Genomic DNA, 121,896 nt, shown 5'->3' with positions numbered 1-121,896 from the left:
AGCTCAGAGATTCACCAGCCTCTGTTTCCCAAATTTAGGATTAAAGGTGTGCAGCACCACTGCCCAGCAACATATGAGACATTTTTAATTTATTTATGTATTTTATGTACATTGGTGTTTTGCCTGCATGTATGTCTATATAAAAAGTGTTGGATCCTCTAGAACTGTAAACAGCCTTGCCCTGCCATGTGGGTGCTGGGAATTGAACCTGGGATCAATTTTTGAGATCCTGTCTCAAAAACTTAATATGTAAGATGAAAGTAGTTACCTTTAAAATATACATACACGAGGGAAAAAACTGACAAAAATCAAAGTCTAGGAAGGGATAAACTGAGGAAGAGGAGCAGTGTGAAGATGGTCATCTCCCTCTGGCTCTGAGGCTCCTATCTGGGAGCCCTTACTCAGTGAGGCATGAATCCCACAGTCTTGGAAAGTCTGCCTAGCGGGAGCTATGACTAAATCAGGAGCAGACGACAGGACTCTTCCTCCCAGTGGACAAGAACCAGCTTGTCACCCACGGCGTCTTGCTTTCTCAACACCCTTCGCTACTCCCAGACAAAAACATCTCTCTTCCAGATGCCGCATGAATCTCAGACGACGTTATTAAGCTACAAGTTCAAAGCATCTGTGCATTTTCCCAAGTTGAGCTACATCAGAAAGGAAACTTCAGAATCTTGGAAGTCATTAAAATTCCTTGTGCAGCGGTGGGAATTATTGCAGCCCTTGGAACGAGTGAGGCACTTAGCAGGGCCACGGAGAACACTCTCACTGTTACACCGGAGGCCGCTGCTCTTACAGGGTGCTCTTTAAAGTCCTTCATGTTTCACAGAGGACACAATGCCAGCATATGAGTTTTACTTTGACCTACAGAACGGGGGCCAGTCGCAGTAGTAACACCATATTGTCAACTTGACACTTTATTTCAGAGTTGTCTGCCGAAACAAAAAAGTAGAGGTTGCTCTAATAATGGTGTTGTTAAATATTCCTACTCAACATATGTGGCAATCCTAAAAATAATAGTCTACGCAAGTATACACAGCCCAAGTTCTTCAGCAGAGTTTTGCCAATAACTCAGAAACCCTAATATGTGTGCCTCCAACATCGGTGTGTTCCTGCCTTTCCTCCTGGCTCAAACCTTTCAAGCAGTTCACTCAGACTCTCTAGGTTCCAGGCCTATGTGGGTTTCAGCTATGAAACCATAGAATTTGGAGGCCAATGCATTGGCTTAGCAGTTAAACTCGCTTGCCACTGACCAAGCCTGATCACCTGCGTTTAATTCCCAGGCCTCACATGGTAGATAGAGCGCAACTCCAAGTTCTCCTCTGACTACCACATGTGCACTACGGCATGTACCCCTCCCCCAAGCCCCAACAGACTCATCAAACGAATAACTGTAAAATAAATATCTCCCACTTGGCATCTTACAAAAGCACCACACTTTTGTGAGTGTATATACATCGTGTAGATTACTTCCTCTTATTGTGATATTTCATACTTGGGTATTATGTAGTTGATTCCATCCACACTCCCCTTACTCCCTATTCACCTCCTGACCCCAGTCTTTCATCTTGAACTTATTTCATGTAGGGGCTGGAAAGATGGCTCAGTGGTTAGCACTTGGTCTCACAAACGACCTGGGTTGGATTCCCAGCACCCACACAGCAGTTCACAGCCATCCATAACTACAGTTCCAAGGTAAACACAATACACAGACACGTGCGAAAGCAAAACACTCATACACATAAAAATGAACGAATCTTTAAAAAAATTATTTATCAGCTGGGCAGTGGTGGCTCACACCTTTAATCCCAGCACTTGGGAGGCAGAGGCAGGCAGATCTCTGTGAGTTCGAGGTCAGCCTGGTCTACAGAGCGAGTTCCAGGACAACTGGGGCTGTGACACAGAGAAGCCCTATCTCAAAAAAATTAATAAGAATAAGAATCCACACCATTGCTTTACCAATGGACACATACATGTTGGTTTACAACAATCGTAAAGGGAAGTTCCAGGGGATCCTGTGCCCTCTTCTGGCTTACACAGACATTACATGCACATGGTTCACTTAAGTACATGCAGGCAAAACACCCATAAACATAAAATAGAAATAAATCTCTTTTTAAGTCCCTCAAATAGTTTTCTCTCTTTTTCTATATTCTACCTAAGAGGGAAAAATATCATCCTTGTCTTGCTGATTCTGGCTTAACTTCCCTTAATATGATGATGCTAAGTTCTGCCCACACTCTTTTTTTTTTTTTTTTTTTTGAGACTGTGTGTGTGTGGCTTTACAGGCTGTCCTGGAACTAGCTCTTGTAGACCAGGCTGGTCTCGAACTCACAGAGATCCGCCTGCCTCTCCCTCCCGAGTGCTGGGATTAAAGGTGTGCACCAACTGCCTGCACTCTTGTCAATGACATAGAACTGATTTTTCTGGGTGAATAATGGGGTACCGTTGTGCTTTGATGCAGCCTATTTGAAGTCAGCTCCCTGTTACTACGTCCATTCCATAGTTTGGGAATTGTGGGTAATTAATGGCAAAAAAAATCACTACTAAGAGAATTGTGGAGAATGGTCAAGAAAGAGTAGAAGTTGAAGAAGAAGGACAGTTAATGTCCTTGACGAGAAATGGTAAGGAGCACCTGCTACGCTTGGATAACAAGTAATTCAACGCCACATTTCACAGAAATGTTAAACCATAACAAGCACTAGTTGAGGAATAACAGGAACTTTTTTTATTGAAGATTCCAAACGAACTGACTTTCTGTATAACTGTTCCTAATCTAAAGTATTTATAAAACAGCTCATCAGAGCCCTATTTGTCATAGACTTTTGAGTTTGTTGTTGGGACCACAAAATAGGACCTTTTTTTGTCTTTAAAATTGTTGTAATCTCTGTATGCACTCTTCTTTAAACAAAACAAAATGTAATCTGAATCCAGAGATCTGAGTTCAAATCTCGGTGGGACCTCCAATTGCCATACTCGCCGTGCAGCCTGTGTCCCAGAATGTGTGGAGGGTGTCAGATTGATGACACAGAGACCAGTCGGTGGTGCAAAGAAAACTTCAAGAAGGCTTTTCAGAAGGCTCCTCAAGAAGGCTTCACTTCATTCTTACCCTGGCTGGTTATTATATGCCCTGACACCAGAGGAGGCGGTGGGTAGGTCAGGAAGAGGCAGTTAGTCATTGGAAAAGGACAAGATCAGGGTGTTTCTGTGGGTGAGCCCTTATCAGAAACTTATTGCTCTGGGCACCATATTGTTTTTAGTAAACATGTTTTTAGTAAACATTGTCTTACAGTTGCCTGCTCCCAGGCTGATGGGGAAGTGGGCCTCCAGCCAAGGTCTGTTGTTCGTGTGTGTGTGTGTGTGTGTGTGTGTGTGTGTGTGTGTGTGTGTGTGTAAAAGAAACCCTTATTAAGCACACAAGAAGACTCAAAAGACAGGGTAGACTTTTTAAGAAGGGCTCCAGGGGAGAAGGAAAAAGATGAGAAAGAGGAATGAGGGTGAAAATGGCTGAAATTTATTATTTACTTATTCGGGTTTTTTTTTTTTGAACAGTCTATTATGTAGCCCTGGATATCCTGGAACTTGTTATGCTATGTACCAGGTTGACCTTGAACTGACAGAGATCTGCCTGCCTCTGGTTTCTGAGTGCTGGAATTATAGGCGTGTGCCACTACACAAGGCCTAAAATTTATTATGTAAGCACATTCATCTGTCACACAATAAGAATTTTTAAACCATGAGAATAAAATGAAAACTTAAAAGACACCGGACTACTGCTTCTCCAAGCATCGTGAGTTTAAAACTTCTGGTGTTTGTCTCTCGACAGGCCTTCCAGGCCCGCCACAGCAAGCAAGATGAAGGGCTTATGAAGTTCTTACGAAGGACTTGGAGGGAGAAGGAAGACTCATGAGAGGTGGCAGGTGTTCATCCATGGATCAGCAGTCAGGCTGGACATTCCCAGAATCTAAAAGCAACAGCACAAAGTTCTGGGGTTCCGGAAAATCAGCACCAAGGGACTCAGGGAGGGGAAACATGTAGCAAGAAGCTTCAGGAAGTGTTGCAGCCACGGGTAGAAGCCAAATGATTTTGTGCCATAAAATATGTAGATTGAATTGAGGAAGTAAAAGGGGATGAAGCCAGCTACCAAGAGCAGGATGCTGTGAGTGGCCCTCATCTCCGGGGAAGTCCTGGAGGTGAGGCTGAGGCTGCAACTTCGAATGTGTTGGACCTTCTGGTGGTGTCTGTGCAGGAGACACACCATGTGCAAGCTAGCTACCACCATAAGTGTCATCAACAGGGCGCCCAAAACGGATAACGGGATCGCACACAGCCCAGACACGGCCACCACATACTGGCAAGAGATGCCACTCCCCATTGAGGAATCACTGTTGTTATCCCAGAAGACTTTTATCTCAATGGGAGAGATGGTGCTGATGGTCAGATTAAAAGTCCAGCAGAAGAGGCAGGAGCAGCCAACATGCTTACAGACCCAGCGCCTGAGCTCTGTCCACAGCCCATGCCTGGGGCTGACTGTGACAGCCTGAAAGCAGCTTAGCAAGCTGGTGGTGCACAGCGAAAGTTCTCGAGACACCCTATGGAAGTAAAAGAAGACTCGACACCCAGAACCCTCCAGGGCACGCACCAGTCCCATGTCTTCCGTCACTTGCTGTGCCCCCTTGGAGAGAAGAACTAAGGCATTGGCCATGGCCAAGTTGGACAGAATGAGGTCTGAAGGCTTTGGTCTGTGCCCTGTGAGAAGGACCGAGCTATGCAAGAACAGCAGGTAAGAGTTTGCCAGAAGGCCTGTGCCCACCTGCAGCAGGAACGTTGTCTTAAGGACCATATCATCAACAGTCATCTGCACCATGTTTATGGAGGCCTGTAGTCAGAGACCTAGGCTGTGTCCTGGAAGAAGAAGAAGAAAAAAAAAAAAAACATTGAATTACTGTGATTGGGTTACAGCTGTCCAGTGAATTCAGGGGCTTTATTACTTTGGTTTGTTTGTTTGGTTGGTTGGTTTGGTTTTACGAGACAGGGTTTCTCTGTGTAGCTTTAGAGCCTGTCTTGGAACTCGCTCTGTAGAGTAGGCTGGCCTGGAACTTACAGAGATCCGCCTGCCTCTGCCTCCCAAGTGCTGGGATTAAAGGTGTGTGTCACCAACACCCAGCTCCACCTTATTTTTTTAAGACAAGGGTTCTCATGCTGACTGAAGATGGTGTACACCTTTACTCTCAGCACTGGGGAGGTAGAGGCAGGCAGATCTCTGTGAGTTTAAGGACAGCCTGGTCTACAGAGGGAGTCCCAGGACAACCAGCACCAAAAAAAAAAAAAAAAAAAAAAAAAAGACAAGGTCACTCACTGAATCTGGAGCTCGCTGACAACACAAGTGTTGAAATGTATTAGCCCTGCTTAGGACAAAAGTGGCATATACCCGGGCCTGAGGATATCCACCTGTAATCCCAACATGCAGGAAACAGCAAGAAGAAGATTGTCATGTGTCTGAGGGCAGCTTGGACTAATCAACGAGTTCTGAGTTAATCTAGGATATACAAGGATTTGCTTTCTTTTCTTGAAAAGTTTTTCATTAAAATTTTAATCAGACAATAACTTCTGATTGTTATTATTATACTATATATATAGTCTATTATAAAAATAAGAATGTGTTACTGTAATAACAAACAAAAACACAAAGTCCCGTGTGTTTTTCATTGTTTTGTGGTGTTGAGATCAAACAAAGCCTCATGCATGATTGGCGCTGTAGTACAGAGCTAACCCCACATACCCACCCCTCAGTCTTACCTCCAAACGCGTGTGACTGCTGCGTAGAGACACCGCCCACGCTCTGTTCACAGACTTTCAAGGGCAGATAATGAAGACTTTGATGAGAACAGGGGACGTCCCCAGTGTTACAGGATCCTAAAGGGGGGGGGGGGGCTTCTTCCAGCATATTGCAAGACTTCCCGGAACTACTGGCCTTCCCACAGGACTACATGCCACGACAGGTCAGGGTGTGTGACCCGTTTTTCAGGATGGAGGAAGCGTCCAGAGTCTCCCATGGTACCCCGTGAAAGGAAGTGCTGAGCGCCCCCCTCTCAACTCCCACATGCCACTCAAACGCCTTCAGCTCCACAGGGGCAGCAACGGGACCTGCACACAAGCAGGTGCAAACAGAGTTCTGAAAAATGTGAGAACATCCAAAGTAACCATCGGGGGGAGGACTCGCACCACAGACTCTGCTTTCTGACGTGGTGTTGGCTCAAGGACAGACAGCCTGGTGCAAAACCCACTCCCAAGCCTAACAACTAAATTGGACCCCAGAACCCGCGTGCTGGAAGGAAAGAACCGACTTCCACAACTTGCCCTCTGACCGGAACGTTCGCACCATATCACATATATACACACTAAGTGAAAAACTATTTTTCTTTTCAATTTTTTGAGGCAGGGTCTCACTGTATAACCTTGGCTGCTCTGGAATTCATTATGTGGACCAAGCTGGCTTCTAAATCCCAGAGATATCCAGACGACTGCCTCTGCCTCCCAAGGGCCACCACATGGGACTAGTAAACAGTAACTTAAAAAAAAAATAATCAACCGAAGTTGGATGTGATAGCACCTTCCTGTAATCCCAGCACTCTGTAAAGTGAGGTTGGAAGATCGTAAATTCAAGACCAGCCTGGTCTACATAGTGAGTTCCAAGTGCTATACGGTGAAACTAAGTCTCAAAACAAACAAAATGACACAGATCCACACATTTACTGTCTAGGTATACATTTAATTTTTGTTATTTTTTAAAATAAGATTTAAAACCTCACCCTTCAAAGGAAAGACATAGAAAAGAGAACTTGGGAAGGATATTGAAGCTGGGAGGTGGTGGCGCACACCTTTAATCCCAGCACTCAGGAGGCAGAGGCGGGAGGATCTCTGAGTTAGAGGCCAGCCTGGTCTACAGAGCGAGTTCCAGGACAGTCAGAGCTACACAGAAAAACCCTGTCTCTGGGGGTGGGAGGAAGATGATATTGAGAAGGGAGAGAGAGGGAGGCAAGAAAGGAAGGAAGGAAGAGAGAAGGAGAGAGGGAGAGAGGGAGAGGGAGAAAGAGAGGGAGAGAGAGAGAGACCCTGTTGTAAGTTAGACACTACATTATCTATCCTGCATCCTGAAAAACAGAAACATCACTATTGAGAACCGGCTGGGGCAGTAGGCTGCCTTTTCTTCACCAAGATGACAGATCCTAAAACTTGGGGAAGGGTTTGTTTTTCATAATTACAGTCATTCACATACACCCTTGCCCTCTGTAGTAACCCCACTTTGCAGGGCCAATCTGTCGTAACCCATCCTTGTGGGACTTCAGTCGGATCCAGCCGACTTGCCCAGTTCTTACCTGAGGGGCGGTGTGGATTGAGAAACGCAGGTAAAGACGCCAAGAGAAAGACAGAAACACAGAATAGTCAGGAGGGTAATCCAGTGAATGCTGAACACGCCAAGGTTATTCTTCAACATCCTTAAGTACCCCAACCAAAAAGGGGAACATGGCGAAAGATTTCTTTATCAAGTACAGGGACGTTCTTCCCTAATTCTCCAAACATTTGGGAACGACACCTTAAGACTCAATTTCTCATTATCTGGCCTTGAGGGTCGAGGGTAACGATGCCTGAGACCAAGTGTGTTATTCTTTAGAGAAGACATGCATCCTACTACAGCCTTTAGGCCTTATGACTTACTAAGGACAGTTTTGAACTCTCTGACCTTGAGCCAAGATGAAGCAGAGCCATCTTTATGGGGCCCGGGGACACACCGTGTCAGAATCATAGAGACACGCAGATGATCAAAGATAACCCATTCCTCAAGCTTCAACCCCATTGCCCATTCTCACACGTCCTCAACGGCCTCGCCACCTCCCAGCAGCCACGCTAAAGCTACAAAGCCTGCCTCTAGAGTAGCTATGTCTGCCCCGGCTTGTGACTCTTCACCCATGCCCTTGCCTGTGGAGTTGAACCCCGGGAATCCTCACAGGCTCACCTCCACAGCTGTGGCCACCAGCAGGGGAGCCAGCTCCGGAGTGCACAGCAGCTGTCTGCAGCCACTGATATGGAAACCGAACTCCAGAGTAAAGCCCCCAGGCGGCTGTCACGGCGTCCCCTGCAGACTGAGTGACGTTGTCTGCGAGGGGAATCTAGGGCATTTGCACGAGGTGCCAGGTGCGAGAATCCAGGCGGTGGTTAATTAAGAGGCCTTATGAACGGTAGGAAAAAAAAATACTTCTGGGCTCCCTGGAGTTACTACAGGCTGGAGTGAGGGGCAGGAATAGGATAGGTGAGTTAGCGGTGCTCTGTGACAGAGTCCCCAAAGTAAGTCTCCTAGAGTGGAGCTGTCTCTCAGTAAACTCCCAGTCACCCAAAGGTTGTCTTCTCCCTGCAGCCTGGCTTTCCTCCCGCATGCCTTCCAGCGGGGCTCGTCTCCAGCACACTGCTGGACTTGGAAACCCTGTCTGCCCTCCCATCGGGAGTAAGAGGCAGTTTAGGCCACCTCCACCCACCCCTCCCGTCCCCTGAGGCTCCTTCTCGATTGTAATTTGTATTTCAGATGGATCCATCTCTCTGGATTTGAAGCGTCTAATCTGGAATGGACGTGTCCGCTCAGAGACGGCAGGGAACCCTGTAACTGCCCCAACAACTGGACCCAGCCCCCTCCCTATAGAGTAAAAGCCCACACTCTGGACTTGAAATCCCACCAGTCCCCGCCCCGGAAAGCTTCACGCTGAAAACTGACACACACACACACACACACACACACACACACACACACACACACACACACACACACACACACCAAGAAACTCAGTTTAAACCCTGCCTTCTGCTCGGTTCTCTGCTGTTTCTTGCCTGAGCAGAGGCAGCCACCCTCCTGATTTTTTTCCCTCCCAATAAATCTTGTGTGAGGTTTGTTGTGAGGTGTGACTTTGTGGTGTTCCTTGGCTCCTGACTGCCAGGACGACTTTCCATTCGAGCTGTAACACTTACAAAAGTATGATTCCTGCTGGGCTCTGGTGGCTCCTGCCTTTAATCCCAGCACTCAGGAGGCAGAGGCAGGTGGATCTCTGTGAGTTGGAGGCCAGCCTGAACTACAGAGGGAGTTCCAGGACAGCCTCCAAACCTACAGAAAAACCCTATCTTGAAAAAAAATTTTTTTTAAAGTACAATTCCACCCAAGTCCAGTTTGGGCTTGTGGAAGACTGCAAAACAGTTACATCCCCACCAAGTGGCCTTTCATCTTATGATGATTAACATTACATTTAAAATTTTAGACTGGATATGCTTGAGAGACCAAAAAACAAATGATGTCTCTAACAAGTAAGCCCCTAGCTTGGACGGGCTGTACCCTAACATCTCACTTTCCATTTCCCAGACATTGAAGACAATTGTTAAACTGACTGATCTTGTAAAATTTGTTTCTCTAGCAAGATAAGCTGTAAAAGCTATCTCTGCTTCTGTAATCAAACTTGCTAACTCTGCTCAATGACTGGGACAACTGCAAGACATTTATGTTAAAACAAGACCCTGCATGGACTTCTAAACTTGTTCAACTACTCTTGGCCACACAATCTTCGTCAGATCTGACCACACTGTTTACATATTCAGGATTCCATGCCGGTTGGTAGGTGAGCAGGTCTTTTTCTCAGTTGGTCTTTTTGTATTTTTATTTTGTTTGTCTGCCTGCTTTCCTGGTGGCTTTTATTTCTAATAAACATTAGTGTGTTATTATTTTTAAAAAAATGAGACCCTGCTTATACATAGACAGAGTAAGTATACACTTATGGGTTTTGATTTTGTAAGCCCTCGAGAGTGCTCTCGGTTGCTGAGCTGGTGCCATGAGTATCTGCCACCAGTATTTAATAAATCCCCTTCTTGTTAAAATTAATTCATGGTCATGGGGACTCTCTGAGCTACACCAAACCCATAATAACCCAGCCTTCCACTTCCTTGTAGTCTAGCACCTGCCAAGATCATGTTAAGATGGATAACAACAAAAAAGAAGTTACAGATACAAATCCAGATGAAAATCTTGTGACTCTCACCTATTTCCTTCTTCTTGGAGATGGTAGTGGCTCCGTTAACTGGCTCGAGAGATGACTAAGCGAGTAAAGGCATTTGTTGGGAAGCCTGACGACCTGAGTTCAAGTTCTGGAACCCACGTGGTAGAAGGAGAGAACCAACTTCCTTCCACAAGCCGCACACACACACAAGCACACACACTTCATCAACCCACCAATCAATGAGTTAGCAAAATGGTTCATGAGGTAAAGACACTTGCTACCAGACCTAATGACCAAAATTGAATCCTCAGGACCCACAAGGTGGAAGGAGAAAACTGACTCCCATAGTTGTCCTCTGACTTCTGCATGTATAATGTGGCACACTAGCCTCCTCCACAAAATAAACGTAATAAATACACTCTTAAAAGTAAATACAGCCTGCCTGGCGATGGTGGTGCACGCCTTTAATCCCAGCACTCAGGAGGCAGAGACAGACAGATCTCTGTGAATTCGAGGCCACCCTGGTTTACAGAGCGAGTTCCAGGACGGCCTCCAAAACAATACAGAGAAACCCTGTCTCGAAAACCCAAAAAAAAAAAAAAAAAAAAAAAGTAAATACATAGCTGGGTGGTGGTGGCACACACTTTAATCCCAGTACTTAGGGTGACAAGTAGGTGAGTATCTATGAATTCAAGGTCAGTCTGGTCTGCATCGTGAGCTCCACATGACCATGGCTACATAGGGAGACCCTACCTACAAATAAATAAGTAAATAAATAATGTGATTTAAAAAATATCTCCATTACTATTGCTACTGACATGGCTATCCTGGTATTGTTCTACTACAGGTGAATTTTGTGTAGCAATTTTCTCTAAATCTTAACATTCCCTCAAATAACTCACCAGTCTCAGGAAGTCCCTGAAACTAGCAAGATTCACAGCACATGCCCGTGTGTGCGTGCGTGCACACACACACACACACACACACACACACGCACGCACACACACAATCTGTCCAACTTCTGTTTACAAATTATAAAGAAAGATCTCGGGATACAATTTTCTGGTTGGGATGAGTCTTTTAGTGATGCAGCTGTCTTTGAGTTGTCCATTCTCCTTAAATAGTCTCAATAAATTCACTGAGTATACACAGTGGATGACAGTGAAATCACTTCCTTTTGTTTGCTTGCTTTTTTGTTTGTTTGTTTTTGTTTTTTTTTTTTTGAGACAGGGTTTCTCTGTAGCTTTGAAGACTGTCCTGGAACTAGCTCTTGTAGACCAGGCTGGTCTTGAACTCACTGAGATCCACCTGCCTCGGCCTCCCGAGTGCTGGGATTAAAGGCGTGAGCCACCACAACCTGGCTGAAATCACTTCTTTAGTCGTCTGTCAGTACCCTATCTGGAGAGAGCAGAGGTTTGGTGAAATCTGGTGAAGTCACACAGTATCAAGACTTCTGGGTCAAATCCAAGATGACATCATATTAATCCTGCAGTAAAAGGCAGCATACAGTCAGGCAGTGGTGGCACACGTCTTTAATCCCAGCACTCGGGAGGCCGAGGAACAAAGATCTCTGTGAGCCTGAGGCCAGTCTGGTTTACAAGAGCTAGTTCTAGGACAATTAGGGCTACACAGAGAAATCCAGTCTCAAAAAGAAAAAAAAAGGCAACATATGTCAACCCTATTGCTGTTTCTGCCCTGACGTGTTTCCTTCTTCAGACACGGTAACCCTGTGTAGCGTTGATCCTTCTAAAGGTAAGGCCCAACTCCAGGACTGAGGCTTTTTGGTTGTGTATTCCACATTTCAGAGTCTTGGATTTCCTCAGGCCAGATTGCCCTTTGAAAATGACTCTCAGCCTCATCCTGTGGACTCCAGTTCCAGCCCCACAGAATCTCCAGAGCTGTGCCTCGCTGTGAAAATGCCAGCTCTTTTCCATCGATCCTTGAGTTTACACACACCACAGTCTCAGCCACCTCAAGATGCTTCTGTTCCATTGCTGTGAAGAGACACTATGACCCAGGCAACTTTAGAAGAGTTTATTGGGAGCCTCCGGTTTAGAGGGTTAATCTATCACCATCATGATGTGGAGAAGTAGGCAGGCTGGCTCGATGCTGAAGCAGTAGCTGAGGGCTTACATCCTGAGACCACCATGATGCTGAGAGAGAGCCAAGTCTTTTTTTAAAACCTCCAAACCCACCCCCAGTGACACACCTGCTCCAACAAGGCCACGCCTTCTAATCCTTCCCAATTAGATCCGCCAACTGGGGACCAAGCGGCCAATGAGCCTCAAGAGACCATTCCCATTCAAATCTCCCCATTGCCGTAACCTCGTATGGCTGAAAGAAAAAGTATCTCTCCAGTGTCTCTCGTTGTCCAAGCACAAGTCCCATTGTGGGGACGCTATCGGCAGACCCTGTCACACATCGGATTCTGATGACAGAACTGTGTGTTCTGGAGAATCCTGCTGCCCTGCACATACAGTAAAATGTGCCATTTGTCTGAAGTACTCATGCAGTCTTTCTCACACATTGAACCTCTTTCAGTCCTGATTTGAAGATAAGATTCTGGCTGGGCCAGCACTTGGGAGGCACAAGCAGGCCTATCTCTATGACTTTGAGGCCAGGAGGGTCTACATAGTAAGTCCCATGCCAGGAAGGGCTACATAGTGAGGCCCTGTCTCACAGAGAGAAACAGAGACAAAGAGTGTGTGGTGGGCTAACAGTGGTTAAGAGCATACACTGTTCTTGAAAAGGACCCAAGTTCAGTTCCTAGCACCCAGGTCAGGCCACTCCCATAACAATTTATAACCCCAGCCCTAGAGCATGTAATAACCTCTTCTGACCTCCATGGGTATTTGCACTCATACACACATGCTCTCGCTCTCTCTCTCTCTCTCTCTCTCTCTCTCTCTCTCTCTCTCTCTCTCTCTCTCTCTTTCTCTCCCTTTCTCTCAATAATTAATAATAATAATAAATCCAGGTGATGGTGGCACACAGTCTTTAATTTCAACACTCAGGCGGCAGAGGCAGGCAGATCTCTGTGAGTTCAAGGCCAGCCTGACTACAGACCAAGTTTCAGGGCACGCTCCAAAGCCACAAGCTACAGAGAAACCTTGTCTCAAAACAACGCCCCACCACCACCCCCCAAAAAAGAAAGAAACTTAGCATCTTGGAGTATAAGACAAAATAATGGACTGGAGAGATAGCTCGGAGATTAAGAGCACTGGCTGCTCTTCCAGAGGTCCTGAGTTCAATTCCCAGCAATCACATGGTGCCTCACAACCATCTGTAATGAGATCTGGTGCAGACAGAACCCTGTATACATAATAAATGAATCTTTTAAAAAAGACTTAGTAGAATGGCTTAGATCTGAGCACTGGGTGTAGGGAAAAGGGTCCAGCCAAAGACACACACTGTGAGCAGAGCCAAAGAAACACGCTTTGCCCCTGGAATCAGAGCCAGTGAAAGAAATACATCCTGGCCCTAAAACTAGAGCCAAAAGGCTAAAAAGGACCAGAGAAAGAAACACACTTTGGGCCAGGCGGTGGTGGCGCACTCCTTTAATCCCAGCACTCGGGAGGCAGAGGCAGGTGGATCTCTGTGAGTTCAAGACCAGCCTGGTCTAAGGACGAGTTCCAGGACAGCCTCCAAAGCAATACAGAGAAACCCTGTCTGGAAAACCAAAAGAACCAAAAAAAAAAAAAAAAGAAAAAGAAAGAAAGAAAGAAAAAAGAAAAGAAACACACTTTGATCCTGAAACCAGAGCCAAATCTGACCCTAACTCTATGCAGAAAACTAGCCAATCCCTGATCAAGAGATTAAAATCTGATCAATCCCCACCCTGGAAAGCTCCACCCCCCCCCAAAAAAGCCCTATATAAACCTTGTGTTCAGCTTGTGGCTGTTCATGTTACCCGGCTGTCCTCTGCCACTCTGGCAGAGGACAGCCACTCTCCTGGATTCCTCCCTCCCAATAAACCCCTTCGATGAGCTTTGGGTAAAGATTTTTTGCAAAGCAGAGACGACCCTGGGCAGAGCAAAACGAGCAGGGCTGTAACACTTCTGCAGGGGAAACCTTCCCCTGGCAGAGCAGAGTTGTTACACTCCGCTGGTAAACTGTAGCAACTTCCAGCAACTTCACCCAGGAAACCTTCTCCCGCTGGGAGCAAAACTCCTACACTGGGCAAACATCCCAAGCTGGAAGACCCTCTCCTGCTGGAGCAGAGCCAATACACTGGGGAAACCTTTCCCTGAGGCAGGGCTGTAAGTTGCTATGCTTACTGCAACCTGTGGTAGTCCTTGGCTCCCAACCTTTCCATCTGAGCTGTGTAACTCAGTATTGTGTGACTCCGGAGTGTCAGAATACGTGTCCCATCCGATCTGTTGAAATGCCTACGGTGGGAAGCAGACAGGCGTGGTGCTGGAGTACAGCTGAGAGCTTTACATCCTGATCCATAGGCGGCAGGGAGGGAGGGAGGGAGGGAGGGAGGGAGGGAGACAGACAGACAGACAGACAGACAGACAGACAGACAGACAGACAGAGACTGTGTGGGCCTGGCATGGGCTTTTGCAACCTCAAAGCCCACTCTCAGTGACACACCTCCTCCAGTAAGGCCACACCTCCTAATCCTTCTTAGACAGTTCCACCTTTTGGGGACCGAGCATTCAAATATCTAAGCCTATGGGGGTCATTCCCATACCAATCACCAGGCAGAATGAGGAGAGCAAGTGTCTAAGCCTATGGGGTCACTCCCATACCAATCACCAGGCAGAATGAGGAAAGCAAGTTGTTTCTCTAGATAAGCCAGTTTTTTTGAGACTGTAGGAGAATGGCTAGGTCTGTTGTTTTGTTTTGTTTGTTTTTCTGGCTGGGGTTTGGGGAGTGTGTGTGTGTGTGTGTGTGTGTGTGTATAACTTTCAGGAACTGAACAGACAGCTGATTTTCTGGAACTTTGAGCCCAGTTTAGAGTCTTGTGGGGGGTTTGGGAAAGGAGGGGATTCCTTTTGTATACCACTGATCCAAAATATACTTGAAAAAAAATCGGTTTACTCTGGTAAATCTTGCAGATTAAATCCTTTAATCCCAGCACTCGGGACACAAATAAAAGCAGACCTCTGTGATTTCCAGGCCAGCCTGGTCTACAGAGGGAGTTCCAGAACAGCCAGTAAGGGCTGTTTCAGAGAAATCCTGTCTCAAAAAATAAACACAAACACAACTTTCCTGGTTAGCAATACCCTTTGCTTATTGTCACACATCACTACTGGGAACATTAAGCACTGTCCACAGAGAGGCACTGACAGAAGACAGTTGTAAGTAGATGGGTAGTGTTTTCCGGCATAAGGGCATCTTGGCGCAAAGGCATCCTGGCCATCAGGGATGGAGGAATAGCACCAAGTCATGCCACAAAACCAACATCCCACAAGCTAGATCTTCGGGAGAGAAGAACAACATGACAGCTGTCTCTAAAGGGGGGCGGGAGAGAGCAGAGGGCTGGTTGGAAGGGTAGGCTTTTATGGGGTTTTTGAAACATGCTCAGAGAACTTAGTGGGAAAGCATCATAGGATTGGAAACATTGTTTGCCTGTTAAGGCTGAGTATAGGAAACACTGGCAATTAATTCTGAGTCACAGGGCCAGGGATTTCCAAGTCTATGAGTTCATGGTCAACCCAGGGGCGGGATGTTTGGCCTTTGGCTTGGGGTCAAGTCAGGGTCTTGAAAAGCCAAAAAAAAAAAAAAGCCAGGAGTTGGTTCTGCACACCTTTAATCCCAGCACTCTGGAGGCAGAGGCAGGCGGATCTCTGGGAGTTTGAGACTAGCCTGGTCTACAAGAGCTAGTTCCAGGACAGCCTCCAAAGCCACAGAGAAACCCTGTCTCCAAAAAAGAAAAAAGAAAAAAGAAAAAAAAAAAGGCATAGCATGTACATGGACATCTGAAGCAGAGTTTAAAGGAGATGAACTAATTGACTCGGTAGTGGAAATTTCTAGACCATGCTAGCTACTTTTCTGTTATCATAATAGCCATCTGAAAGGAGAAAACCTCCATTGAGAAAATGCCTCTGTAAGACTGGGCTTAAGTACGCTTCAGGGCATTTTCTTAGTGATTGATGGGGAAGGACCAGGCCACTGCTACCCACGGTCTGTCGGTCCTGGGTTCTATAAGATAGCAGGCTGAGCAAGCCACAATGTAGAGCAAACCAGAAAGCAACGCCATTCCTTTGCCTCTGCAACACTCCTACATGTAGCATCGGGTGTTACGAGACAAATTTCCTGGGGAGTTTTGTCATGTACATACACATACACAACATACACAGATGGGAAACTTGGTGAACCACGAGGTTTTGGGTTGGTTTTTTTGGGGGGGGGTTTCGAGACAGGGTTTCTCTGTGGCTTTGGAGGCTGTCCTGGAACTAGCTCTTGTACACCAGGCTGGTCTCGAACTCACAGAGATCCACCTGCCTCTGCCTCCCAAGTGAACTATGAGCTTTATTGGGATTGCTTACAGGAATATGGCTGAGGAGTTACTTACAGGAGCAGAGATTACTCAAAAGACAGCTGTATCACCAAAGCCTATTCCAGCATGGTGACAGCTCACAAAGCTGGAAACCTGGAGCACACCACACAGCCTACAAACAGTTCAACAGGTTGAAGAGTGTCCTTTCCAAGTGTCTCAGTTGGTCTAAACCTCTTCGGGCAGCTGTTTAGGTTTCTGTCTTTGCAGCACAGTTTGCCTAAGATTTTTATTTGAAGCTGGGTTTCCTTGTTCTCATCCTCTCAGCTTTTATTGTTTATTGGGAGGGGTCGTGAATCTGGTCTGTTTCAGGGACTTCCTGAAGCTATTTTGATTCTTTAACAGTCTGCCAGATAGAATCTTTCAATCTCAGAGGAAACAGTTATGCAACACCCGATTCAGACCCCCCTTTGAGTTCCTGACCGGACTTCCTTCCAGGATGAACAACATTGTAGAAGTGTAATCCAAATTAACCCTTTCCTCCCTGGCTTGTTTTTAATCATTGTGTTTCATCTCAGTAATAATCATGCTAACTAAGACTACAGCATACTGGATTCCTAGTGATGGTGAGCTTATTACTGCCTGCTTTTAGCTAGCTAAGAACTTGAAACAAACAAAAAAGTAGAGAGTAGAAAGATTTTTAAAGTGTACAGTCTTGGGGCTGAAGATATGCTTCGTGGTTAAAAAGTACTGGCGGCTCTTCCAGAGGTCCTGGATAAAGTTCCCAGCACCCACATCTGGCTGCTCACATCACCTGTAACTTCAGTTCCAAGGGATTCCATGCCTTCTTCTGACCTGTGCGGGAACTACATGTGTGGAACATATAAATGTAACAGGAACACACACACATCAATCACATTTTTTTTGTTTGTTTGTTTTTCAAGACAGGGTTTCTCTGTATTGTTTTGGAGGCTGTCCTGGAACTCACTCTGTAGAATAGACTGGCCTGGAACTCAGAGATTCGCCTGCCTCTACCTCCGAAGTGCTGGGATTAAAGGCGTGCACCACCAACGCCCAGCAAATCTTATTTTTCAAAATGCAGTCTTGACCAAAAATAGTGGCAAATGGTTTAGATCCGAGCACTAGGTGTAGGGAAAAGGGTTCAGCCAAAGAAACACACTTTGCCCCTGGAATCAGAGCCAGTGAAATAAATACACCCTGGCCCTAAAACTAGAGCCAAAAGGCTAAAAAGGACGAGAGAAAGGAACACACTTTGGCCCTGAAACCAGAGCCCAATCTGACCATAACCCTGTGCAGAAAACTAGTCAATCCCTGAGCGGGAGATTAAAATCTGACCAATCCCCACCCTGGAAGCCCTATATAAACCCTGTGTCTGTTCAGTTTGTGGCTGTTTGTGGTACCCGGCTGTCCTCTGCCACTCTGGCAGAGGGCAGCCACTCTTCTGGATTCTTCCCTCCCAATAAACCCCTTCGATGAACTTTGGGTGAAGATCTTCTTTTGCTCTGAAGCAGAGATGACACTGGGCAGAGCAAAAACGAGCAGGGCTGTAACACTTCTGCATGGGAAACCTTCCCCTGACAGAGCAGAGTTGTTACACTTGTCTCTCCACTCCTGGGGAGCGGAGCTGAACTGTAGCAACTTCAAACGGGAAACATTCTGCTGGAGCAAAACTGCTACACTGGGCAAACATCCCCAGCTGGAAGACCCTCTCCTGCTGGAGCAGAGCCAATACACTGGGGAAGCCTTTCCCTGAGGCAGGGTTGTAAGCTGTTATGCTTACTGCAACCGTGGTAGTCCTTGGCTCCCGAGATTCAGGATATCTTTCCATCTGAGCTGTGTAACACTCAGTATTCTGTGACTCCCGAATGCCAGGATACCTGTCCCATCAGATCTGTCGAAATGCCTACACTGGGGAAGCAGAGGCAGGTGGATCACTGTGAGTTCCAGAAGAGGCTAATTCACACGGAGAGTTCTGGACCAGGCTAGGCAGAGCTAAATACTGAGATTCTGGGGGAGGGGGGGCTTACCAGAAAAGGGGTGAGTTGAAAATTGTGGATACATCAGTGGTTATAAAACACATTTACATTTATCCCATTAAAGAGAGGCCAAGTGTATTGGAGAGATGGCTCTGAAAAACATCAATACCCCCCCCTTTTTTTTGAGACTCAGAAGGTTGCCTCAGTGGAAAATTCCCCAAGGTCCCTTCCCCTAGACAGGGAACAAGGTCGAATTAAAAAGAACATCTGGTCCAGAGTGCTGATGCAGGACACCGGCAGGCTGTTAAGATAAATTTAATCTTGACTTTGTGGTTTCTCCAGGGAGGATGAATTATGCCTGCGCTTCTTACAATCCAGGGTTTCTTTGTGTTCAGTTTTGGCCCTAGACTCCAGGAGGCCAGAGGATCTGGAGTTTCCTTGTGTCAGAGGCCTATGTGTCTTTTCTGTAGTCTGTCATGGCTGCTAAATCAGGGGCTGGGTGAGGGTCTGGTCCCTTTATTTAGTTTACCCTTTTCACCATAAATACTGTTAAAAAGAAAGAAAAGAAGCCAGAACTCACAGCTTTTTTTTTTTTTACATAACTCAGTTTCTTTTATCAGGAAGCGGTCTGTTGTACTGGTCATCAGGCTCTGCATTCAAAGGCCAGAGCTCCCAATGTTATAGGATTGAAGCCTTTATACATTTTTGTTTCCCATATATGCCTGCCTGCATTTTGATTGGATGCTTTAAAGTAGGCAGTAATGGCTGGAATGAAAAAAGGGGGGGGGTACAGGAGAGATAGGGTCAGTTTGCATGCCCGCAGGAGGGAGCTGACCAGCCCACATGTACAGGCATGAACACTAACCGGGCCACAATGCTGTTTTGTAGTTTTCTTCATCTTAGCCTTTGGGAGACTTTTCCTCCCTGTACCACAAGAGGGCAATGTGTGATGCCCCGAGGGTAAAGACTCCAAGATGTTGGAGATGGCAAGAACATAGCACAGGGATGTCCGCTGAGAAAAGACACAGGTGATGAGTGGAACCAGTGTAAGAGAGATGCTACCTGGGCTGCAAACAGTAAGGCCCTATGAGTAGGGATTAGCCGGGATCACTGGAGCTCAAACCAACACAGTGTGCTGGACGTGATACTACAGGACTTCTTCTTTTTCTTGTGAGGGTACAGCCTCACTCTGGGTCACTGTTTTAGTGCTGTCCCAACAACTCAGAGGTAAAGGCAAGAGGATCAGGTGTTCAAAGTCCTCAGCTATACTGAGAGGTGGAAGCCTACCTGGGCTATTTGAGACACTACCAAAAAAAACCTGGGCACATCGGCCACAGCACAAACCTTTAATCCCATCTGTGGGAAGGCAAAGGCAGGGGGATCTTTAAGTATGGGGCCATTCTGTTTACAAAGAGTTCCAGGACAGCACAGTAAGACTCGGTCTAAAATAAATACATATAAATTAAAACCATGACTCTCAAGGGCATATGTCAAAAGTTTAAGTGCCTCAAGGAAACCAGAAAGATAGCGATGGTGGCTCTGGGAAGATGCAAACAATGAATCTGAAATAAAACAAAAGGTTGGATGTAGGCACCCAGAGCTATTTAGCTACCTTCCAGGTGATGCCCTGGCAGAACTCATTTGCAACCCATCAGTTTCTTGCAAGTCAGTCTCTACTAGAACAGTGTGTGGACTTCAATCACAGATAAGAAAAAAAAAAAAGACTACTACATTTAAATAGTCAGATGTCGGGCTCAGCCATTAAAGGCTAGGCTCGCAACCAAAAATATAGTCAGGTGTCCTAAAATGAGTTTGGTAAATGATGACAAAAACTGGAGAGCTCCCAGCAATCTTCTGGACTATCGTCAAATTTTCTAAGAATTTTCTCTTAAGACGTCTCCGGCAACACCCAACTCTGTCTCTTCTTGTTGCCATCTTTCTCTGAAACCTATCAGTTACTGTATCTCTAATTTCCGCCTTTTCTCCCTGCTTACCTTTGTACTGGGGTCGGTCGCTAGAATCTCGATGTCTCGCCTTTCTGTTACTCTTTTCTCGCTACATTTTCTAACGTGCCTCAGGTCCCAATCCTCTGACCCTAATGAATGAAACCCCCCCTTTCATTCAGACCTGTATCCCTGTGTGTGTTCGCTTATTTATAGTCACTGTCTCTGCTCGCATCCTGTCTCCGCCCTCGCAATCTTCGGTTTCCCCTCCTCTTGCTCCCGACTCTAGGTGCGGGTATCACTGCTTCCCTTACTTCATGCCTTCATAACGATCTCCTTGGGTATCTGGTGTCCCCGTCCCTCTCCCCATGCCCTCACCACAGAACCGGACAAGCCTTTCCTAAACCAGATAGCCCGGGCATTACCCGGGAAACCACCAGGTTTGGTTCCCCCGGTTACCATGGAGCCCCGCTCAGTCCCACCCACCGCGCGGAGACTCTAAAGGGGGGTGCTGCGCTTGCACACGCGGGGCGCCTTGCCGACTACGACTCCCAGAAAGCATCTAGCGTGCTGAACGTTCCTCTCTGCGGTTCAGGAGGTAGGCAAGGGGGCGCTCCCTCCCGAACCGTGGTTGCCATGGAGACGAGGAGGCTGACGGCGTCCTAGTGGGAGCGGTGATTGGTGCAGAACCCTGCAAATCCCTGGGAGGCCCGCAGTGAACTGACAAAAAAAAAAAATGTGGTGGGGGGCATGCGCGGGTCTGGAAGGCGATGCTGCCGTCCGTTGCCCCCCGAGAGGATTGCGCACGTCGACGGGGCCCCGACGCCTGGATTCGAGACGGGGAGTGTGGGAAGAGACGGCCAGGAGTGCGACCTGATCGTTGCGACCAGCGACCAGCGCCATCCCCTGGGGACGGGAAGAAGGGTAGAAACGGAGGCGGGGTGGGGGAAGGGCAGGAGGGCTTGGAGCAGCGCGGGGAGTAGTCTGGGACATGTAGTCGGACCTGGAGTGCGCATGCTCAGGGGCGCGCTGCCGCCCTTCCCGGAGCACTAAAGGGAGGAGGTTGGGAGTCCCTGCACCGCGAAACCTCAGGAGGGGGACTGAGAAGGGATGGCGACTGCGGATGGGAGAGAACTCTGGGATTCCGGCTGCCCAGCTAGACCTTGAGCCCCCGCAGAGGTCCGGGCACTTTCTGCCGTGGGCCCTGTGCTGTCACGCGAGCTTGTCAATCGCCACCCCTGCCACGGCGACCGGTCACTTAGGCGTCCTACAGCGGTGTTGCTCCCGGAACCTCCCCTACTTGCTCAGTCAGTGGCTGTCCCAAGTTTCTCCCAGGGTTTCGAGTTGACTTGGCACCCCGAGGCGCAGAGGTGCGACCCACGGAAATTAAACTACCTCCAAACTGATGCCACCCCAATAACAAATTCATTACTTATAAATAAATAAAGCTGTAACAAAGTCCCAGCTGCAGAAAGTATGTAGGGAGGGGAAGCCATCCCTGTTTTCAGGTGAGGAAACTGCAGTTCACATAGGCATAGTGGAATCAGCATCTCGAACCTTCCTTGCAGACTGTTGTTGCTCTAGTGATTTGGGGCGCCTTTGAGGATCCTCAGAAGTCTCCCCCTGTCACCTCCGAACCCCAAGTTAAAAATTAGAGAGAAATGGATCCTTGCTAAATGTGATGAGTTTAGTTTCCGATGCTGGAGAGTAGTGGAAAGGTGTTGCCTGAGGGAAGCTGAGATGCGGGATCGGGTAGCTAGCTGTCCCTTTGAGGCCACACTGGGAGGGGAATGCTGGGACTTGAGAGAAGACCAAGTCCGGGACTGGCTAGAAAGCATTAATAGGCTGGTATTGGGTAGTCGGGGAGGAGGCAGCCGTGGTACTGATGCCCGGATGTAAGTAGAGCCGCAGCTGCTGGCATGAGGCTGCTGCTATAGAAAAGAATGATTTAGGGGAGAGAAATAAAAAGAATAGCATTGGGGGAGGGGCATGAAAACAGTAGGGGCTCGGGAAAATCCTAAACAGTAGCCTGTACTTAGAGCAGACATTGCTTAAGATCCTCAGAGCAAGTGGCCCTGCTGGAGTTCCTACGGGTCTCTAGGGTGTGGCTGGCCTGTCGGTGCCTGTTCCCTCACAGTGTCCTCCGCATGGAGAAGGTCTCAGGATCAAACAACACAGCATACAGTAGGCACTCAGTAAACATTCCGCAGCCGCCTCACAGTATTCGTTCCCTAGGGACAGACAGCGGCCTCAGAGACCTGATCTGGTACTCCTGATGAGACCCACAGTGCTGGGCTCCCCAGGCCGTGCACCCCGAGAAAATGAGACCGTTGTGGTGAAGCTGGAGGACTCTGAGGAGGAGAGAGAAGGCACTCCGTGGGACCCGGGCCCTGAGGCTGCACGTCTACGCTTCCGCTGTTTCCGATACGAGGAGGCACTTGGTCCTCAGGAAGCCCTGGCCCAGCTCCGAGAGCTGTGTCACCAGTGGCTACGCCCAGAGGTACACTCCAAGGAACAGATGCTGGATCTCTTGGTGCTGGAACAGTTTCTAGGTGCGCTGCCTCCTGAAATCCAGGCCCGTGTGCAAGGGCGGTGGCCAGGCAGCCCTGAGGAGGCTGCTGCCTTGGTTGACAGGCTTCGATGGGATCTGGATGGACCTCGGAAATGGGTGAGTCAATAGCTTGAGTGGAAGATAAGGGCTGCAGCATTGGTGAAGCTTTGCCTCACTCCGGGAGTCCTGTGCCCAGCCAGACATGCTCCTTGGTCATACGGAAGTGTCCACCAACAACGGGGATCTTTGTGTGGCTGCTCAGGACGGGGCCCATTCCTGCATTACCTGTCACCCCTCAAGCTGGATGAGACTCAAAGGGTACCAGGCAGTCCTGTGCCAGCAAACAATCCTTTTGCTTTCCGCTCAGCATCAAGGGAAGGGAAGGAGGGGGAGGTTTAGGACTTTGGAGGGCCTAGTCTGTATGTAATGACCAGGAAGTCTTGCAGTGGAGTGGGTGCCCATGGGCCACGGGGTTGTACCCAGCCCCTCTCTCTCTTATTATCCCATGCATCTTCCTAGGTCACAGTCCAGGTACAGGGAAAGGAGGTTCTATCAGAAAAGATGGAACCCTCCAGATTCCAGCCTGTACCTCACATCAAGCTTCAGACTCCAGAGCCTGGGGCTGCAACTCCCCCTGGGGCTATGCAGGACTTGCCGCCAGTGGAGCTTCCAATGAAAGAGGAGACAGAGGTGTTGGAGAGTCCAGGTGAGAGCATGTGGAGAGTGGGCAGAGCCGACAGGAGCCCAGCCAGCACAGACACTGTCTCTGACTATCACAGCCCCGTTTCCACAGCTTTCCCCAAGCATCGTGGTGGGACAGGCTGCCTCGGGACCCACAGAGGGGCAGAGGCACAAGCCAATGCTTGTCTCATCTGTTTGCCTTCCAGAAAACCTTACTTGACCCCATTCCCAAATGGGCCCTCAGATGTCCTGCCTTGTCCTTCCCAGCCTTGAGTCCACGTCCCTGTCTCCCTCGGGTCTGGAACCCAGCACCTAGCACTGCTAGGGAGGGTAGGAACTTTCTTGAGCTGCCTGACCCCGCTCTTTCTCCCCAGAGCTTCTGGAGTCTGGGCCTCTTCCTGCTGCCCAAGAGGCTGCAGCTGCTCTCCTACCTAAGGAGGCCCAGGTGAGCCCTACACAGGATGGGAGCCACCCTTTGCCCTAAAAGCCCAGGCAGGCACAGTCCGACAGTGACCACTGTGGTTTCAGGACCATGCGACGGCACTGGACCAGACCTCTCCTCACAGCGAGACTGAGCCTGATGTGCCCCCGTGGAGTGAGGACCCCGTGACCCTGTGGCATGAGGAAGTAGGGGGCATCTTCTCACCAGGTTAGTGACGTAGACCCTGTGGGACTGAGCCCTCCTCACGATCTACACCCATGAATCCTTCTGTGCCTGCTCAAGACAGCCCTAACACCGCAGCACCTGCCTTAGCATTCTCTGCCACTGACCCCATGGCTCCTCCTGACTTTGCCCTGCATCATAATAACCTTGCTGAAAACAAGACCTCATGTTCCCCATACCCACATCCTGTTCCCAGTCATGGCATTCTGCGTGGCCACCAGACTCTGATCCGCACCATGCAGGTTGGACACCAGAGCAGGGAAGTTTGGGAGCTGTGGAGGAAAGCTTAGTAGCAGACAAGGCGAGAGTAGTTCTGATACGGCATAGCCAACTGCCGAGGATGGATCAGGACCCTGCCCAGGCTCCTCTTTCTTGATGTACTTCCCTATGCGAGTGCGCCATCCTCTGAATTCTGGTATGGGAGGTAAAGGTGTGAGAGGTTACAGATCTGAGACACAGTTGTCTGGCCCTTGTCAGATACTGGGGATGGAGCTCAGGGACGAGGCTTGCTAGACAAGCACGCTGTCACAGAGCTATACCCCCAGCTTCTCACTGATGGACGATGGACAAGAACGCTCCTACTGAGCCTTGCCTTCAACCTCTCACTGGTGGAACCAGTTTGTTCCAACCCTGGGCCACGCCTTAGCTCCTCCTAGGTAGGAGTTTTACCACTGAGCTATACCTCCGGTCCCAGAACTGTTCTGCTGGACTCATTCCCAGGCTGCTTCTGCTTTTTGAATTCCTGCTGTTGATGAGTCCTCTCTCTCCCTGAAATTCACATACCTCACTGATAGGAAATTGCTCTGAAATGTGTTCTTTGGAGAATGGTGTGTTGACGGTGTAGATGAAGGTTCTTGGCCTCTGGGATGCCCTTCGGCGTTCCCACTCCAGCTTTCCACCCCCTTTGTGGGATGTGTGTGTGTGTATGTTTGACAAGCGTGTGTCACAGCACACGTGTAGACTTCAGACAACAACTTGCAGGAGTCCGTTGTCTCTGTGTGTCATGAGGATCCTGGGGCTCAAACTCAGGTCCTCGGGGCTCGGCAGCACACTGAGGCACAAAGGACTTACAGCATAAGCCCCAGGTGCCTCAGCATTCACCTGGCCTGAGCAGGCCTGCTTGCGCTGCGCAGGGACCCCTTTGTCTTGCTTGGACCTGGTCCTCTCTTCATCCGCAGCCCAGGCTCTCGGCTCTCTTGCAGGCACACTGGTACCAATGCTTCCAGCCCCTTGGCTGCTTCCTCCTTGGGCCGCTCTTGCTGCAGACAACCACACGTTTTCCTTTCAAGTCTCAATCCATCTCCGTCTCCATGACTCCGGCCGTGTTCCTAGGCTTGCCTCATCCTCCCGCTGTGCCTTTTGTGGAGGCCAGAGTTATTGGGTAGAGGGTCCCGTTTTTGCTTTAAGACAGGGTCTGCTGTATCCCAGGCTGGCCTGGAACTCGGTAGAGAGCTGAGGTGGACCTTGAACAGCTGACCCTACCGCCTCTACTTCCCAAATGCTGGAATTCTAGGTGTAAGATACCTCTCCTGGTATCGGCAGTGTTGTGGATAAAACCAAGGGTTCCGTGCATGCCGCAAGAATTTTACCAGCTGACACATATCCCAGCCCTGTTGGTGATTTGGTGGTGGCAGCGGTAGTGGCAGTGCTGTGTGTGTGTGCTTGCGCGTGTGCGCATGTGTGTGCGTGTGTGCGCTCATGTGCACATTTGTGTTGGTGCATACACTCATGCACATGCTAATCATGCAATCTTCTACTAAAGCTGTACTCCCAGAGATCTTTTTAGTGCCTCATTGTGACGCTGTTGTAAATGTTAACACCATGCGAGGGACAGCGTTAACAGGCTGGTGACATGCAGCTACCGATGAGTTCACTAAAGACACAAGGCAGAGGTAGATTGCTGCATGGTGGCTCCTCAGCAGACAAGACAGTAAAGAGAGCCTGACTCCACAGAGCTATTCAACGAGGCCACCTTGAGTAGCAGTGGGTCTCCATGCCAACACTCAAGCTGCATCTCAGTGTCCTGGGACCCTGAAGCAACTGCATTTGGGGTGTGTCCTGGTTACCACAGTCTAGCCTTGAGACAGTAATGGTTTGTCATATCCTGGGTCAGAAATGGCATAGCAGAGCACCCATTCCAAACAGGCAGCTACAGTTTGCAGCTAGGGCGGTTAATAGTCCTGCTCAGATGTGGAAGCTTCCTCGTCCAGAACCCACCTCGCCATGGAGCAAAAGCAGGCTTGTTTCACGAGGTTAGAGCAGCTCAGAACCTCATCCGTAGTTAATACATTCCCGGAATGAAAACCCCAAAAGGTGTACAAAGAGTACGCAGTGGAGTGCCCCATCTGTGCCCAGCAGTCAACATGACATGTTCTCTGTGCCTTCCAGAAAGAACCTATATGCAAAGCAGACACAACATAGCCATGCACTACGTAACATTGTGTTGGTCAACCCAGATCACAAATAACAATTTTCTTACGGTATTTGCCAGAGCTGGATATGGTTTTCTACACCTAGCACTGGGAAGGTGGAGGAAGGAGGGAGGCAGAAACTGGAGGATTGCCGTGTCTTCAAGGCCAGCGTGGACTACAGTGTGACATCCTGTCTCAAAACGTTGGGGATGGCTGTGTGGTGGTCCATGCATGCCTTTAATCCTAGCACTCGGGAGACAGAGGCAGGCCAGTCTCTGTGAGTTCAAGGCCAGCCTGGTCTACAGAGATAGTGTCAGGACATCCAGAAACCCTGTCTCAAAAGAAAAAGAAAAAAGCTGGGGTTAGTAAGATGGCTCAAGCAGAAAGAGTACTTGCTAAGCCTGGCAACCTGAACTCAATCTCTGGGACCCACATGGTGGAGAGAGAATCATTCCCACAGGTTGTCTTCTGACCTCCACATAAGCAGGATGGCTTCCACGTGGCCATATAAACACACACACCAAAAACATACATACATACATATATATATATATGCATGCCAAAAAACCATTTGACAACACTGTTCTCAAAAGTTTTTGCTTTAGTTAAGTCACACATACCCAGCCAGGTGCCTTTTAGAAACACAAGTAGAATCAGTCTAGGATACAGAGTGAAACACTGTTTCAAAAGCACAAAGCTCTGGGCAGTGGTCGATACACCTATAATCCCAGCACTTGGGAGGCAGAGGCAGGCGGATCTCTGTGAGTTCGAGACCAGCCTGGTCTACAGAGTGAGTTCCAGGACAGCCTCCAAAACAATACAGAGAAACCCTGTCTCAGAAAAAAAAAACAAAAACAAACAAAAAAACACAAAGCCAACCAGGAGTGGTAGCACCAGCCCATAATCTCAGCACCATGGAGGCAAAGGCAAGCAGATTTCTGTGAATTTAAAGCCAGCTTGGTCTACATGGCAAGTTTCAGACCAGCCAGAGCTACATAGTGAGGCCCATTTTGTTTTCTTTTAACGAGAAATAAAAAAGTGAAAAGATGAAAAGGTTTTAAATTTTTTTAATGAATAAGCCAGGTATAGCAACACATACCCTTAGTACCAGTACTCAGGAGGTAGAAGCAGGCATATCTCTGTGAGTTTGAGGCCAGCCTGCTCTGCATAGTGAGTTCCAAGACAGCTAGGGCTACATAGTGACTCTGTCTCGAAAGAGTAAATAAATAAATAGAAAATGAACCAACCTTGCTTGGTGAGATGGTTCACCAGGAACCCCATGGTAAAAGGAAAAGACCAAATTCTACAGGTTGTTTTCTGACCTCCACATATTACTATGGCATAAACACACACGGACACCAATCAATTGGTTTAAATATGTATCTTAAAAAGCCTTGAGGTGCCAGGCAGTGGTGGCACACGCCTTTAATCCTCCCAGCACCAGGGAGGCAGAGGCAGGCAGATCTCTGTGAGTTTGAGACCAGCCTGGTCTATAAGAGTGAGGTCCAGGACAGCATCCAAAGCTACAGAGAAACCCTGTCTCAGAAAAAACAAAAACAGTAACAACAACATAAAAAGCCTTGAGGCTAGAGAGTGAGGTCAGTGGTTGAGAGTGTTTACTGCTTTTCAAATTCACACGGGGAAAGTCCTGGAACTCTAGTTTCAGGGGATCTGATGCCCTCTGACCTCCTAGAACACTTGCATACGCATGGTGTACATAAATTCATGCAGTCATGCATACATGCACACAATGTTTACAAAGAAAAAAGATATTCCTGGATACCCAAATGACTTTATTCCCCGTTTTCATGCCATGTGCTTGGCAAGCAGCAGGGGGTGTGGCCACAGGTCTTCAGACAGCCCCGTAAATAACTAGCTCACTGTGGTCACTCATTTGTCCACAGTACTTTGGAGTGGTTCCCATTAACTACTGGAAAGTCCTGTTCATAGGTCATCAACACCAGGAGGAGCACAACTACTAAACAGAAATACCTAAAAGTATAATTCCTAGAACAGTGTGGAACACTGTCGTTTGGTTTTGCATGGGTTGTTTTGGTTTTTGTGCCAGCTGGCCTTGAACCTGACTACAGCAGAGGACAACCTTGACCTCCTACCTCCAATCCCCAATTCTGGGATTGGAAGTACCACCACACACTGTTTTGATTAAACTGCCCAACCCAACCTGTGTTGTACCAGCAATGTATAAGAACATTTAATATGGAAACAGAGCCAGAGAGGTGGCTGGGCAGTTAAGAGTGTACTGGCAGCCGGGCGGTGGTGGTGCATGCCTTTAATCCCAGCACTCGGGAGGCAGAGGCAGGCGGATCTCTGTGAGTTCGAGGCCGGACTGGACCGACAGCCTCCAAAAAAATACAGAGGAAACCCTGTCTCGTAAAACCAAAAAAAAAAAAAAAAAAAAAAAAAAAAGGTGTACTGGCTTCTCTTGAAGTTCCCAGCACCCATGTGTCAGCTTACAACCATCAGCAACTCCAGTCCCAGGAAATCCAGCCCCTCCCCCACTATGGCCTCCACAGGAACTGCAGCCACGTGGTCTCACCTGGTATACAGACAGACACTGAGCCAAAAACACCTATTCACGAAAAAACACATTGAAAAGAGGAAAAAGGATGTGGAAACAGACTGGGGGGTGTAGTTCAATGGTAGAACACTGGCCTGGCACGTGAGAACTCCCGTGTTCAAATCCCATTGCTGGAAAAATAAATAAATGCTGAGGATAGGAAACAATGTGTCAATTCAGCCCCACGGTGAGCTTTTGTAAGCAGGGAGTAGCATGTTCCCTGGAGGTTAAACAATTAGTTACATTATTTCTTGCTTGCATCCTCCCACTGTGTGGCTGTCAGGTCACTGTGGATTGACGGTAACTTCTGTAGTAAAAGAATTAGCCGTTGGTCTCTGGAGAGCTGTTAGCTTGGCTTTTGCTTCTTGTTTCCCTTGGTGCATTCTAATTTATCTTACTTCTCTTTAGTGCCTCGTGGGGTTTCTGTCACCCACTTTGTCTCCGGCCTCATTTACCTTGGTGGACCCCTCATCCCTCGCTTAGCCTCTTGCCCTGGAAGCCCACTCTAGTCCGCTGTGCCTCAGGCTCGCACCTTGGAAGGCTCACTCTGTAGCAGGGACATGCTTCTTTTTACTTAGACAGCTTCCGTGTTGATCACATGGGGCCTTGTGTTCATCTCACCCCCAACCCCAAGCCTACATGGAGTCCCCTTTCCTCTGACAAGCCTGGGTCAAGTGTGGCAAGTCCAAACCCAAGACAAAAGAACTGCATTCCTACCCACCCCCACGGCTTCCTGTTGATGTCATCTTTCATCTCTATTGAATCTACACCCTTCTCTGCATCTTCCCAGACCCTCACTGCCCACCTAAACTGGGCCCCACTATCATCCCAGAATCCTTTCGCTAAGAGGTGTTATTTTCCCCCCAACGACTAAGTCAAATCAGGAAAGCCCTTATACACACCTCTCTCAGGATTCTACCCACCCCAGGGAAACCTGTTCAGATACAACTTTCATAAGCCTCACCCTCCAGTTCCAGGCCCGTAGTTCAGACTCCCAGAGTTCGGTGGGTTAGGGCAGAAAACCAGAGTCTCATGAAGGAATGGGTCCCCTTGTACAGGGTTGGCGCTGCAGATGGACATCATCACCGCAGAGCCGGATACGGTGAGCCCTCGTCTCCATGTTCCCTGGGATCCCGACATGGCTAGCCTCTCTGGACAGATGCAATCACCCTCCCGAGAAAGTGGCTTCGCCCATGCCCTCCTACTCCCCAGCGACCCAGGAGGTGAACAGGACCCTGCCTGCAAGGATCCCTGCCCCAGTGTGAGTCCAGCACTGGTGGCCACTCGCTGGCATGCCCCAAAGGGCAGGAGCCGGGGCCGCCCTAGTACCGGGACCGGATCGATGCGAGGCGGCCGCTGCGACGTGTGTGGCAAGGTGTTCAGCCAGCGAAGCAATCTGCTGCGGCACCACAAGATCCACACCGGCGAGCGACCGTTCGTGTGTGGCGAGTGCGGCCGCAGCTTCAGTCGCAGCTCTCACCTGCTGCGCCACCAGCTCACGCATACGGAGGAACGGCCCTTCGTGTGCCTCGACTGCGGCCAGGGCTTCGTGCGCAGCGCGCGCCTGGAGGAGCACCGGCGGGTGCACACGGGGGAGCAGCCATTCCGCTGTGCGGAGTGTGGCCAGAGCTTTCGGCAGCGCTCCAACCTCCTGCAGCACCAGCGCATCCACGGGGACCCGCCCGGCCCGTCCCCGCCCGCCCCGGTCCACCCGGGAGTCCCCGAGCCCCCGGGCCCCTTCCCGTGCAGCGAATGCTGTGAGAGCTTCCCACGACGCGCCGTGCTGCTGGAGCACCAGGCGGTGCACACCGGGGACAAGTGCTTCGGGTGCGTGGAGTGCGGCGAGCGCTTCGGCCGCCGCTCGGTGCTGCTGCAGCACCGACGCGTGCACAGCGGCGAGCGGCCCTACGCCTGTGCTGAGTGCGGCCAGAGCTTCCGGCAGCGCTCCAACCTCACCCAGCACCGGCGCATCCACACCGGCGAGCGGCCCTTCGCCTGCGCCGAGTGCGGCAAAGCCTTCCGCCAGCGGCCCACGCTCACGCAGCACCTGCGTGTGCACACCGGCGAGAAGCCCTTCGCCTGCCCCGAGTGCGGCCAGCGCTTCAGCCAGCGGCTCAAGCTCACGCGCCACCAGAGGACCCACACCGGCGAGAAACCCTACCACTGCGGTGAGTGCGGCCTCGGCTTCACGCAGGTGGCCCGGCTCACCGAGCACCGGCGCATCCACACCGGCGAGCGGCCCTTTGCTTGCCCCGACTGCGGCCAGAGCTTCCGGCAGCATGCCAACCTCACCCAGCACCGGCGCATCCACACCGGCGAGCGGCCCTACGCCTGCCCAGAGTGTGGCAAAGCCTTCCGCCAGCGGCCCACACTCACGCAGCACCTGCGCACCCATCGGCGCGAGAAGCCCTTCGCCTGCCAGGACTGCGGTCGCCGCTTCCACCAGAGCACTAAGCTCATTCAGCACCAGCGCGTGCACAGCACTGAATAGGTCAAAGGTGGTTGTGAGGCTGCCATCGCCCAAAGGGCCCGCCTGGGGCCTGGTCTTCCATAGGTGCTCAATAAATGGTAGATGATGCCTCTCTGCCTGCACTGTTCCTCTACCCGCCTTATGGCTGTTTCGATGTGGGCATTATCATCTGCACATACAGCCTCCTGGGAAGGCATGCACCCGCTTCTGAAGTACGGCTGCCTACCACAGCTGGCTCTCTTATGGAAAACACACTGTACCATACTTACGGTTTATACAGTAGGTATAAGTCTCAGGTGAGGCAAAGTAGCCATACTCACAAAAAAGAGAGGGTGCGCTGCATCTGCCCTGGTAATTATTCAGGGTCTAGTCCAAAGAGATCAGAGTGGTGGTGGCCCATCCCTTTAATCCCAACACTAGAGGCAAAAGCAATCGGATCTCTGTGAGTTCAAGGCCAGGCAGCCAGAGCGGTTACACAGAGAAACCCTGTCTCGAAAAACCAAAGGGGCGGGGGTCCACCTATTACACGCAAAAGGGTAGCCTAGCTGGGTGTGGTGGTACACAGTTGAAATCCAGCACTTGGGAGGCTGACAAAGTAGGACTGCAGAGTTTTAGTCTAGCCTGGGCTACACCATAAGCTGCTATCTCAAAAGCACACGCTGAGTGTGGTGTCACACAGCTGTAATCCTAGCAGTTGAGAGGCAGAGGCAAGGGCATTGCCGTAAGTCTAACAGGTAGGTCTACATAACAAGTTTGAGGATGCCCAAAATTACAGAGTGAGAACCTGTCCACCACCACCCCAAAAGCTACAATACAAATGTGGTCGTGTGATGGCACAGACTTGTAAAAATCCCAGCTACTCAGGACTTGAGGTGAACTTCTAGCTAGTTCAAGGCCTGCTTGGCCTACAGAGACCTGTCTCAAAAAAAGAAAAGGAAAAGAAAAAAGGCTCAGTGGTAAAGCCACTTGTCATCGAGCCTGATGACCTGAGCTTGATCCCCGGAACCCACATGTTAGAAGACAACCAACTCCTGAAAGTTGTCCCCTGACCTGCACAACCTCTATGTGTGTAATTGTGTTTTCTGTGTTATGTGTACGCACACAAGCAAATAAATAAATAAATAAATGGGGGGAGCCTTTAAAAGGGGGTCATGGCTAGGAATGTAGGTTATTGACAGGCTGTTTGCTTAGCACTCACCGGGCCCTGGAATCAATGCCCTGTGCTTTAAGGATTGTTTTTTATGAGTTGGAGAGAAAAACAAACCAGGAAAGTTTAAATCTTGGACCGAGAGGAGAGATGGGGAGGGAAGAGAGAACCATGCTGTTTGAGTCAGGGTCCCAGGCAGGTTCAGCTAAGGTTGTCAACAGTTCAGCTGAATGGGAGCAGAGGGCTGGGGTTATCAGAGTGAGAATGTCCAGCGTTATCAAGACAAGCACACTTAAGACTTTTGTAGGTATCCAAAGAGAGTGGGGGCCAGGCAGTGGTGGTGCACGCCTTTGATCCCAGCACTCAGGAGGCAGAGGTAGGAGAATCTCTGTGAGTTCGAGACCAGCCTGGTCTACAGAGCTAGTTCTAGGACAACCAAGGCTACACAGAGAAACCATCTCAAAAAACCAACAAAACGCCGGGCATTGGTGGCGCACACCTTTAACCCCAGCACTCGGAAGGCAGAGGCAGGCAGATCTCTGTGAGTTCAAGGCTAGCCTGGTCTACAGAGTGAGTTCCAGGACAGCCTCCAAAACAATCCGGAGAAACCCTGTCTCGAAAAACCAAAAATAAATAAATAAATAAATAAATAAATAACCCCCCCCAAAAAGAAAAAAAACAAAGAGAATGGGGATAAGAAAAGGTACATTTCTGAGGTAGAACTCAGAAAAGTAGGCAGGCTTAGTAGTGAAGATCTGCAAGCAACATCCTAGTGCACACAAAAAAATATTTTTTTAATGTTTGAGACAGGGTTTCTCTGTGTAGCTTTTGAGCCTGTCCTGGAACTCACTCTGTGGCCCAGGTTGGCCTCCATTTTAAGATCGGCCTGCCTCTGCCTCCTGAGTGCTGGGATGAAAGGCGTGCGCCACGGCGCTCTGCCTCGAGCACTCCATCTTGCTGAGTCAACATAGCAATCCCCATGCCATCGTTTCTCCATGCCCAAACCCACTGTCCAGCCACTTTTACCCTAACAGCACTCCACCCCAATCTCTGCAACACTCGAAAGCAGCCAAGGTTCCACCCCACCCGAGCAGGATGGGCACTCAGGGATGAATGCGGGAGCTCGTCATGAGACACATGCCAGACTGGGGGGTTTAACCTGGACATTCAGATTTCCAAGATTTTCTTGCTCCCATGGGTCTGCAGCTAACCGGAACTAAGAAGGGATGAGTGGGACCCCCAAACTGGGGAGCCCAGGACCAGTAGCTCTATCCTTTGGAACTTGTTCCACTCATTCTAACCACAGGCCCCTTCCACCATGGCTCTGTTCATGGCTCTACAAAGGGTCTCCTTCATACTGGGGAGTCTTCCGGGGTGTGTTCAGCAGGAAGTCACAGGAAATACAGCTGACAACGGTTTGCATGATCCCGGGACACTTCAGGGCTGGTGTCCCATGCCACTGCCTCCTTTTCAATGGCCATCTTCCCTTCTATCTCACTGACACAATTGCCCCCCATGGGTTACTGGGGTGCAGGTAGTCAAAGGAGACCCATTTAACACAATTCAGCCTGATCCCTGAACCCCAGTTGAGGACTCTCTTTCTCTGGATAGGTGTCAGTCTGGCTCTGGGAGTTCCTGGGAATAACATTTCAAGGTCTGAATGTCCCAGCTGCTTCTGTAGGAATAGCTTTACTTGTTCCGGCCACTTGGTCCTAACGCCCCAAACTGGGACTGATCTAGCCTCAGGAAAGTAGACAAGCCAAGCAAGCCAGAGGCTGATCCTATGTGATGGCGTGGGGGAGGGGGCGGTCCCTATGACATTCCCTTGTTGCCTCCAACTGTCAGATATGAAGGGCCACCCTTAGCAGCCTATGGAACATCCCTAATATACATTGTAGATCTCGACTCAGACCCAACTGAAATTCAGGGTTCTAGTGCGGAAAATGTTTCAGCCCTAGCCTGTATGAAGCAAGGTTGGAGATTTTATTCAAGATATTTTAATATAAGCTTTAAGCATGAGACAAGTGCTCAAAAAGACATAACTAAGCATGGGTTTATGTTTCCCATGGAAGATGGGGGGGGGATCCTCAAGGAAGAGTCTCAATTGTTTTAGGATTAGCCATGTATAATACCTTTTGGGTGGCTCTCGAATTACATTTCAAAGGGTTGCTAGGAAACGGTTCTCCTTTCCTCTTTTGAAAAGACTGGAGACTGGCTCCAGAGATGCCTGGGATGGAACTGTAATCCCACATGGAAAAACCAGAAGCCACTAGAATCGTACAGGTTCGGTACACATCCTTTCCCTATAAATGGAGTTTCTGATGAAATTCCTAGAACACGGTAGGTTTACAGCTGATAAGTCAGAAAAGCCTTTAAGCAGCTGTTAACTGGACTGGCATTCTTGCTTCTCCACGGGAAAGAGGCTTCAACCAGGCTCCAGGGTCAGAGGCTCTATTCCTTTCTCTGATCCCCATAATTTTCAGTGTCGCTCTCTCCTGCCTCACAGACCATCAAAGATCCTGAACCGAGACACGCAGACTTTAGAATCTGGGGAGGGGCGAAAGGACTCAGGCAGGCAAGTGTTCCCACGCTGCCAGTAGAACTGCAGGACTATAAAGAATAGCCCGAGCCCCAGCTAGCCACAACTATGAGACTCTGAGAGGCTCAGGTATGGAGAGATGTGCTTGTAATCACAGTACACTGAAAATGGATGAGAGGAATGATCGAGGGACTGATCAAGAGCAACGAGGAGAGTTCAAGGTCATTCGGAACTACATGCTGAGTTTGGGCTACAGAGATGGATCCCGTCTGGAAGAAGCAAGATAAAATCACAAAAAAATAGCAGCTATACAATAATCAGCACAGAGCAGGGGAGCTGAGAAGGCAGGGAAGAGTGGTTCTGAATGATTTTTTTTTCCGGGTCTCAGAATGGGTTGTGAGTGGAGGCTGAGGTTAGGACAGATGGTGGAAGCCAGGTCGGCACCAAACCTAAGCTGAGCTGAGCTCCCATCTTTCGCCCCAACTTCTCTCAGCTTTCAAGGATAAAGGCAAGAAAGATGCTGGGGGTGGGAAGCAGAGATGACAGGGAGTTGAAAGGGGACTAACCTTAAAACATAAGGAAGAGCCGGGCGTTGGTGGCGCACTCCTTTAATCCCAGCACCGGGGGAGGCAGAGGCAGGTGGATCTCTGTGAGTTCGAGGCCAACCTGGTCTACAGAGCGAGTTCCAGGACAGCAAGGGCTACACAGAAAAAAAAAAAAAAAACCCTGTCTCGAAAAACACAACAAAAAGTTCAGGAAGATGAGGGTGCTGCCAGCAAGGGTGTACCAAGTCTCAAAGCAGGGCCGTGGTTCACGGTGAGTGGCACGAGTGATGGGTGGGTCAGATGGCAAAGGAGGACCTTTATGCAGGGGCAGACCGGATGAAGTCCCCACCTGTTCCAGGCACGTTTTCTCAAGCAGTGACAAGACAAGCAGCAGAAGTGCCTAACAGCTACTGTGGCTGCTTGCTGGTTTCCTAGATGACAGTCGGAAGTCACTGGCCCATCCTGAGCTATTTCCTTCCGCCTCCCAAACACCCTAAGTTGTGATTGGATGTGAGCTGACTCAACCTAGATCCTACGAGCGGCACAATGTCACTCCTGCTGGTCTCTAAGCCGCAGCTACAAGCCCTATACCCACGTAAAATCACACAGTGCTCACCCTCTGTTGCACAACAGAAATCTATTTTAAGGAACAAGGACCTCGATGTGTTTGTTGACTAGGGTGTCCCTGAACGTCTGGGCCCAAGCGAACCTGATGCCTCAGCCTCCAGCACAATACGAGTTTTTAAACGCGTTTACATCAATTGGAATCTGGGTTTGCGATGGGATTAAGGGAGCTCAGACAACGTCCCTCATAAACGCCCAGGCTCTCTGCCTTTGCTGAGCCCACAGACAGCAAGATCCATTCTAGCCCGTTCCGCTACGCTCCGCATAAGCGCAAGAGTGGATGGAACCACCGAGAACCAAACGGCCACTAACCCGACTCGCTCAAAAAAATGGTTGCAAGCAAGCACCGCTTCCTGCTCTGCCCGGTGCGCATCCCAGGAAGTACCCGCTGGACCGCTGAATAGTCACCTCCACAAACGGAAATAGCCGATCTTAGCCGAAGAAGACCGAACCCCAAACTCCCAACGAAGAGTAACGGGGGGGGGGGGGGGGCTTGCATGGCTTGCGCAGGCGCAGAACGCAGCCGGGAACAGGAAGACCCGAAGCGGGCAGGCGGCGGAAAGTGCCGAAGCGCCGGGGCGCCCGAGGCCGTTGCCGACCTCCGCATCGAAGCCGCGCCTGCCGCGGAAGCTGAGCCTCCCTCCACCGGTACCCTGCCGCCGCCAGCGCGGCTGCCACCTCCTCCTTCCACCTCACCGCAGCCTCCTCGCAGAGGGAGCAAGTAGGCGGGAGAGCGGCGGACCCGGGAAGGCCGGCGTCCGCAGCTGCAGCGGGGCCTCACAAGACCTGAGCGGAAGAGGGGGGAGGAGGGCGCGGGGGCCGAAGCAGGGGCGGGGCCGAGGATAGCCGAGTCCTCCCGAGCGCCTCCGAACGCACCCGAGGCGCTAAGCCAGGCCAAGAGCCGGACTACGGGAGCCGAGGCGGGCCGTGTGGTGGGCGCGGAGCAGCGCGGCAGGCCGGGCGGGCGGGCGGCGGCGGCGGCAGCGGAGGAGGAGGCCGCGGCAGCGGGTCCGAGGAGCGGAAGCGGCGCAGGAGGCGGCGGGGGGGCCGGGTGGCCGGGGTCCCGGGCCCCGCGGCGGCGGCAGCGGCGGCGGCGGCGCCAGGATGATCAAGCTGTTCTCGCTGAAGCAGCAGAAGAAGGAGGAGGAGTCGGCCGGCGGCACCAAGGGCAGCAGCAAGAAGGCGTCGGCGGCGCAGCTCCGGATCCAGAAGGGTAGGGGGGGGTCGCGATCCCGCGTTTGAGGTCAGGGGCCGGGGTGTGAAGATGCAGCCCCTGAGGCGGGGGTATCGGAAGTCAGGGTCCGAGGGCTGGGATGCGGGACGGGGGTGCGGTCACCAGCGAGGGTCAGAGATCGGGGCCGGGTATGGGGCGCCGGGACACTAAGGCCTGCAGTGTTGGGGACCTGGGATCTGTTAGGGGAGGGGGGTAGTTCGAGAGTCTGACGGGAACTTTGCTTTGGGGTGACGGGCCGTGAAGATAAGGTGAAGGTTGTTGTGAACTGGAGATAAGTAGGAGACGGTTTAGTGTATTATATATCGGAGACTTGTAGCCCAGGACTCAGGGGTCGGGCAGAGCAGTTCTGAGTTTGAGGTAAAGGGAAGGAGGAAAGCAGGTGACAGGAACTAGAAAATGGGAGGCAGGGACAATTTAAGCCACCATGCTAGAAAGTCTCTAGAGTCAGAGAAGGTCCGGGACCTGGAATAACCCTGAGGAAGAGGAAGGACCGTGGGAGCTGATGGTTGATGACAAGGGATGATTTCGTGTTCGAAGGGTCATGGTCCTTGAATTAGGATGGACAGGTAAAGAGTCGTGAGTGCAGATGACGCCTAGAGAGCCTCACGTTTAGAATGCTCTGGAGCTCTTGGAAGCCAGTGTTGTAGGAGTAGAGGTTCTTGGGCATTGCATTGTGGGAACTTGTGGTGGGGCATTTAGGAGGGCAGTAAAGGCTTGCCCTTCCCCGAGAGACGGGCATCCAATTGCAACTGAAGATGGCTGCTTATATGTGGGATACTATGTATCCAGAAGCGTCCACGTAGAGACTGGAAAGTGGGCAGGAAGGGTGTGTGGTACATACGGAGAGCGCACACCACGCAACAGAACGCTACAGGTCGGGAAGGAGAGCTCGGGAGTCCCGCTAACACCTGCCCACACCCAGGTCCCTTCACCTCTATTCTCTCCTCCCCACCGCTGCCTAAACCTAGACATTAACGAGCTGAACCTGCCCAAGACTTGTGATATCAGCTTCTCAGACCCAGACGACCTCCTCAACTTCAAGCTGGTTATCTGTCCCGATGAGGTAAGAGTAAAATGAACACGGCGGGGGTCCCAAGAACAGTCCCCGGTCGGGGGTAGCCCCATAGAGACTAGGGGACCCTAAGAGTGGGGTCTGAATTCCTTCTCCCTTTCCTCTCCCAGGGCTTCTACAAGAGTGGGAAGTTTGTGTTCAGTTTTAAGGTGAGTGGCAGGCGGACACAGAGATGGGCGGCTCAGCAGCTGAGGCGTAGCCGAAACACACGCCCGTCTCATTTCTCTCTTTCTGGGGCCAGGTGGGACAAGGTTATCCACATGACCCCCCCAAGGTGAAGTGTGAGACAATGGTCTATCATCCTAACATTGACCTCGAGGGCAACGTCTGCCTCAACATCCTCAGGTGATGGCCCTGCCTTCCCTTCCCCTCCCAAGGCCCTCCCAATTGCATTGTGGGAACTTGTGGTGCCCTGCTCCGTCTCTGCCTTTTGTGGATGCTGCGCCTGTCTCTGTGTTTCCCTGCCCTTTACCGCCTGCTTCTCTGTGGGCCTTCTCCCGGGCCTGCCCTGCTCCCTGACTCACCCCTTCCTTACCTCACTCTTGAGTGCTCGGGGCCTCCTAGGGCCCTGACGTGTTTGGTACTGGCAGGGCCTCTGTTGCAGCCTCCCACTCCCCAACCCGTGGGATAACCTCGATGCTCTCTGCCCACAGAGAGGACTGGAAGCCAGTCCTTACGATAAACTCCATAATTTATGGCCTGCAGTATCTCTTCTTGGTGAGTAGGGCTAGGCATTTGAGGCTGAGGGTCTGTCGGCCATCTGCCCTCTCCTGCCTGTTAACGTGCACTTATGCCGGCCACAGGAGCCCAACCCCGAGGACCCACTGAACAAGGAGGCCGCCGAGGTCCTGCAGAACAACCGGCGACTGTTTGAACAAAACGTGCAGCGCTCCATGAGAGGTGGCTACATCGGGTCCACCTACTTCGAGCGCTGCCTGAAATAGGGTTAGCAAATACGACCCCTGCCAGGGTTACCAGCCCAGGCATCCCCTACAAATATTTATTGGGGGCCCGGGTAGGGTATGTGGGGTAGCCTTGGCCCCTGCCTTGGCCTTACCTCTCCTCCCTGTCACCTGTCCCTAGTTATTTTTTTTTTAACCACCACGTGATTATGGTCGGTGCTGCCTTTTCCCGACCTGCTCAGCGATGGGAAATGAATTGGCTTGTTTAGCGCCCCCCCCCTCCCGCTGGGTGCTGTCCAATACCCTACTCTTGACTGTGGGGTAAGTGGGCAATGGGCCTGGGTCGCTGAGCCCGGGCAACCCACCCCACCACCACTGGAGGTCCCACCAGGCTATTAAAGGGGAATGTTACTGCATGGCCTCTGCCTCTTCCTTCTGTGGGGTGGGAGGGACGAGTGAGGTCCACCAGCGTCTGTGATGGAGAGAAGTGTGTGGCCTTGGGTCGAATGGGACCGCCCGCTGGGATGAGAAGCAAGCAGGGGGAGACTGGGCCTTTCCACCGACATAAAGGAGCCCACAAATCTCCAGGCTCGCCCCTTTTCGCCATGCGTGGCCCTGACAATTGGGCTCCGGCCTGGCCCTTGCTGAGATTCCATGAATGAACCGCCCAAAGAAGGGTGGGGTGTGGGCATTCCAGAATGAATAGGCCGAAGGTGCCAGTCGTGCCGCGGTCCTGCGAGGGTTACAAGGGTGGGACTTGTGTGTCTTCCGCAGAGGTGCGGGCTCTCTTGCGCATGCGCCCGGATGCTGGCCGTGCGCGTGCGTGCTGCCACTTCCCAGCATTCCGGGAGAGGGTGGGCCGTGTGGCTGACGTCAGGTCGTTTTATCCGGAAACGGCGGCGGCAGCAGGGGCTACCGAACCGAGGGGCTGTCGTTGGTGGGGGCTCAAGGCCTCGGAGAGAAAGGGGCGTGACCCGGAAGCGGAAGCCCATCGCCCTCTCGGCTCCGGTGAGTGGCCCCCGCTGGGCCGCAGGTCCCGGTTGGGCGGCAGCGTAGGAAGGCTTGTGGGTTGGGGCATCGGATGTCGCGCCGTCTGCCCGACCCTGCCTGCCCTCGGTACGCAGGCTCTTCCACACACCCAGACCTGCCCTCCGTGTGTCTGTCACTCGTGCCCCGGCGGGCCAGGTTCCCTCACCATCCAGGTCCATCCTCATCTTAGGGTCCAACGTCCCGAATCTACCCCATCCTGCCCTCCCTTGCCGAGGGGCCCCACAACCACCCTCCTCAGTACTCAGACGCCTCGGCGTGCCCACTCACGTCTGGGTCCCCGGAATACTCCAGAACCACACCCTTAGGTCTACCCTACTGCCTGAAAGCAAGGCAGTGGCGGGCGGAGGGGACGCGCCTGCATCAGAGAAGCGGGCAACTTTAGCTCTGGCTGTTCTTTCTCACTTGTGGCCTTAACTAATCCCCTTTGAGAACTCACGCGTACCTCCTGTGCCGGGGTCCTAACCACTTACAGGGCTGTTTCTGCCTTCTGCTGTCCTGGGCCCTCCCTGCCCGCACTCTCTGCAGCTTGGCCTGACGTCTGCCCCAGCCCTGCTGCTGGAGTCCTCCCACCATGGACCTGTTGTTTGGGCGCCGGAAGACGCCTGAGGAACTGCTTCGGCAAAACCAGAGGGCCCTGAACCGAGCCATGAGGGAGCTGGACAGGGAGCGGCAGAAGCTAGAAACCCAGGAAAAGAAAATCATTGCAGACATCAAAAAGATGGCGAAGCAAGGCCAGATGGTAAGTGCCGAGTGGTCAGGGCCTGGGACACAAGGCAAGATGCCACCTCGGCCACTGTTGTAAGGACAATGACAGACTTGCTTTGAAGAAAGTTGAGTGAAGGGTGAAGAGGAATTTCCTGGTTTGGGGCGTCTGGGAAGACTCCTTAACACAAGTGCAACGAGCTAACCTGCAGGCAGAGAAGGCAGCCAAGGAGTGCACCAGACAGACAGCAGCAAATGTTAGCCACAGCAAACCGAGAACAAAAGAGCTCCCGGTGAGGAAGGGAGGTGGGCGGGCGTAAACAGTTGGTGAGGGGTACCATTTCCCAGAGTGTGCCAGCAACATTTAAATAGGAGATGGAAGCTGGACCTTGCCTTGGATAAATTTGTGACTCCACATACAGCCTGAGACATCCATAGGCAGTGTCATGTGGAAAAGTGGGGTGTTTTTGTCAGCGCCAAGGATTAGACTCCAGGATTTTGTGCAGGTTAGGTAAAGCACTACCAGAGTCATATCCCTGGCCCAAAACAGAGAAGGAAAAAAAAAAATTGACAGCCTGGTACCTTCCCACATTTAAGCGTTACAGAGAAGCCTGGGTAACTGGATGCAGGATGCAGTGGCTCATGCCTGTAGTCTTAGCATTAGGAAAGCAGAGACAGAATTGCCTGTAGGCTACTACTCTAGGCTACATAGATGGCTGGAGTGATAACCCCAAAAGGTGAGATTTCTTCAAGTAATCACTTGGGTTAATTTCCATTAGTCTTTTAGATTTCAGCAGGAATAACTTCACAGCTGTATCATTTATTCTCATACCCACTCTGCAGGATGCTGTTCGAATCATGGCAAAAGACCTGGTGCGTACCCGGAGATATGTACGCAAGTTTGTGTTGATGCGGGCCAACATCCAGGCTGTGTCCCTCAAGATACAGACGCTAAAATCCAACAACTCAATGGCACAAGCCATGAAGGGTGTTACTAAGGCCATGGGCACCATGAACAGACAGGTTTGTCCCTCTCAATCCACCTTCCCACCCCCATTGACCTTCAGGCAGCTCATTCACCCTCCCCGTTCTTCCAGCTAAAATTACCCCAGATTCAGAAGATCATGATGGAGTTTGAACGGCAGGCAGAGATCATGGACATGAAGGAAGAAATGATGAACGATGCCATCGACGACGCGATGGGCGATGAGGAAGATGAAGAGGAGAGGTGTGGAAATAGGAAGGCGGGGGAGTTTTCCAGGCCCCTTGCCCATCCATAGCCCTCACAAGCTGTCCTTCTTTCCTAGTGATGCTGTTGTGTCCCAGGTCCTGGATGAGCTGGGACTGAGCCTCACAGATGAGCTATCAAGTGAGTGTTCCACACCCATTTTTTCCCCACCCAAGGCTCAGCCACAGCCCTTGACCGTCGGTTCTCTCTGCAGACCTCCCCTCCACCGGTGGCTCACTCAGTGTGGCTGCCGGTGGGAAGAAAGCAGAGGCCGCGGCCTCCGCCCTGGCTGATGCTGACGCAGACCTGGAGGAGAGGCTCAAAAACCTGCGCAGGGACTGAACCACTCTCCTCCAGAGAATGGACTGACTGCCCAGGTCTTCACCCCGTCCCCTCTGAATAAAGAAATGCAGACACGACTTCCCAAGGCTGTGAGACTTCCCCTACATAATAAATGGACAAAATTCCCCAACTTGTGACTAGTGGCAATGGGACCCAAATCCAGGTTTGGGAAAGTAAACAAGACTGACCCTGCTTACTACAAAGGGCTTTGAGAGGTGGGCGTTGGTGGTGCACACCTTTAATCCCAGCACTCAGGCCTGGTCTAGACTGGGTTCCAGGACAGGAACGTTCTCTGAGAACCAATCAGGTACAGGGAAATCACAGGTCAAAGACAAACTGTTATCAGGATCCTAAGCAAGAAGTAACAAATCCTTAACAGGTGTTAACAGGCAGGCAGATCTGAGTTCAAGGCCAGCCTGGTTTTACAGAGTCCCAGGAAAGCCTGACCCTGTATGGGGAAAGAGGACTAAGAAAGAAAAAGCTCTAGAATTGGAATCTCAGCACACAACCCATTTTTAGAGCAGGCTGGTAGCTCCAGATCCAGGTTTTCTACCTTCCTAGCTTACCACTGGGAGGCAGATGGTATGTACACCTGAGACCTCAAGCTAAGTCTCATCAGGGTGTGTACAAATCTTTCACCCTGCCAAAAAGATTAAGGTCCCCTGGGGAAATTAGTTTTTGATATGGTTAATAATGCAAAGACTAAATCCTGAGGAATATAGTCCCCAAACAGCTGAGGCATGAGCGACTCGGAGAAGTTTTTATTAAATCCACAGAAGTAAAAACCATTTTTTTTTTTGTGAGGAGGGACTGAAGGACAGGGCCACCAAGAGCAGGAGTCAGGCCACCAAAGGAGGGGGTATGGGGTGAAAGGACAGAGACCAAAGTTTGACTGGGCTGACCACAAGAGCTCCAGCTTCAGGGACCATCACCAGGGCCAGACAGCTCCTGAGAACTTAGGCTAGCACTGGGAAGGTTCAGTGGTGGTGGTTCTACCAGCACAGCAGAAAACTTGGTGTCACCAAAAGCATCATTCATGCGCGTCTCAAAGAAGCGCTGCAGGCCGATGATGGACTGCACATCCGCCTTGTCCTGCGCCAATTAAGAGAACAGTGGTAAGTCCTGGCTCTCCCCTACCCCTCACCCCCGCCCTCCCTGTATATGCTGCAGGCCCACCTCAGTCAGCTTGTTGAACTGTTTGAACATGCGGCCCACATCTTGGGCAAACTCCTGGGGAGAGCTATAAGGGGGCGACAGCTTCTCTTGGAGGCGAGCACGTATCAGGGTTAGGTCTAGGGTACCAGGCTGCTCCTGCAGGGAGAAAACATAGGCATAAGAAGGAACACCCGCCGGGCTGTGATGGTACACACCTTTAATCCCAGCACTCAAGAAGCAGATCTGAGTTCAAGACCAGCCTGGTCTACAAGAGCTAGTTCCAGGACAGCCTTAAGACAGAAAAACCCTGTCTTGGAAAAAAACAAAAAACCAAAACAACCACCACCCTACCACCTCCTGGTATATAACCAACCTCTCCTGCTCTGGATGGAACTCACCATGGAATATGTAGAATCAGTAGCCAATTGGTGCAAGGGGCGACAGGGTTCATGGCAGAACAGGGCCAGAAGAACGCGCTCACATTTCTAGGCAGTACAAGAGATGTCAGAGTTACAGCATGAAGGAGGGCTTCAGCTACTGGGCCACAACCAACACCTATGCATTCAGCTCTCACCCTCTGGTTGACTGGTGAGAGCTTAGCTACCACACCAGTGCTATCTGCTCCATCCAGGCTAAGGCTTCCATCTTCCTCCTTTAGGTCAGGGAGCACGTGGCAGAGTGAGCAACTCCACTCCTCCCTATGGTGAAGAGTAGGAGATGTGAATGACGACAACTAGCCCTTCAGGATCTACCATCTGATGCTGCCCAGCCCCACACATACATACCCTGGCACATCCTGCAGGGCAGGGAGGTGGCAATCCAGGTGAAAGCAAAACTCGCACTGGTTGCACATGACCAGGTCACCTGGTTTCTGGCAGACGCGGCATATGGTGGCACTGTCATCCAGGACACCTGGTCCACCTACAGGGGCTGAGGTACCCTCAGGAGCCACCACTTCCAGGCCCGAGCTGGTACTGCCACTAGGTGAAGCCAGACGGGGTCCCTCAGCACCAGGGCCTTCAGCCAGAGCCATCAACACAGGCTTGGTCTCAGGGCCCTCCACGGCAGCAGGCGGAGCTCCAATAGCAGCTTCTGTCTCTTCTTCCTATAAGACAGCCTGAGAGTTATTATCCAAACCTGGGGTGACAAGTGTCCCTCTCTAATCACTGTTCTGTATGCTAAGACAGACAGGCTCACCTTGACGATAGCCATGCCAGGCAAGGGCAGGGCACCAGGAGCTCCTGGAGGCACAGTCCCAGCCTGACCAGCAGCTGCTGCTGCAGCACCTCGCTCAATAACAATCAGATTGTAATCCTCAGTGGTGCTGCCAGGAAAGACCTTGAAGACTGGTGGCTGGCTATCAGCAGTGAGATCCAGATCCAGACGTTCAAGGCTCACACGTGGCACCTTCCGCATGAGGCCACTTACCTCTCCCTCACCAGAGCGGGACCTGTAAGTATACCTTGCTATCAGACCCTAAGAATCCCCACCACACCAGTGCTATGTCACCTACTCCAACGGGCTGTCACACTTACCGCTTCATGCCCGACACATGCGGCTCTGCACTTGAGTATGGATCATCTGCTCAGAAGACAAAGAGTTGGTAGAAAAGACACACAGTACTCACCAAGCCCTTGCAACTCCCCCAGGCAGCAACTACTTACCCGACCCAAAGCCATAGCCCTCCTGTACCTCCATAGGCTAGAAACAGAACAGAACATGCTCATCAGTGGGGCAAGTTCTCCATGGCACCCTATGGCCCTCACCCCTTTCCTGATTCTCTCCCCAGCTCACCTGGCTGCTGCCAGAACCTTGCTTGCTTAGGGGCCCTGGTGCTCTTGGAGGAGCCATGGGCCCAGGACCTGTGGAGTTTGTACCGGGACGCTCAGCCACGATCTTACCTAGAAGAGAAAAAACATCCTCAGTAGATGCAGTACTGCCTAAGATGCTCCCCAGGTCAAGCAAAAGCAAAGACTACCTACCAAAAGCCTCAGCACTCTTGGTCCAGGCATTGAGATCCCACTGAAATTTCATCTCACCATGAGGCTCCACAGGGTCCACAATCATTTTGAGAGCGCGATGCAGTTGAAAATATATCTAATGGGCAAAAGGTAGCACATGAGCCCACTTGGCAACTTACACGGTCCCAAAGGTGCTGACGGGCAACCTAGCTGAGTGAAGCCCACCACTACATACCAACTTCTTAGAAAGCAAGAGGGCTGTATTGTTATCACTTTCCAGAGCCCAAGAGGCAAATCGCAAAATATGTTCCTGATGCTTCTGGATTTTGGTCATGGTCCAGTGTTGGCGCTCCAGGCGCTCCTGTTGCCCCTCCGTCACTTTCTGCAGGTCAAGGAAACCGGGGTTAGCAAGAAGCCAAGGCAGTAAATGTTAGGATCATTCTCCATCCTGGATGGTATCATGCCAGAAATAAGGTTTACCTGAGCATCATTGACCAGAACACGGCCCCGTTTATTCAGCTCCTTCATGATCTGCAGAATGGCCATCTTGACATCAACCTGCACACGCTTCTGCACGTCAGATACTTGGCGGATACTAACGGACAAGACAAGTCAAGCCAGGAAACCTTGCCCTGGGACCCCAATAGCCCCGGCACCCGCACTTACGAGCTGCGAACCTCCTTGGTGTTTTTCTGCAGTGTGGCATGTTTGTCCCCCAGACGTTTCACCAGAGAAGCCAAGAGTTTACGTTGGTTCCTTACTGCATCTTCTAAGAACTGGTACCTGAAACCACAAAAAAGTGACCCTGCATGCTCAACTTGGAAATAGTGGCATCCACCTACCCACTGTGACTTTGAGACTCACTGATGGTCCTTGTGAGCGTTGAGCTGGCAGTCCCGGCAGGTGAGAGTATCACAGCTCTCACAAAAGAGCACAAGGGGTTCATGCTTGTGCACATTACAATAGACTGTGCGTTCACCGTCTGGAGTCTTAGCAGGCCCTGGGAAGTAGGAATCATGCCCTTAGACAGCTCCAACTCAAGCAGCAGACCCTTGTGGCCCCCATTTCCAGCTCATCCTACAACCCTGACCCACCTACGGAAAAGACATAGAACAACAAAGCTCCCAGATGACCACAGTCTCCATCACATTGGCTAAGGACAGTTTGTGAAGCATCTCCTTACTATATTTCCTGGTTATCTTTCTGTCTGCTAACAAGCCATCCCCAAATAAACAAGGCCCTGATGGCTTGGGGTAATGACACCCAAACACCACAACCTCCCTGTTAAAAAGTTATTACATTACCAGCACCCAGGAAATGGAAAGATGATCACAAGTTCAAGGTAAGCTTGAACTACATATAGTGAATCCAAAGCCAGACCTCTCTGTATGAGACTGATCATCTTGTAAAGAAAAGAGGAGCCAGGCGGTAATGGTGCACACCTTTAATCCCAGCACTCAGGAGGCAGATCTGTGAGTTTGAGATCAGCCTGGTCTACAAGAGACAGAACAGCCTCCAAAGTCGCAAAAGACACCCTGCCTCGAAGCCCTCCCCCACCCCAAAAAAGGAGGTTGGACAAAAATCCCAGGACTCAAAGACAGTTTGATTGAGATCAACCTGAATTACAGACATCTCCCCAAAAAGGTCTGATGGGGACAACTTTAATCCCAGTACTTGGCAGACAGAGATAAACAGGATCTCTGTAAGTGAAGGCCATCCTGGTCTACACAATGAGTTAAAGGATAAGAATGGCTCTATAGACCTTTTCTCAAAATACAAAAATGTTGGGTGTAGCAATACACTCCTTTAATCCTAGCACAAGAGGCAAAGGTAGGATCTGACTTGAGGCCAGCCAGTTCTACAACGTTCCAGGACAGCCAAGGCTGTCGATAGAAAACCTCCTTAGGAAAAAAACAAAAAAGGGTTGTGGGGTAGAACCTAGCATATTGGCAAGTATGCTTTTGTTTTATAGACATGGTTTGTCTGGCCTTGACTGTCCTGGAACTCTCTCTGTAGACCAAGCTAGCCTTGAACTCAGACCCACCTGCATCTGTGAATCAAATACGTGCAACGCTACCACCAGGCTTAATACAAGCACTTTTGGAGCATGGAAGGAACACTAATAGTCCTAGGTCACTAGGACCTATCTAGGGTGGTGGTGGTGGTACACACCTGTAATCCTAGCACTCGGGAGACAGAGGCAGGGGGATCTCTGAGTTTGAGACTAACCTAGTCTACAAGAGCTGGTTCCAGAACAGCCTCCAAAGCCAGAGAAACCCTGTCTCGGAAAACCATAAGAAATAAAAGAGTCCAAAGCCAGAACAAAAAGTAATAAACTGATTTGTCAGTCCCCTTCCTCCCAATGCTAATCCAATCAGACTGTACTAACCTACGTAAAAGAACACAGGCCAGTCAGGCCTTGGCTCCTGAAAATCAGTACCCACTGCTCTATCCTGTATTACTAGATAAAATAGAACCTGCCCATTCTTCCTATGCTTCCTGGCTTCTCAGCACCCCCCCCAACCTTCCACTACCACCTCTAGGGTGGGAAGATATACAACTATCACATCAAAAAAGTTGCTCCTAGTCTATCTGGACCAAACCACCCCCCACACTCAAAAATCAAGATCTATTCCACACTCAAGCCATCAAACAACTTTACATTGAGTCTTAAGAGAAGACACTTAAATGCTTTTAAGGCTCACTGGAAGTCATTCCAGGACTCACCGTCACTGATGGCCCAAAGCCTTACCAACCTGTCAAGAAACCCTGCCTGTTCCAGAGCCCTTTCCCAGCAACGTGAAGCCAGGTGCCAAAGTCATCTTGCATTCCCTAGCTGCTTGCACTAAGGTGTCCGCCACCAGGACCCAATCACTGTTTAGTTTCCAAAGATGATCTTAGTTCATTCCTTAGTACTGACTGCAACATACTTATAAGAATCCCTACACACATTACCTGGTTGGGGCCTTTCCCTTCCCAACTAGACCCTCAGATTCCCGAACACAGAAATTCTTTGAGTTCTGTGTCAGGTCCCTGGGAAACCACTCATCCAGCAAGCAGCCATCTTGGGCAAATCAAAAGAGAAGAGGGTAGTAGCTGCAAAGGCCTCCAGTTTTCCACATACCCGTGGAGCGCACAGTGTGGTCCTTGGTGTACTTCACCCGCTGGTGGGCCTCCACGCAGGTCTCACACAGTGGCTCAGAGCACTCCACACAATAGCTGGTGGCTGGAGCGTTATCTTCACAGCTAGTACAGCACTGTCAAAGAAAAGAGGGTTAGAACAGGCAGAACCAGCCAGCAGACACACCGTCTACTGCCCAGAAAAAAAAGACAACCTAAAATTCATGCAATGCACTCCAATCTGTACTGCCCTCCCAGAGACTGCGACTGTAACCCGAACCAGCTAAGGAAGCTGATAAGACTCCAGAAAAGGACACGGCCCCCTTCTCTCCCTCCCCCGCCCCAGGACACACCTGGTTAGCATCCTGGGAATCGGAAGAAGTCTTACTGCCACTATCACGCATAAAATAATTCTCCACGATGTCTTTAGAGTAGCACTGCTGCTTGCACACCGGGCAATCCACCACTACGGACACAAGAATGTGAATAGGGGACAGTCCCCTAGCCAATGCCTCCCCCCCCCAAAGGCTGCACCGTTTATCTGGCGTTTATGTCCCATCCCCTGCCACATTCTGCATCTTCAGGCCACGCGCATCGCAGAGGCCAAGAGCTCGTTCCCCCGACCGAACCCGCCCGGCCTAACCCTACCCGGGGGGCGCCCCCCAGACTCCCGCACAGGCGCAGTCCGGAGCACAGGGCTGCGAGGAGGGGGGAGGGGCGCCCGGCCACCCAGCCAGCACTCACTAGCGCCGTCGCCCGCTGCGCTGCCATCTCCCGAATTATTCGCTGCGGCGGGTGCGGCGGGGCCGAGGCATGCACTGCAGGCCGAATGCAGGCAGGGCAGCAGCCGAGGCTCCCGCTCGGGCCGCAGGCGCTCGCGACACACGCCGCAATGCTCCAGAAGCTCCTGAGCCTCGCCACCGCCCCCCGCGGGCGACGACGCCGATGCAGAAGCCGTCGCGGCCGAGGAGGCGGCGGGGCGCTTCTCGCCGCTCGCAGGGCCCTCGCCCGAAGCCGGGCTGCCAGAGGCAGCCGAGGCCGTTGCGGCCGAGGCCGCCGCAGCCGCCGCCGCCGCCGAGGCCGCCATTCACTCGCCGCCGGGAGGGGGGGTGGGGGGGTCGCCCAGGGGAGGAGGGGCGCGGAGCCCGCTGCGCAGGCGCACGAGCGCTCGCCGCCAACGGCCGGGCACAGCCTGTGCTGCCGCGAGGCCGAGCGCCGCCGCCACGCGTCTCCTGGGCCGACGCCCGCCGCGCCTTGGGCGCAGGCGAAAGGCGGCTAAGCCGCTGACTACCGGCCTCTCTGTAGACGACGGCGCCGCCCCGCGCCGCCTCTTCCCTTGGCTGCCGAGACGCGCTCTGCAAGACTTGCTCAAGAACCGCCTGACCGCGCGCCGCTCGCAGAAAGAGCCGCGGCCTGGAGGCGGGACAGAAATATCTGGCGCCGACGCCGCCGCGCACGCGCGCTGGGCACCGCAACCCGGGGGGGAGGAGGGGGCGGGGCGCGGGCAGATTACGCACGCGCCTGTGCCCTCCCTTCCACTCGCGGCTGCCCTGCCGGGGCCTGCGTGGCGAGCCCGCGGGTGCGGGATTCACCGGCAGAGTACGCGCTCGACGTCTCCCAGGCCCCGGGCACGGTGCACCAAGGCTGACCCCAGTGTGCTCGAGCGCGCCGGATCCTGCAGAAATGCACCCTAGGCCCCGCCTCCTCAGAAGGCGTGGCGACGTCTGCAGCCTCAACTTGGCCTATAGCGGTGGAGGAAAGGCGGGACAATAGGGAATGGGCGGGGCCACGACCGAGCAAAGAGACCGAGCCCAGGTGGAGGGGGCGCGGGGTCTTTGGCAGGAAGGAAGTTCCCGCCGGAACGCGGAGGCGGTCTTAACCCAAACTTTTTTTTTTTATTGTTAAACTCGGGAAGCAGAAAGTTGCCCGAGTCAACCCGTAGATCGTAAAGAACTATTGAGAAGCCATTCTGTGAAACTCTGCCCAGTCCCTCGATAGCCCCTGCTTGTGTTTTTAGAAGCGGGGGCACCGAACGTTCAACGCACAGGAATAAAAGTTGAATGAGTGGCGAATCTTATCTGAGGGGCAGAAAAGGAGCAAGATCCAAGATGAATGCGGTTGGAGAGGATAGCAAGAATCAACCGTGGTTAAAGGGTCTCAGAAGCAGGATCAGAATGGAAAAGGCAATCTGTCCCCCCTTCCCATCCCAGTCCCGTGCTCAGGGCGATCGCCTGTGCTGCCTTGTAGTGCCATGAGGACCCTCGGTCCCCAAGTCTAAGTCTAGACTGTTGCACGCAGGCAGGTCCAGGGTTCTAAACAGCAGGAAGCTGCCTCTTCTCACGGGAACCAGGTGTTCCCCACGTGGCAATGGAGAGGCGAGGAGTGAGTGTCCCGCCACTGTCCCGCGTGTGGCCTTTGTTCCCAATCAGTCTTGGGGGCCCAGGGCTTTGTCCCCGCCCCAGCCTTTGTTCCTTCCTCCGGAGCTCAGCGCTCACCCTTCGGCGGGCCACGCCCCCGCCAGACCCAGCGGCTGGACTCTCACTTCCTAACTCTGAAAACGAGGGCTTAATCTGGCAGCTGGGCAAGCAGACTCCGGGGGGAAGTGTGGGCATCCCGTAGAAATATTTGGAGAGTATTACACAGGCCCACCAATAGCTGGTCCCAGAATCACCATGGCGGGGGCCTGAGAACCAAGTCTATCTAAACCCCTGGAGCAGACATTAGGATACCAGACCCAAGGTCAAAGTAGATGATGATGGGGACTGGGGTTTGAATGAGGGGCAGAACGCTTGCTTGCCTGTCCTGGGTGAAGCCCTCGGTTGCATGACCAGCACACCAGAACCAGGGCAAGGGATGGAAGTGGAGACCAAGGAAATGTTTCAGCGAACAGAGGCACTTGCCACCAACCCTGACCACATTAGTTTAATCACTAAGACACACAAAGTGGAAGGAAAGAACAAACTTAACTCCCTCCCTCAGGTTGTCCTGACTCCGTCTGTGCTCACTGTGCGTGCGTGCGTGCGTGCGTGCACTCATCACAACAACAGCCATTGCAACTTAATTTCTCTTTTCCTTTTTAAGACAGGGTTTCTCTGTGTAGCCCTGGCTGTCCTGGAATTCGCTCTGTAGACCAGGCTGGCCTTAAATTCACAGAGATCCGCTTGCCTCTGCCTCCTGAGAGCTGGGACTGAAGGCGAGCACCACCGCACCGTGTGCGATTTAAAATTTTAATAGGTATTGGTAGAAAGCACAGAAGTAACTATCAGCCCAAAAAGTGAAAAAAAAAATCCCTGTAGCTAGAAACCTGTGCTAAGACCCATAGGCAGGACAGACCCGGATTGTAGCCCAGGGCTTTGGCAGGTGCCTGTGATCCCAGCAATGGAGAGGCAGAGGCAGAACAGGATGAGTTCCAGGACAACCTGTGCTAGGTAGTGAAGCCAAGTTGGGATACATAGTCTGCCACAACAACAACAAAAATGCATTGTTAATTTAGTGAGTTCAGTCAGCCTAGTCTACAGAATGAAGCCCTGCCTCAAAACAAAAGGATTAAGAGCATTTGCAACTCTTGCTGAGCATCAGATTCGATTCCCAGCACCCATGTGGTAGCTAGCCCACAACCATCAGTAACTCCAGTTCCCAGGAATCTAATGCCCTCTTCTCCCTTCCTCCAGGGCCAGGCACAAATGGGATGCACATACATACATGAAGGCAAAGCACTCCTACACATAAAATTATTTTTTAAAAAAATGAAAAATGGTGGGGCGGTGGTGGTGCACGCCTTTAATCCCAGCACTCGGGAGGCAGAGGCAGGGAGATCTCTGTGAGTTCGAGGCCAGCCTGGTCTACAGGCAAGTTCCAGGACAGCCTCCAAAACAATACAGAGAAACCCTGTCTCGAAAAACCAAAATAATAATACTGAAATCAGGAATGGAAAAATGGCTCAGCAATGAAGAGCAATGTCTACTCTTTCAGAGGACTCAGGTTTAATTCCCAGCAACCACATAGTGGCTCACAACTATAACTACATTTCCAAGGGATTTGGCACGCCAGAGGAACATCAATGCACATAATAATAAATAAATCTTGGGGGAAAAGTGCTGATCTCAAGCAGGCATGGTGCCACACACACCTTTAATCCCAGGAGGCAATTGGAAGCCAGCCTGGTCTACAAAGAGTGTTCCTGGACAGTCAGGGCTATAGAGAAAAACCTGTATTAAAAAAAAAAAAAAGCCGGGCGTTGGTGGCACACGCCTTTAATCCCAGCACTGGGGAGGCAGAGGCAGGCGGATCTCTGTGAGTTCGAGGCCAGCCTGGTCTACAAGAGCTAGTTACAGGACAGCCTCCAAAGCCACAGAGAAACCCTGTCTCGAAAAACCAAAAAAAAAAAAAAAAAAAAAAAAAAAAAAAACTGGGCAGTGTGGCGCACGCCTTTAATCCCAGCACTCGGGAGGCAGAGGTGGGCAGATCCCTGTGAGTTCCAGGTTGGCATTGGTGGTGTATGCCTTTAATCTCAGCACTCAGAAGGCAGAGGCAGGGAGATCTCTGTGAGTTCGAGACCAGCCTGGTCTACAGAGCAAGTTCCAGGACAACCTCCAAAACAATACAGAGAAACCCTGTCTCGAAATCCCCCCCCAAAGAAAATGCATATATCTTAGTTTCTGTAACATCTAAGCGATTATTGATTAGAAAAAAGGATCTTTACAAATGTAATTTCAATTTTTTTGTTTGTTTTTAGAGATTTATTAATTAGGTAAACAACATTCTGTCTCCATGTAAGCCTGAAGGCCAGAAGAAAGCAGATCTCATTACAGATGGCTGTGAGCCACCATGTCACTCCTGGAAATTGAACTCAGGACCTCTGGAAGAGCAGTCAGTGCTCTCACCCTCTGAGCCATCTCTCCAGCCCCTTGTGTTTTTGTTTTGTTTTGGCTTTTACGAGACAGGGTTTCTCTGTATTGTTTTGGAGGCTGTCGGTCCAGCCCGGCCTTGAACTCACAGAGATCCGCCTGCCTCTGCCTCCCGAGTGCTGGATTTAAAGGCATGGGCCACCACTGAACAGCTGTGGACCTTACCTAAAAACAAACAAGCAAACAGAAAACAGAGCAGCACACATCTGTAATGTTAGCACTTGGTGCAGAGGGGGCCGAGGTAGGAGGGTCACTCCCAAATTCAAGTCAGCCTGAGCTAAAGAGCAAGTTCTTGTCCAGTCTGAGCTAGAGTGAAACCATGCTGCGCCTGGTATGGGGGGTTGTGGGGGTGGGATGGTGGAGTTGGGGTTCCTGGTACAGAAAGAATGAAACAGTGAGCCAGGAAAATTTATCCTGCTACCTTAAAGTCAAACACACTCAGAGGATTTGGCATCATCTTGCCTTCCCTGAGGGAACAGAATTTCAGGGACACATGGCAGTACAGCTTGCTTACAGAACACTGCCTGATCATTAGACGCTAAAATGTGAAAAAAGCACCTTTTAACTTGCAATGAAATCCCTGAGCAACACAGGATTATCTGCTTCTGTTTGCTCAAGGAGGCGCCTAGGGGTGAGTAGTGTCAGTGCCTGGGGATACCTGGTACTTAGTATAGAGGACAGTCAAGCTGGCACGGGCTTACATTAGGGCACACACTGGATGGTAGATGCAGTGCGTTTAGCCAATATCATTATTAGGGATTGTAAGCCAACAGCATTTAGCCTGGAGCAGCTCAGCCTGTCTTTTTACGTGTGTGTGTATGTGTGTGTGTGTGTGTGTGTGTGTGAGAGAGAGATCAGACCTCTACCCAGTGAGCCGTCTCACCAGCCTATTTCTCTATTTGTTTTTTTTTTGTTTGTTTGTTTGTTTGTTTTTGTTTTTTCGAGACAGGGTTTCTCTGTGGCTTTGGAGGCTGTCCCTGGAACTCACTTTGTAGACCAGGCTGGCCTCGAACTCACAGAGATCCGCCTGCCTCTGCCTCCCGAGTGCTGGGATTAAAGGTTTGCTCCACCTCTAAGTGCTTCGGTGACAGCACGGGCCAACATACTACTTTTCAGTAAAATTTTTTTTTTTTTTTTGGTTTTTCAAGACAGGGTTTCTCTGTGACTTTGGAGGCTGTCCTGGAACTAGCTCCTGTAGACCAGGCTGGCCTCGAACTCACAGAGATCCGCCTGCCTCTGCCTCCCGAGTGCTGGGATCAAAGGCGTGCGCCACCAATGCCGGGCCAGTAAATTTTTATGTATATATGATTTTCCATCCATAGGACCTATAGAGACATGGCAGGCAAGGAGAGAGGCAGAGAGGTACTATGGGCAGTCAGTACAGCTACCAAAAGAGTGCATATGTCGCCGGGCGCTGGTGGCACACGCCTTTGATCCCAGCACTCGGGAGGCAGAGGCAGGCGGATCACTGTGAGTACGAGACCAGCCTGGTCTACCAAGTGAGTTCCAGGACAGCCTCCAAAACAATACAGAGAAACCCTGTCTCGAAAAACCAAAAAAAAAAAAAAAAAGAGTGCATATGTCCCGCCCAAGTGAGGATCTACCATCCTCGGTCAGTTACAGAGGAGGCCATAAGTCTTTGTAGGCTGCAGATCAGTGGTTTTGGGGCTGCAGGTGGACTGAAATGGATACAGACTATGCAAAGAAGGTTTCCAATTTTTCAAGACCAGCCTGGTCTAAATAGCAAGTTACTGGACAGTTAAAACTACATAGAGAGACCCAGTCTGAACAAACAAGGAAAAAGAGCAAGACAATGCCCAAGACGTGGTGGGTGCCATGTATCTGTAATCTCAGCATTTGGGAGGAGGAAGGAGGACCAGGAGTTCAAGGCTAACCTCTCTAATGTAGCCAGCTGGAGGTCAGCCTGGGTTACATAAAATCCTGTTTCAAGGGGCCTGGAGAGATGACTCAGGGGTTAAGAGCACTGACTGTTCTTCCAGAGGACCTGGGTTCAATTCCCAGCACCCACATGACAGCTCACCACTGTCTGTAATTCCAGTTCCAGGGGACCGGACACTCACAGCAAAACAACAATGCACATTTTTTAAAAAAATCTTGTTTGAAAATAAAAACAAATGTGATGTGGTGAAGCACATCTTTAATCCTAATGCCGAGAAAGCAGAGACAGGCAGATTTCTGTAAATTTGAGGTCAGCCTGGGTACCTGAGTCCTTGTCTTAAAAACAAAAACAAAAAAACCAAAAACACAAAAAACAAAAAACAGCTGTTTAAGTGGTTAAAGGTACCTGCTGCTGAACTCCAGGACCTGAATTGAGTCCAAGAATCCACACAGGTAGTAGAGAGAGAGTACCAACTCCCTAAAATGTTCTCTGACCTCCACAGGTGCCCAATGATATGTGGCCCAAACACAAACAAATAAATGTGGTTAAAAAAAAAATCAAGCCAGAAGGTGGTGGCACACACATTTTATCCCAGCACTTGGGAGGCAGAGGCAGGTGGATCTCTGTGAGTTCGAGACCAGCCTGGTCTACAAGATACAAGAACTAGTTCCAGGACAGCCTCCCTAGCCACAGAGAAACCCTGTCTTGAAACACCTCCGGGGAAGGAAAAAAAAAAAAAAAAAAATATATATATATATATATATATATATATATATGTGTGTGTGTGTGTGTGTGTATGTGTGTGTACCTATATATATGTATGTATGTATATATTTATTTTATGTGGATTCTTTGCTACTTACATTTCTGTGTGCCATTTGCATGCTGAATGTCCAAGGAGGCCATTTCTCCAGCCCTGACAAAAAGGTTTTTTGTTTGTTTGTTTTTGAGACAGGGTTTCTCTGTGGCTTTGGAGGCTGTCCAGGAACTAACTCTTGTAGATTGTCTGGACACATGAGGCCTTGGGTTCAGCACCTAGCATCACATAAACTAACTTTCTTATTTTCTGGACAGCTGGCTCAGTGGCGAAGAATACTGGCTGTTGGCTGGGCAGTGGCGCAGGAACCCGGGAGGCAGACAGGCAGAGGCAGGCTGATCTCTGTGAGTTCGAGACCAGCCTGGTCTATAAGAACTGGTTCCAGGATAGCCTCCAAAGCCACACAGAGGAACCCTGTCTGGAACACCTCCCCATCCCCCCACCCCCTCAAAAAACACTGGCTACTCTTCCAGAGGACCAGTGTTCAATGCCCAGCACCTAAATGGTGGCTTGCCAAGTGTAACTCCAGTTCCAAGGAATCCCAAGTCCTTTTCTGACCTCCACAGGCACCAATCGGGCATGCAATACTCAGACATACCCGCAGGCAAATACTCATATAAATATGAAAATTTCCAGGACAGCCTCCAAAGCCACAGAGAAACCCTGTCTCAAAAACAAACATACATGGCGCACGCCTTTAATCCCAGCACTCGGGAGGCAGAGGCGGGTGGATCTCTGTAAGTTCGAGGCCAGCCTGGTCTACAAAGTGAGTTCCAGGACAGCCTCCAAAGCCACAGAGAAACCCTGTCTCAAAAAACCAAAAAAAAAAAAAAAAAGAAACTTTCAAGTTTGGGGATTTCAGGAACCCAAGGGAAGGTGACAGGGACCTTTTGAGCGTAGGTACCAAAGACCTTACATCATGTGGCTCCTCAAGTCCTCAAGTAAGTTCTACCCACAATCACTGCTCCAAAGAGACTTTAGTGAAAATCGGTGTGGGAGACTGGAACTCACAGAATCCTTCGAAAGATTTAAAACAGCAGGGGGTAAGGTCACATTCCTCGGTAAACTTACGGATGACTGAGCAGGAGCAAGTAAGCGGGGGGGGGCGGCGCACGACGACTTGCAAGGCTAGAGTTTGCAACCTTTGGCTGCATGGTGCAAAGGCTAGCCCAGTACCTACTGTGGGTGAGTCTAGCATAGCCCCATCCCCCAGATCCAGAAGTGGAAAGTAGAAGCCTTTCGAGGTAATTAAGGGAGGGCCCTTACCCAGGGCTACAGGAATGCTTTTACATGTGAAAGCCCCTCCTGTAAACCATTTCCCTCCGGCACACATGCACACATTCCTCAGCCCCACCCTGCTTTGTTGGTCTCCGTCTAGGTGCTACTATTTTTTCTGGAAAACCTTGGAGGCAAGGGGCCTGACCTATATCTCCTGCTTTGATTCTTCTGAAATCATCTTTTGGGTCTCCTCTGGTCCCTGATCTTAAATTGCAGTCTCAGAGGCTCTGGGGGTGGAGGTTCGAGACAGGGTTTCTCTGTGTAGCTTTGGAGCCTGTCCTGGCGCTCACTCTGTAGACAAGGCTGGCCTCGAACTCACATAGATCACCTGCCTCTGCCTCCCGAGCGCTGGGAGGAAAGGCTAAAGGCGTGCACCACCATCGCCCCGGCCGTCTGAGGCTCTTTCAGAAGGTGTAAACTGTCCTTCCCCCAACTCAAGAGCTCATTTCCTCTCCATTCTAATCTGTCCCTTCTCCTTTGTACTTCTTTATCTAGCCTGAGTTTTCCAGGCTTCCATCCTGTCTTGTGCCCGGAAGCAATTTCCGTGCCGTACGTTGTTTCATGTCTGTGCCTGGATGGAATGGGAACAAGAAGAAAAGCCTGGGTGTCTGGATCTTGTGTCCTAGACCTGACTTTTGGACTTTTTGCCCCTGGATAGCAGCCGTCACAGTGGGAGGCTCTGGATGAGAACCTGGCTTGAGAGTAAAAGAGGAGGCTAAGATGCTAACTAGCGCGTGAAACCAACTTGTTTCTTTTTTTTTTTTTTTTTTTTTTTTGGTTTTTCGAGACAGGGTTTCTCTGTGGCTTTGGAGGCTGTCCTGGAACTCACTTTGTAGATCAGGCTGGTCTCGAACTCACAGAGATCCACCTGCCTCTGCCTCCTGAATGCTGGGATTAAAGGCATGCGCCACCAACGCCCGGCCAAACCAACTTGTTTCTAAGATAAATTAAAAAAGGAAGAGAAAAAAAAAGATGCTAACTAGCAGTAACTCCACTAGAGGGGCCTTGGAAAACGTCTTGGGAAGAGCCTTTCTCTCTGACCTATGTAACATGCTTCATCCAAAGGAGGAATTATCTGTACACCTCCATCCCTATTATTATTAATATTTTTTAATCTGAGCACTGTGACCTTGAAGCTACTTCACTTAAGTGACTGATCCGTGTTATCTGCCTCTTCCCCCCCTCCAGGGCTTAGAATTTTAAAAACATTTGCAGGGCCATGTAGTCTGATTTAAAAAAAAAAAAAAAAAACTGTGTTCAGGGTCAGAGAAATGGCTCAGTCTGTAAAGGCGCTCACTAGCCAGTAGCTGAGAGACCTAAGCTAACTGTCTTCACTCACTCTCGCATACATGCTGACATAGCAAGCTGTTCTGCAGACCTGCACATACCTGCACATATATGCACACACACAGTGAACATAAACATAATAAAACCTGTATTCAAACATATGCATTTATTCTTTAGTTTTATTTTTTGTGCATTGGTGTTTTGCCTGCATGAATGTCTGTGTGAGGGTGTCAGGTCCCCTAGAATCGGAGCTACAGACAGCTGTGGGCTGCCATGTGGGTGCTGGGAACTGAACCTAGGACTTCTGTAAAGAGCAGTCAGTGAGGGGCTGGAGAGATGGCTCAGTGGTTAAGAGCACTGACTACCTTCTGGAAGGACCCGGGTTCAATTCCCAGCACCCACATGGCAGCTCACAACTGTGTCCAAGTCAGTTCCAGGGAATCTGACACCCTCATTCCAATACAGATAAGATTAAAAAAAAAAAAAGCTGACAGTGAGAAACTCTGTTTCAGGAAAAAACAAAAACAAAACAAAAAAGAAGCAATGAGTGCTCTCAATCACTAAGCCATCTCTCCAGCCTGGTTGTTGTTTTTTGAGACAGAATTTCTCTGTGTAGTCCAGGCTGGTCTCGAACTCACAGAGATCCGCCGGCCTCTGCCTCCTGAGTGCTGGGATCAAATGTGTGCACCACCACTGCCACTACATTTATTTTTTTCAAAATGCCTCCACAACCATTGTGATAAAGTCAAAGAAACCTAACAAATGTTTTCTCAAGGCTATTTTTTTTGTTTTGGTTTTGAGACAGGGTTTCTCTGTGGCTTTGGAGGCTGTCCTGCAACTAGCTCTTGTAGACCAGGCTGGTCTCGAGCTCACAGAGATCTGTCTGCCTCTGCCTCCCGAATGCTGGGATTAAAGGCGTGCGCCACCAACGCCCAGTTTCTCAAATCTATTTATAGCTAGATCCTCTTCCTAAACCCACCCTACCCTCCCAGTCTAGGTCCTCAACTCAACCCTGTCTGGTGTTCAGCTCTCTTCCCTCAGGGTGGAGGCCTTTGTGCTGGGGGTTGTTTTTTGTTTTGAAGTTTCCTGTTTCCCCCCCACCCCACCAGACAGGGTTTCTCTGTATTGTTTTGGAGGCTGTCCTGGAACTCGCTCCATAGGCAAGGCTGGCCTGGAACTCACAGAGATCCGCCTGCCTCTGTCTCCGGAGTGCTGGGATTAAAGGCATGGGTCACCAAAGCCAGGAATCCGTTCTCTTTTTTAACTAAGTAATGTTTTTGAAGCAGGGTCTCACTATGTAGTCCTTGCTGGCATGGAACTTGCTATGTAGAACAGGCTGACTTCCAATTTACAGTGATCTGGCTGCCTCTACTGGTTTCACACAAGACTGGAGATTCCCAACTTGGCGGGAAGCTCCAGCCCACAGGTGTTTCTGGCTTTTATTGCTATTGTAACAAGTGACCAGAAACAGAGTAGCCAAAAGTAACATCCTTACAGCTCACATTGGCAGACAGGCTGTGTCCACAAGCCCCAACCTTTTGAAGTACTAGCCAGGTGGGATTTTTTCCCCCCTGGTTTTCTGAAACAGGGTTTCTCTGTAACAGTTCTGGCTGTCCTGGAACTCACTCTGTAGACCCTACTGGCCTCCAGCTCACAGAGATCTGCATATCTCTGCCTGTCCAGTTCTGGGATTAAAGGCATGTATCACTATGGTCCTGTCCTCTGGTAGAGTTGTTTTGGTTTTTTTTTCACGACTGGGTTTCTCTGTGTAGCCCTAGCTGTCCTGAAACTAGCTCTTGTAGACCAGGCTGGCCTTGAACTCACAGAGATCCTACGCCTCTACTTCCTGAGTGCTGTGATTAAAGGCAAGCACCATCATTGTCAGGTGGGACCTTAAAAGAAGGCTCTGGAGAAAAGTCTACTTAATAGTTCATTCAGAGCTGGGCAGCAGTGTGCCCATGCCTTTAATCCCAGCACTCGGGAGGCAGAGGCAGACTGATCTCTTTGAGTTTGAGACCAGCCTAGGCAGAGGTAGACTGATCTAGAGAGTGAATTCCAGGACAGCCTCCAAAGCCACAGAGAAACTCTGTCTCAAAACACTCCTCCCCCCCCCCCCCCAAAAAATAGTTCATTCAGGTTATGGGCAGATCTAGCTCCATGCATCTGTATGCCTGAGGTTCCTGTTTCCTGCTGGTTTTTTTCCAAGGTGCTTCTCATGTTCCTACCCTCCCATTCTGTCATAAGACCTATCCCTCCCCCCCCTTTTTTAAAGGTTTATTTATTTGTTACGTATACAGTGTTCTGTCTGCATGTATCCCTCCAGGCCAGAAGAGGGCACCAAATCTCATTACAGATGGTTTTGAGCCACCATGTGGTTGCTGGGACTTGAACTCACAACCTGTGGAAGAGCACTGGTCCCAATTTATCCCTTTTTAAGTTTCTGGAATATTCTCCTACTTTAAACACTTCCACCTATGAGAACCTTTTTCATGCTGGGCATTGGTAGTGCACACCTTTAATCCCAGCACTCAGGATCTCTGTGAGTTCGAGGCCAGCCTGGTCTACAGAGCGAGTTCCACAACAGCCTCCAAAACTATATATATAAAGGGGAGTTTTAGCCGGGCATTGGTGGCGCACGCCTTTAATCCCAGCACTCTGGAGGCAGAGGCAGGCGGATCTCTGTGAGTTTGAGGCCAGCCTGGTCTACAGAGCTAGTTCCAGGACAGCCTCCAAAGCTACACAGGGAAACCCTGTCTCGAAAAAACAAAAAAAAAAAAAATTAAATAAATAAATAAAGGGGAGTTTTAGGATCAATTAGGTGATTTCAAATTTAATTGGTTGCCGGGCGTTGGTGGAGCACACCATTAATCCCAGCACTCAGGAGGCAGAGGCAGGCGGATCTCTGTGAGTTCGAGGCCAGCCTGGTTAAGTAAGCATCAGTTACATCAGTATATTTCTAACTGGCAGAGGTTTGGTTTTATCTTTTCTTGTTTGTTTTTTATTTTGCTTTTTTTTTTTTTTTTTTTTTGAGACAGGGTTTCTCTGTGGCTTTGGAGGCTGTCCTGGAACTCACTTTGTAGACCAGGCTGGCCTTGAACTCACAGAGATTTACCTGTCTCTGCCTCCCAAGTGCTGGGATAAAAGGCATGCGACACCAAAGCCCGGCCTGGTTTTATCATTTTTGAACCTGTCTGCAAAATGTTGGCTGTGACCCAAAAGGGGGCTGCTGGGTTTGTCCTTGAGATATTGTGAGGCCCTCTGTCCGATTTCTCCCTCAACCCTGAATGTAAAAAAAAAAACAAACAAACAGGACTGGAGAGATGGCTCAGAGGTTAAGAGCACTGGTTGCTCTTCCAGAGGTATTGAGTTCAATTCCCAGCAATCACATGGTGGCCCACAGCCATCTATAATGAGATCTGGTGCCCCCTTCTGGCACGCAGACATACATGGACATAACAGGATGTTGTATTCATAATAAATAAATAAATAAACCAACAAAGCTTCAATTACAAAGAATTTTTTAGTAGAGTATACCTATTGGCCTAAAACGATTACAGGTTTTGGGGATTTGACCCACCAAATCTGTGTGTGTGTGTGTGTGTGTGTGTGTGTGTGTGTTGTTTAAAGACAAGGGTCCTTACTATTAGTTTCTGCTGCAGCACCAGCCTGCCTCTGCCACCAAAGCAGTTAAGTTACACCATCATCTCCCGCCAGGTACCTTTCCACCATCAGTTACACAACATGTGTACCCCTTAAAAGTGCCTGCTGGCACGCCTCACTTTCTTGCCTCTTGTTCCTCTCTCGCCTCTGTCCCTCCTCTTGTTTCTTCCCTGTCTGTAGATCAGGCTGGCCTCGAACTCACAGAGATCCGCCTGCCTCTGCCTCCCGAGTGCTGGGATTAAAGGCGTACGCCACCAACGCCCGGCTCTCACTTCACTGTTTTAAAATCATTATACTTACTATGCAGCTCTGCCTGACGTGGTTCTCACTCTGTAGCCCGCAGAAATCCTCCTGCTTCAGCCTCCCTGAATGATGGTGAAGGTCACAGCCATGGTAAATGCCCATTAACGGAAAACTAGTAGTGGAGACCTAACGTTGCAAGCCGCTCAAAACATAAAAGGGTTAATCCAGTTGGGCTGGTGGATCATCTGGCTAAGGGACAACCCCTCAGAAAGGTGAGACCACACCTAGGAAGGTGGCCCCACCTTAGGTGACACTAGAGAAATGGGTGGAATAATTACACTTTTTTTTTTTTTTTTGGTTTTTTGAGACAAGGTTTCTGTGTGGTTTTGGAGGCTGTCCTGGAACTAGCTCTTGTAGACCAGGCTGGCCTGGAACTCACAGAGATCTGCCTGCCTCTGCCTCCAGAGTGCTGGGATCAAAGCCCGGCTTAATTACACTTTTAATGACATGCTGTACTTTCCCTTTCCCAAAGTCCCCACAAGCCTCTATGCCTTTCCATTGGGTCTGCCTACCTTGTTGAGATATAACTTTTCTTCCTTTTTGGTCTTTTTCTTTCCAAAGTTTTTTTTTTTTTAAGATTCATTTATTTAAGCTGGGCATTGGTGGCACACACCTTTAATCCCAGCACTAGGGAGGCAGAGGCGGGCGGATCTCTGTGAGTTTGAGGTCAGCCTGGTCTACTGAGCAAGTTCCAGGACAGCCTCCAAAACAATACAGAGAAACCCTGTCTCGAAAAAAAAATAAGATTCATTTATTTATTATGCATACAGTATTCTGGCTGCATGTCAGAAGAGGGCACCGGATCTTATTACAGATGGTTGTGAGCCACCATGTGGTTGCTGGGAATTGAACTCAGGACCTTTGGAAGAACAGTCAGAGCTCTTAACCTCTGAGCCATCTCCAGCCCTTTTTTTGTTTTGTTTTGTTTTGTTTTGTTTGTTTTTCAAGACAGGGTTTCTATGTATTGTTTTGGAGGTTGTCCTGGAACTCGCTCGGTAGACCAGGCTGGTCTCAAACTCACAGAGATCCGCCTGCCTCTGCCTCCCGAGTGCTGGGATTAAAGGCTTGTGCCACCAACATGCAGCTTGAATTTTTAATTAGTTCATAAAAATCCATTCACACATTCCTAAACAGTATCAATAGTGTTTACAGGTGTATAGCAGCAGATTGGGCATCAAGTTTTAGATGGGTGTGTTTATAATCCAGGCTCCTTCTTGTCAGATTAGTAAACTGAGGCCTCATAAGTTTACAGGGCCAAGCTCCATGGCAGTCCAGGATAGAGCTATACCTGTGTGTTACTAGGAGGCTCTAGAATGGCGGAGACAAGTCACACAAGAGAAGGTCATGCAGCCTGAAGTTAGGGAAGGACCTGGTGGTATAGCAGTCGAGTAAGAAGGTGAGGGTATGGGAGCTGGAGAAGTTAAGGGCACTGGCTGCTCTTCCAGAGGTCCTGAGTTCAATTCCCGGCAACAACACGGTGGCTCACAGTCATCTATAATGAGATCTGGTGCCCTCTTCTGGCCCGCAGGCATAAATACAAGGAGGCAGACTATGAGGGTATAGAGATGGGTCCCTGAAGCTGGAGAGGAATGAGCAAAGAGAAGGCTGTTCAATATGAAGGAGGTGATTCAGTTGGGGGAAAGCAATGTCTCCTTCTTAGGCTCAGAATGTGAACATAGGTAAACAGGTAAAGATGCCAGACAATTATGCTGGGTCATTTTGCTATTTGAACCCTGCATGTTAAGCCATTTCTCCGAGTGCTGGGTTGTGCGCTACCAACGCCTGGCTTCCCCCAGCTCTTTTACTTAGATGGGTTTGTGTTTTGATGAACAGGTTCTTACAACTGAGGTTCCCTTAAACTCTCAATCTTTACGTTTCTCCCTCTCAAGTGATAGGATTAACAGGCACTCTTGGCTGTTAACATTTAGGGTTTTGTTTTTGTTTTTTGAGACAGGGTTTCTGAGCCTGTTATAGAACTGGTCTCAAACTCAAGAGTTCCACCTGTCTCTAGCTCCTGAGTGCTGAGATTAAAGGCATGTGCCACCACCCCCTGGCGATATTTAGGTTACTTTTTAGCATCTTGTGTAGCCCAGACAGGGCTCAAACTCTGATATATGGGGACGACCTTGAACTTCTGACCGTCCTGCCTGAATCTAAATGCTTGGATTACAGGTGTGAACCACTACACACAATTTCTCTCTCTCTCTCTCTCTCTCTCTCTCTCTCTCTCTCTCTCTCTCTCTCTCTCTCTCTCTCTCTCTCTCTCTCTCTCTCTCTCTCTCTCTCTCTCTCTCTCTCTCTCTCTCTCTCTCTCTCTCTCTCTCTCTCTCTCTCTCTCTCTCTCTCTCTCTCTCTCTCTCTCTCTCTCTCTCTCTCTCTCTCTCTCTCTCTCTCTCTCTCTCTCTCTCTCTCTCTCTCTCTCTCTCTCTCTCTCTCTCTCTCTCTCTCTCTCTCTCTCTCTCTCTCTCTCTCTCTCTCTCTCTCTCTCTCTCTCTCTCTCTCTCTCTCTCTCTCTCTCTCTCTCTCTCTCTCTCTCTCTCTCTCTCTCTCTCTCTCTCTCTCTCTCTCTCTCTCTCTCTCTCTCTCTCTCTCTCTCTCTCTGTCGGTTTTTCCAGATAGGGTTTCTCTGTAGCTTTGGAGGCTGTCCTGAACTCTCTGTATACCAGGATGGCCTGGAACTCACAAAGATCCACCTACCTCTGCCTCCCGAGTGCTGGGGGGATTAAAGGCGTGCGCCATCACGGCCCGGGTACCACACATGATTTCTGTAAAGTTGAGGATCAGACACAGGGTTTCTGAAAGCTAGGCAAGCATCCTCGCATCTTAGCTACATTCCCAACACTAGATTTTCGTTCTACTAAGGTTTTTACCCTGGACCTGCTTCACCAGACTTTCAAACACATCTACAACACAGCATCTGTCAGGGATGGAGAGGCGCCAGCCCTGCTAGACTCCACAGTATTAGGTACACGGAGACCCAGGGCTCTCTGCATCTCTCCGGTTCTTGTCACTGGTACGTGGCCGGCCTTACACGGTGGCTGGCTCACTGCTCCCAACAATGTGGGGCAAGGGAAGGCCAGTGCATCTCTTGATAGGTTTGGCTCATGGGTGGCCTCGGACGACAAAAGGACTACTTCAGGGGACTTTTTGGATGACAGCTCTTCTCTCTGGCTAGGCAACTGGTCCCTGCCGTTTGGTGTCTGACTAGTTTCTACCCCCATTTCACGTCCCACACCCCATTCTGATCTGTGGCCAAGCTGGGGCATTGATTTCACAACCATTCATTGGAAGAGCAGTGGATTCCTGGGGGGTCCGGGTGGGGCGAGGTGGGAGCGTTCTTTAGGACGACTGCAGGGGGGCCCTGTAAGGCGCCCCCATCCGGGATGGGAGCATGAGACCCCAGAGAACCTTTCTCTCTCTCGGGTGTAGGAGAAAAGCCAGCGGAGCAGGTCCAGGGCCTCGGCCTCTGGGTTCGAGCGCCCTCTCCAGTGTGGCAGAGAGGCCTGAGGGAGTGGCCAGAGGATTGGTGATTGACAGCTCACTCCCACCAGCCTGGCGATGACCAAAGAGAGTGCTCAGACCCACTGATCCCGGGCACCCCCGCCACCCCCAGCTTCTGAGAGCCGACCAGACCGGAAGTTGGGCCCAACGACTGCCTAGTCTTCCTCGAAACAACGGAAACGTGTTCCCCCGACTAGCGTTCCGCCGGCGCCGCGGCCATCGGTTCCGTTTCGCGTCCCGGAAGTGCGGCCCTTCAAGTTGACAAGCCGGAGGCAGCCACTGCAGGCCCTGGTGCCTAAGGAGTCGGAGGTGGGGGGTCGAGCGGGCATCCCCCCCCCGCCCTGCTTCAGAGGCAGAAGGAAGACCAGGGCGTGCCGGGGGGTGGGGGAGGGACGCCCGCGTGGGGGATCGGTGTGCACGTTGCGAACGCGAGAGGGCGCTGCAGGATCGGGGCAGGGCGCGGGCGAGGGTGCGGAGGCGGGAAAGTGGGTGCAATCGTAGTGGGCCTCAAAGGGGCTCTGGCCCAGGGTGGGAGAGAGACAGTTTGATGGGGGCAAGGTGCATCGCATAGGCGAGGACGTGGCGGCGAGAACGCAGCAGTAGGCGTGGGAGAGAGCGTGCCTTTGTTCGAGGCATCCAGAAGGTCCTGCTGCATCTGGGGGTGGGTTTGTTGGTTGAGGAGGAGTTGGGTCTGCACGCGGGTTGAAAAAGGAGGCCGCTGGCCGAGGCAGGTGCAAAGCCTTGGTTCGTCTGGAGAATTAACTCATCGTACAGGGACCCAGATCCAACTAGGTTGGCAGGCTCCCTCTGGCTGCCGAGCGAGGGAAAGGCCCGGAGGTGGGGGGTGTGGAAGGGACTTAGCAAGGTCACTTCCAGCAGTCCAGGCAGCGGTGGCTGGCACAAAGTATAAACTAATCTGAGAGAAGGGGAGGAATTCGGCCGTGACAAAGGGAAGGACATAGAAACGTTGAGTCTGAGAGATCTCTGTAGCCCCTGTGTAGGGACAGGGTTTAATGGGGCCCCAACTCTGGAGCCAAGGCCCCACAGAGACAGGTGGTTACGGTGTACCCTGTGTGTTGGTTCTCTCCCTTAGAGCAGAGTTGTATGCAGTCTGATCCAAGTGTAACATCCTTGTTATTTGTTACATAAGGAAACAACCCAGAGACCTGATATTATCTACTTGGTGGGTTATCTGGCAGATCTCAGCTTCCTAGCTCTGTGTGTGTGTGTGTGTGTGTGTGTGTGTGAGAGAGAGAGAGAGAGAGAGAGAGAGAGACAGAGAGACAGAGACAGAGACAGAGAGATAGACAGAGACAGAGATATAGACACACAGAGAGGAGTGTCTTCCCTTTTCCAAGGCTTCAATCTGGTCAGTGCCAGGGTGATATGATAGTCTCAGGTTCATAAGAAGTATGGAGTGGCGCACGCCTTTAATCCCAGCACTCGGGAGGCAGAGGCAGGCGGATCTCTGTGAGTTCGAGGCCGGGCTGGACCGACAGCCTTCAAAACAATACAGAGAAACCCTCTCTCGTAAAAACCAAAAAAAAAAAAAAGAAAGAAAGAAAAAAGAAAAAAAAAAAGAAAAGAATTGCTCAACCACACTGGGCTTCAGTTTGCTGGCCTGTCACACCCTCGTGCAGTTTCTTACCACCTCTCAGGGCTCACGTGATATAAGAAGAAACAGGGCCCCAGGACTTTGTTGTATGTACTATTTATTTGCTTTCCTTGGGTATGGGGGGCCCTGATGCCCAGCTTGAAGAGGTGGTCCTATCAGATTCGCCAGGAGGCAGGTGCATCCCACCCTCTTGAAAATCTCCACATACACACTAGTTCTGTTTTGTTTGGGGTTCTTTTGTTTTGTTTTTCGAGACAGGTTTCTGTGTAGACCTGGCTGGTCTTGAACTCACAGAGATTCACCTGCCTCTGTCTCAAGTGCTGGGATTACAGGCGTGCGCCACCACAGCCGGGCTTGTTTTGTTTTAAACAAGGCTACCCTTTAGGAGGGGGGCTGTCCTGTGATTTAAGGGTATTTAAGTTGGGTGCTAGGTAAGGTCCCAGAAGGAGGCTAGGCCTGGCTCTTCCTTGGGGCAGAAAACAGGGGATATATGCTGGTGTTTCAGGGATGTAGGGCATTGAAGAGTACCTAGCCCAGGAGTGCTGGCGTGTTTTATGTGTGGTTCAGGGACTTCGATGTGCTGCACCCGTGGGTTGTGTGATAAGGATTAACGGGACCAGGGCATTGGATGCCTTAGAGTTGTTAGCTGACAGCCCAACCCCCATTGTCTCCTCATTTCGCAGATGGCAGCGACCGAGGCCGTGCACCACATCCACTTACAGAACTTCTCTCGCTCACTCCTGGAGACCCTCAACGGGCAGAGGCTAGGCGGTCACTTCTGCGACGTGACCGTGCGCATCCGCGAGGCTTCCCTGCGTGCGCACCGCTGCGTGTTGGCGGCGGGCTCGCCCTTCTTCCAGGATAAGCTGCTGCTGGGCCATTCGGAGATTCGCGTGCCACCGGTGGTGCCTGCGCAGACGGTGCGCCAGCTGGTCGAGTTCCTGTACAGTGGCTCGCTGGTGGTGGCTCAGGGCGAAGCGCTGCAGGTGCTCACAGCGGCGTCGGTGCTTCGCATCCAAACCGTCATCGACGAGTGCACGCAAATCATCGCGCGGGCTCGGGTCCCCAGCGCCCCGGCGCCTGCACCTCTGCCACCACCCGTGCCCCCTCCACTGGCTCCCGCGCAGCTGCGGCACCGTCTGCGCCACTTGCTGGCCGCCCGCCCCCCTGGCCACCCCAACGCAGCACACAGCCGCAAGCAGCGCCAGCCTGCACGCCTGCAGCTGCCTGCTCCTCCAGCACCCATCAAGGCCGAGGGACCCGAGCCCGAGCCCGTGCTGACTGCCGCCCCCGAGGAAAGAGGTGAAGAGGATGACGACGAGGAGACGGATGAGGAGACCGATGCTGAAGAAGGGGAAGGCGGTGGCGGCGGCGGCGGCATGGGTGAAGGCCAGGCTCCCCCTGCCTTCCCCGACTGCCCAGGGGGCTTCCTTACCGCTGCAACAGACAGCGCGCGTGAGGACCCGCCTGCATCCACTGGCATCACTGATTATGGTGGTGCCGGGAGAGATTTCCTTCGGGGGACTGCGGTGACCGAGGATGTGTTCCCAGATAGTTATGTGTCCGCATGGCATGAGGAAGGCAACGGGGGTCCAGAAGGTTGTCCAGTGGAAACCTCTGCTCCACCACCGGACTGCGCCCTGGCTGGGCCTCGCCCCAGTGGCGGAAAGACCCCTGGACCCCCTGTGGCTCTCTTCCCCTTCCACCTGGGGGCCCCGGGTCCGCCAGCACCAACACCTCCTACTCCATCAGGGCCAGCCCCTGCGCCCCCGCCCGCCTTCTACCCCACGCTCCAGCCTGATGCGGCCCCCAGTGCTCAGCTCGGAGAAACTCCAGCTGTGCCTGCTGCCCCTGCTGCTCCGGCCACGGCTATCTCGGGCACTCCGGTGCGCGCCCCCGGTGCCTCAGGTGCTGAGCAACCGGCCTATGAGTGTAGCCACTGCCGCAAAACTTTCAGTTCTCGGAAAAACTACACCAAGCACATGTTCATCCACTCTGGTGAGTGGGAAGGGAGGAAGGGAAATCACCTCTACTCCCACAGATTTCCCGGATCCTTAGTCATTGGAGAGTTGGCTCCTGGGTGGGATTGGGCAGTTCAGAGGCTTTGTTTTGTGTTAACCTTAGAAGTCTGAAAAACCGTGTAAAGCGGTCGATTGGGAGGTGGGAGCCTGCCTTTCCAAAGCCTCCCAAGGTCTTAGAAAGCTAGATTCAGCTGGGAAATCAGGTTAAAGGAAGTGTTGGTGGGAAACGGACCAGCTTCCCTGGGTGGGAGCTGCAGGAAGAAGGCTTGGGGTGAAGAAACGTGGGTTTATTTCCTGTAAAAGTGGAGCATAGGCCCAGCGTTGGTGGCGTACGCCTTTAATCCCAGCACTCGGGAGGCAGAGGCAGGCGGATCTCTGTGAGTTCGAGACCAGCTTGGTCTACAAGAGCTAGTACCAGGATAGCCTCCAAAGCCACAGAGAAACCCTGTCTCGTAAAAAACCAAAAAAAAAAAAAAAAAAAAAAAAAAAAAGAAAAGAAAGGAAAAAAAAAGAAAGAAAGAAAAGTGGATCATAATATGGGTCTGAATAGAAAAAGCAAAAGGGTCCAGAAGTGACTAAGAGAGAAGTCCCTACCAAGGACAGGGTCCAGGGAGAGCAAGCTAGACTAATGTGTGTGGCTTGCTTTGTTGTCTGCAGGGGAGAAGCCACATCAGTGCGCCGTGTGTTGGCGGTCCTTCTCGCTACGCGACTACCTGCTCAAACATATGGTCACACACACCGGTGTGCGAGCCTTCCAGTGTGCTGTGTGTGCCAAGCGCTTCACGCAGAAGAGCTCGCTCAATGTGCACATGCGCACCCACCGGCCTGAGCGTGCTCCCTGCCCTGCCTGTGGCAAGGTTTTCTCCCATCGCGCACTGTTGGAGCGCCACCTGGCAGCTCACCCTGCACCTTGATTGGGATCCAGCCGTGCACAGTGCGCAGGCGCAATCAGACCCTTGGACGAGGCTCACTCCACCAGAAGTCTCTTGCTCTGGAGTACGGACGCTTTCCCTTCCCATCTCTCACGCCGTTTTCCCTGTGGACTTGGGACCCAGAACCCAATTTCCCTCCTACACACGCTTAGCATCTCTGGAAGGGACTGTGTAGAAGATGGTTAGGGACCCCGCCACCTCAGAGACCCAGACCATTTCCAGGTTGACCTGGGCATGGACTATTGGAACTGTGGAAACCTGATCAGGATTTTCACCCCACCCTCTGTCGGGGTATGATGTCTAGGGCTGTCCTCTGCCCCAGTGCTGGGCTAGAATTCTCTGACCTCACCCCCAGTCCGGAGCCACCCCTGTTTCATCGGACACCTATGGAGGCCCAGATAGACCTACCATGGGACTTTAGGATTCCGTTCTAATAAAGGACGTTGGGCCAGTGTGTACCTAGTAAGCTTTCTGGGCTATGGGATTGGAGCTTGGTCCCCACGTTCCTAGGTTGTACCTTTGCAGTCCTCTGAGATTTCCTGGACAGGTAGACAGACTTTGGTTTGATAACCTGGAATTGTATTTTGGGATTTAGGTTGGTGGGCTGCATATATAGCAATCATTCAGTTTTCTTTCTTTTCTTTTTTCCAGACAGTTTTTTTTTTTTGTTTTTGTTTTTTGTTTTTCGAGACAGGGTTTCTCTGTATTGTTTTGGAGGTTGTCCTGGAACTAGCTCTGTAAACAAGGCTGGCCTCGAACTCAAAGAGATCAGACTGCCTCTGCCTCCCGAGTGCTGGGATTAAAGGCGTGCACCACCACTGCCCAGCTCATCCAGTTTTCTTGAAATGTTCAATCCTGTAGGGAGGGGAGTCGAGTCCAATCCTGGCTGCTACATACACAATGCAGAAATCAAGTCCCCAGCAGAAACCTTTTAGACTCAAATTTCTCCCTTCCCCATTCTGATGGACGTGAATGTTGAACCTCTTACTTTTGAGGTGCCCTGTAGGGTTATTTGGGGGCCAGGTTGCCTTGAGGACGTTTGAAACGTGGATGTTGGCCTCCAAGTACTAGAGAACCCAGCGTGAATTGGATGGCCATGTCAGGGAAGTTGGAAACAAGAATGGCTAGGACCCAGGCTGCCTGTTGAATAGAGAAAGAGACCTAGTGGGCTGAAGAGGTGGCTCAGAGGTTAAGAGCACTGGCTGCTCTTGCAGGGGTCCTGAGTCCAATTCCCAGCAGCCACATGGTGGCTCACAACCATCTATAATGAGTTCTGGTATGTAGGCGTACATGCAGGCATACATAATAAATAAGTCTTTAAATAAATTAATTTTAAAAAATGACCTAGCATCAAAGAAACCAGCATTATATCTGTTGTCATCTCAGAGATTGGCATCACCCTCCCTGTCTCCTTCCTACCTCTGATACACTGATGTCTCACTGTAAGGATTTGGTACCAGGGGAGGAGCTCTAGCAGGGAAGGCCAGGCCCTGGTCCTAGCTGCTTGTCTTCTGGGCCCATGGAGCTCTTCTGTGGCCGGATGTCACAAGCAGAGCAAGACTCGGTCTACAAGGATAGCAGAAGTGAGTCAGAGTCCTAGTGCAGCAGGCTTATAGCAACCTACAGAAGTGTCTTTAAATCCAGCCGTCGTGTTTACTGAGCTGTTACTGTGTACCCGACAGTCAACAAGTTTCCCTTGATAGTTCAGGGCAAGGACTAGGTCTCATAAAAGGACCTCAAGGCAGGCAAGTAGAGACACAGGCTGAGCTTTTTTTTTTCCCCTCCAAGACAGGGTTTCTCTGTGTGACAATCAGTGTCCTGGAACTCGCTCTGTAGACCAGGCTGGTTCCGAACTCACAGAGATCCCACCTGCCTCTTCTTCCTGAGTGCTGGGACTAAGGGCTGGCTATTTGTGTGTGTGTGTGTGTGTGTGTGTGTGTGTGTGTGTGTGTGTGTGTGTGTTTGCATTAGTATTTTTGCCATGGGAACTTTCAGGTCCCCTGAAACTAGAGTTAGAGACATTCGTGAGCTGCCATGTGGGTGCTGGGAGTTGAACCTGGGACCTCTGGAAGAACAGCCAGTTCTCGTAACCACTGAGCCATCTCTCCAGCTCCCGAGGTGTGCTTCTTACTGTGCCTTTTCACTTGGCTGGAGTTAGACAGGTCTTATCTCCAGTCTCCCTGATTTCCCATAGGTAACAGACACGTGATGGGGACACATGCTAGTCTTCCAAAGGAGGCTGGTTGGGGGTGTCCAAAGGAGGCGGGGCAGGCCTGGTAATGAGCTAGAGGGCTGGACTCCCAACCAGTAAGAACTATGTAACAAAAGGACAAGGTCCAGGGGACAAGAGAAGTTGTTGGTAGTACCTGGTCATATTTGGGGAGTAGGCAGATCCTGTTAATAGCGGGAAGCTAGGGCTTCGGAGCTCTGGGTCGAGTTGGGACTACACGGCTCTCAGCCACTTCAGAAAGAGTCAGTGCCATGGGTGTTTGGCCGAAACTGATTTTCCTACTACTGTTGCTGCTTCTGCTGATTGGCCTGAGGCAGCCCCCATGGCCAGCAGCTATGGCCCTGGCCCTCCGTTGGCTCCTGGGAGACCCCACGTGCTTTGTGCTGCTTGGTTCGGCCTTGTTGGCCAAACCCTGGATCAGCTCCTGGATGCCCCACTGGCTGAGTATGGTAGCTGCCGCTCTCACATTAACTCTGTCGCCTCCACAGCCACCCCCGGGGCTCCGCTGGCTCCACAAGGATGTAGCCTTCACGGTTAAGATGCTCTCCTGTGCCTTGAAAACTAGGCAAGCCCTTAACAAGCGACCTCCAGAGACCTTTGTGGATGCTTTGGAGCGACAGGCACGTGAACGGCCTGACCAGGTGGCCTTAGTGTGTACGGGGTCTGGGGCCGGCTCCGTCACCAATAGGCAGCTGAATGTCAGGGCCTGCCAGGCAGCGTGGGCACTGAAATCAAAGCTGAAGGATGCCACCAGCCAGCAGGCCCGAGACATTGCTGCCCTGTTAGTGCTCCCCTCCAAGAACATCCCAGCTTTGACTGTGTTTCTGGGGTTGGCCAAGCTGGGTTGCCCTGTGGCCTGGATCAACCCACATGGCCGCGGGATGCCCCTGCTACACTCTGTGCTGAGTTCTGGGGCCAGGGTGCTTATTGTGGACCCAGGTGAGTACCCCAGGGGCAGTGAAAAAGGGGGTCAGAAGCAAGGGAGATCAGAAGTTTCTGGAAGCTGGGCAGAGGGCCTTTGTTGTATCTACTCCTGGCCCATGCAATTAAGGGTCAAAATGTTGGTTACCTGGAAAGTAATTCTACAGTCATCACTTGAAATATATTTTCCTAAATCTTTGTACCCTATTTGATTAATTTTTTTTTGTGTGTGTGTGTGTGGGTTCCAGATAGGGTTTCTCTGTAGCATTGGAGGCTGTCCTGGAACTTGCTCTGTAGACCAGGCTAGTCTCAAACTCTCAGGGATCCACCTGCCTCTACCTCCCAAGTGCTGGGATTAAAGGCATGGGCCATGATGTCCAGCTTTATTTGACTATATTTCATAAAGTTCTTTTGTTTGTTTTCTTTGTGTTTCAAGACAGGGTTTCTCCATGTAGCCCTGGATGTCCTGGAACTTGATCTATAGACCAGGCTGGCCTCGAACTCAGTGATCCCCCTACCTCTGCTTCCAAAGTGCTAGCTGGGATTAAAGGTGTATACCACCACCACAGCCTGGCTTTATAAAGTTCTTTTTTGTTGTTGTTTTTTTTTTTTTTTTTTTTTTTGAGACAGGGTTTCCCTGTGTATCTTTGGCTATCCTGGAACTCACTTTGTAGACCAGGCTGGCCTCGAATTCACAGAGATCCACCTGCCTCTGCCTCCTGAGTGCTGGGTTCTTTATCCAAGAATGAGGAAGCTTTTCTCTGCCATCTGCTTTTCTGCCTCTGGGTCTCCGGAACTCCCTCTTGACTTGGAAGGAAGGTAAGATTTACCTCTTTTTCTCCTCTGGTCCCTGTAGACCTGCATGAGAACTTGGAAGAAATCCTCCCCAAGCTGCTAGCAGAAAACATCTGCTGTTACTACCTTGGCCACAGCTCACCCACTCCAGGTGTGGAGGCTCTGGGGGCTGCCCTGGACTCAGCACCTTCGGACCCAGTACCTGCCAGTCTCCGAGCTAAGACCCAGCGGCGAAGCACCGCCTTACTCATCTATACCTCAGGAACCACTGGTGAGGAGGCCGACGGCCCTGCCCCCACCCTCCACATTCTAACTTTGACCTCATTCACTTGCCATCAAACCTTCTGTTTGTCCTCTGACACCAAACCTCTGACTTTAACTCTGACCCCAAGTACGGTTGTGTTTTGTTTGGATTTATTATCTTTAGCTCTAGAAACCAGCCACAGAGCCGGGATGTGGTGCTGTTCCCATGTAAATCCCAGCTCTCAAGAGAGACGAGAGGCTGGAGGACACAGAGGTCAGGGTCTGTGCCTTTAGGTGGGTCTAATACGAAAACCAAGCAATACACAAATTAGCATGCCTGCACCCATGCATGGATGACAGGCAAATTCATGGAGCATTCCATTCCACATTTTTAAAAAGGAAAAAAAATTCAAGCTAAGGCGTGGCAATGTACGTCTTTAATCCCAGCACTCCGGAGGCAGAGGCAGGAGGATCTCTGTGAGTTCGAGGCCAGCCTGGTCCGTAGAGCGAGTTTCAGGACAACCAGGGAAAGTTTGTCTCAAAAAGACCAAAATAGTGAATAACTACATAAGTAAATAAATAAATAAATAGGGAATGAAGGTTCTTTTTAACGAAAGGGAAAATGGAAAAAAGAGAAAAAGACGGAAGAAAGAGAGGGAGGGAGGGAGGGAGGGTTTAAGGCCAGTGTGAATCCAGGCTAGTTTGAGTCAGAGAGAGAGAGAGAGAGAGAGGGAGAGAGAGAGGGAGAGAGATCTTCTCTCAAAAAAAAAAAAAACATGCAAAACAAAAAACCAAAAGCAAAACCAGGCAGACGCTTACCAAGTTTTCATATTTATTGTTATTTATTTTTTGATCTTTTGAGACTGTCTTGCTCTAGAAGCCTTAACTGGCTTCAAACTCCCTATGTAGCTGCCTCACCCTCTTAAGTGCCAGGAATACAGGCTTATCTGACCTTAACCAGAAAAATCTTCATACTGGGTCCCCTCTGAGAGCCTCAAACACGGGCAGACTTGTCTGTGGAGACCCGCTGTGGTGGGGTGGTTTCTCTTCCCTTATTGCTCTCTCTCACCCTCCAGGACTCCCAAAGCCAGCCATTGTCTCATATGAGCGAGTCTCACTCATGAGCAAGATGACGTCGTTCTGTGGGGCCACCTCGGATGATGTGGTCTATGTTGTTTTACCTCTGTACCATGTGAGTGGCCTTGTCCTCGGAGTCCTGGGCTGCATAGAACTTGGTAAGTCTCCGAATTTGGTAAATAGCCAAAGGTAGCCTTGAACTTCTGATCATCCTGAGTAATCTCTCAAGTGCTGGATTACAGGTGTGTACCACCATGCCCAGTTTTAGATACTTTAACTTTTTTTTTTTCCTTGAAAGATGAGGTATTAGACTGGTGGTGGTGGTGGCATATGCATTTAATCCTAGCACTTGAGAGACAGAGGCAGGTGGAGCTCATGGCCAGCCTGGTCTACAGAGTGAGTTCCGGGATAGCCAGAGCTACATAGAGAAACCCTGTCTCGAACTGCCCTCCCCACCAAAAAACAAACAAAAAAATCTTTATAAAAAATCAAGCCGGGCGTTGGTGGCGCAGGTCTTTAATCCCAGCACTCGGGAGGCAGAGGCAGGCGGATCTCTGTGAGTTCGAGACCAGCCTGGTCTACAAAGTGAGTTCCAGGACAGCCTCCAAAGCCACAGAGAAACCCTGTCTCGAAAAAACCAAAAAAAAAAAAAAAAATCAAACCAGGACAAAAAGAAAATGCCTTCTAGAGGCTGCTATAGTTTGTTTTATTTTGCAGGGTAGGAGATGGAGCCCAGGACCTTATACATGACAGGCCCGTCTCTAGTGAATTTGGGGCAAATGCTCTATCACTGAGCTACACTGATGTGGGAGGGTCCCTCTGTATGCTGCAAATATGTATTCTTTTATTGGTTGATAAATAAAGTTTTTCTGGCCAATGTACAGGCAGGATTTAGGTAAGTGGTGGGAATTCCAAATAAAGAGTCAGGAAAAAGAAAGACAAAAGATGCCAGGCGTTGGTGGTGCACGCCTTTAATCCCAGCACTCGGGAGTCAGAGGCAGGTGGATCTCTGTGAGTTCGAGGCCAGCCTGGTCCACTGAGCGAGTTCCAAGAAGGACACCTGGGCTTTCTCCCAGTAATATAAGGGCATATGGAGATACACAGATGAATAGTTATGGGTTAATAATTAAGAGAGGCTGGGTAGTGGTGACACACACCTTTAGTCCCCCCAGCACTCGGGAGGCAAAGGCAGGCAGATCTCTTAAGTTCGAGACCAGCCTGGTGTACAAGAGCTAGTTCTAGGACAGCCTCCAAAGCCACAGAGAAACCCTGTCTTGAAAAACAAAACAAAAAAATTAAGAGAGAGCTAGCCAGTAAAAAGCCTAAGCCATTGGCTAAACAATTATAATGTGTATTAAGTCTCTGAGTGGTCATTTTGTTAATCAGCTGTGGGACCTGGTGAGTGGAGAAAAAATGGGTCCAATGGAACCCAGAGTAGACGGGGACAATCTCCTTTTACACTCTACAACCATCCCTGCACTTGGGGCAGGCCTGGGCCAAACTCCTAAGACCTCACCGGTAAAGTTCAGCTGTAGGTCATTGTCACAGAGTGCGGCATTATTTTGCGTGTGACATGCTTCTCTCAGCAACACGGAACAGGAACATGGTGGCTCATTGTTTTTCCCTTACCAGGAGCCACCTGTGTCCTGGCCCCCAGGTTCTCTGCCTCTCGCTTCTGGGCTGATTGTCGACAGCACCGTGTGACGGTGATCCAGTATGTGGGCGAGGTCCTTCGATACCTGTGTAACGTACCTGAGGTAAGGCTCCAGGAGTAAGGCTCCAGAGTGAACTCCCAGGCATGGAGCTCTGGACGGCTGTCCAGATAACGTTGTCAGATAAAGATTTAGATACAAATGAAGACATGACCCAGAAGTAGAGTAGAGGCTTAGCATGTATGAGACCTGACATCAAAGACCCCATACCTATGTGTCTCAAGCAAGGTCACTTCTCGGCTAGCTCAATGTTAGCCTGGGTTACACTGAGACTCTGTCTCAAAACAAAGTCTCACAGGATATGTTCCAAACACTTTCCACATTTTCTTTTTTTAAAATATTTATTTATTATGTATACAGTATTCTGTCTGCATGTATCCCTGCAGGCCAGAAGAAGGCACCAGATCTAATTATGGATGCTTGTGAGTCACCATGTGTGGTTGCTGGGAATTGAACTCAGGACCTCTGGAAGAGCAGTCAGTGCTCTTAACCTCTGAGCCACCTCTCCAGCCCTACATTTTCTTTTTTTTTTTTTAAGTGCTTATTTATTTGTTTGATTATTTAGTACACAGTGTTCTGGCTGCATGTATTCCTGTGGACCAGAAGAGGGCACCAAATCTCAATACAGATGGTTGTGAGCCACCATGTGGTTGCCAGGCATTGAACTCAGGACCTCGGGAAGAGCAGCTTGTGTTCTTAATTACTCCATCTCTCCAGCCCGCTTTCTAATGTGTGCTTTGGTGGTTAGTCACCTGGGCTAGCGTGTCCTAGTTGCCTTTTGCTGTAAAACATGAAAAAAACCTAAGGAAGAAAAGGTTTCTTTGGCTCACAGTTCTAGATTATAGTGCATCGCTGTGGCGGAGTCAAGGCGGCAGGAATTTAAAGCAACCCCTCATATGACATCCACAGTCAAGAGCCTCAAGTAATGAATTAATGCGCGCATGCCAATACGCACTTGGCGGTTTCCCCTTCATTTAGTTCAGCCTATAAGATGACGTCACCCACATGCAGGATGGGTCCTCCAAAGTCACTGCCTCAGATGCATGCCACAGTCCAATCTAACCTATGCAGTCGTTCTCTGAGACCCCTTCTAGATTGTGTGAAGATGGCAAACTATCACAACGGTTTCAGTAGCTTCATTTGAGAAGCCTAGATGAGGACAGTCCCAATCTGGACATTAACCAGCCCTGGATCTCAGTTTACAAATGTAACTACTAATGGTACATACTGGCATAAATAAGAATACCTCCTACCTGAAGGGAGCATTGTAAACATGAAATGAATTGACTATATAAAGTACCTGGAACAATGTGACTCAGGGTAAACCAAGACAGGGTTTTTCTGTGTATCTATAGAGCTGCCCTGAAACTTGTGCTATAGACCAGGCTGGCCTTGAACTCATAGAGATCCATTTGCCTCTGCCTCCTGAGTGCTGGGATTAAAGGTGTGAGCCACCAATCCTGGCAAGATGCTCTTATTCATTTTTTTTTTTTTTTTGGTTTTTCCAGGCAGGGTTTCTCTGTATTGTTTTGGAGGCTGTCCTGGAACTCGCTTTGTAGACCAGGTTGGCCTTGAACTCACAGAGATCCACCTGCCTCTGCCTCCCGAGTGCTGGGATTAAAGGCATGCGCCACCAACGCCCAGCTTAAGATGTTCTTATTCTTATTTTTTTTAAGATTTATTTATTTATTGTGAATAAAGGCCAGAGGAGGGCACAAGATCTCATTACAGATGGTTGTGAGCCACCATGTGGTTGCAGGGAATTGAACTCAGGACCTCTGGAAGAGTAGCCAGTGCTCTTAACTGCTGAGCCATCTCTCCAGTCCCGATGCTCTTATTCTTATAGAGTAATGAGCTGTCTGTAGACAATATGCCCCACCTCCCAGTTTCTCCCCGATCCTTCAGTTTCAAATCAAAAGCCCCATGAAAAATCCCTTCTTGGTTAAGTTCCCTTCCTTAGGTAACACTTCAAGATAAGGTTTCAAATAACTCTCCAGTTTACCTATAGGTGAATGTCACCACTCCACAGAAACCCTAGTAGATAATGCCTCCAGGTAACAATTCTCCTAGATCAGTGTTCCTGGAAACTACCCCAAGTAGGTGAGATGCCTGCTGGAGGTACAATTAGAGGTGGTTGATGTCTCCAGTTACTCCTAGCTAGGTAACTCTACAGATGAGGCTACCCCAAGAAAGTTCCTATAGGTAAAACTCCCCTATAGTGTCTGCAGTGATAATTTATCTGGGGATGATAATATTTGTTTTTCCAAGATGGGCTCTCCCTATATATTTCAGGATGGCCTGTAATTTGCTATGCAGCTCATTCTCATCTCCAACTGATAATCCTCCTGCTTCTGTTTCCTGAGTGCTGGGATTATAGGTATTCCCAGTACCCATATCTATCTCTTTTTAAGTACCCCAAGTAGATTCCCTAAGTATAGGTCCCACCATTAACACTTTCTATGTAATTCCCAATATTAACACTTAAGATACTTTCTTCAGGCCGGGCGTTGGTGGCGCACGCCTTTAATTCCAGCACTCGGGAGGCAGAGGCAGGCGGATCTCTGTGAGTTCGAGACCAGCCTGGACTACCAAGTGAGTTCCAGGACAGCCTCCAAAGCCACAGAGAAACCCTGTCTCGAAAAACCAAAAAAAAAAAAAAAAAAAAGATACTTTCTTCAGGAAGACTTCGTTCCCAGCCATACCTGCCAGGGCACCACCTTCTGACCCTTCTTGGAATGTCCCCGCAGCAACCAGAAGACAAGAAACATACAGTCCACTTGGCAATGGGCAACGGGCTTCGGAAAGATGTGTGGGAAACCTTCCAGCAACGCTTTGGTCCCGTTCGGATCTGGGAATTCTACGGCTCCACAGAGGGCAACATGGGCTTAATGAACTATGGGGAACGCTGCGGGGCAGCGGGCAAGACCAACTGCTTCCTTCGAGTGAGTGGGCGGGACTCCCAGTACGATGGTGGTCCTGAGGATGAGCCCCCCCAGGACCTTTGCCAATGCTCCCCATCCTCCATCCCAGATGCTGAGTCCCTTTGAGCTTGTACAGTTTGACATGGAGACGGCAGAGCCTTTGCGGGACAAACAGGGTTTCTGCATCCCTGTGAGGTCAGGTAAGGAGGTTCAGCAAGCCACCTGTGGATGTGTGAGGGCCAGTCACCTCCACCTCCTTAGCTAGAACAAGCTGCCCAAAGTCCTTTTATGATTTTTTTTTCTCCCAGTGTTTGAGTATAATATCTCATGTAGCCCAAGCTGGTCTTGAACTCTTAATCCTTCTGCCTCTACTTCCCAAATGCTAGGATTACAGGAGTGTGCCACCATGCCTGGCCCAAAGCCTTAACACAGTGATAGGTGGTGGCGTCTGCAATCCTCAGCTTGAACTCAAGTCACTGGCCTGTCTGACCATCACTTGGGGACCTCTGCCTTATAGGATTTTGACTTTGCCTAGCTCTCCTGCTTCAGTTTTATTCTGTTACACTACATTGCTCTGTGACTTTTGGTTCTCTTGAGCTTTCTATAGGGGTCACAACCTCCTAGATATCAGTCCCTTACCCTGTACCTATCTTCTCTCCTGGGGGTTTGCAAGGGCTCTGGCATATCTTTCTTCCAAACCCCATTTGTCAGTTCCTTCCCCCTCGCCCTGAGTCTCATGGACACTCTGATGCTACCTTCTCTTTTTCAGAACTCTCTGATTTTGTCTTTTGGTTTCACTTTAGGGCTCAGTGCACATCTTTTAAATGTTTAATATATATTTGCCTGCATTTATGTATGTGCACCGTGTGTGTGCTTGGTGCTTGGGGTAGGCAGAAGAGGATGCAAATCCCCTGCAACTAGAGTTGCAGGAGGTGGTTGTGAGACACCTTGTGGATGGTGGCAACCTAATCTTAGATCCTCAGGAATGACAGCCACGGTTATATATTTATTTATTATGTATACAATCTTCTGGCTACATGCCAGCAGAGGACTGCATGCCAGCAGAGGGTGCCAGATCTCATTCAAAGTGGTTGTGAGCCACCATGTGGTTGCTGGGAATTGAACTCAGGACCTCTGGAAGAGCAGTCAGTGCTCTTAACCGCTGAGCCATCTCTCCAGACCCACAGCCAGGGTTCTTAACCACTGAACTGACTGTCTTTCCAGCAGTACAATTTAGTTCTACCTTTGGCTGGATGAAGAATGAGGGAACCCTAACATGGGCTACCTCATGAGCTGGTGGGCTTCTCACTTAGGGCTTATTTTCCATTTATTTTATTTATTTATTTATCTATCTATTTATTTATTTATTTATTTATTGGTTTTTCGAGACAGGGTTTCTCTGTAGCTTTGGAGGCTGTCCTGGAACTCACTTTGTAGACCAGGCTGGCCTCGAACTCACAGAGATCCGCCTGCCTCTGCCTCCCGAGTGCTGGAATTAAAGGCGTGCGCCACCAACGCCCGGTTTCTTATTTTCCATTTATACCTCCAGGGGAGGCAGGACTCCTGTTGACCAAGGTACTAAAGAGTCAACCCTTTCTGGGCTACCGTGGTCCCCAGGAACAGTCCAAGCGGAAACTGGTTACGGATGTGGGGCGCAGAGGAGACCTCTACTACAATACTGGAGATGTACTGTCCTTGGACAGAGAAGGCTTCTTCTACTTCCGGGACCGCCTGGGCGACACCTTCCGGTCAGGCATTGGTGGGCTGGGGATGGGGCTTCTGGGGTGTCCAGCCTCCCTAGGGATGGGTGGGGCCCACTCTTCCCAGGTGTAGAACATCCCTTTGGAACATGTCCTTTATTCCTGGGGTGTGGCTTCTCTTCCCAGGGACAGAACATCCCTTCTTGGGGCTGGGGTCTCTCGGGGAGGGTAGTATCCCTTTCAGGGATCACTCCTATCCTGGGTCATGGCCTCCCACCCCGCAGGTGGAAGGGTGAAAATGTATCCACTCGAGAGGTGGAGGGAGTGTTGTTGAGCTTAGAGTTCCTACAGGAAGTCAATGTGTATGGCGTGCCTGTGCCAGGTATGGAGAACTTGCCCGACTTTAAACATCCTGTGCCTTTGTGGGTGGCTGTCATTGCCATTGGGGACGCTGTTGGGGTGCAGAGGGGTTAAGAGCTGCAGCTCATTGCACAGCTAGTGAGCAGAGCAGGCACTGGCGGGAGTGACCAGTGTGCTTTCCAGGGTGCGAAGGTAAGGTTGGCATGGCTGCTGTGAAGCTGGCTCCTGGGCAGACGTTTGATGGGCAGAAGCTGTACCAGCACGTCCATTCCTGGCTCCCTGCTTACGCCACACCTCATTTCATCCGCATCCAGGTGAGGGAGAGGTACCAGGAGTGGATGAATCCATAAGGGAATTGGTGTCCCAGTCAGGGGAGTCACAATTACTGCCTTGCAGGACTCCCTGGAGGTCACAGGCACCTTCAAGTTGGTGAAGGTACAACTGATGCGTGAGGGTTTTGATGTGGGAGTCATTGCTGACCCCCTGTACATACTGGACAGCAAGAACCAGACCTTCCGGAGTCTAACACCAGACACGTACAAGGCTGTGCGTGAGGGAACGTGGAAGCTATGACCTCCTCACCTGAAAGGCTATCCAAAAGTGTGGGAATCGATACTGGCCAGGGTTCTCGCCGTCAACGTCACAAAGTTGTCAGGATCCCAGATGCCCGTGGCCTAACATCACTTAGGGAATAAACTTGAATGTGTATGCAGAAGTCTGTGTGTGGGTTTGAAACAATACATGTATGTAGCTCTTCAGTGCTGCACCCTGCCCCACCCTGCCCCATGTGTGCCTCCAGGGTTTTGCCAAAGACCATACACACACACACACACACACACACACACACACACACACACACACACACGGAGCTGTCCCTGTCAGAACAAGGTGGAGGGTATGGGAGGACCAGCTTTGAAGTTTTGAAGCTAATCCAGTGAAGAGAGTGCTGACTGCAACTCTGGGTCTTTGATAGCGTGAAACTCTCTATGTAGACAAGGGTGGCCTTGAACTCAGAGATCTGCCTCCCTCTGCCTCCCAAGTGCTGGAATTAAAGGCTCCCACCACTATGCCCAGCTCCCTATTATTTTTACTATGTGAATGTATGTGTGCAAGTATATGCATGTGAGTGCATGTACCTACAGAGATCAAAGGTATCAGATTTCCTTGGAGCCATCTGGTGTCCGTGCAGGGAACTGAACCCAGGTCCTCTGCAAGAGCAGCATGTACTCTTAACCATTGAGCCATCTCTCCAGTCCCTCATATGTCATTTTAAAGCCCAAGGAGTGACAAGTGATGTTTAGCTGGGTGGTGGGAGGCAGAGGAAGGCAGATCTCTGTGAGTTCGGGGCCAGCCTGGTCTACAGAGTGAGTTCCAGAACAGCCAGAGCAAAGCAGTAAAACCCTGTCGTGAAAACCCTCACTCCCCCAAAAAGTGATGTTTATACTTCTAGTGTTACCAGGTATCTTAGAGTTCCTGTGAATATGATGAGACACCATGACCAAAAGCAAAATGGAGAGGAAAGGGTTCATTTTATTTATTTATTTTGTTTGTTTTTCGAGGCAGGGTTTCCTAGTAGCTATGGAGCCAGTCCTGGAATTCGCTCTGTAGACCAGGCTGGCCTCATGCTCTGAGATCTGCCTGCCTCTGCCTCCTAAGGGCTGGGATTAACGGTGATGAGCAAAGCTGTTTCAACCAATGGACAGGCAGGACATAGCCAGGCAGGAAATCCAAATAGGGATAGAGAAGAGTAGCAGGTGGAGTCAGAGAGACACCATGTAACCGGTGAGGAAGCCAAGATTCATAGAAGTGGGTTAATAACTAAGAGAGAGCTAGCCAATGATAACCCTGAGCCATAGGTCAAAACAGCCTCTGTGTTTATTTGGGACTAAACAGCTTCGGAACCAGGCAGGACAGAAACTTCCAACTACGGCTTCTAACTCGGATATCCATCGGCCTGTCTCCTGAGTACTGGGGTTAAAGGCAGTCACCATCACATTCATTATCAGCTTGTTTGTTTTTTTCAATATTTTATTTATTTATTTATTATGTATACAATCTTCAGCATGCCAGTAGAGGGCACCAGATCTCATTCAAGGTGGTTGTGAGCCACCATGTGGTTGCTGGGAATTGAACTCAGGACCTCTGGAAGAGCAGCCAGTGCTCTTAACCTCTGAGCCATCTCTCCAGTCCTAGGCTTCACTTCTAATAATTTAGAAATAAAGGGACCAGATCCTCACTCAGCCCCCTGCTTTAGCAGCCATGACAGGCTACAGAAAAGACACGTAGGCCTCTGACACAAGGAAACTCCAGTTCCTCTGGCCTCCCGGAGTCTTGGCCAAAACTGAACACAAAGAAACTCCAGACCCCCACCCACCCACCCAGCCTCCTAGATACTTGGTTCCTGGGAACTGTTTGATCACAAAGAAACTGCAGGGAAGACCAAAACCTCCCTTGTAGTCTCCAGGATATAGTTCTGAAAACTATTAGTATCTATGTACAACAGGCCACCTGCAAGTAATAAGACAATGCCATAGAAACCACAGAATGTTCCCTCTCAGCACTGGCTAATGAAAATAATTGGAACACAGGCATTTCATGCCAAAATATTACTTTGAGAAATTCTCCTAATTGTTCCCAAATGTCAACCAATCAGAAACCAACCCATTCCTACCGATGTAATCCTGTATCTTTTGTCTTTAAAACCTAGCAGTAGACAGGGAACTTCACTTCCTCTGGAGGCTGCTGTCCTAGCTAGCCAGACGGGGTCCCTGTCATGGGTGGATGAACAATTAGAACCTTGCTTTTGCAGTTTAGTGGGTCTGTCCTCCTGGTGGTCTCTGGGGACTTTGAAACTTGGGCACAATAGGCATAAGCCATCAGTTTACATAAGATCTGGTTCCAGGCAGGCGGATCTCTGTGAGTTAGAGGCCAGCCTGGTCTACAAGAGCTAGTTCCAGGACAGCCTCCAAAGCCACAGAGAAACCCTGTCTCGAAAAATCAAAAAAAAAAAAAAAATCTGGTTCTAGATTTCCTGTCTTGTTTTCCTCATTCCCAGTCCTCCCTCTCAGGAACCTGTCACTCAAGAAGGGCCTGCTGGTTCAGGTTGGGGATGTACAACCAGTTTATGCAGTACTGGGAAGCTTTGTGCATGCTGGGGAAAACACTGCTAGTCAGGGTTATTTTTGCAGTGATGAAACACTATGACGGAAAGCAACTCGAAGATCAAAGGGTTTATTTGGGTTACATAATGCGTCCCAATCCATTATGGGAGGCCTGACACAGGAATTCGAACCAGGCAGTGTAGCGGCACCTAGTCTTGCTAGTGTAGTGTGGTAGTGGCCACACTCCTTTCTTTTTGCGTTTTTTGTTTTTTTTTTAATGATTTTTAAAAGATTTATTTATTACATATACACTGTTCTGCCTACATGCCAGAATATTGAATATTAGATGGTTGTGAGCCACCATGTGGTTGCCGGGAATTGAACTCAGGACCTCTGGAAGAACAGTCAGTGCTCTTAACCACTGAGCCATCTCTCCAGCCCTCCCACTCCTTTCTTTTTGCGTTTTGTTTTTGTTTTTTGAGACAGGGTTTCTCTGTGTAACAGCCCTACTGTCCTGGAAGTCATTCTGTAGAGCACTGGCCTCGAACCCACAGAGATCCACCTATCTCTGGTTCCCTAGTGCTGGGATTGAAGGTGTGTGCCAGCACCACCCGGCTTTCGCATGTATGGGCGTTTTGCCTGCACACATGTCTTGCAGTGTGCACAGAGACCTGAAGACGGCATCAGACGGCCTGGAACTGGAGTCACAGACAGTTAGAGCTGCCATGGAGTTGGCTAAGAATTGAAGCCAGATCTTCTGAAAGAGTAGACAGTGCTCTTAACTGCTGAGCCGTTGCTCCATTCCCTGAAGTTTTTTTTTAATTCCCCTGGAGCTTTTTATCCAAGAGGATATATAAATTGTTGCGTTGGGGAGACGGGTCATATGTTTAACATTTTTTCATTGACTCTTTGGGAATGTCACATCATGTACCCCAACCCCACTCATCTCCCAGTCTCTCTGTGTCCACTCTTCACCTTGTAGCGTCCCTCCCACAAGGAAATCTCAAAAAAAAGCAAAAATATTAAAACAAAACCACAAAACAACAAAAAGAAAACACACACACACAATCACTCCTGTCTTTTCCACCTATCACCTCTTTATCCGTCTTAGTGGCTTCGGGAGCTGTAGTGTGTGACACAGTAGACCCTTTTGTTCAAACAGCTTTACTTACAAATATTCGTTGTGTAATGTTCTGGCACACACACCAACAATACTGGACTCCCACCAACGTACCTCTCATATATTCTGCTGTTGCTCGGAGTCATGGAGATACTGCGGCTGTGGTTCTGAAGGATGTGCTCCAGATGGGGTAGATATTGGGGTGGGCCAACTCAAAAGTCCTGGATGTGTGCCTGGGTGGCAGTTGGAGGATGGCTCACCTTTTAAAGTGCTTGTGGTATAAGCAAAGGAACGAGAGACTGGATCCTCAGAATCCACATAAATGCCGGGTGGGTGTGGCGGCTCCTCTGTCATCCCAGCCTCAGAATTCGGATGCATGATGAGATGAGCCACATCAGTAAACTATGAGTTTGACTGAGAAACCCTGCTTCAGAGCATAAGCTGGAAAATGAGGAAGATTCCCAACATCAACCTCAGGCCTCCAGGACACCTGAATACATGTGCACCCACACATTCAAACACACGCATCCCATACTTCTGTGTGTCTACACTGTTGTCAAACACTCTGCATTCTGTCTTTTGTTATTAAGATTGGAAAAACCACCAAAAGACACTGATTTTGTTTATTTTTAAACTGTTTTATCAGACTAGGTCTCATGTAAAACAGGCTGAGGCTTGCTATGTAGCCAAGAAAGACCTTGAACTCCTAATCCTCCACCTTCTGGGATTACAGGTTTGCACCAAGACAGCTATGAAAAACACCAACTGTTCAACAATTAAGGCAGTCTTCTGGCTGGGCAATGGTGGTGCACACCTTTGATCCCAGCACTCGGGGAGGCAGAGGCACTCAAATCTCTGAGTTTCAGGCCAGCCTGGTCTACAGAGAGAGCTCTGGGACACCCAGGGCTACACAAAAAAAAACCTTGTCTTGAAAAAGCACCCCTCAAAAAAAAAAACCCAACCAAACTAAAACAAACCCCAAACAAACCAACAACAAAAAGTCTTATGAATGAGCTGGAGCCAACTGCAGGACAAGAGCCGGGAGACCGTGTGCTGAGCTCCTGGTCCCACTCAAGGAAGTGACTGACTTGTCTGCTATCAGGCCTAAGTTTGAGTGAGGGTTTGTTCAGCCATCCCTGTGGGAACAGTGGGGAAGGGAATTTACTGACTGATGTTTGAGGCTCTCTCTTCCAGTTTCACTTATTAACATAGTCCGTGAGAGTTGGCTTTAGTTTAAATCATCACATCACCACTCCCATGGATGTTTCCAGTCAGACAAATCTAGCACACATCCCAGCTCTGTCCATCACTAGGTCAGTTAGGCTAGTGGTGAGGGTGGTGAGGTTATCTGAGCCTCTGCTAAGTTTAACCAGGGGCAGCGGTAAGGAAAAAACGCAAGTAGGGAGGAAGGAAAAGGTAGGATAAGATTACAGAAAGACTCTGTGGAGGCTCGAAACAGCTGGAATCGTATGGAAAGACACCTTCTCCCCAGTCTTTGCCCATCTTAGCCCAAGGAAGGAGAGATGCGTGGTTACCACAGCAGGGGCCACCTGGCAAATTTGTAGGTATAGAGGTGGTGGCACACACCTGTGCTCCCAGCATTCAGAAGGCATAGGCAGGAGAGGACATGGGCTGTATGACTTCTTGCCAAGAAAAAAAAAAACCCTCAAAACAACAATGACAAAACAAAACAAAAACAAAAAAACAAAAAGAGGAGCTGGGTGTTGGTGGCACACGTCTTTAATCCCAGCACTTGGGAGGCAGAGGCAGGTGGATCTGAGTTCAAGGGCAGTCTGGTCTACAGAAGCCAGTCTGACCTCCAACTGACAGAGTTCTGCCTCCAATACTGAATCCTGCCCCACACTTCCCAACTTTAAAATGACAAGTATTTAATGTCTTAGCCTGGCCTGTTGGTGGCACACATCTTTAATCCCAGCACTCAGGAGGCTGTGGCTGGAGGCCTACAGAGAGTTTGAGGTCAGCCTGGGCATTACAGTGAGACTATCTCAAACACACATGCAGAGAATTTCCAAATACCAACCTGGGCTTGGTGGGACAAGCCTATAGAGTTTCAGCACCCAGGGAGCTGAGACAGGAGGATCACTGGTTACAGGTCAACCTAGGCCATGTGAGGAGGTTCCATCTCAAACAAAATAAAATCTCTTGCCTCATCATCTGACCTTAAGATGGTGATCACATCCAGGGACATGGAAGGGCCCCATGCCACCACACAAGGCCTGTTTATTGTGAAGAGTCACTGAACCAGCAAGATAAACAGCTGCCTGCTGCTGAAGATGGAAAAGAAGGCCTGAGCCAAGGGCCTCAGGTAACCTCTGTACCTTCCACAGGGAGCCTGACACCCTAGTGCCTTCGATCTAGTGAGATACATTTGAGGCTTGATGTTGGCCCAGTTAGTAAATAAACTTGTTCTGAGCCACCTGGTTTACAGGAATAGTTAATAGGACACCACGCACTGATAAATCTTGAGGGACTGTCCGGAGGGTCAGTTCCCTGGACAGCAGGGAGAGGCTCTTTGCTCTCCAGTTTAATGATGAATTGGTTGGTTGCCTGGGACGTAGGTCTGACCCGGAGGCACGCACGGCCTTTACCATTGGTCCATGTCCAGGTTCAGGAATTCGGAGGCCAGAGAGGTGGCCAGCAAAGCTGGCGCCCAACGAGCTAGTTAGGTTGAAGGAGCCAAGTGGCCTATGCTCAACTGCCCTGTGGTTCCTGAGGCTGGTCAGCCAGCATACAAGGGCTGCCCGCCGTTTTGATCAGTGGAAGCCAGAAGTCAGAATTCTTCCTCGGAAACCCCAGCTATATACGTTAGGTAACAAATTAAGCATGTTAGTTGAGGGTCACATGCAAGAGCATGGGAAGGCAGCTTGCGGTTCCCTGTACCTTCCACAAGACTTCTTGCTCAGCCACTGCAAGGAGGGACCTAAGGCAATTTCTGAGCACCCCGAAGCAGGGAGCACCCTCCCCTGGCACACGTGGGACCCCAGCCATGGATTAGTACAGTCCAGCCTCTTCCGCTTACGCCGGGAGACACGGCGTTGGACAGGGGAATCTTCATGGGGTCCCTGAGTCACTTGGGGGTGCCGCCAGAGCCTCCTCTTGGCCGGAGGGGACGCCTGAAGTGCTAAATTAGGGGTTGGAGGCTCCCAAGGCGAGACAGCCTTCTCCAGCTGCTCATGGGCCCTCTGGCTGGTGGGTCTTCCTATGAATGACCAGCTGAAACTTCCAGTCAAAGCTGCACCCACAGTCCCCGCAGAAGTGGCGCCGCTGGCCTACGTGGCTCTTGCGGTGGATGACCAGCTGTGACTTCCAGCTGAAGCTGCGCCCACACTCCACGCACACATAGGCCCGGAGGCCAGTGGAGTGCCGGAGGGCCGGCTCCCGGGATACCTGGGGTGGCCTTTCCTGGCCTGGCTCACCCAGGTGCGTGCGATGGTGGATGATGAAAACGGACTTCCAGTCGAAGCTGCGGCCACACTGCTGACAAGTGTACAGCTTCCGAGGTGTAGGCCTGGCGGGGGCTTCAAGCAGTGCGGTGGGAGACAGGCCTGAAGGGTCCTTGCAAAGGCTCCGGCTCTCACTTGGAGAGGATGTGCAGGCTTGAACTAGCCCTGGACCTGCAACGGCTCCCACTTCTGGGAGAAGGCCCCCGAGGGACTCCGGTCCTGCATGTGGGGTCTCCTGCTTTGGCCTCAGCTCAGACTCAACATGTCTGTCTGGCTCTAGCGGCGGCAGGCTTGCTGGGTTGGGGAGAACGGTTCGTTTGGGAGCTCGGTCACACAGGGGCTTGGACAGAAGCGTGGGGGTGGGTACCTTCTGGTAGGAGAGAGATGCAGCCAGATGCTGGGCCGCTGCGCCGGGAGCCCCAGTGGGGGCCTAACACATGCGGGGAGGCACGTGGAGGATGGGACAGGGAAGACAGGACAGAGAGACGGCCATCGAATCGAACCTCACCCTGGGACACCACAGTGCCGCACTTCTCCACCATCACGCCCCAGTACAGCTCTTTTTGGGATGAGTCCAACGGGCCCCACTCCTTCTGCAAGGATGCAACCAGTCACCGACTCTCCCACCCAGCCGGTGGCGGGTTACCTCATCCTCATCTGCAGCGGGCTAAGGACCAAGTCAGCACTGGCATCTGTGAGGGCTGGATCAGCCTTCATCAGTCCACTGTCTTCTCAGTGGCCAGAAGGACTGAAACTCTGGGTGGGTTTTCCACAGAGACACCATGGCTGGTCCCCATCCTTTGTCTGGTCACTTAATGGCATACGGGAGGACAGTAAGAGGCCAGATTACCTGGGAGTCAGCCACCTTTTTCAAGACTGATGAACAAAACGGAAACTTCCTCGGGGTGAGAAATGTTTTTCCTTTGGCCTTTATTGGTGTGTGTGTGTGTGTGTGTATGTGTGTGTGTGTGTGTGTGTGTGTGTGTGTGTGTGTGTGAGAGAGAGAGAGAGAGAGAGAGAGAGAGAGAGAGAGAGAGAGAGAGAGATTGTGTGTAGCTCAGGCTGGCTCAGACTCACTATGGAGCTGAGGATGACTTTCAACTTCTGATTTTCCTGTCTCCACCTCCTGAGTTCTGGCACCACACCCAGTTCATGCAGCGCTGAGGATAGAACCTAGGACCTCGTGCATGCTAGGCAGGCCCTCTACCAACTGAGCTACAGTCCCAAAACTTTATTTATTTAATTTTATTTTTGAGAAAGAGGATTAAGGAGCCAGGCCCAGAGGGGCACACCATTGATCCCCCCAGTGCTCAGAGGCAGAGGCAGGTATATCTCTGTAAGGTCAAGGCCAGCCTGGGCTACATGGCTAGTTCCAGGACAGTCAGGACTGTATAGAGAGACGCTGTCTCAAAACAAAACAAAAAGGCTATGGGGGGGGTGGCGACGCTAAGGTTAAGATTGATGAGGGAGCCGGGTGTTGGTGGCGCACGCCTTTAATCCCAGCACTCGGGAGGCAGAGGCAGGCGGATCTCTGTGAGTTCGAGGCCAGCCTGGTCTACAAAGTGAGTTCCAGGACAGCTTCCAAAGCCACAGAGAAACCCTGTCTCGAAAAAAACAAACAAACAAAAAAAAAAGACTGACGAGGGATCTCAGGACTGTGAGGGCAGGACAGAGCCTACCTATCCTGGCCTTCCCAAGGAAAGACTTCCCCATCGAAAAGATCTACCTTCTTCCTTACCCTAAGATCTGCCATATAGGTCTTTGGTAGGTTAGGAAAAAATAACCCGGAAGGATAAGCCGAAGCCAATATGGAGAAAAGGGAAGCAGGAGTCACAGGCAGCTACGTCTAGAGGCGACACTGACTGGAAGCAAGGACACCAGAGAGGCATCCTACAGGGGTTTCTCAACCTTGAAGCACACCTCAACTAGACATTCTTTTTTTGTTGTTGTTTGTTTTACAAGACAGGGTTTCTCTGTATTGTTTTGGAGGCTGTCGGTCCAGCCCGGCCTCGAACTCACAGAGATCCGCCTGCCTCTGCCTCCCGAGTGCTGGGGATTAAAGGCGTGCGCCACCACCGCCCGGCTTAACTAGACATTCTATTGAGGAAAGGAGTAGCAGGGGCTTTAAACTAAGCCTCCGGGGCTGGAGAGATGGCTCAGAGGTTAAGAGCACTAACTAAGGTTAAGAGTTCAATTCCCAGCACCCACATGGTAGCTCACAGCCATCTGGAATGAGATCTGGTGCCCTCTTCTGACCTGCAGGCAGAACACTGTATACATAATAAAACAGATCTCTAAAAATAATAAACTAACTAACTAAGGCCACTGTACTCTGAGAAGGGCAGCAGAAGGGACTTGAGGACTTGAGGCATATTCAGGGAGAGTGTCTCGATTTACTCTCAGGGACGCAGGAACCAAGCCATGGCAGTCTCCTCTCTACCTGCACACCTAACAGCTGGCCCAAGGCCTCCGGGTATTTCAAACCATTCCAGTAACTGACCTCTCTGGGGTGAGGAAGCCATGCCCACCAGTTTTAGCCTCTCTGGACCAGGCCTGGGACCTGAGGCCTAAATCTTTTCTAATTAGAGACTACCATTCTAGTCTTCAGCTCTCAGAACCCGCTGGAAGGGAAGGTATTTACTACTCAGAAACAGTGAAAACAGAAACAAAAACACACGAGTCACTGGCAGAGGATCCTACAAAACCACAGGGTGGAACAATACCAACAGAGACACCCCATATACACCCATGGCCTGCCTTCCCTGACGCAGGCTGCTTACCTGGGTCCTTCCTGGCTGGGAGGATGTGGAGGCTGGTTCCTGGTGTCCAACATGTCCCTCAGGGGCCTGGGATGGAAGGAAGGGGTTTGGGGACCCTAAGAGAGACCAGCAGACAGGAAGGAAGGAGTATCAAGCTGTGGTTCCTGCACTGGCCTTGGCTTGTCTCTGACATGTGACATGGTGTGAGGTCAGCCTTGTCTCGTTGCTTCACAGGAGCCCAGCTTCGTAAGCTGTCCAGGGTCCCTCTCCCAGCTGGGGACATCCAGACTTATTTCAGGAGCCTCAGTCCCGATATAACCTTTCCTAAGATACCCCAGCCGCCCACCCATCAACCCCTCAGACATTTGCAGTTCTCATGCTGTATCCCCTTACCCGTCTCCTGTCCATCACCGCTGTCTTCCTCCTTTATGCTGCAACTGATCTGGGTAGATCCGTCTATCCCAGAATCCTGTGGTGCCTCGGAAGGGCCTGCCTCGGAGGACTCTGTTGCTACCGAGACATGGTGGCTCCCTGAAGATTCCTGTGTCTGCTGGGTTGTGAGAAGCATCTTTGGCTTCAGGATGTGGGCTGTGATCTGAAGAGAGGCATGTCACAGGGGCTCTACCTTCAAGTCTATCCTTCTAAGAAGCTAATGGCGTCACACTCACCCAGCCCAGCAGCTGCCCGGGATCATGCTGCAGCCCCTCAACCAGGGCTGCAGCCTCCTCGGGGTTTCCTGGTCGCTGCCCTCGCACCCAGGCCTGGATCTCAGGGGGCAACACACCAAGGAACTGCTCCAAAACCAGCAACTCTACCATCTGCTCTTTGGAGCAGGACTCAGGCTGTAGCCATTGGTGACACAATTCTCGAAGGCGGGACAGGGCCTCTCGGGGCCCCTCTACCTCCTCATAGCAGAAACCCCGGAACCTGAGTCGTGCAGCCTCAGGCTCCTCAATGGTGGTCTCGGAGTCCCGGAGGGCAAGATGTGGGGGACCCAGAGGAGAAGACATTCTCGTTTTTGAAGGGCCCTTTTGGAGCCGTCAAGACGGACCTACAGAAAAGAAGGAACCAGAGTGTCATCTAAGGCCAAAAGCATACACCGGACGCCTCCTAGAAGCCAGGAAAGAAAAACCCTGAGGCCAGGAAGGTCACGGGAGGTTCAAGCTCATAGCAGTTGAGACCTGGAAGATTCCTTGATGATAAGTGCCTGGGTGGAAGGTGTCCAGTGACCTTCTAGGAAACTGCAAATGGCTGGCTGGAACGTTTGGGTACGGCAGAGGACTCCTGTGGCTCCCCCAGCAGACAAAGGATCAGGAGGGCACAGGTAGCGCCATCATTCACGGTGACCCGGAGCCCTGGAGGCTTCAGTCAGAAGGCAGATCGTGTTGTGCTATCTGACAGCTGGCTCTGGGGTCCCGGTACATCACCCGGGATAGAGCTGAAAGCCTGGGTGCACTCGCAGGAACCTATATGAGCTTGGTGACACTGCTCAGTGACAAAAAAGCATTAACTGTGGATGCCTCCCACTGCCTGAGTCTACGCCCATGAAACTCCCAAGCAAAAGCCAGACCAAACAGCCGTGGATTGGGTGGAGTCAGAAACTGGAACCCGTGTCCCAGTGCTTAAGAGGTTCTGGGTTGAAACCGGTTCTCCTGGGCCACCTGTCCTGTCCGGAACCTTAGAGTTGGGGGTTGTCAGTCTCTGACACAGCAAAGGCAAGGGTCTTTCGGGAGGAAGGGGCCCGGTGTTTTGGGTTCCAAGGCTGGGGGTGGGGGGCGCTCTTGGAGCTGGGGTGGGGGAGCGTGAGAAGCTGCGCCGGCCCAGTCGGCAGTGCGCTCGCCTCTGACGCCTCCGGGCGTCCCAGGGGCTCGGGGCACTTCCGGGAAGGGACGCGACCCCGCGCACCCACCGCCACTCACAGGACGCCCCGCCTTGCGCGTTACCCTACCGCTCCGGCCAATCCTGCAGCGGCCCCACAGGCACGGCCCCCCACCTCCGCGCGGACTACGTCTCCCGTGAGCCTCAGCAAGGGCGAGAGCGCGTCTCCAGGGCCGGTCACGCGCGAGCTGCTCCGTTCCTCTCCCGGAGCCCGCGGTGTGGTGGCAGAGTCCCGGGGGTGGCGTGGGGTGGGGTGGAGGGGTTCCCTCTCCTGACTTGGCGACCGCTCTTCCTCTGCACCCCAGCCGAGGGACGCACCCACTGCGGACCCGGACTGCGGGTGAGCCTCCTTGCGCATGTGTAGGGCGGGACCTGGTTTCTATTGGCTGATGAGGTGTCCTTGACCAATTAGAGCTGGCGCGCAGCTGCGTGTGTCTCCTAGGTAACAGCTAGCGCATCTCTTGCCGTTCCTGAAGCTACACTGCGAGCGTCGCCCTGCGGCCGGCGGAGAAGACCGAGGTGCCGGTTCCCGACGATCCCGGCGGGAGGCGGTGTTGGGCGAGAAGACCCAGTATGGCCTTTGGTGTACCCCGTGAGCTCCGTGGATATTGTGGGGGCAATAGACCCGTGGGTGGGCGGGCAGGCGTTCAGCGGAGGGAACCGTGTGGTTATCCCCTCACTAACAATCTTTAGATAGCAGTACTGCAAATAAAGGCGGACGGTTCTGGCTGAGATTATGAGACACACTCAACCTTTAATTTGGAGGCTGCAGTTAGACAAGGTGGCCCATGCTTTTTTTTTCCCCCCCCAAAGCCTTTAAAAAAAAAAGTCACCACATGGTCTGGAACTCACTATGTGGCCTGTGGCCTGGAGCTCACTGAGATCCTCCAGCCTCTGCCTCCCGATTGCTGAGATTAAAGGTGTGCACCACCACACACGGCCAGTAAGGGCTATTAAATTTATTTGCAGATGAGGTTAGTTTGTTTCCACATACCAAGAGCCTGAACCATGAGAGAATCATTCAGTCCGGAAGTGCATGTGTCTATTCTGGTTTCTGCTGTTTCCTGGGAACCCCGTCCTCGGCTGCCAGCGGCTAGCGGTGAGCAGCAGTGATCCACATCTGAAACTCTTGTGCAGTTGTGTGGGTAGTTTGTCCACGGCTTACCAGCTGAACTACGTTGAGAGGCGAGGCCTTTTACAGATTCTCTGGACACGGCTCTCACAACCACCCAGTGGGGAGAGGCAGGCTGGGCTTTAAGGGACTTCCCAAGCAGCTGCTCTCTTGGAAGCAGCTCTGTTCTAGAACTCCTCTCCCAGGTTAGCTGGCTCCCAAGCCTTGTCTGTGCTGCAGGGTAGACCTGGTTGAATCTTGTGGTATCCCTGGGCCTTAAAATCTATAGCCGAATATTTACCAGGTTAAAAACGATGGAGCTAGCCCCAACTCCCTTAATTACTATGGTTATATTGGGTTGGCCAATGCAATCATGAAAAAAAAGTTTTTCTTTTTTTTTTTGTGACAGGATCTAAGTTCCCCAAGTTGGCTTCTCAGCCACCTTAAAGCAGAGGGTCTATGGCAACTTACTGACCTTGTCCTTAGGGTAATGAAATAGAAATCATACAGCAAATAGTTAGGTCTGTGATACTGGGGTATTGCCATTTTCTCTTAGCGGTGGGGAGGTTACTGTCCTTCCTGCCCAACTGTATGTGATCTTTGAAACACTGAATTTTAGACAGGGCAGAGGCAGGTAGATCACTGAGAGTTCAAAGCGAGCCTGGTCTACAGAGTGAGTTCCAGGACAGTCAGAGCTGTTACACAGAGAAACCCTGTCTCAGAAACAAACAAGCTGAATTTTTTTTTTTTTTTTTGGTTTTTTCGAGACAGGGTTTCTCTGTGGCTTTGGAGGCTATCCTGGAACTCTCTTGGTAGTCCAGGCTGGTCTCGAACTCACAGAGATCCGCCTGCCTCTGCCTCCCGAGTGCTGGGATTAAAGGCGTGTGCCACCAACGCCCGGCAACAAACTGAATTTTAAGGTTAAAAAAAAAAACTGATTAGAGTTTGGACTCTTCAGTCACCCCAGTTATTATGATAAAGCTTGAGGGGAAACTTGCCTGGGGGACCTTGGCGGATTCCATGGCAGGTGAGGTTGACCAAGGTGAAGGGACAAACATGCCAGGCAGACAGAGCCTAAATGAGGAGTTTTCTTAGAAAGGGGAAGGAAGCCGGGCGTTGGTGTCGCACGCCTTTAATCCCAGCACTCGGGAGGCAGAGGCAATCGGACTTATCTCAGAGAACTTGCCCTTCCAGGGCCTTGAGCAGCTGGGCCCTGCACAACACCCCCTCCTTGCATGAACTAATGAGGCTGAGTGGACAGATGTGTCTGATTCCATTGGAAAATGGGTGGGATGGTGTCTTAGGTATAGAAAGGATAGCTGCAAGATGGGTTGGGGTCAAAGACAGCTGACCGGACAAGGGGGAGCTCTTGAACCCCAGACTGATGGCTGAGAGGCCAACAGGGGACTGATCCAGACTCCATGAATGTAGTGTCAGTGAGGAGGCCTCAGAAATCTCTGGGGCCTTGGGTAATTAGATCAGTGTTCACCATGGCATGCGAATGATCTTTGGTAGCCCATTCCACATGGAGGGATGCTCTCTCAGCCTGGACACATGGGGAAGGGCCTGGGTTCTGCCCTGGATGAAATGACAGATTCTGGAGATCCCCCCCCAAGGATGGCCTCACCCTCCCTGGGGAATGATGTTGGGATTGGGTGGGGGGCTGGTGGGAGCTGGTGGAGGGGGAAGGGAGGAGGGGTGGGAGAGGGAGCTGGGATTGACATGTGAGGCATGTTTCTAATTTAAATAAAAACATGAAAAAAAGAGATGGGTTTGGGTTTTTTTTGAAACAAGGTCTCTCTATGCAGCTCCAACTGCTCTGAACCTTGCTATGTATACCAGCTTTGTCTCTGTCTCAAGTGCTGGAATTAAAGGTATCAATACATACTGGGCATTGGTGGCACACGCCTTTAATCCCAGCACTCGGGAGGCAGAGGCAGGCGGATCTCTGTGAGTTCGAGGCCAGCCTGGTCTACAAAGTGAGTTCCAGGACAGCCTCCAAAGCCACAGAGAAACCCTGTCTCGAAAAACAAACAAAACAAAAAAAGGTATCAATACATTTGACCTTTTTTCCTTATTTTTTCACTGTCTCAGTAGCCCTATACTGGCCTCAAACTCACTGTGCAATCAAGTCTGGTTTCTTTTTCTTTCTTTTTCTTTTTTTTTTTGGTTTTTCGAGACAGGGTTTCTCTGTATTGTTTTGGAGACTGTCCTGGACTCACTCTGTAGACCAGGCTGGCCTCCAACTCACAGAGATCCACCTGCCTCTGCCTCCCCAGTGCTGGGATCAAAGGCGTGCGCCACCAACGCCTGGCTTCAAGTCTGGTTTCTTAACTCCAGATCCTCCAGTCTCAGCCTCCCACGTGCTAGGGTTCAGGTAGGCACTGCCATACCTGCAAGGTTCTTGAGTGATGGCGCTGGAGTTCCCACGGGGCTGGAATCAGCTTTGCACACGCACTCAGCCTCAAAAGCAGGTGCCAGCACAGCCCTGCCTCTGTCTTCCCACCCTGGCCCCTCCCACAGTCTGATCCACAGAGGTTCATTTTCATCAAAACTGCTGCTTTGGGGCAGTCCTGCTCTGCCCCGGTCTCCGGGCTTCCCCCAACCACTTGTGGCCACCAAGGAGATACAGATGAGCCTATCCTACACTGGGCTGCAGACAAACTGTATATATCCTTTGGCCCTCTCAGAACCCTGATTAAAGCCAAATCCCCAAATCTCTGTGCTGACATCCAATGGCATGTCTGTGTATATCCATTTAATACTTTCTGCCTTGTTTTATTAAGGTAAAAACAAGTATTACTGTTCATACAGATGTTAAAAACGTCCGAGTATATAACTCAATTTTTTGTTTTGTTTTTCAAGACAGGTTTTCTCTGTGTAGCCTTGATTGTCCTGGAACTCACTCTGTAGAACAGGCTGGCCTCAAACTCACAGAGATCCATCTGCCTCTGCCTCTGGAGTGCTGGGACTAAAGGCATGCATCACCAATGTCTAAAGATAGGGTCTCAAACTATCCTTGAACCCGGAGGTGGGGATCCCAGTCATGCATCATGGAGCCTAGTTTTGTTTTTTTAGATTTATTTATTGTGTATACAGTGTTCTGCCTACATTTATGCCTGTAGGCCAGAAGAGGGCACCAGATATCATTATAGATGGCTGTGAGCCACCATGCGGTTGCTGGGAAACATGGGTTGCTGGGAACTGAACTCAGGACCTCTGGAAGGGCAATCAGTGCTCTTAACCTCTGAGCCATCTTTCCAGCCCCAAGCCTAGTTCTTTGTTTTTTTTTGAGACAGGGTTTCTCAGTTTAGCCCAGGCTAGCCTCGAACTCGCAGAGATCCTCCTGCCTCTGCCTCCCATGTGTGCTGGGATTAAAGGCCACCATGCCTCCATTTCCCTGTGGGTGTGGCCTCAAGTCCAAATGGGACCTGGTCCAATGAAGGCCACAAGAAGCAAACTCATTCTTATTCACCTATCTGTTCTCACCGTTCAGGGTCTCATACTGGCAAGGGTGCTCTCTGTTCAGCTTTCTGACTTCCAACCAAGGTAGGGATGACAACAGAGGCTGGATGGGGGGGATGGGCTTTGGTAATGGCTGATGGCAGGCTTCAGGCTTAGATGAGGATGGGAATGAATGCTAATGAGGAATCAGCATCTTTGATCTGCAGGAGACCTGAGAGCCAGGTCTTCCCTACAGGTCTCCGTCTCCTGCTGGTGGTTATGCCAGCCCTTTCGCGTCTGGTAGACGAGAGGTGGGGATTGCGGTTGGAGATTGCATTAGTTCATCCAAGTTCAGTCCTGGTTCTGTAGTATGCTCTAGGCCACTTCCATGCCCCCATTTTCTCGTTTGAAGCAGAGCCGCCAATACAAGACACACAAAGCTGCTTACTCTGCAGTACCTGGCACACGTCTGGCAGTGAGTGAGTCGTCTACTTGGGCTTTATTTGGATTCTGTTAGAGCGCTATTCATTTTTGTTTTTTTTTTTTTTTTTTTTTTTTTTTTAGACAGAATCTCACCATGTAGCTTTGGTTGGGATCTGGAACTCATTGTGTAGACAAGACTCTGCCTTCCAAGTGCTGCTTATTTATTTATTTATTCATTTTTGGTTTTTCAAGGCAGGGTTTCTCTGTAGCTTTGGAAGCTCAGTAGACCAGGCTGGCCTCGAACTCACAGAGATCCTCCTGTCTCCGTCTGGGATTAAAGGCATGCAACACCTCTGCTTCAAATACTGGCTTTAAAGGCATGTGATACCACTTCCAGTTGCTAGTGTATTTTTTAACACTCCCCTCCACTGACCCAAATCTTCTCTTTTCATTTTCTCATAGGAGGAAGCTGAGGTTCAGAAACAAACCATTTATTTGCCTGAGGCTTGCAGCAAGGAAACAATGCCCTGAGCCCTGGGGTATGTCTCCAGCTGCTGGTTTGAGCCCAGGCAGATTTCTCTGGCCATCTCTACGTACTGCCTGCTCTTTTCCTGTTTTCATAGCCAGACTCAGGAAATACGGAAGTGGGATAAACATGAAGAGAATGTCTGTGGGTCACCCACTGATTCTGGGGGCAGTCCTGGTCTGCTCCACCAGTCCCAGAGGGTACATGCATATTCCGGCTGCCTCTCCAGAATGGCTTCTTGTCAGGGTGCAGGTGTGAACGGTGACTGAACGGCACATCTTGTCATATGTAAATAGAACCCACTGGCAAGTCTTCCTCACGTAACCAGGCTTCTCAGTGGGTTTGCTGAGGACACAGGCGTTTCAACAGAGAGTGAAAGCCATTCAAAGAAGGCTTGGCAGGGCATGGCTTTGACCTCAGGTCTCAGCTAGTTTGGGGACTGCTGCTGGGCCTATGGCGGCCTTGGGAAATGTACCTTCCAAGGGCCCCCCCAGAGACCTGGCTTGGGAGTGCATGCCGCCCCTGGGCCTCCGCAGGGCCTTCTCTCCCGTGTGGATCCTCTGGTGATGGAAGAGGGCCGGGCGCTCACGGAAGGCGCGGCCACACTGTGTGCACACGAAGGGCTTCTCACCGGTGTGGATGCGCCGGTGACTGAGCAGCACCGAGCTCTTGGCAAAGGCCTTGCCACAGTCCCCGCAGCGGTAGGGCCGCTCGCCAGTGTGCAGCAGCTGATGCTGTGTGAGGTTGGAGCTGTGGCTGAAGGCCCGGCCACACTGCGGGCACGAGAAAGGCTTCTCTCCCGTGTGCACACGCTGGTGCTTGAAGAGCGACGAGCCCTGGCTGAAGGCCGCACCACAAAGGGAGCAGGCATAGGGCTTCTCCCCGGTGTGCGTGCGCTCGTGCTGGATGAGATGCGAGTTGCGGCAGAAGCGGCGGCCGCACTGCGCACAGACATAGGGCCGCCCTCCCGCGTGGATCTTGAGGTGCTGGCTGAGGTTGGAGCCGTGGCTGAAGGCCTTGCCACACTCGCTGCAGTGGAAGGACTTCTCGGCCGTGTGGATGCGCTGGTGACGCACCAGGGAGGAGCTGTGGCGGAAGGCCTTGCTACACACCAGGCACGCATAGGGCGTCTCCCCGCTGTGGATGCGCTGGTGCTGAGTCAGGTGGGACGTCTGGCTGAAGGCCTTGCCGCACTGGGGGCACTCGTAGGGCCGTTCTCCCGTGTGGGTGCGCAGGTGCTTCAGGAGGTCCGAACTCTTCACGAACACTTTGTTGCATGCCCTGCATTCAAAAGGTTTGTCCCCAGAGAGAAGACCTGGGCCCGCCTGGAGAGCATCGCCTAGCTCGTCCCATATTGGGGGCTCGGGAACACCGGGATCTCTCTGAGATTCGTGCCAAGCCCCACTCATTCCACGTGCCTCCTCCGCCCCATGGAGGTCTGGGATGCTTTGGAAGGCTCTCCCAGGGGTTAGCTGCATCACTGGTTTTGGGGGCTGCTTTCCCGGGGCCAGGAGGTCAGAGAAGGCCTTTACTCTGGATGAACCATCTTCAGGAAGCCCCACTGGGGAGGTCAATCTCAGGCTCACAGTTGCCTCACTGCTGCTGGACCCTAGCAGCAGCTGCTCCCAGTAGATCACAGATACCCCCGTGGGTTTCCTCTGCACAGATGGGGAGGCACTCTGGTGTCCCTGCAGGAGTTTTGCATCCGGGCAGGCGTCAGCAGGAGGAAGGGCACTCGGAGGTATCCCATCAGGACTGTCGCAGGTGGTCCCCGGAAGGGCTGCATGTCTAGGCACGTGGTGTCTGCCCCTTGCATTGGAATTGGATCCTGAAGGCGGAGGAAAGATAGTTACTTGGGTCATCTGGCCAGGAAGAGACCACAGCAGAGTGGCTGGGCAGTCAGGGGGACCCTATGAAGTGAGCCTAAAAGGGTAGGGAGAGGGCTGGAGAGATAGGTCAGAGGTTAAGAGCACTGGCTACTCTTCCAGAGGTCCTGAGTTCAATTCCCAGCAACCACATGGTGGCTCACAACCATCTATAATGAGATCTGGTGCCCTCTGCTGGCGCGCAGACATACATGGACATAACAGGATGTTGTGTTCATGATAAATAAATAAATCTTTCAAAAAAAAAAAAAGGGTAGGGAGAAAAAGAGACATAGGCTGGCCTTGGGAGAAGTTGGTAGGGAACAGCCAGCTGACAGTTCTTGGCTCTCCTGACAGCAGTGGCCCTCCATGGTCAGCACTGCACTAGCTGTCCTGGGGACCTTTCTCCCAAACACGCATGCGCTAGCCTGTTTTCTCCTTGTGCTCATCTCTCGAGTCTATGACTGCCTTTCCCTGGCATTATCCCCACACAACACAGCAGCATCCGGGCCTGCGTACAGTGCTGTGCGTGAGGCGCCAGGAACAGCCTGGCCGGAAGTGTTCAAGCAACAGCTGGGAAGAAGGAATGACCCCACACATGTGACAGGGGATGTGGAAGGAGATGTCACACAGCACAGGCAAGGGAGGGTCTCAGGAGTCGTTTCCTGCACGGATCTGTGCCCTTCAAGTTTCTCCTTTAAGGGAAGGCCACAGGATGAGAAAGGGGTTCAGGAAGGGAAGGGAGCTAGGCTGGAGACAGGAAATGAAGGTGTCTGTGATACCACGAAGGGGAGACCGGAGTAGCCCAGGTTGGCTCTGAGGTCACCCGAGGCAGAGTCTAACTCACCAAGGCTGGGTCTCCGGCAGGTGCTCCTGCCCGGGCCTGGATTTGTCCTATTGGGAACCCAGGGTTCCTCGCCACGCTGGAGTTGGATGATCACACGAGGCCGGGAGACGGAGAGTCCTGTGAAGGGAGAAGGAATATGTGAGGTCAGTCCCAGCTCAGGACAGTCCAGCCCCAGTGGAGAGCAGGATGAGGAGCCAAATCATGGATAATCAACTATGTAATCTAGGTACCCAAAAGGTCATACCACACAGGAGGCCCACAGGGCCAGCTCAAAGGTTCTCATAAGAAACCAAACGAAGGGGATAGAACCTAGGCACAGAAGAATATAGCCAGCCAGCACCTCAGGGATACAGGAAATGGTTGAGCTTATCAGACTGCATATGTTCAGGGCCCCGACCTTCCTCACATGGCCCATGGACAGAGGGCCCTGCTCACAGACAGCTAGGGAGGTGAGGGGACAGTTGTAATGGCCCCCAAACCTGGTACCCTCAGCTAGCTGCCATACCTGGTCCCAGCTTTGCTTCCAATGGAGGATTCAGGACTTTACCTATGGAGTCTACAAGTGCGAAGTTTTCCAGCATTACATGGCGGTACAGGGCTCTCTGGGCTGCATCCAGGAACATCCACTCTTCCTGGGAGAAGTACACAGCCACATCCTCAAAGGCCATCAGGCCCTACAACAGCAAGAACAAGACAGTGTCTGTGTGAGGCAGGAACAGCTCCTTGTCTTAATGGCTATCTCCCCTTGATGCTTCTCAGACACTTGTCTAACTTCCCTGGAGGCAGAGGCAGGTGCGTGGCTCTGTGAGTTCAAGGCTAGCCTGATCTACATAGTAAGTTCCAGGACAGCCAGGGCTAATGTAGAAAGATCTTGTCTCAACACACACACACACACACACACACACACACACACACACACACACACACACACAAAATAGCTGGGTGATGATGGTGCACGCCTTTAATCCCAGCACTCAGGAGGCACAGGCAGGTGGGTCTCTATGAGTTCAAGGCCAACCTGGTCTACAAAGTGAGTTCCAGGATAGCAAGGGCTGTTAAATAGCAAGGGCTGTTAAACAGAGAAACCCTGTCTCAAAAAAACAAAAGAAAAAGAAAAAAAAAGAAAAACGAATGAAGGAAGGAAGAAGGAAAGAAAGAAACCCAAACCACACACTCACAAAGTTGGCCCTTTAGAAAGAGCATAAATAGATAATTGCAGTCACTGTGCTATGGGGTGAGGGTAGGGGAGTGGCCTCATCAACTCAGTAGACATACAGGAAGTCAATCTTTCTTCCACACCAGTGTTTCATTTCCTTTCTGCTCTTCATCGACTCCTCCCCTTGCTCAGCTACCTGCTGGATTCTTCGCTCTCAAATCCTAAGTGACAACTCCTGATCAAGTCTGTGAAACTATCCCTCTTCAACTCTCAGGGCCCGGCGCAAGACACCAGGATCAGTTACCTGGACGTGTATCGCTACTTCAGGCCCGCCAAACCAGTCCACGCTGGGACATCACACACTCCTGGTCTTTTCCACATCTACAGTGGTTCCATCGTCCCAGGAGCTTAAGCTGACAAGTAGGAGAGTTCACAGCCCAGTCCACACTCAACCCCGACCCATCAGCACATCTACCCATAATTCAGTCACCTTAACCACTACCATTACTAACGAGGTCCAGGGCCCACAGTCATCCCCATGGAGTATGGGGGTAATACTTTGTTCTGCATAATGATACCTACTCCATGTCTGTTCTACACTCAGAAAAAGATGGGATGCTTTTAAAACCCTACCAGAGGGGCTGGATGTGGTGGTGTGTACCTTTTATATCAACATTCAGGAGGCAGAGGCAAATGGATCTCTGTGAGTTCAGGGCCAGCCTGGTCTGCGTATCAAGTTGCAGACCAGCTAGATCTACATAGCGAGACTATCTTAAAACAAAACAAAACTGGGATGAGATCATGACAGATGGCTCAGTGGTTAAGAGCGTTTGCTGCTTTTCCCAGAGGACATGAATTCAGTGCCCAGCATCCACATTAGATGAGATGGCTCACAAGTGCCTGTAACTCAGCTCCAGGGTAACCGACACGCATGTGCATAAACCCCCCACACAAATGCACATAATTAGAAAAAAGTCTTTTTTTAAAACCCTAACTGGGAAACGGTCCAGTCTATGTTTAAAGCACTCTGTGTCTTCCAATGCCTTAGGGACAAAGTTCTAACTCCTCTGCCTAAAATTTCAACCGCACAAGACCTCCCTTCCTCGAACATTCCACATCTAAGTTGCCAAGTTCCAGGCTGGGAATGTAGCTCAGTTCGTAGCACATGCACAAGGCCTTAGGTGGGTGGTGCGTGCCTGCAAACCCAGCACTTGAGAAGTGGGGGCAGGGGGAACCAGAAATTCAAGGCCATTCTTGGCTATGCAGCTAACCTGAGGCCAGCCTCAAAAGAGGAGACGCTGCCTTCCACCTATCAAAAAGTCTCTGCTTGGCTTTTGCAGGCGTGGGTCCTTCCGTTTAACTTTCTTCCATCCCTTACCCTCTTGGCTGTCGGGTGTGAGCCTTCCACACCGGCCAGCCTCATTGACCTGGGCTATGGTGCTGGAAATAATAGCAAGAGGGCAAGCCAGGACGCCTGGTGGGTCCCTGGAAGGATCTCTGCACTCACCGGAGCTGCATCTGTCAGTGGCCAGGTCGCCGCGGTTCGAATCTGCCATGGGGGCGGGGCACGGCGGGCGGGAGACCCGGGCCTAGCCCGTCCCCGCCCACGGCCTCGCGCAGCCCGCCGGGGCCTCAGTTTCCCGGTTAGACAAGGGCGTGGCACGCCCAGAGGACCGCTGAAGGACTGCGGCTGGGGGATGGAGACCACGCGGCTCCGGGAACGGAACTAACGGTCTCAACCGCCACCTACGAGTCAACGAGGGAAACTGAGGCTCGGAGGAGGGGGCCCGCCGACTTGCAGAGCGGACCTGGGCTGAGCCACGGCCCGAAGCGGGCAGCTGCGAGGACCGGTCCTCACTTGCCCTAGTCTTGGGGTCCCCAAGAACCTCTTGAAGAACGCAGAATCGGCCCGGACCCTCACGCACCAATCGGGATCACCCGTGTGGCCCGAAGTCGGTCTGCAAACTGACAACCGAGACCGCCGGAAGCCCCGCCTCCCCGGCTCGCCTGGGCCAGTGCACGCTGCTGATGCTGGGGCAAACGTAGTTCCTGCTGGCTTGCCTGAATGACAGGCGGTGCTTTCCCGGTAACCATGGCCACGGCCAAGCATCTTCCTCCCCCTTCCTTCCCCCCTCCTCCCCCAGCCCTGGCGGAATGCTGGCAAGAGATTTGCGACCACCCTCAGCTTTGGACGCTGTCTGAGCATCAGCAGGGTCTCCTGGATAGGTTCCCGCGCCCGGTAGGCGGTCCTGGACCAAAAAACTAGAGATGAAGAAGTGGAACTTCGTGGTTTCCGGAGGCAGGGGATACCAACCAGGCGCACAAAAGAAAAAAAAAAAAAAAAAGTAACAAGAACCGCGCCTTGAGAGGCAGAGCAGCAGCCAGTCTGGAAGTTTACGCCTTGAGTCTCAGCACTCGGGAGGCAGAGTGGATCTCTGTGAGTTCAAGGCCTGCCTGGTCTACAGAGAGAGTTCCAGGACAGCCAGGGCTGATACACGGAGGGAAAACTTGTCTTGAAAATACAAACAAACAAAACCTAAAATAACAAAGCGAAACGGAAAACGTGTGTGTGTGTGTGTGTGTGTGTGTGTGTGTGTGTGTGTGTGCTGAAGAGATGATTCAGTGGTTAAGAGCACTAGCTGCCCTTCAGGATAACCCGAGTTCAATTCCCAGCACCCACATAGCAGCTCAAAACTGCCTGTAACTCCAGTTCCTCGCACAGACATACATGCAGGCAAATGCACACCAGTGCACATGAAATAAATAAGCGTTAGACCCTATCCAAATAAAACAAAACCCAATTTGACCCTAGCCTGGTGGTGTACTCCTTTTTTTTTTTTTTTTCCAAGACAGGGTTTCTCTGTATTGTTTTGGAGCTGTCCTGGAACTCGCTCTGTAGACCAGGCTGGCCTGGAACTCACAGAGATCCGCCTGCCTCTGCCTCCCAAGTGCTGGGATTTTAAAGGAGTGCGCTACCACCCCCCTTCCACCCTGCCCCCCCCCCTCGCAGTGCGCTCCTTTAATCCCAGTACTCAGCAGGCAATGTGGCTCACAACCATCTATAGTGGGATCTGATGCCCTCTTCTGGCATAAAGGCGTACATGCAGATAGAGCTCTCACATTAAATAAATAAATAGATGAATTTTTAAAAAATGTTATAATGGGTTGGGAGTGGTGGCACACACTTTAAATCCCAGCACTTGAGAGGCTCTTCCAGAGGTCCTGAGTTCAATTCCCAGCAAGCACACAGTCCATGTGGAGGATCACGACCATCTATAATGAGATCTGGTGCCATCTTCTGGCCTGCAGGCATGCATGCAGACAGAACACCGTATACATGATAAATAAATCTTGGGGAAAAAAATAGCAGTATTTGACTACACAGTGAGTTGGCTACATGGGACCCTGTCTCCAAAGGAAGAAAGTGACCAGTGAGATGGCTCAGCAAGGAAAGGCACTTGTCACCAATCCTGACAACCTGAGTCCCATCCCCAGGTAGAAGAGAACTGATGCCCACAAGTTGTCCTCTGAGCTGTACTTGGTGTCACAGCACATAGGCACCCACACCCATTCCCTCCTTTAAGGAAAGAAGAGGCTGGCTGTGGTGGTAAAAGCCTTTAACCCAACACTCCAGAGAGAGGTGAGTTCAAGGTCAGCCTGGTCTATGAAATATTTCCAGGCCAGCTAGAGCTAAAGAGTGAGACCCTGTCACAAAAAAACAAAACAAGGAGTTGGAGAGATGGTGTGACACTTCCTGATCTTGCAGAGGACCCAGGTTTGGTTCACAGCACTCACATCAGGCTTCTCCCAACTTCCTATAATTCCAGTGTCAAGGGATCCAACGCCTTCTAAGTACATCTGTACATATGTAATGCACATAAACTCATGCAGGAATTTATTATCAATGTATTGAAACCCAGTATAGTTGGGAAAAAATAGTTCCCTGGTGTAATACAATCCTAATTGCACAAGGAAGTGTAATTACATTGAAATTCAACTCAGGATACATGTATTTCTTCCAAGAAATAGAGATAGGTTCCCTGTAATAGTTTAAGGGCTAGTCATACAGACAGCAAAGAGGGTCATTTGGGATATTAGCTACCTCTGGCCATGGTTGTGGGAGCCTCCGACTATTAGGGTCGTTTAGATTACTAGCCACTTATGGTCATGGTTGTAAGAGCTTGATATAGCCTGACCCCACAGATAATACAGATCACCAGGCTGCCAATCACGGATGGAAGAACTGGTTTTTCATCTTTTCCACTGGAAAGACAATCCTGTATGCTTAACATTCCAGGTTTCTCTGGAGATCTGTGGGAATAAGGACCTTCATACTATGCTCCCAACATCAGGAGGTGGTAATGACTAACATGTTTATGTTCTGGTCCTATAACCCCACCTTACCAAATCCCCCATTTGGAAACACCTTACCCCCTCTCCCCCATTTATGAAAACCTTGTCTTTCTCACATCTGGGGCTTGCTCTCTAAAATCCTGACTTAGGGTGAGACAGATGGCTGGCCAGTCTCGGGTGCACCTCTAAAATAAAGCATGTTTGAGTGGATAATCGTGGATTTGGTCTTTATCTTTGAACTTTTCAGCTTTAACACAAACACAACAAAACCATAGAAGCACACCTGGGGGTACAGGTCTGTAATCCCAGGTATTTGGGAGGCTGAGACAAGAGGATTGCAAATTCACAGTCTGGGCTGTGTAGTGAGTTCAAGGCCAGGCTAGGCAATTTTGTTATAGTCTCAAAATAAAGAAATACAGAGGGCTGGGAGTGTAGCTCAGTGGTAGATAAGAAAGGAAGGAAGAAAGGGAGGGAGGGAGGGAGGGAACACAGGCTAGGAGGTGGTGGTACATGCCTTTATTCCCATCACTCCAAAGGCAGAGGGAGTTTGAAGCCAGCATGGTCTACAGAGCAAGTTCCAGAACAGCTAAAACTGTTATATAAAGAAACCTTGCCTCAGAAAACCAAATGGAAAAAAAAAAAAAAAAACAAAGAAACAAAGAAAAAAGCCCAAGAGTGGTGATTTCTACAAACTACCATAGGGACTGTAGAGTCTGCCTGAAAGGTGTAAGTTTTCTGTTTCTTTTTTTTTTTTTAAGATTTATTATTTATGTCTAAGACCAGTAACACAAGTGTCAGTTCCTGCTGGAAAGGGTATGGAGCAAAGAGAACACTTTTCCATTGCTAGATGGAGTAGGAATTTATAGGGCCACTGCGGAAATCAGTATGGCAGTTCCTCAGAAAGCAGGGAATTGGTATAAGCTGTTCTTTGAATTTCTGGTAGATTTCTGCACTGAGGCCATCTGGACCTGGGCTTTTTTTGGTTGGGAGACTTTTGATGACTGCTTCTATTTCCGTGGGGGTTATAGGTCTATTTAAATTGCTTATCTGTTCTTGATTTAGTTTTGGCAAGCGATAGCTATCCAGGAAGTTGTCCATTTCCTTTAAATTTTCGAATTTTGTGGAGTACAGGTTTTCAAAGTATGACCTAATGATTCTCTGGATTTCCTCAGAGTCCATTGTTATGTCCCCCTTTTCATTTCTGATTTTGTTAATTTGCGTGTTCACACTCTGCTATTTGGTAAGTTTGGACAAAGGTTTGTCTATCTTGTTGATTTTCTCAAAGAACCAACTCTTCCTTGCATTGATTCTTTGTATTGTTTTCCTAGTTTCTACTTTACTGATTTCAGCCCTCAATTTGATTATTTCCTGGCGTCTACTCCTCCTGGGGGAGTTTGCTTCTTTGTGTTCTAGAGCTTTCAGCTGTGCTGTTAATTCTCTAGTATAACTATTCTCCAGTTTCTCCATGTGGGCACTTAGTGCTATGAACTTCCCCCGTAGCACTGCTTTCAAAGTGTTCCATAGGTTTGGATATGTTGTGTCTTCATTCTCATTGAATTCTAGGAAGTCTTTAATTTCTTTTTTTATTTCTTCTCTGACCCAGGAATAGTGAAATTGTGCACTATTCAATTTCCATGAGTTTGTAGGGCTTCTGCAATTTGTGTTGTTGTTGAATTCTAATTTTAAAGCATGGTGGTCTGATAAGATGCATGGAGTTATTCCAATTTTTTTGTAGCTGCTGAGGTTTGATATGTTGCCAAGTATGTGGTCGATTTTTGAAATGGTTCCATGTGGTGGTGAGAAGAAGGTATATTCTTTTTTTGTGGATGAAATGTTCTATAGATGTCTGTTAATCCCAGTTAGGTCATTACTTCTATTAGACCCTTTGCTTCTGTATTCCACACAATAGAAGCAGAAGGGTCTTTGCCAAACTCTTTCTACGAGGCTTCAATAACCTTGATCCCCAAGCCACACAAAGACACAACTAAGAAAGAGAACTTCAGACCAATATCCCTCATGAACATTGATGCAAAAATACTCAATAAAATACTGGCAAATCAGATCCAAGAACACATCAAAACATTCACCACAATCAAGTAGGTTTCATCCCAGGGATACAGAGATGGTTCAACATACGAAAATCCATCAACGTAATCCACCATATAAACAAGCTGAAGAAAAAAACCACATGATCATCTCACTAGATGCTGAAAAAGCCTTTGACAAAATCCAACACCCCTTCATGATAAAGGACTTGGAGAGATCTGAGATCACAGGAACATACATAAACATAATAAAAGCTATATAGAGCAAACCAACAGCCAACATCAAACTAAATGGACAGAGACTCAACGCAATTCCTCTAAAATCAGGAACAAGACAAGGCTGTCCACTCTCTCCATACCTTTTCAATATTGTAGTTGAAGTTCTAGCCAGAGCCATAAGACAACAAAAGGAGATCAAGGGGATACAAATTGGAAAGGAAGAAGTCAAACTTTCACTATTTGCAGATGATAGGATAGTTTGCATAAATGACCCAAAGAACTCTACGAGGGAACTCTTACAGCTGATTAACACCTTCAGCAAAGTGGCAGGCTACAAGATCAACTCAAGAAAATCAGTAGCCCTCCTATATACAGATGATAAAGGGCTGAGAAAGAAAGCAGAGAAACATCACCCTTTACAATTGCCACAAACAATATAAAATACCTTGGGGTAATGCTAACAAAACAAGTGAAAGACCTGTATCACAAGAACTTTGAATCTTTAAAGTAAGAAATTAAAGAAGCCCTCAGAAAATGGAAAGATCTCCCATGCTCTTGGATAGGTTGGATCAATGTAGTAAAAATGGCAATCCTGCCAAAAGCAATCTACAGATGCAATGCAATCCCCATTAAAATACCTGCACAATTCTTCACAGACCTTGAAAGAACAATAATCAATTTTGTATGGAAAAACAAAAGACCCAGGATAGCCAAAACAACCGTGTTCAACAAGGCAACGTCCGGAGGCATCACCATCCCTGACTTCAAACTCTATTATAGAGCTATAGTCCTGAAAACAGCTTGGTATTGGCACAAAAATAGGCAGGTAGACCAATGGAATCGAATTGAAAACCCACACATGTATGAACATCTGTTCTTTGACAAAAAAGCTAAAAATATACAATGGAATAAAGAAAGCATCTTCAACAAATGGTGCTGGCTTAACTGGAGGCTGGCATGTAGAAGAATGCGGATCCATCCATGTTTATCGCCATGCACAAAACTTAAGTCCAAATGGATCAAAGATCTCAACATAAATCCAGCCACACTGAACCTCTTAGAAGAGAAAGTGGGTGGTACCCTTGAACGAATTGGTACAGGAGACAGCTTCAAGAACATAACACCACTAGCACAGACAGTGAGATCAACAATTAATAAATGGGACCTACTGAAACTGAGAAGCTTCTGTAAGGCAAAGGACACAGTCAGCAAGACAAAAAGACAGCCCACAGAATGGGAAAAAATATTCACTAACCCCACATCTGACAGAGGGCTGATCTCCAAAATTTACAAAGAACTCAAGAAGCAAGTCTCCAAAACACCAAAGGATCCAATTAAAAAGTGGGGTACAGAACTAAATAGAGAATTTTCAATAGAGGAGTCTAAAATGGCTGAGAGGCACTTGAGAAAGTGCTCAACATCCTTAGCCATCCAGGAAATGCAAATCAAAACAACTTTGAGATACCATCTCACTCCTGTCAGAATGGCTAAAATCAAAAACACCAAAGACAATTTATGCTGGAGAGGATGTGGAGAGAGGGGAGCACTCCTCCACTGCTGGTGGGAGTGCCAACTCATACACCCACTTTGGAAATCAGTATGGAGATTCCTCAGGAAAATGGGAATCAATCTACCACAAGACCCAGCAATTCCACTCTTAGGCATATACCCAAAAGATGCCCATTCATACAACAAGGATGTCTATTCCACTATGTTCATAGCAGCATTATTTGTAATAGCCAGAACCTGGAAGCAACCTAGATGCCCCTCAACTGAAGAGTGGATAGAGAAAATGTGGTACATTTACACAATGGAGTATTACTCAGCAGAAAAAAAAAAACAATGGAATCCTGAAATTCGCAGGGAAATGGATAGCACTGGAAGAAACCATCCTGAGTGAGGTAACCCAGTCACAAAAAGAGAAACATGGCATGTACTCTCTCATATATGGATTTTAGACATAGATCTGGGGAGGGCTGGCCTACAATCCCATGGCCAGAGAGTATGGGAAACAGAACCTTCATTCAGTGGCTGATGGAAGAAGAGGCAGACTCCCACGGTTAAGTACTGAACTGAACTCAAGAAATCCAGTGACAAAGAGGGAGGATTGATGACCAAAGGGATTAAGACTGGGCTTGTTTAACCCCCAGAAACAGCTGACCTCACAAGGGTTAACTCTTGAATCCCAGACTGATGCCTGGGAATCCAGCATGGGACTGATCAAGACCCCCTGAATGTGGGTGTCAGTGAGGAGGCCTAGGTAATCTATTGAGCCTTGGGTAGTAGATCAGTATTTATCCTGGGTACACAAATGGACTTTGGACTCCCATCCAACAGTGAGAGATGTACTCTCACCCTGAACTCCTAGGGGAGGGTCCAGGCTCTGCCCTGGATGAAATGACAGACTATGGACACCCCCATGGAGGGCCTCATCCTCCCTGGGGAAATGACGGGATATTGGGGGGGGTTGGTGGGAGGGTGTGGGAGGAGGGGAGGGAAAGGGAGAGGGACCTGGAACTGACTTGTGAAGCAACCTTGTTTCTAATTTAAATTTAAAAATAAAAAATATCTAAAAAAAAAAAAGAAAGAAAGCAGGGGATTGATCTACCTCAAGATCCAAGTAAACCACTCTTGGGCATATACCCCCCCAAAATGACCCATTGTACCACATGGACAGTTGCTCAGCTATATTTATCTTAGTTTTATTCATAACAGACAGAAACTTGGAAAGAATTAGATGTCCCTCAACAGAAAAATGGATGAAGAAATTGTGGTACATTGACTCAGTGGAGTACTCCTAGGCTGTTAAACAAACTGACACCATAAAAATTTTAAGGAAAGCCGGGCGTTGGTGGTGCACGCCTTTAATCCCAGCACTCGGGAGGCAGAGGCAGGCGGATCTCTCTCGAGGCCGAGCTGGACCGACAGCCTCCAAAACAATACAGAGAAACCCTGTCTCATAAAACCAAAAATAAATAAATAAATAAATAAAATTTAAGGAAAATGGTGAGGTAACCCAGACCAGGAAAGAAAATTATATATGCATTCACTTATACGTAGATATTAGCCTCTAAGTAAATAATAACCAAGCTACCATCTGTATTGATTAGAAAGCTATGGGCCCCACAGATCTCCCTGGAATGTGGGACAGTTGTCGGGGATCATTCCGTGTGAATGTGGTGTGGAGAGGGAGTGTGCAGGAAAGATGGCTGGAATTGTTAGGCATTTGGGGGGTGGGGTGTAAACCTAATGCAGCAGAGAAAAAAAAAAGACTTATTCATTCAAAACGTATACAGAGTTATGTCTACATGTGTGTCTGCAGGCCAGAAGAGGGCGCCTGATCTAATTACAGATGGCTGCCAGCCACCGTGTGGTTGCTGGGAAGTGAACTCAGGACTCTGGGAAGAGCAGCCAGAGCTCTTAACCTCTGAGCCATCTCTCCAGTCCTCTTTTCTGTCTTTTTTATCTTTCAGATAGGGCAGAGTATGCTTTTTCTGGTCCTTTGGTCTGCCTTATTTTCTGAAGCTCCCCTTTCTCCTATGTCACCTCGTCACCTCTCTAAAGGAAGGCTGTAGAGCTAAAAAGATGGCTCAGTGGGTAAGAGCACTTGTGTAAGCATGGAGACCTGAGTTCAAATACCTAGCATCAGCCAGGCAGTGGTGGTGCACCCCTTTAATCCTAGCACTAGGGATAAAGAGGCAGGTTCGACCTCTGTGAATTTGAGGCCAGCCTGGTCTACAGAGCAAGTTCCCGGATAGCTAGGGCTATTGCACAAAGAAACCCTGTCTTGAACCCTGCCCACCAAAAAAAAAAAAAAATCCTCCTCCCCTTTGCTGGTGAGATTGCTACCAAGCCCCAGTGATCTGTGAGTTGTCCTTTGACCACATAAATACCATGGCAGGCACACATAAATAATTGTAATTAAATTTTTTTCCAGGTATAGTAGCTCATTCCTTTAATCCCAGTACTCAGGAATCAGAGCCAGGAAGGTCTCTGAGTTCTAGGCTATCCTGGTCTACATAGACACTACTTGGACAGCCAGGGCTATATAGTGAGACTCTGTCTAAAACAAACAACAAAACAGTCTCCATCATCCATTTATAAAAGCCAGACATGGCTACACATGCCTGTAACCACAGCACTCAGGGGGGTGGAGATAGGGAAGATCGGATTTCATTGGCCAGTCAGCCTAGTGAAATGGTGAATTTCAGGTTCAGTGAGAGACCTTGTCTTATAAAGCAACAAGATTCAAGGGACACCAAACATCCTAATGTCACCTTCATACACATAAAACACACACACACATGCCAGGCGGTGGTGGCGCACACCTTTAATCCCAGCACTCGGGAGGCAGAGGCAGGCGGATCTCTGTGAGTTCGAGGCCGGGCTGGACCGATAGCCTCCAAAACAATACAGAGAAACCCTGTCTCGTTAAACACACACACACACACACACACACACACACACACACACACACACACACACACACGAAAATTTCAAAGTTTGTAATTGTGCCCAAGTTGCAAAGTTCCCAGAGACCACCAGGAAGACAGACCCACTAAACTGCAAAAGCAAGGTTCTAATTGTTCATCCACCCATGACAGGGGCTAGCTGTCAGCAGCAGCCTCCAGAGGAAGTAAAGTTCCCTGTCTACTGTTAGGTTTTAAAGACATAAGTTACAGGATTACATCAGTAAGTACGGGTTGGTTTCTGAGTGGTTGACATTTGGGAACAATTAGGAGAACTTCTCAAAGTCATATTTTGGCATGAAATGCCTGTGTACCAATTATTTTCATTGGTCAATGCTGAGAAGGAACATTCTGTGGTGTCATGTTGCCTGCAGGTGGCCTGTTGTACATAACTATCAATAGTTTTCAGAGCTAAATCCTGGAGACTACAGGGGAGGTTTTGGTCCCCCCTCCCTGGAGTTTCTTTTGTGGCCAAACAGTTCCCAGGAACCAAGTATCTAGGAGGCCTGGGGGGAGAGGGAGATCTGGAGTTACTTTGTGTTCAGTTTTGGCCCTAGACTCTGGGAGAGGAGAGGATCTGGAGTTTCCTTGTGTCAGTGGCCTACGTGTCTTTTCTGTAGCCTGTCATGGTTGCTAAAGCAGGGGCTGAGTGTGCCTGTGAAACTGAATTACTAGTAAGTTCTTTAATGATGGTTAAAGCCTTTGGGTCAGAATCTAAGTAGAAGGGCACCCCTTGTCATTAAACAAAGGAGCTGGGGAACGGGGTGCTTCCTGGGTATCTCTAAAAGGAAGGCCCCGAATGAAAGTATCGGGTATGGTCAGTATTAGCCCCACATTGCAGGGGCCATTTATCGCAGACTGATGTCTTTGGGACTGCGGTCAGAACCAGCCGAACAACTCCAGGGGAGTGTGGTTGAGGGAAAGCCTAGCTATCCAACGATGTTAAAGAAGAGGTGGAGACATCTGGTTGTATCAGGAAGGCAATCAGTTAACACTGAAGGCCACAGCTGTTCCATCATCTTTTTTTTTTTTTTTTGAGACAGGGTTTCCCTGTGGCTTTGGAGGCTGTCCTGGAACTCGCTAGGTAGACCAGGCTGGTCTCCATCATCTTAAGTAACCTTTCAAAGGTGGGGGCGATGGCGGAAGACATCTATTCTCATGTATAAAGGCTGATAGCAAACATTTCCCTTAATCCTAAAGACACTCCTTTGCAGCACGTACTTAAGCCCCCAGGCACCCCGCACCAGCACAGCTCACTAGCCTTCAGGATGGGTGTAGACTCGCCCTGGCCTGAGGCTATTGCTATTTAGAATCAAAGCCATTCTCCACGGAGACCAGGCCGTCCGACCTCTAAAAGGCAATAGAAATTCTGTGCTCTCCAGAACTCGTGGCTGGGTGGAACAGACATGAAAGTTAATCTACATCCATGTCCTTTAATTCGGGACTCCATTTTTCAAGGCCCTCTGAGGTGCAGCCTGAGCGTTGCCATGGAGAGCACAAAGCGTTCTCCTCGTCCAACGCATGCTGGGTTGAAACTATTCACACCCCGGATAAAGAGCTTTTTCCAGCCCTGTGTGCTGCGGAGGCGTGACTTCCTGCCACCCTCTTGTAGACATTTGCTTTGCTCGACTAGTGGTTACGCAATGCCTTTCTGGAGCGCTGTCCTTTTGCTTAGTGGGCATCTCCACGGGACCCCCAGGGAGGGATAGCCAGGAGGACAGTACTTAAAGCGGGTGTCTTCCGTCCTCGTTCCCGTGCCCCCAAAGGTGGTGCACGTGGCCTTGAGTGCCCCGAGCACGACATCGGCTCATGGTCACCTCTCCCGGTAAATTTGAGGGTATTGCTGAGTCCTCAGGACATGCCAGGGTTCTGATGGCGGCACCGCCACCAAAGGACTAGCACTGCGAGTGAGTTGGGTGTGCCCCGAGGCTCACACTCATGCCTGCCTGGCAAGGGTGTCTATGAACTTCCTTTCTCCCCCTTCTCGCTGTCTTGTTTTGATACTGGGATCCCTATATTCACATCAGGCTAAAGGTCCCCAAACTCCCACTATGTGTTATATGGAGGGTTACCTACTTCCGGGGGACCGTGAAGTACAGAAAGCTATTGAATGCATAGGGACGGCTTGTGCAGTTGCTTGAAAGCGAAGCCAAGCTGGAGTATTCAGGATCTGTTACGTCGTGCGTGGGGAGAGGAAGACAAGGTAGAGTGGAGATCTGAAGAACTTTGAGAGGTGGTGGGAGCCTCGGCAGGTTGAAGCATCCTAGATGGGTGATCTCATGTTCCCAAGCTCCCTCTGGCCGACCAAGATCGATGCGTGGGGTGAATGTGAGGAAGGAGGGGAGACCCATAAAGGCCTCTAGTTCTACTGAGGACAGACTCCACGGGAACATTCCTAATTATTCCTTATTTCCACATCATAAAATTCGGCTCGCTTAACAACAGATGAAAAAAATCTGTTTCTCCCGCCCTCAAGCTCACAGGTCCAGCAAAGAAAGCTACAGCCATCACTTATTCTTTTTCTCATTTTATTTAATTTATTTAGACAGTATTTTCTACAACACGGGCTGTGATCAACTCCCTGTGTGAGCAAGGCTGACTAGCAACTCCTGATCCTCCTGCTTCGACCTTCCCGGTCCTGCGATTACAGGCACACACCAACACTCGTGGAACCCTTACGTGTCTGCATTCACATGCCTGTGTACACACAGACCTCCACAGACAGAAATAATCTTACAAAGGGGGGCATCTTTAGGTGAGCAGAGCAGATGACTATTTGTGGCAGTTGAGGGCTAGTTGACTGAGCTGTAGTCCATGCCACAAAGTCAGGAAGGACGAGTAACTTCAGGGGAAGGCATAGGCCCCTCAAGGCCTGGAATGGCCAGGCCCCCTCCCCTGAGGACGACATCCAATCGCTGGGTTTCACACACAGAGCACTCCAACTGCCCTAACAGCCAGCCCCAGCCCCACTCCAGCCCAAGTTCAAGACTTGAAATTCCACCAATGTCTGAGCTCTGGACTTGAAATTCCTCCAATCCCCACAATGGAAATCTCCACCCTGGAAAGCCCCTACTCACCAGGCAGGACTTAACACCAAGGTTAGCATAGTGTTAGGCAACTCTTCCGTTTAGTTTGTTTTTATTTTTGTTTGTTTTTTTGTTTTTTTTTTTTTTTGTAGACAGAGTTTCCCTGTGTAACAACTCTGACTGTCCTGGAACTTCCTCTGTAGATGAGGCTGGCCTCGAACTCACAGAGATTCACCTGCCTCTGCCTTCTGAGTGCAGGCGCCGCCACACTTGGCTTGTAAAGAGGCTGCCCACAAGCTTTGTGATGACACACACCTGTAATCTGTGGACTTTGGAGAGGGAAGCAGGAAAATCATGGCTACGTGAAGACATACCTGGAGGACAGACAGGAGACTGTCTCAGACAAAATGAACTAACAAAACTAGGCTGCCCGTTTCCAACAAAGCCCCCACAGATGCTTTCCTGGCACATATATTCATTTAGCTTGCTGGCATGGACTGGAGAAAGGCTTTCCTGGGCAGGTTGCTTTTATAGAGGAAGTGTTCCAGTTTGGGACTTAAAAGACAGGCTGGAAGGTTTATACCTGTGTTATATGTGGACCAGTCTCGAAAAACATCTTGAATGTTGCTGAACATAAGGGAACACAACTTCAACAGAAGTCATATACTTGTGGGACAGTGGCAGAAGCTTACGGACCGGTGTGAGCATTGATTGGCTAAAGAAAAAGTATAGTGCTAAGTAAGAAGCCCGTCATATGCTAGGAAGTGGTGGCTCATGAATTAATCCCAGCACTTGGGAGGCAAAGGCAGGTGGATCTCTGAGCTTGAAGGCAGCCTGGTCTACAGAGAGAGTTCCAGGACAGCCAGGGCTGTTATACAGAGAAACCTCTTGAAAAACAAAAATGAACAAACAAAAAGAAGCCCCTATGTGCTATGAGGATAAGAAAGACATCTTTGGGGCTGGAGAGATGGCTCTGCATTTAAGAGCACTGGCCTCTTCCAGAGACCTTGAATTCAATCCTCAGCAACTCACAACCATCCGTGATGAGATCTGGTGCCCTCTTCTGGCCTACAGGCATACATGCAGACTAAACACTGTATACCTAATAAATACATAAATCTAAAAAAGAAAGATATCTTTGCTGGGAGAGAGAGGCAGGTAGATCTTTGTGAGTTTGAGGCCAGCCTGGTTTACAGAGAGTTTCAGGAGAGCCAGGGCTGTTACACAGAGAAATCCTGTCTTGAGAAACCATAAAAGGAAGGAAGGAAGGAAGGAAGGAAGGAAGGAAGGAAGGAAGGAAGGAAGGAAGGAAGGGGAGGGAGGGATGGAGGGAGGGAGGGAGGGAGGGAAGAAGCAAAGAACATCTTCAAAGGCCCTGATCCCCAGCAGGTCACCCCCAGCAAAGAGAACACCAAGTACTGGGCTGCCTTCCCACCTTGGTCTAGCCACAAGGAACCGCAGGGAGTTGTAATACACAGAAGCCTTTCAAATGCAGAGGCTGTGGAACATGCTTCCAGAAGGACGTTGCTTTCCTTGACCACCTCACAACACACTGTGAGGAAAGACCCAGGTGGGAATGGGCTCACTGAGGACTCAGATCGTGTTAATGACAACAAATATCTCACTGAAAAGACATTTTGTGTGGGTGTGTGACAAACAGGGGAAGATCTTCGGGCACTTATTTAAACTAAGGTCACATCAGAAAGATCATAGTGAAATGTCACAGCCTACCTATAATGAAAACACTCAATGGTTCAGCACCAGAGAGTTCACAGTAGAGACAAGCCGTTATGAGCGTGGTCAGTGTTAAGAAAGCCTTTGCTTGACACTTCCTTGTTGTCTGGCCTCAGAATGTTCACAACACAGAAAGGCCTTCCAAATGCGGCTGGTGCACAGGAGTCTTTAGTTCCAACTTTGTTGAGCACCAGAAAATACACAATGGAGAAAGGCCTTCAAATGCAACGAGTGTAGGAAAGCCCCCACAAAGAGCTCCCACCTTTGGGAGCTCTTTGTCACCAGGAAGGTCCCAACACAGAAAGGCCTCCAGGGTGCAGTGAATACGGGAAACCTCCACACTTGTTCTGCATCAAAGGGACCGCATTGCACAAAGGCCTGATAACTTCAACTAGTGTGGGAAAGTCTACAGCAGCCTCTCTAACCTTGGCGAATTCAAACCGGAGGAAACATGGGCGAATTCACACCGGAGGAAAGCCCTATGAATGCTCAGAACATAGAAAAGCCTTCAGCCGAAGCTCTGCCCTCATTCAGTACCAGAAGGTTCACACGAGAGAGGCCTTCCAAAGGCAGTGAATGCAGGAAAGCCTTCAGCTATAGCTCTAACTTTGCTAAGCACCGGAAAGTTCATTCTGGAAAAAGGCCTTGGGTGTGGTTGGTGTGGGAGTCTTTGGTGAAAGCTCCATCCTCAGTCAGCACCAGAGAATCTACACGGGAGAAAAGCACATCACAGCAAATGTGGAAAAGCATTCCACTATAGCCTAACCTGTCCAAGCACCAGGAA

The 121,896-nt window shown here is 50.2% G+C and overlaps 9 protein-coding genes and 1 long non-coding RNA gene across 19 annotated transcripts; 5 read left to right on the top strand and 5 right to left on the bottom strand.

Annotated features, from left to right (window-relative positions):
• Positions 1 to 3,811: 3,811 nt before the first annotated feature.
• LOC101829307 (vomeronasal type-1 receptor 1-like) lies at positions 3,812 to 4,897 on the bottom strand. The gene has a single exon (XM_005086743.2). It carries the CDS (start codon positions 4,865 to 4,867, stop codon positions 3,965 to 3,967), a length of 903 nt encoding a protein of 300 aa, XP_005086800.1. The 5' UTR covers positions 4,868 to 4,897; the 3' UTR covers positions 3,812 to 3,964.
• Positions 4,898 to 19,081: 14,184 nt separating this feature from the next.
• On the bottom strand, positions 19,082 to 21,059 carry LOC121135480. Its single transcript, XR_005872584.1, has 4 exons — positions 20,903 to 21,059; positions 20,468 to 20,568; positions 19,339 to 19,485; positions 19,082 to 19,238 (listed from the first exon to the last, which is right to left on the bottom strand). It is a non-coding gene; the product is annotated as an uncharacterized LOC121135480 (long non-coding RNA).
• Mzf1 (myeloid zinc finger 1) lies at positions 20,927 to 31,879 on the top strand. 3 transcript variants are annotated; one of them, XM_040734265.1, is made up of 6 exons: positions 20,927 to 21,014; positions 22,652 to 23,084; positions 23,487 to 23,673; positions 24,023 to 24,093; positions 24,177 to 24,297; positions 30,360 to 31,879. In XM_040734265.1, the coding sequence occupies exons 2-6, from the start codon at positions 22,692 to 22,694 to the stop codon at positions 31,790 to 31,792; spliced, it is 2,205 nt and encodes a 734-aa protein (XP_040590199.1). In that variant the 5' UTR covers positions 20,927 to 21,014; positions 22,652 to 22,691; the 3' UTR covers positions 31,793 to 31,879. The 3 variants fall into 3 exon arrangements, with proteins under 3 accessions (XP_040590199.1, XP_040590197.1, XP_040590198.1); XM_040734263.1 differs by lacking the exon at positions 20,927 to 21,014 and adding an exon at positions 21,158 to 21,340; XM_040734264.1 differs by lacking the exon at positions 20,927 to 21,014 and adding an exon at positions 21,385 to 21,786.
• A 5,750-nt stretch (positions 31,880 to 37,629) lies between these two features.
• Positions 37,630 to 40,250, top strand: Ube2m (ubiquitin conjugating enzyme E2 M). Its single transcript, XM_005087951.4, has 6 exons — positions 37,630 to 37,839; positions 38,829 to 38,923; positions 39,043 to 39,081; positions 39,174 to 39,277; positions 39,586 to 39,649; positions 39,736 to 40,250. The coding sequence occupies exons 1-6, from the start codon at positions 37,731 to 37,733 to the stop codon at positions 39,874 to 39,876; spliced, it is 552 nt and encodes a 183-aa protein (XP_005088008.1). The 5' UTR covers positions 37,630 to 37,730; the 3' UTR covers positions 39,877 to 40,250.
• Positions 40,251 to 40,684: 434 nt separating this feature from the next.
• Chmp2a (charged multivesicular body protein 2A) lies at positions 40,685 to 43,286 on the top strand. 2 transcript variants are annotated; one of them, XM_005087952.4, is made up of 6 exons: positions 40,685 to 40,842; positions 41,410 to 41,623; positions 42,430 to 42,609; positions 42,684 to 42,814; positions 42,894 to 42,955; positions 43,029 to 43,286. In XM_005087952.4, the coding sequence occupies exons 2-6, from the start codon at positions 41,456 to 41,458 to the stop codon at positions 43,154 to 43,156; spliced, it is 669 nt and encodes a 222-aa protein (XP_005088009.1). In that variant the 5' UTR covers positions 40,685 to 40,842; positions 41,410 to 41,455; the 3' UTR covers positions 43,157 to 43,286. The 2 variants fall into 2 exon arrangements, with proteins under 2 accessions (XP_005088009.1, XP_012982101.1); XM_013126647.3 differs by having other exon boundaries at positions 40,697 to 40,950.
• A 616-nt stretch (positions 43,287 to 43,902) lies between these two features.
• Positions 43,903 to 50,496, bottom strand: Trim28 (tripartite motif containing 28). The gene is made up of 17 exons (XM_005087953.4): positions 50,137 to 50,496; positions 49,746 to 49,858; positions 49,397 to 49,529; positions 47,137 to 47,272; positions 46,939 to 47,055; positions 46,753 to 46,867; positions 46,508 to 46,654; positions 46,294 to 46,408; positions 46,106 to 46,212; positions 45,976 to 46,012; positions 45,847 to 45,892; positions 45,509 to 45,761; positions 45,097 to 45,416; positions 44,886 to 45,009; positions 44,710 to 44,796; positions 44,333 to 44,467; positions 43,903 to 44,248 (listed from the first exon to the last, which is right to left on the bottom strand). Exons 1-17 carry the CDS (start codon positions 50,477 to 50,479, stop codon positions 44,075 to 44,077), a joined length of 2,502 nt encoding a protein of 833 aa, XP_005088010.3. The 5' UTR covers positions 50,480 to 50,496; the 3' UTR covers positions 43,903 to 44,074.
• Positions 50,497 to 67,076: 16,580 nt separating this feature from the next.
• Positions 67,077 to 72,067, top strand: Zbtb45 (zinc finger and BTB domain containing 45). Of its 5 annotated transcripts, none has more exons than XM_005086728.4 (3): positions 67,077 to 67,354; positions 69,344 to 70,658; positions 71,339 to 72,067. In XM_005086728.4, the coding sequence occupies exons 2-3, from the start codon at positions 69,344 to 69,346 to the stop codon at positions 71,593 to 71,595; spliced, it is 1,572 nt and encodes a 523-aa protein (XP_005086785.1). In that variant the 5' UTR covers positions 67,077 to 67,354; the 3' UTR covers positions 71,596 to 72,067. The 5 variants fall into 5 exon arrangements, with proteins under 5 accessions (XP_005086785.1, XP_012981185.1, XP_012981184.1 ...); XM_013125731.3 differs by lacking the exon at positions 67,077 to 67,354 and adding an exon at positions 67,390 to 67,688; XM_013125730.3 differs by lacking the exon at positions 67,077 to 67,354 and adding an exon at positions 67,390 to 67,706.
• Positions 72,068 to 73,593: 1,526 nt separating this feature from the next.
• Slc27a5 (solute carrier family 27 member 5) lies at positions 73,594 to 84,273 on the top strand. Its single transcript, XM_005086727.4, has 10 exons — positions 73,594 to 74,782; positions 75,621 to 75,830; positions 76,879 to 77,037; positions 78,512 to 78,636; positions 81,339 to 81,533; positions 81,622 to 81,712; positions 83,062 to 83,260; positions 83,497 to 83,594; positions 83,756 to 83,886; positions 83,969 to 84,273. The coding sequence occupies exons 1-10, from the start codon at positions 74,095 to 74,097 to the stop codon at positions 84,143 to 84,145; spliced, it is 2,073 nt and encodes a 690-aa protein (XP_005086784.1). The 5' UTR covers positions 73,594 to 74,094; the 3' UTR covers positions 84,146 to 84,273.
• A 3,545-nt stretch (positions 84,274 to 87,818) lies between these two features.
• Znf446 (zinc finger protein 446) lies at positions 87,819 to 96,154 on the bottom strand. 2 transcript variants are annotated; one of them, XM_040734270.1, is made up of 6 exons: positions 95,198 to 96,154; positions 94,685 to 95,067; positions 94,410 to 94,611; positions 94,038 to 94,132; positions 91,766 to 91,850; positions 87,819 to 88,234 (listed from the first exon to the last, which is right to left on the bottom strand). In XM_040734270.1, the coding sequence occupies exons 2-6, from the start codon at positions 95,024 to 95,026 to the stop codon at positions 88,188 to 88,190; spliced, it is 771 nt and encodes a 256-aa protein (XP_040590204.1). In that variant the 5' UTR covers positions 95,027 to 95,067; positions 95,198 to 96,154; the 3' UTR covers positions 87,819 to 88,187. The 2 variants fall into 2 exon arrangements, with proteins under 2 accessions (XP_040590204.1, XP_012981191.1); XM_013125737.3 differs by lacking the exon at positions 87,819 to 88,234 and adding an exon at positions 88,403 to 91,551.
• A 5,193-nt stretch (positions 96,155 to 101,347) lies between these two features.
• On the bottom strand, positions 101,348 to 107,275 carry Znf324 (zinc finger protein 324). Of its 2 annotated transcripts, none has more exons than XM_013125735.3 (4): positions 106,774 to 107,275; positions 104,616 to 104,784; positions 104,111 to 104,227; positions 101,348 to 103,226 (listed from the first exon to the last, which is right to left on the bottom strand). In XM_013125735.3, the coding sequence occupies exons 2-4, from the start codon at positions 104,776 to 104,778 to the stop codon at positions 101,815 to 101,817; spliced, it is 1,692 nt and encodes a 563-aa protein (XP_012981189.1). In that variant the 5' UTR covers positions 104,779 to 104,784; positions 106,774 to 107,275; the 3' UTR covers positions 101,348 to 101,814. The 2 variants fall into 2 exon arrangements, with proteins under 2 accessions (XP_012981189.1, XP_012981190.1); XM_013125736.3 differs by having other exon boundaries at positions 104,658 to 104,784; positions 106,774 to 107,273.
• Positions 107,276 to 121,896: the final 14,621 nt, after the last annotated feature.

This window comes from Mesocricetus auratus, unplaced genomic scaffold, assembly GCF_017639785.1.
Source record: "Mesocricetus auratus isolate SY011 unplaced genomic scaffold, BCM_Maur_2.0 Super-Scaffold_100038, whole genome shotgun sequence".
Lineage (NCBI taxonomy): Eukaryota > Metazoa > Chordata > Mammalia > Rodentia > Cricetidae > Mesocricetus > Mesocricetus auratus.
This window is presented reverse-complemented; position numbering and strand designations above follow the sequence as displayed.

Bases quoted from the DNA above. Each gene is read 5' to 3' on its own strand.
- Trim28 (XM_005087953.4), bottom strand. From the start codon at position 50,479: ATGGCGGCCTCGGCGGCGGCGGCGGCTGCGGCGGCCTCGGCCGCAACG. The intron at 49,530-49,745 runs GTGTGTCCTGGG...TTTCTTTGACAG, and splicing joins ATTCCCAGGATGCTAACCAG to TGCTGTACTAGCTGTGAAGA. The intron at 46,213-46,293 runs GTAGGTAGTCTT...TTTCTCTTCTAG, and splicing joins CAAGAGTGCTGAGGCTTTTG to GTAAGATCGTGGCTGAGCGT.
- Chmp2a (XM_005087952.4), top strand. From the start codon at position 41,456: ATGGACCTGTTGTTTGGGCGCCGGAAGACGCCTGAGGAACTGCTTCGG. The intron at 41,624-42,429 runs GTAAGTGCCGAG...CCCACTCTGCAG, and splicing joins TGGCGAAGCAAGGCCAGATG to GATGCTGTTCGAATCATGGC. The intron at 42,815-42,893 runs GTGTGGAAATAG...CTTCTTTCCTAG, and splicing joins GAGGAAGATGAAGAGGAGAG to TGATGCTGTTGTGTCCCAGG.
- Znf324 (XM_013125735.3), bottom strand. From the start codon at position 104,778: ATGGCCTTTGAGGATGTGGCTGTGTACTTCTCCCAGGAAGAGTGGATG. The intron at 104,228-104,615 runs GTATGGCAGCTA...CTCCCTTCACAG, and splicing joins GGAAGCAAAGCTGGGACCAG to GACTCTCCGTCTCCCGGCCT. The intron at 103,227-104,110 runs GTGAGTTAGACT...CTCCGCCTTCAG, and splicing joins CTGCCGGAGACCCAGCCTTG to GATCCAATTCCAATGCAAGG.
- LOC101829307 (XM_005086743.2), bottom strand. From the start codon at position 4,867: ATGGTGCAGATGACTGTTGATGATATGGTCCTTAAGACAACGTTCCTG.
- Znf446 (XM_013125737.3), bottom strand. From the start codon at position 95,026: ATGTCTTCTCCTCTGGGTCCCCCACATCTTGCCCTCCGGGACTCCGAG. The intron at 94,612-94,684 runs GTGAGTGTGACG...GCCTCTCTTCAG, and splicing joins CCGGGCAGCTGCTGGGCTGG to ATCACAGCCCACATCCTGAA. The intron at 91,552-91,765 runs GTGAGGTTCGAT...TCCCCAACCCAG, and splicing joins CGGCACTGTGGTGTCCCAGG to CAAGCCTGCCGCCGCTAGAG.
- Ube2m (XM_005087951.4), top strand. From the start codon at position 37,731: ATGATCAAGCTGTTCTCGCTGAAGCAGCAGAAGAAGGAGGAGGAGTCG. The intron at 37,840-38,828 runs GTAGGGGGGGGT...GCCTAAACCTAG, and splicing joins GCAGCTCCGGATCCAGAAGG to ACATTAACGAGCTGAACCTG. The intron at 39,278-39,585 runs GTGATGGCCCTG...CTCTGCCCACAG, and splicing joins GTCTGCCTCAACATCCTCAG to AGAGGACTGGAAGCCAGTCC.
- Slc27a5 (XM_005086727.4), top strand. From the start codon at position 74,095: ATGGGTGTTTGGCCGAAACTGATTTTCCTACTACTGTTGCTGCTTCTG. The intron at 75,831-76,878 runs GTGAGGAGGCCG...CTCACCCTCCAG, and splicing joins CTATACCTCAGGAACCACTG to GACTCCCAAAGCCAGCCATT. The intron at 81,713-83,061 runs GTAAGGAGGTTC...TTATACCTCCAG, and splicing joins CTGCATCCCTGTGAGGTCAG to GGGAGGCAGGACTCCTGTTG.
- Zbtb45 (XM_005086728.4), top strand. From the start codon at position 69,344: ATGGCAGCGACCGAGGCCGTGCACCACATCCACTTACAGAACTTCTCT. The intron at 70,659-71,338 runs GTGAGTGGGAAG...TGTTGTCTGCAG, and splicing joins GCACATGTTCATCCACTCTG to GGGAGAAGCCACATCAGTGC.
- Mzf1 (XM_040734265.1), top strand. From the start codon at position 22,692: ATGAGACCCACAGTGCTGGGCTCCCCAGGCCGTGCACCCCGAGAAAAT. The intron at 23,085-23,486 runs GTGAGTCAATAG...GCATCTTCCTAG, and splicing joins TGGATGGACCTCGGAAATGG to GTCACAGTCCAGGTACAGGG. The intron at 23,674-24,022 runs GTGAGAGCATGT...CTTTCTCCCCAG, and splicing joins AGAGGTGTTGGAGAGTCCAG to AGCTTCTGGAGTCTGGGCCT.